Genomic DNA, 144179 nt, shown 5'->3' with positions numbered 1-144179 from the left:
GCCGACCATGGAAGTCCGCAAAAGCACCTAAGGTAGAATACTCAGCATCTCACCCCTCACTGCACCAGGCGTCTGACCACAAGGAAGTCAGGGGAAGCCGGCACGGAGGTAAGAGATAACGGATCCTAGGCTGAACCCTGACAGACTGCCACTGATGGGAAGGGCAGAGAGGCTGGCAAAGATAGAGGAAGTAGGACTGGCACAGAAAGGAGGTCAAAGAAACTGGCACAGACAGGAGGAGGGTATAGAGGATAGCACATACAGAGAAAAGAGAATGGAAGAAAGAAAGGGAAGAAAGAATGGCACAGACAGGGTAGAGGAAAAGGGGTTGGAACATGGGAGTGGAAGTGATGCATGCACAGATGGGGAAAGGAAGAGCGAAAGATACACATAGGGCATGGAAGAAAAACTGGTAGACAAAGTAAGTGAATAGATTGACACTGGCAGTAAAGAAGGGTGGAAAGACTGGCACCATAAGCAGTGATGGCAGGAAATAAAGGCAGGAGAGACACTCCATAGAAATTTGACAGTCAGAATGCTATATTCCGAAGAGGTGATAATGCGGATGGTTTGTTGCGTTATAAATTGGAGTTACCCCTGTATGGATCAACTTTCTGGCTTTTTCATTAAGTGGCAACTGTCAACTCAGACCATGCTTCGGCAGAGAAGCAAGGGTTCTCCAACCAAACACAGACAGTGTCAGGCAAGACTTATGCAAGACAGATTTTAACTTATATATTTATTAAGTAACCCTGAAATTGCTAGAATGGCTCACTGTGATCAAATATGATTGCTTCGAAGACTTTTCAAATAACATTCAATAAACATTAAATAATGCTAAATCACATTGACCCTCCCTATACACTGTAAATAAATTGCAAATAACTTAAATGACCCTTGCAAATATGAAATATAGGTCTATAACATGCCTACACACCCACCAAACTATTATGCAGTAACGTTTGAAATAATGCACACACCGCAGCCCTATCACACTGTGGGGATCATTCTGACTCGGAAGCAGCAGAGTCTGTGTCTCAATCTATTGTTTGCAACTTTATGCAAATGTTGCTACAAAGATCTTCCCTGGTGTACATCTGTGCGTTCTGCAGATACATGAAGTGGTGGCAGTGGAATACACAGACTGCTCAGTGGTGGTGGCACCGTGTTGAATAGTGGCACCGCCACGTCTCTATGGCACAGTCTCTCTTAGGAGACACTCTGGGGCACATAATTCCAATCCGGAGAAGAAGACGCGCAGTAGTGCATTGGGTCAGAGGTAGCACATGCCCAGTAGCACATTTCTGTTACTATGGGGACTGCAGCAGACAGTGCAAAACACCTCCTTAAAAGAATATTTGGGTGATCTAAAAGATAGTGATTCGGGTCGCTGTTTGTGGGCATAGTAGGAATCCGTAAACATGTGTTGTAGTGCTGTTATCTAACTTTAAATGTATAAATGTCTATTTCAAGATATAGATACTTGTGGAAAATAAATGGTTTTGTGAAGACACACAACCAGATGTAGATTCCCATGTAATGACTTGGCATGTGCGGTCTGTTTGTGCCGAGCGTCTTTTTTTTTGCCCGACTGTCTGAATCTTTGAACAAAGTGCTACAATGCAGCGGCCATAGATTCTTCATTTACAAACTCAGTCGCACACTGATATACCAGTGTTGCATGCTGCAGTCTCCTGGTGCATCTTAGTCGCATCACATTGCAACTTAGATGCATTTTTCAGGCAAAAAAAGATGCTCGGTGCAAGCAGAGTCGTACAGGACCTGGCGGCTCACTCGTGTGAGGCGTCTGACACCATATGGCCTACTGAGGCTAGGTGTATAAGGACACATCTGTATGGCACTGCAGAAATTTTGTGGCACCTTACATTCAAACACTAATACTACTACTACTACTACTACTAATAATAAAAAAAAAAAATAGAACAGTAAATACCTCTAGCTGGTGGCTCCTCTGGAGCTGGACCCTCCTCCTCCCTCTTATGACGCAAGTGCCGTTCTGTGTACAAAAAACACACTGTACTGGAAGTGGGCCTCAGCACAATACGAAACAAAAAATAATAAAAAAAACACCCTACTCTGTACCCCTAGTTGTTATTCTAAACCTCTATACCAATACAAAAACACTGTACAGCAATGTAACAGAGATATAACATAAGAAAATATAGTAAAATAATGTAAGACACACATAATGTAAGTGACCACAAGATGTAATCTACTGTATTTTAATTGTAACCTACAGTACAACAAGCCTACAGTAAAGACTGATACACTACAAAAAATACTTACAGGAATAAAATACAGTATATATACAGCGGGTAAAATAAGTATTGAACACATCAACAGTTTTCTCTGTAAATATATTTGTAATGGGGCTATTGTAATGAAATTTTCACCAAATGTCAGCAACAACTCATGCAATACACACATGCAAAGATATCAAACCATAGATGTCCATAAATTAAGTTATGTGTAATAATGTGAAATAACACAGGGAAAAAGTATTGAACACGCTTACTGCAATACTTCGTACAAAAGCCTTTGTTGGTAATGACAGCTGCAAGACGCCTCCTGTACGAAGAAACTAGTCGCATGCATTGCTCAGGTGGGGTTTTTGGCCCATTCTTCCACACAAACAGTCTTCAAATCTTGAAGGCTCCGTGGGCCTCTTTCCATATATTTTCAATTGGATTCAAGTCAGGTGATTGGCTGGGCCATTCTAGCAGCTTTATTTTCTTTCTCTGTAACCAATTGAGAGTGTCCTTGGCTGTGTGTTTGGGATCATTGTCTTGCTGAAATGTCCACCCTCGTTTCATCTTCAGCATCTTGGTAGATGGCAGCAGATTTTTATCAAGAATGTCTCAGTACATTTTTCCATTCATCCTTCCTTCAATCATATAAGGGTGGTCTCACCAAATATTGATTTGATTTCCATTTCTCTTCTGTTCATTCACTTTGCATTTTGTTAATTGATAAAAATAAACTATTAGCAGTTACATTTTTGAAAGCATTCTTACCTTGCAGCATTTTTCCACACCTGCCTAAAACTTTTGCACAGTATTGTTTCTGTATATATATATATATATATATATATATATATATATATATAGATATATATATACCCGACATCCCGACAGGGGTTAGGTAGGTGTCTTAACCCTCTCCGTTTAACCCTCTAACCCTAACCCTTCTTTTCTGCACCCTAACCCTCCCCATCACAGCCTAAACTTAACCCTCTCCCCCTTGGTGCCTGAACCTAACCTTCCCCCCTTAGTGCCTAACTCCCCCCCCCCCCAGTGGTGCCTAAACCTAACTCTCCTTGTCCGTAGCCTAACCCTCACCCACCCGTCGTGCCTAAACCTAACCCACTCCCCTCCGAGGCTAACACCTAACCAGCCCCGCTATACTTACGATCGGGATGTTGGTGGTCGGCATTCCAGCATCGGCATCTCCACTACTGTCAGGATTCCAGACGGAAATGGGTATCTCAACTACATAATATATAAGTATTATCCTTTATATGGTGCCACAAGTGTTCCGCAGAGCCTTAATAAGGGCCTGATTAAGAGCCGCTCACGCGATTTGTATGCAAATTGCGTAGGCAGTGCTAACGCACAGCAATGTATTGGCACACCCAGTATTTCTTAGAGAGCGATCACATTGTGTATGCAGACACCCACCAACCTGTTTTAAGACACCCACTTGTACACGTCATGTCCAGGAAGTGTATGCAACCATCGGTACATCGGTACATTGGATGCTATCACAGCGCTTGAGGTTGGCCATACCCTGCCGCAAGCACTGTGAGCACTTCAGTGTAAAAACAAGCCAGGTGACGTGTACTATGATGCTGTCTTTTAATTATGCACACCTCTAAAACGCCGTTGAGATGCTCAGGCACGCCTGCGTTTGGACCTACACTCCCCCGTTTTTAATGGCCAGCCAGTTACCACCGACAAACGGCTTCCCCTGTCACTCACTCTGCTGGGTTGTCTATGCACAGTGAGCAAATGCATTGTGACCTTTCGCTAAGATACGCGCATGCGCACAGCAATGCATATGCATGCACACAATACATACCATTGGCAGCAGCGAGAGTATGCATCTTAGCGAGCGGGTCTGAATGAGCTCCTAAGTACATAAGCAAATAAGTGAACAAGAAGCCAGTGACTTACAGTACAATACAATGCAGGACAAAGACATGGTTTATACAGATGGCTGAAGTAGCAATTATAAAACTCAAGATAAGCAGCAGGGAGTCAGCAACCAAGTGTTAGGTGCAGTGGCATAACTAGGTTATTTGAAGCCCAGGGCAAGGTGAAAAATGAAGGCCCCCCTCCCTTATGCATGCAGAAAAAAGTGGGTGTGGCCACAGTCCACAAGGGGCATGGTCACCGATAAATGGGGGTGTGTGTCATTATAACACACCATCGTTTCTCATCTGGGAACATTCCTTTCCATTCCATATGCACCTTAATGCCCCCAGTAGTAGTGCCCCTCTTGCCATGCCCACTGTAGTAGTGCCCCTTATACAGTCCCCCTAGTAGTGCACCCTTATACAGTGTCCACAGTAGTGGTCCCCCCTATGCAGTGCCCCTTATACAGTGCCTCAAGTAGTGCTTCCCCCTAATTCAGTGCCCCCAGTAGTGGTCCCCCTTATGCAATGTCCCCAGTAGCAGTGCCAATTATGCAGTGCCCCATGTAGTAGTGCCCCTTATACAGTGCCCCCAGTAGTGCACCCATATACAGTGCCCCAATAGTGTCACTTATAGTGTTCCTTATGCAATATCCCCAGTAGCAGTATCCCTTATGCAGTGCCCCATATACAGTGCCCCCAGTAGTGCCCCTTAGACAGTGCCCCAGTAGTGGTCCCCCTTATGCCGTGCCCCTTATGCAATGTCCCCAGTAGCAGTGCCCCATGTAGTAATGCCCTCAGTAATGCACCCTTATACAGTGCCCTCAGTAATGCACTCTTAAACAGTTCCCCCAATAGTGCCACTTATACAGTGCTCCCAGTAATGGTCTCCCCATGCAGTGCCCTTTATAGTGCCCCCAGTAGTGGTCCCCCTATGCAGTGTTCCTTATACAGTGCCGTAAGTAGTGCCACTTATACAGTGCCCCAAGTAGTGGTCCCCCTATGCAGTGTTCCTTATACAGTGCCCCAGTAGTGCCCCTTATAGTGCCCTCAGTAGTGCCACTTATACAGTGTCCCCAGTAGTGGTCCCCCCTATGCAGTGCCCATAGTAGTGTCCCTTATGCAGTGCCCCCAGCAGTGGTCCACCCTTATGCAGTGCCCTTTATACAATGCCCCAGTAGTGCCCCTTACATATAACACAAAGACACACACAAAACCAAAACACACTTACCTGAATCATCGATCTTGCGCCCACTACTGCCCGCTTCTCTAGCCTCCTGCTCGGCACTATGGGAGAGACATCATGACGTCTCTCCCTTCACCCACTGCGGGAGCCGGAAGCTCATGAGTGAGCTCCAGCCCGGCTCTGGCCGTGGGTGCAGCAGCCAATGAGAGTCTGTCTAACTCTCATTGGCTCCTAAAATAAACACTCCGCCGCCGGGTAGTACAAGCGTACTACCCGGCGGCGGTGTGTTTGTTTCACTGTGTAGAGCAGACCGCACTCAGGGCCTGATTCAGCAAGGATCTTAGTTGCTAAGCTGCATGCAGGCAGCTTTGCAATTGCGATTCTTGCAGACATGGTAAAGCACAGGAGGCATCACACCTCCTGCTGCATTACTTATCCGTAAGAAGGTCGACAGGGACAGAAGGTCAACAGGGTCATTCGGTGGACACACAAATGGTTGACACAGAAATTATCGACATGTTTTCTTTTCTAGTCCTAATCTTCACCTTAACCCTAACCCTCCCCTTGGTGCCTAACCCTAACCCTCCCTCTAACCCTAACTGTCGGGGTAGGTGTCTGACCCTAACCCTCCGGTAGGTGCCTAACCCTAACTGTTGGGGTAAGTGCCTAACCCTCCAGTAAGTGCCTAACCAACAAAAAAAAATGTGTTGACCTAATGGCCCTATCAACCTTCTGTCCCTGTTGACCTTCTTACTAGTCGACCTTTAGTGTGTCGACCTTCAGACCCTGATGACCTATTGTCTTTCTAACTTGTAATATCTACCTAAACATTGTCTACCTTTTTACTGTAGACCTAAAGATCGGATACCCCGAGCTGCATTGTCCAATGCAGCATCGGATACTCTGTGGGAATATCGGCTGGCTAAGGTGACCCAAGGGGTCAAACAAGCCGGCCGCCGCAGATGAGAGGAAGAGTCCAGGAAATCTCCATCAGCTGACGGAGATCCTGGTCTCTTCCCTCCCCCCCAATGGTGTTGACATGCCGCCCCCTTCCCGCCCACAAACGACAGCAGACTGTCAATCAATGACAGTCTGCGTGTGAGATCACAGACCTGTTCTGCACATGTGCAGAATGGGTCAGATGCCTGTGCAGATTTTCGATCAGGAAAGTGCATTCAGCAGTGCACTAGCATGCACTGCTGAATAAGACCCTCACTGCGGTCTGAACTACACTGACTGAAATGGACCTGGACCACGGCCAGTGGCGCCATCTGCACCACTGGCGCCCAGGGCATGATCCCCGGCCGACTCCCTCTAGTTATGCCTCTGGTTAGGTGCCCTAGTGGGGAGTAAGGAGTAGAAGAAAGAATAAGTAAGGAGAAGCACGAGGGAACAAGGCCATGTTTGTGAGAGCTTACATTCTAAAGGGGAGGGGCAGACAAACAGATGTGACACTAAAGGGGTAGTCAGGGAGGAAGGATCATTTAGTAGCTGGTTAGGATGAGAGCTGGAAATCCTTGATGAAGTAGTAGGTCTTGAGAGCCCGTTTGAAGATTTGTAGATAGGTGGAGAGTCTGATAGGGAGAGAGTTCCAGACGTAGGGAGCAGCACAGACAAAATCTTGGAGGCGGGAGTGGGAGGAACTAATCAGTTGGCAGGAGAGACGGCATGCATTTGTGATTGGAGTGGAGAGAGGTGGGAGTCAGGGAGGCCAGATAGGACATAACCAGTGAATGGATGAGTGTTTTAGTAGCATTCAGGGTGAGAAAGGGTCTGATCCTAGAAATATTTGTTAGATGGAAAGGGCAGGAACTGCAAGAGGTGCTGCATGTGTGGTTTGAAGCAGTAATAAGTAATACTATGGCCACAGTAGTTGTGCCTACATTAGTAGTACCCATTATACATTGCCCACAGTAATAGTGCCCCCTATACATTGCCCACAGTAGCAGTGCCCCACCTCCTATACATTGCCCACCATGGTAGTGCCCCTTGTAGTAGTGCCCCCTATACATTGCCTACAGTAGTGGTGCCCCTTGTAGTACTGCACCTTACACATAAAGACACACGCACAAACAGTACATACCTGAAGCCCCGCTTCTTGCGCTCGGCTCTGTGGGCGAGACGTCATGGCCTGATTCAGAGGTGGATGCATACCTCCCTCTGTCCCCCACAGTGATGTGAACAGGGGATACAGCGAGGCTCTCCCTTTTCTGGCGCACGCAACGTCCTGCATCCAGCCACAGCAAGTTTGGGGGTTATGTTGATGCAATGCCGATGTTTGCACAGTTGAGCAATTATTTGCTACTGTGCATGACTCAAAATCCTGGAAGCCCCTACAACGCATGCATACCAATGAGTGTACGCCAAGGCCGCTGCTACGTATGGGGCCGCATTCATTTGAGCTGGTGGCGGTAAATTCATGGGTATTCCTGGTCAGTTACTGGAAGGTGGCCTGAAGTGAATGCACAAAAAGGCTGTCTCATGGGCATGTCAGTGAACTCTGCTGCGTTCTCAAATGGGATGTAGTCAGCATCCCGACAGTCAGAATGCCGACAGTCACAATACTGACAGCAGCATCCCGACTGTCAGAATCCAGACAGATTGCAGAGGTTAGTGTTAGGGTCAGGGGCAGACTTAGGGCTAGGCACTAGTGGGAGGGTTAGGCTGCGAGATGGGAGGGCTAGGCTGTGGGAGGGGTGGGTTAGGGTTATAATACTTACAAAATCTGCCAGGATTCTCATGGTCAGGATGTCGGTAATCTGACCATCGCCATCCTGACCATCCCCAACTCAACCTTTCTCATATGAAGATCCACAACCATTGAGACCATGTTTAGGGGATTTTCAGAAGGAGACACTGTGCCAGCTATAGGCTGTCGTAAGTATCTAGGGTGCAATGATAGTGGAGTGTTTATTCCTGCCAGTGGCGTTGCACTGTCCACGAGCACTGAAAGTGGGCATCTCAAATCTTGCACGGTCAGTCGTACACTAGTACACACATAAAAGGCTGGAACTTGCATTTGCATATTGCCACTACTGCGACTCGGCAGAAATTTGCAGTCGCACATGCATTAGCGTCCACCTCCGATTTAGACGCTCAATTTTTAATTTATAAACTTAAAAAAAGAATAAAGCCAGTCCTTGGATGATATCAATATGAATTGCTGGTGTATTTGTACCACCTATAATTGTGTTTTGCATTGGTCAATAATTTGTAATGTGGATGTGTTAAAAAAAAAGAGAAAAAAATAAAACATACAGGCAATTCTGTAGTACTGTTTGCATATACATCCCATGTAGTACAGGCATAAGTGTACACATAATTTGGCTACTAGTAGTCACAGTGACCCTCTACAGATATTTCCCCCTAGTACAATCCAGGAATAAAGATTTTCTAAGTAGCTGTCAGTTCCATTGTTCTAAAACTAAAGACATGTGATGGATATCATTTCATTCAATGCAGGTTTATTGGCCTAATTCTCCAGAGGGTTTTATTTAGCAAATGTTATGTATTGAATTGGGAAAGATTAACACATTAATTTGAATTTCTGAATCTGACAAATTGATATACAGTAAATATGGAGTAATGAAAAATGTGGCTGTACAAAGCAGAGGTAATATCCTATTTGCCTTTACAAACCAGTAATTGATGTTTTGGTGCTCGTGCATTGGTTGTTTAGGATGTAGATATTTGTTTGTTACAGCTTTCCTTTCTCTGCTTAGCACCCATTGAGTCTTCATTTCTGGAGGGAAACAGAGGAATCACTTTACAGAACTCTACTAATAAAGTAAATGTGTTTGGGGGCAAGACCTGCCGTTTTGGAGATCCGCTGCCACAGTCATTTAGCCATCACAATTTGGCCATTGTCAAAGCCACTCAGATCCTTATGCTTTCCCATTTTTCCAGCTTCCATCACATCAACTTCAAGAACTGACTGTTCACTTGCTGCCTAATATATCCCACCCCGCGATAGGTACCATTGTAATGAGATAATGTGCTTCACTTCACCTGTCAGTGATGTTAAGGCTGATGGGATATATATATATATATATACTTATATATATACTTATAAATATATATATATATATGAGAGAGGATATAAGTTCATGCGCAAATGTCCATTGTTTCACATACTATTACAGTGATTAAAATACTAGTAGGTAATCACTGTAATAGTATGTGAAATATTGGTTGTATGTATAAATATTTGACTGAGGTCCTCTGTACTGATGCTTTAAATAGATTTGCTATTATGTGGCAGTATAAACCTGTATCATAGTCTCCATGTGAGATGAATTGTAATTAATGTTGCAAAATAGCCAATTAAGGTAGGAGCATAAAAGGGAAGCTGTTCTCACAGTAAACCACACCCCCTGACGAAGTCCCAATAGTGACGAAACGCATTGATTGTGGCTTGCCTTACGGAAGACGTGGTGACACTGGTCCCGGTGTTGATTCTTCTGCTGGAAATCCGTGTCGCAGTGTGGAACTGTTAGACTCATGGTGGACGCTCTATGTCATGGAGACGTCAGCGCTATCGTGGAGGCTGAGTGTTTATGCTGATTATTCCAATCTTTAATGTATGTGAACTTGATTCTTATAGTAAAGTGCTTTTTACAGATTACTTATATGTGCGCTCTCCTTTCCTTTTGCAAGAACTGAATCTGTTGCCCGGGGTTACTGGTATGTTGGATGAAGCTGCATATTACCTATTACTACGCTAAATTGGGAATGGATCACAGTATTGAAAAACAATGGACATTTCAGCATGAACTCATATCCTTTTTTAATTCCTTGACCATTTGATTGCTGCATATTGTTTTATTGTTGTATTGTTTTATTATTTTATTATTATTTAATACGTTTTTTTCTGTAAGGAGCTGCTTGTGTAATTTCCTCTGGGAACTATGACTTCAATGAGAGATGAAAAAAGAATTAGGCGTTTTGAGGAATGCTATAAAAGATTTAATGATTGTATGGATGTTAGAAAAATTAGTACAGCTAATCCCTTGTGTTTGGATTGCGATCTGGATGTGCTATGAGCTCAATCTGAGAAATTCCTGATAAGGGAAATGAAGATTAGCTGGGAAATAACTACCTTGCAAAATTATATAGATAACAATAGAATACCACATGGTTTAAGATTAATGAAACCCCCCACTTTTGGGAATGAAAAAAGATTTTGTAGATAAATGGTATCAGACTTTGGATAACTGTTACCTTGAGCTTATGCGCTTGATTATTAGGGAGCACAAAAGAGAAGTAAATGAACTTGATGTTGAACTGGCAGAATTAGAAATAAAACTAGAACCAATTAAAGATATAAAAGAATTTAAGGAGTTAAGACAGGAAAGTGACAATAAAATCATTAAACTGGAGAATGAGATTATTGACACTAAAGTTAGAAAATTTAAAAGAGATCTGACTGATTATAAAAATGGGAACGTTAGGAACTTGCCTCAAATAAACAGAAATAAGTCACAATTTGATTACTCTAGACCTAGAGAAGAAAAATAGCAAACTGTACCTTGTAGAAGATCTAATAAATCTCAGTCTTATACAAGATTTGAATTACCGGTTTCTAATAGATTTAAGATCTTTAACTCTCGTGGTCAAAATGAGAGGTTACATTTTTTAGGAGGGAGGATGAATAAATAGAGACTACCTCGAACAGCCCTATGAGAAATCAGAAAAGAAAACAAGAAGATTTAGGCGAGGTAAGAGAAGTGGAAAGAGGAAACAAAATGAGGAGAAATATCCACCAATAGTTAACGGTATATTCAACCTCTCTAATTATGAATTAGACTCTAGTGAAAAGAGACTATTATCAAAAGGTCTATCCTTTGAACCTAATAATGAACCTAATGGGTTTGAATTATTTGTAGATACTAATAAATTCACTAGATCTTTAACTCTTAAAAGGCACTTTTGGAAAAATTAAATAGATACTGATGAACAAGCAGTAATTCATATGCAAAAACACACTGGTTTAAAGGCTAAATCAATTTTTTATCCATTAGAGTCTAGGGGCAGTTTTATAGAAACTTATTGTAACCTTATTAAAAAGGATTTTGATAAATTGTGCAACAATATAGGAAAAAGTAAAGATAATATCAAAAAAGATGAGAGATTGACCATAAAAAACCTGGGAAAAAATAAAGATAATATTATTAAAAAGGCTGATAAGGGGGGGGGGATTGTTATTTAAAATAAAGGAGATTATTTGGAAGAGGCTTTTAGGTTATTAAGTGACCGGACAACATATCAGAAAGAGGAAAATGATCCCACTAGTAGAATTGTAGAAGAAGTTAAAATGTTATTACATGATGGGATTTGTAAAAAAATTATAAATAAGGATGAATTGAATTATATCTTGAATATTCATCCTAGAGTGGCAAATTTTTTTTTATTTACCTAAAATACATAAGCGGTTAGAAAAGCCACCTAGCAGTCCTATAATTGCCGGTATAGATTCAGCGACGTCCCGGTTATCTGAATATATATATATATATATATATATATATATATATATAAGGAAGCATGTTGTGGAATTAGATTCATATGTCAAAGACTCTACACAAATCCTGGAATGTTTCAAAGAGTTTGTATGGCAAGATGATTTTTGCTGGTGTACAGTGGATGTTGAAGCCCTGTACACTAGTATACCACACGATAAAGGTGTGGAGGCAGTAAAAGTCTTTCTTGATAGCAATATTAATATGTAGCCAGATATGAGACAGTATATTCTAGATTGTATCATGTATGTATTGAAAAACAATTACTTTAAATTTCAAGGAGATTTTTATGTGCAGCAATGCGGGATGGCGATGGGTACGCCTTATGCGCCAAGTTTCACAAATCTAAACCTTGGAAAATGGGAGATGAACAAGATATATAATAACAGCCCCTTTTTGAAGCATATTAAGATTTATAAGTGTTATATAGATGATGTGCTTATTGTTTGGCAAGGTAGTGAGGTAGAATGGGATAATTTTATGGTCTCTTTAAATAATAATGATTATAATCTTAGATTTACTTCTAAATTCAATAAAACTAAGATTGAATTTTTAGATGTGGTTCTGGATTCAAATGAAGCAAATAGGGCTAATAAAGTAGCGACATATACTCATATAAAAATGTGGACAGTAACAGCTACTGTATGTCCATTATGAGAGCTGTCATTTGAGGAAATGGGTGACGAATATCCCATATTCACAATTTATAAGACTTAGGAGGAACTGTCATGATGACGTTAATTATGACGAGCAGGCAGAAATATTTGGGAAAAGGTTCCTAGAGAAAAAGTATCCTGCCTCTTTAATTGATAGATGTAAATTGAGGGCAAAAAAAGTGAAGAGGGATTCCTTATTATCATACAAGTAAAGATCTAAATCTAAAAATTATACGTTTATCCCCTTTGTGACAAAATAAAATACTGAAAGTACCAGAATCAGAAAAATTTTCAAAAAACATTGGGATATTTTATTCCTAGATCCTAAAAGATATGCTACCATCCAGACCACAAGTGGTCTTTAAGAGAGCTTGAACATTGAAGAATAGTCTAGCTCCTAGCAATTTGCGTAATAGTAATGATAATGAGAATTGGTTGGGTTTGAGTTAAGGTTTATTACCCTGCAATAAGTGCAAGATACTGTATGCAAATATGCAAGTAAGGAAAGGAATACATTTTGGAATTCTGAAAATAATAAATCATGGGAAATAAAGAGTCGTATAAATTGTCTAACTACTCATGTTATATATATGCTGGAATGCAAATGTGGGAAGCGTTATATTGGGAAAACAAAACGCCAACTAAAAATCAGATTTTAGAACATACTAGAAATATTATTAATAATGTTCAAAATCATAGTGTACCCAAACATTTTTCTACATGTTGCAACTCAAAGCTAGACAAATTTTCCTTTAAAGCTATTGTGCATATTGTTCTGGATGAAAGGGGTGGGGATATCTTGAAATTATTATCTAAGAGAGAGACCTTTTGGATATATCCCTTGAATACATTGGTTCCATTAGGATTAAACAAGACCTATGATATAACACCATTTCTGCATTGAGTCTGTTGTAAAAACTCTACTCCTTATGACACATTGCTGTTAAGCTTCGTGCTCCAATGTTGTCATTATATGGGGGGTTTGTAGCTTTTCAGCAGTGAATTGATTATATTTTATATGTACTTGATAACCTATATTTATATTAAAGATTATTGTATTGTATGAAATGTAAACTAGAGGTGGTTACTGTCTTTATGTGTATTAATGAATTATTTATAAGGTTTTATATTTAATTTATTAAATTGATATGATTAATTATATACACTTCTATGTATATGTATATATACTGTATATTGTTATTTGTGGGTTTAATTTAAATTTTTATTGGATAATATTATATGTAAATGGTGGGTTTCTATATTAATTAGGACAGTTAATACCTATTAGTATTTTAATCACTGTAATAGTATGTGAAATATTGCTTGTATGTATAAATATTTGACTGAGGTCCGCTGTACTGATGCTTTAAATAGATTTGCTATTATGTAGCAGTATAAACCTGTATCATAGTCTCCATGTGAGACGAATTGTAAGTAATGTTGCAAAATAGCCAATTAAGGTAGGAGCATAAAAGGGAAGCTGTTCTCACAGTAAAACACACCCCCTGACAAAGTCCCAATAGTGACGAAACACGTTGGGCATGGCTTGCCTTAAGGAAGACGTGGTGACGTCAGACGCTGGTCCCAGTGTTGATTCTGCTGCTGGAAATCCGTGTTGCAGTGTGGAACTGTTAGCCTCATGGTGGATGCTCTATGTCATGGAGACGTCAGCGCTATCATGGAGGCTGAGTGTTTATGCTGATTATTCCAATCTTTAATGCATGTGAACTTGATTCTTATAGTAAAGTTCTTTTTACAAATTACTTATATGTGCGCTCTCCTTTCCTTTTGCATATATATAGTTCCAGAAAAACCGGCACTCCCCGTATATCAATCACAAACCTTGCCTTGGTGCCCCCCGGGGGGATTTGTAAATCCACCAGGATAGAGATCAAATGAACAATGGTGGCACTCTCCGGACTTTCAGTGAAATTAAAAGATAGAGCCTAAGCCAATGGGTTAGCCGACGTTTCAATCTCTAATAAAAGAGATGAGAAACGTCGGCTAACAGGTATGGGAGGGAAATGTGTTACTACATAGGTGAGGCAGGGGAAGGGAATGTGTTAAAACAGGGGAGGGGATGGTTAGTGCACATCTACAAATGTGACTCCTCTGCGCCGGCACATGACCCCACACAGTCTAGCAGCAAATTGACAGTCTGCTACTGTTTCTAGGCAGGGAGGGGGCAGCAACGGCCTCCGTTTCACAAAAACAGTTGGGGGGGGGAAAGAGGCCAGGCTCTCCGTTGGCCGGCCGAGGATCACACAGATGATCATCCGAAGCTCGCAGCCTGGATCAGTAATGCATGCAGGTGTGGTCTCCTGTTGCATTACCAAAATAGTGCCATCGCAGCTGCTACCATGTCAGCAGCTGCGGTAGCAATAGCATCTGAGCCTGAATCAACCCCCATTGCTGGCTCTAATTGGCTTTCACTGTCTCAGAGATCCAATCAGAGAACAGCCCTCGCCCCTGCAGTAGCAATCAGTCACGCACACAGCACAGGTTTTTTCTGTGACTTGCTACAATAATCGTCACTGCTCGGTTCCCTTTTGTCACAGATGAATGGTTAATACACCAAAACCTTCCTCGACCAATGCTGTATAGAATAGTGAAAACCCCATAAAAATCCATCTAGTGGTTCAAGAGAGTAGCCCAAACAAAGACAGGCCCCTAAACCGGGGACATTATTTGTGTGTCTGTGTGCATGTATATGTATATATATATATATATATATATATATATGTGAGAGAGATATCAGTCACAACATTAAGTATCCACTCACAGGTGTAGTGAATAACATAGACTAAACATTGTGCAGACCAAGTACACCCGTTCATCACAAAGGTATTCCCTGATGGCAGTGGCCTCTTAGGATAATGTACCATGCCACACTGCAAAACTTGCTCAGGAATGGTTCCAGGAACATCAGAAGAGTTGAAGGTCTTGACTTGGCCTCCAAATTCCACAATCCAAACAAACATCTGTGGGATGTGCTGGGAAAATCAAGTTAGAGCCATTAACGCCCTACCTCAGGTACAATAATGAGTGTCTGCAGGGAACAGTGAAGCATGGTGGAGGTTCCTTGCAAGTTTGGGGCTGCATTTCAACAAATGGGTATTTGGTCAGGATTAATGGTGTCCTCAATTCTGAGAAATACAGGCAAGTACTGATCCATCATGCAATACCATCAGGAAGGTGACTGATTGACTCCAAATTTATTCTGCAGTAGGACAATGACCCCAAACATACAACCAATGTCATTAAGAACTATGTTCAGCGTAAAGAAGAACAAGAAGTCATGGAAGTGATGATATGGCCCCCACAGAGCCCTGATCTCAACATCATCAAGTCTGTCTGGGATTACATGAAGATACTAACAATATTGGATCAGAACCTCTATGTACCCCTGCCTGTACCTTCTAAAATCCTTCCTATAAACCTCTAAGGATGACGCTAATTTGCGTACGCAGTCACACCATAAATAAAGACTTAGACATTGAACCTGTGGTACCAAAGCACAAGTGATATTCAGGTAAAAGTTCAGACAGTTACACGCAATTGATCAAGACACAATTGAGGCGCAAAAGTAAATCATACAGACCACAAGTACAGTATACGTACGCAGGCGCTTCTGGACACAGAGATAGGCTTCAGCAAGAGACCCCTCATCATTCAGCATTCAGCACAAAGACTCCCAAATAGTGTCCGTGCACCCATACTTATACCCCCCCAGTATAAACAAGACAAAAGGTATGTCTGTTGCTGATGTCATTGGTTCTCAGAGGGGAAGCATCTGTTACAGTGCATCTAACAGGCTGGTTTAAACAGACTTTCCCTGCCTCTAACAGCTAGGGGTCTTCCTCCTCACGCCTTCTTCAGCATCCTAACAGATGAATCTAAAATATACATTTTGGTTGCTTGTAGGTTCTGCGGTCCATAACTCGAGAATGCATAATGCGATCTCCTCACCGATAGCACCGGGAAACTGTGGAAAGAGTATGCATCAGAACAACTCCAAGAATGACGTGTTTATCTTGTATAATTCCTTAGTTAACAAAAATTTCTTAGCATTTAAACTAACTGAACCTTCTTGAACCATACACTTTAAAGCTTATTGAACCTTATGTATGAATATGAAATGTGTGGGTATTCAGGGTTTGGTATAAAGACATATTTAATGTGTGTATGAAAATGCATTTGTCTCTAACTGAGTGAACATTTTAGCAGTGTGGCATGCTGGGTTAGACAGTTCTACATGTCCTGTCAGCAGGCCCTCCCACCTTTCCTGTGTCATTGCAGGAAGCTTGCTTATTTATTCTAGCCAGACCATCCGTAGTGAACAAACACTATGCAGGAAACTTATCTACCCAAGCCAGTTGTCACCTGGCCACTTGCTTCATATGATAATGGTCACAGATGCCTTCGCATGATGCTAATGGTATTATTGCCACATGAACTAAAATGTGAGTTTATCTAAAATGGCGCTTAGGCGGCCATTTGCAAAATGGCGTCTTGCGATCTCATTTCTAAAATGGAGTCTTGCGGCTAGTCGCAAGATGGCGTCGCTGTGATTGAATTTTAAACTGAACTTGTCTTACTCAATTATTCAGCTTCAACAGTCCACCCTTTGATAGCAAACAACATGCTATCACAATCTGTTATATAAATTTATTTTAGGCTTACATTTACATATTATTTAGTGTTATTCTGGGATGGCACAAGGTGTTCCTTAATCCATCAATAATGTGTCTCTGGGTGGGGACATAAAACTACTATTATACGCACACCGCGGATCTTGGGAGATCATGTGACAGGTGTGGGAATGCACCAGTCTTATAACAGCAGTCTTGAAGGGGAATTTGAGACTTTACATTATCTGAGGTGTTCTATAAATAACATTTCAATAATATCTTCTATGCATGTCTAAATATTATACATTTAAATGATGGTACTTCCTAGCTCAGGGTTGTAATGCAGTTCTGTATCTACCTTGGTATACATATTATCATTTCTGACCACCATCATAATTTCATTCTTTCGTTTTACTCTATTTTTACATTTTCCACACTTCAACACAATAGGAACACACCGGACGCATATGCCAATTATTATGATGACAATCAGTATAAGGATCAAGAATTTGCCTATGCTGGCGATCACTTCCTGGACCCATTCCCCTAGACCCGAGAACCATTTAACTGGGTTCAGCCATGACACCCATCCTTCTATCTTTTCCCCTGCTTCAGCCACTGATGCGTTATGGTTCTTACGAAATTCCCACTTTAGCTGCAGAATCTCATCCATCTTCTGGTCTATCACCTCCTTAGGGTCACTGGTATCATTGGTGACATAAGTGCAACATTTTAGTCCAAATTGGGTGGCTAACATTATGCAATACCCTCCAGTAACAGCGGTTAAATAATTCAACATTAGCCTGTGTTGCACTAGTTCTTTCTTGTACGCTTGCAATTCTCTCCCCGTGTACCTGAATGTGTCATCGTACATCTCGGTGATATTATCTATTAATTTAGCAAGTTCCTGGATATATCTAAAATTTAATGTACCCCTAGCAATTCTGGTGGGATCCAGGGTGACTAAAACTTGGAAGCCAGTTGTCTCACTGATTAACTGAGCGGCTTTATGCATATCACCAGGTATCATATTTCTCTTGCCTCTGTGTTCATATTGCGTGTGAAGATATGGTGACGGTGTGTTTTTATGTATTCCCAACATTTCAACATGTGTGAGGGTCATAACTTCTGGGACTACTCTTCCCAGATAACACAAACCTTCGGAACTCGGGGAGAGCCATTTATATGCTTTTCTTCCACATATAAAATATACATTATCAGGGAGAACATAAGGAATAGTATGCATCATTACCATTAAACACATTTCTCTTGCAAACAATCCTATCTCAGGCTCTTCCATTTGGTATATGCAAGTTTCGGGTTGTATTATTTTAGCACAATAACCATCTGGTACTTTACCAATCATTTCTTTGGTGGAACTCAATGTATACCGGTACCTAAAATGTTTCCCACTTGATTTAATTGAGTGTAACAGATCATAGTTTATGGACTTATTATCAGCTCTTTGTGAGAAGGTCATCGTCTGGTTATTCCCCGTCACTTCCCAACCTCCGGGTTTATTGGGGTTGGTTATGTTTAAACACAAAAGTGATCTATCTACTTGGAAATGATAGAGTTTGAAATGAGGTGGTTTGGATGAGAGGAATTTTCCATCCAATGTTTTCCCTTTTTGTAAATCTAAAATTTCCGTGGTATTCAGCGTGAAATGGCACCAACCCTACATTATGCTGTCCCTGTGGCACATGTGAACACACCCAGCAATCAGTTTGATTTAACACTTTGCCTACCATGCTGTGATAATCCTCTAAAGGATACCCTCCCCAGTACGGGTTATATTTAGGTTGGCACCGTTGGATACAGTTCTCATCAACTAGGGACCCACAAAACTCACAAATACAGGAATCTTCAGACGATAAACCTCCACACCTTCCCCGAGTATCTGGAATGACAGCTCTCTTAACAATAACAGTACTAAGATTGGTCAGACACTCCCCTGATTGGCATTGCACTCCTCCTTTCTCCACTCCATCAGCACTGCCATCAGCTCCTGTTTCCTCAATCGGTCCCCCATCACAGTCACTGGATATTCCCGAACTGACCAGGATGGTGAACACTCTAAAAGAGAATATGAGAATGAACACAGCAGGCCTGTCCATTTTAACAACAAGTCCTGCAAAATTTCTTCAGGTATCTCACTACGACCTTTTTCAATCCTTCCGGAACAAGTTCGTGAGCGACAGGTCCACACTATCAGCCTTGTTTCTCCACCGGTTGATTGACCTTTTTGCAGTGAGTGGAATGGACCCAGGTATCTCTCTCAGCCACCTTCAAAGATGTAGTACTCATCAGCAGCACCTGGTATGGACCTTCCCACCGATCAGTCAAACAACCTGAACGCAAGAAGTTTCTGATCATAACATATTCTCCAGGTTCAACATCATGACAGTTAGTTTCAGGCATATCATTAGACAACAATTTCAATTTCTGCTGCTGTTGCTTTAACTGCCTACTCATTGATATAAGATACTTTACAGTTTCCTCGTTGTTACCCTTCAAGTCTTCCTGGGGACTTATAATCAAATGAGGTTGTCTGCCGAATAGTATTTCAAATGGGGACAGATTCAGAGGAAACCTAGGGGTGGTCCTTATGCTATGTAGGACCAAAGGTAACGCTTCTGGCCATCCTAGTCCAGTCTCTGCCATGATTTTACTTATCTTATTTTTAATAGTCCCATTCATCCTCTCTACCTTGGCACTGGCTTGCGGTCGGTAGGGGGTGTGAAGTCGGCTATTAATACCCATCAGCTTACACATATTTTGAAAAACATCACCTGTGAAATGAGTACTCCTATCACTCTCAATGATTCTAGGGATACCGTACCTGCATACAAATTCCTGAACTATTTTCTTGGCAGTAAACGCAGCAGTATTAGTGGCCGCTGGGTACGCCTCAACCCAATTAGAAAATACGTCTGTGCACACTAGTACATACTTAAGGTTCCTGCAGGGTGGTAATTGGATTAAATCAATTTGTATCACCTGGAAAGGTCCATCAGTCGGTGGAATGTGGGACGGTTCGGTAGGGATCGCTTTCCCTATGTTCTTTCTCAAGCAAGTCAGACAGGACATTGCTATCTTCTCTGCTTGTGAAGAAAAACCTGGTGCGCACCAGTATATGCCCTCACCAACTTGCACATACCCTGTTTGCCCAGGTGAGTCAGACCGTGTGCTGCCTCAGCCAGGCTGGGGTAATATGCCTTGGGGGCTACTGGCTTACCATGTCCGTCCCTCCAGAGCCCAGAGGACTCTTGCCCACACCCCTTGGACTTCCATATGGATTTTTCCTGAATTGAACACAAATTTTGCATCTCAATTAATTTCAGCATATCAATGGTTTGGAATGACATAATTGTTTCAATCGGGGAAGACATTTTTAACCCTGCTGCCCATTTTGCAGCTTCATCAGCTCTGTTGTTGCCCAGTGACACCGGGTCATCCTCACATGTGTGGGCTTTGCATTTAATTACTGCCACTGCCTTGGGCAGTTGGATTGCTTCTAAGAGATGTTTTATGTGTCGGGAGTGTGCAACTGGTGTGCCTGCTGCTGTCATAACATTTCTCAGACGCCATAGAGCCCCAAAATCGTGCACCACCCCGAACGCGTACCTCGAGTCAGTGTAAATGTTAGCAGATTTGCCTGCTGCCAGTTCACATGCTCTAGTCAGTGCTACTAACTCTGCCACCTGGGCTGAGTGAGGAGGACCGAGAGGTTTAGCTTCCATGATGTCTGTGTCATTTACAACAGCATAACCTGTACATAATTCACCTGTGTCTGTTTGTCTATGACAACTCCCATCCGTATAGAAAGTCACATCAACATTCTCTAAAGGTGTGTCATGTATGTCAGGTCTAGCAGTAAAGGTCTGATTCAGATATGTCATACAATCGTGAGTGTCATCATGTCTGCTGAACTCACCTCCCGCCAGCAACTCCTCTCCTTCCACCCTTTGTACATCATGTTGTACATATGGTAGGTATGTTGCTGGATTCAGCGTACTGCAACGTTTAACAGTAATATTTGCAGGAGCGATTAGGGCTAGTTCCCATTTGGTGAACCTAGCCGAGGAGACGTGTCTGGTTTGAGCTGAGTTCAACAGAGCAGATACAGCATGGGGAGTGTAGACAATCATATTATGGCCCAATACTACGTCCTCACTTTTACTCACCAATAAAGCGGTAGCTGCTACACTTCTCAAACAGGTGGGGAGTGATCTTGCTACCGTGTCCAATTGTGCACTGTAGTATGCTACGGGCCTACTGGCATCACCATGTTTTTGTGTAAGGACACCTGCAGCACAACCATCGGCTTCCGTACAATATAAATCAAAAGGTTTTTCATAATCGGGTATTCCCAATGCAGGAACTTTTGTCAGGCTAGCCTTAAGATTAAGAAAAGCCTGTTCTGATTCCTCAGTGTGTGTGACGCGATCGGGCTTTGAGGAAGAGACTAGTTCCTGTAAAGGCAAGGCCAAAATAGAAAAACCTGGGATCCACATTCGGCAATATCCACACATTCCCAAGAAGGTACGAATTTGCTGTTGATTCTGCGGCAGTGTCATGTTTTGGATGGCCTGGATTCTATCATTTGTGAGATGTCGTAACCCCTGGGTTAGGCAGTGTCCCAAATATTTTACTCTGGGCTGGCACGGCTGTAACTTGTCCTTAGCCACTTTGTGTCCTGGATGCGAGAGATGAAGTAACAAAAGTTTAGTATCATTCACACATGACATAAAAGAGTCAGAACATAGCAATAAATCGTCCACATATTGAATTAGAACTGATCCATTGGCAGATTGAAAAGCTTGTAAACAGTCATGCAATGCCTTGGAGAAAATACTGGGGCTGTCTATGAAACCTTGGGGCAATCGTGTCCATGTATATTGCACACCTCTGTATGTAAATGCGAATAGGTACTGACAGTCAGGGTGGAGAGGCACAGAGAAGAAAGCAGAACAGAGGTCAAGGACAGTGAAATGGGTTGCATTTGGTGGGATCTGTATCAGGATGACAGCTGGATTCGGCACTACAGGGAATTGGCTCTCTACTACCTTATTAACACCTCTAAGGTCTTGCACCAGCCTATAACCCCTCCCACCACTCTTCTTTACTGGAAAGATGGGACTGTTGGCTACACTAGCTGTACGAACTAAAATTCCCTGTTGCAATAATCGCTCGATTATTGAAAACACCCCTAGTTCTACTTCCTGTTTTAGTGGGTTCTGGGGAATTTTTGGAGCTTGCCTACCACTTTTTAAGTTTACCATTACCGGGCTTACGTTTGCCATAAATCCAGTGTCCTGTCCATCTTTTGTCCAAAGGGAATCTGGAATTTGGGACAACATTTCATCTACTTGTGATGGATTTTCTTTTAAAACGGCAGAGTGATACATAATCCTTTCAGGAGTGTCTAACATATCCCGCACCTCGTATACCATTCTCTCTGGGATATCTAAATATACACCATCAGGGGTGCAATATATGACACATCCCATTTTACATAACAAGTCTCTGCCCAGCAGGTTAGTAGGAGCCGCAGCAGCCAGGAGAAAAGAATGTCTGGTATGCAACGGCCCAATACTAACATCTGCGGACTTTGTTAAAGGATAACGTTCCACTCTACCTGTCACACCCATTGTTGGTATTGTCTCGTTGGTCACCTGTAAATTAACGGGAGATTTCATCACTGACTTGGTTGCCCCTGTGTCTACAAGAAAAGGATATTCAGTACCAGCTACATCAACCATCAAGACCGGTTCTTCCCTAGTACTTCCCGTTAACCTGACTATCTGTAGACTACAGGTATGACCTGACCCCTATCGTTGGCTACCATTCTCCAATAAAGCATTTACGGCTACAATTGGAGCTGGTGCTTGCTGAATATTTGCTGATCTCTGTGCATATCCCTTATGGGGATATCCAGGTTTCCCTTGGTGTGGGGTCCATACTCTTTTTACTGTGCAGTTTCTACTTAAGTGTCCTGTTTGTTTGCAATTAAAACATGTCCGTGATTCAGGTGAAAGCATGTGTTGTTGTGGAGTTTGAGCAGAGGGTAAAGGTGGTGAATATGGGTAAGGATAGGGAGGGTAAGGGTATTGTGGGGGTTAAGAAGTAGGTAGATATCCTGGGACCTGTGGTTGCATTGGGTTAGTGGGATAGAGTTGTGTTTGTTGTTGAGTGGGGTTAGTGAGAGCAACTTATTCTGACATGAGTGTGTGTGCAAGTGCAAGCGTGTCTGTTGGCTGTGGTGTTACCGTCATTCCCTCCAGAGCTTGTATACTGACAGCCATTAATTTTTCGCTCTGGGTCTCCCTTTTTTTTTTAGATGTTTTTGTCATGTTCTATGGCAGACTCTATGAGGTTATCTATTGTAAGTCCCCTCCAGCCAGGCTGTGAGGTCTGAACCCGTTTTTAAATTCTCTTTTAAATCGTCCATTAATATCGTGACTATCATGCCCCTGTGGTGAATGCTATCTTTAATATCTTCTATCCCAGTGTACTGGGTGATAGCCTGCAGAGCCCGATCGCAATAGTCTTCTGCAGTTTCACTCTCCTTTTGTTTGATTGTGAAGATTTTGTTCCAGTTAACTACTACCTGAAAATATATACCCAATTGAGTCACAATGCGGGAAATGTTACCTTGGTTTACTTGGTCTGTTAAGGGAACATCGCCATCCAATACACAATCCGTGATAAATTTTGTCACGTCGGTATTGCGTGGTAGACAGGCCCTTAACACTACACGCCAATCTTTATTAGTGGGCTCATGAGAACTACCCAAATTTCTCAAAAATCTTTGAGATTTGGCTAATTCCTTTTTTGGATCAGGGAAATCTTTTATGATGGAATTTAGTTCTGCCCTTGTCCATGGACAATGCATTACTACTTCCCTAGTGGGCACTACACCGTTTGCATCCGCATTTCCATTCGGAACAGTTATTGTCCAAATGGGATGCAGACCGGCAGCATTGCTACCTCTGACCTGATTACCTGGCTGGGGGTTTAATCTGCTGCTGCTACGTATGGTATTAACAACTTCCTCAATGGGTGCAGAGTGTTGTAACACTTCCCTTGCTGTTACCGATGGAGATGGCGGCACCACCCGTGATTGTGGTGATGCAGCATCTATCATTTGCACAGCATGGGAAATGGCAGACATTACAATAGGCTCATCATCTACGTCATAAACATTTTCTTTATGGTTAGTTAAGAGGGGGTACAAATTACTTGTTACATTTTTGTTGGTATTTTTGGTAACTGTACTTGCACCTCCATCCACATAAGGTGGGGGAGGTGAGCGTGAACTGCTGGCAATACTCTCCACAACGCTACCTTGCCGCACGTGCGCGCCAATTTGCGGCTCGCCCGTATTGCAATTCAGCATCGTGGATGTATTTTCTGGCAATGCGTTCGCAACGCTAGTTTGCGATTTTTGCACATTTTTAAGCCAAGCATCCCCTTCATGCTGCCATAGTTTTAAACATTCAAAATACTTAATCTTTTTCTCTCGGGATCGCACCATACTGATGTGATCCTGGACATTATCTAACACATTTTTGTCAAAACTACCAATTCTGGGAAACGGTCTAACACTCTTCCTCGTCATATTAAACCATATATCACAATACCTTATTGTACTGTACTTGGTATGCATGATACGACGGGCCGATCCGATCGGCGCCTCCATTAGCAGCACATCATTGCTTAACATCTCTACTGTTTGCGTGGCTCCCATTCTGAGACAACTCCTACACTTTTCAATAAAAATTTAAACCGGTGAAAGACAATCAAGACACTTTCACTTACCTGTGGACGATTTAAGTCGGCGGCGCCCACACACCTGGATAAGATTCAGTACGGCAACTTCCACACCTGGATAAGATTTGAAGCAGGCCACTTCCACACCCGGATAAGCTTTAGTAAGGTAACTTCCAGACCTATGAGAGTTTATATGTCGGCCACTCTCACGCACCTCTATACAACAAAGACAACATGTACACCTGCTACTGTGTTTAGAACAGTAAGCTGCTTACCGAGCGACTAGGCTAACCCTTGCACCTAGCCCTTAAGGATCATACGATACCCTTAACTTTAGGGAATAAATTACCCCTACCAACAATACACTCACTGTTACACACTTTTTCCTGCGCAGAAAAATACACTTTTAACCCAGATATTGGTAATAGAAAAAAAAATGTAAACCTCAATGGCTTTGTTCAAACACGTGGCAGCAGAACCGGAAGTGCGTTTACGCTATTGTGCGAACGGCCGCATACACAATTATGCGACTACCACACAAACGTATAATGACTTTTTTAACTGCATACGCAAAAATGCGTTTTAGCCGCGTACGCAATACTGCGGCACCCCTCTAAACACAAGGTTCTATCAACAGAGGAAAACAAACTTTTTCCTCTCTTGTCCCTGGATTCTAGTCAGCTTCCTTAATTCACACGGAGACAGATAGCGATCTTTCAGCACAAAGCGGTTGCAGGCAAACCCTGCATGTGGCCACTCCACCCTTTGCTGAAATATCGATGACCGTATGTACCGTGTGAGCAGGTAAGTGACTTCTTCACGAGCCCCCATCTAACAATATTGGATCAGAACCTCTATGTACCCCTGCCTGTACCTTCTAAAATCCTTCCTATAAACCTCTAAGGATGACGCTAATTTGCGTACGCAGTCACACCATAAATAAAGACTTAGACATTGAACCTGTGGTACCAAAGCACAAGTGATATTCAGGTAAAAGTTCAGACAGTTACACGCAATTGATCAAGACACAATTTAGGCGCAAAAGTAAATCATACAGACCACAAGTACAGTATACATACGCAGGTGCTTCTGGACCCAGAGATAGGCTTCAGCAAGAGACCCCTCGTCATTCAGCATTCAGCACAAAGACTCCCAAATAGTGTCCGTGCACCCATACTTACCCCAGTATAAACAAGACAAAAGGTATGTCTGTTGCTGATGTCATTGGTTCTCAGAGGTGAAGCATCTGTTACAGTGCATCTAACAGGCTGTTTTAAACAGACTTTCCCTGCCTCTAACAGCTAGGGGTCTTCCTCCTCACGCCTTCTTCAGCATCCTAACAGTTGAATCTAAAATATACATTTTGGTTGCTTGTAGGTTCTGCGGTCCATAACTCGAGAATGCATAATGCGATCTCCTCACCGATAGCACCGGGAAACTGTGGAAAGAGTATGCATCAGAACAACTCCAAGAATGACGTGTTTATCTTGTATAATTCCTTAGTTAACAAATATTTCTTAGCATTTAAACTAACTGAACCTTCTTGAATCATACACTTTAAAGCTTATTGAACCTTATGTATGAATATGAAATGTGTGGGTATTCAGGGTTTGGTATAAAGACATATTTAATGTGTGTTTGAAAATGCATTTGTCTCTAACTGAATGAACATTTTAGAAGTGTGGCATGCTGGGTTAGATAGTTCTACATGTCCTGTCAGCAGGCCCTCCCACCTGTCCTGTGTCATTGCAGGAAGCTTGCTTATTTATTCTAGCCAGACCACCCGTAGTGAACAAACACTATGCAGGAAACTTATCTACCCAAGCCAGTTGTCACCTGGCCACTTGCTTCATATGATAATGGTCACAGATGCCTTTGCATGATGCTAATGGTATTATCGCCACATGTACTAAAATGTGAGTTTATCTAAAATGGCGCTTAGGCGGCCATTCGCAAAATGGCGTCTTGCGATCGCATTTCTAAAATGGAGTCTTGCGGCCAGTCGCAAGATGACGTCGCTGTGATTGCATTTTAAACTGAACTTGTCTTACTCAATTATTCAGCTTCGACAATACAGAAAGATTTGAGCAAGCTCACATCCACAGAAGATCTGTGGTTAGTTCTCCAAGATGTTTGGAACAACCTCCCTTCCAAGTTTCTTGAAAAACTGTGTGAAAGTGTACCTAGAAGAATTGATGCTGTTTTGAAGGTAAAGGGTGTTTTGATTTGATTTAGATTTCTCCTCTGTTCATTAACTTTGCATTTTGTTAATTGATAAAAATAAACTATTAAACACTTCTATTTTTGAAAGCATTCTTAATTTGAAGTATTTTTTCCACACCTGCCTAAAACTTTTGCACAGTCTTGTATGCAAGGAATCGATATGAAATACCGACGGCTGTATAGCTGCCGGTTCTCATACTGACGCCGGAAGCCCGAAGGGAGGACATCCCGACAGCAGCTCGTAAGTATGCTAACACTCCTCTGTCCCCCCACTAACCCTCCCTGGGTGGTGCCTAACCCTATCCCTCCCTGGGTGGTGCCTAACCCCAAGACCCTCCAGGAGTGCCTATCCCTAAGACCCCCCCGGGGGTGCCTAACCCTAACCCTCCCTTCCCTTAACCTAAGTCCCCCCAGGGGTGTCTAACCCTCCCCCCGCGGCTACAACCTAACTACCCCAGGATTCCGTCCGACGGGATTTCAGCGTGGGGCTAAAGATAGGTGTCAGCATTTCGAAGCCTATCATAAGTCTGAGGTCGGCCTTCCTCCATCAGGATTCCGATGCCAGCATTCCGGGCGGCGGTAAATTAACCGCATCCCTTATGCAACTATGCTTATATTGGTAATAGTAATTAATAATATTCTTTGAGCAAGCCAAAGTATATAAAATGTATTACATTTTACGCAAAAAATACATAAAAACTGCATACGCAGAATAATTATAAAGGAACATAGACTGAAACATTTGGAAGTCATCAGCAGAAATGTATATATTGCTTACATTCACTCAAAATAATTGCATAGTTCCTCTATAGTTTACCCGATTCCAGACTTACTGGAGAACTTCACTGCATGTTCAGGAATTGCATGTTGTGGTTGTTTACTGGGAGCAACTTGATATGACAGTAGGTGAAAAAGCTCATTTTACTTTTTACTACCATGAAAAGGCTTTTTCAAAATGGAGATTAGTACAGTAAGCTTCTTATGATGCTTTTAAAGTGCAATTATATCTTAATGCTTTTATATTTTGCTGTTAAACTTGGTTGATAATGCTGTGCCAATCAACATTTTCTGTTTCCATTGTGATCACTGGCAAGGGTGGCTGACTTGGTCAAGATTCAGACATTCGATGATCTGGCAAAGTAGCAAATTCACTTCTGGACCATATTGGGGGCTAGTGAGTGTTGTTAGAAGACAACATCCTCTGATAGGATTTACAAAAATATCAGATGATCTGATACATTTGGATTAGATTACTTTCTGTCATTGCACTTTGTTTGAGTCCAAACATGTGGCGATATCAGGCCATATAATGTCTTGGGGCTAGGTTAAAGCTGGTCACTAATCTACCAGCATGGTGGCTGGTAGAATGGCACTTTAGAATGGCAGACAGTTCCTCAATGAAAATCTCTATGGCAAATCTTTACAATTGGAAAGACAATCCCAAAAAGCTATGGGTCATGAAACACAATCAGTCACATTGTTAAATAAAGCAAATTTAGAAGTGCAATTGTCGGGAATACTTTATAGTGAGCTGATGAAAAGACTGGCATCAGCTGGTCACTAATTGGACACTGGTTAATATGATGAAAAGGGGGGGGGACACCATAGCCATACCATGGCGATACTGTCCCATTTCTCCAAGGATGCGGACCACCCTGCCAAAGTCTCCACTTTGTGCTCCGGAACATGCACCTTTAAGCCCTAAACAAAATTGGACACTCATTAAGTGGTTAATCTATAGGTCTACCTTTTGAATTTGCTTTCATTTCAGTGTTCATACATATAATGTTGAGACATATGAATCTTTTTTTAAACTATAGAAATAAAAACTCCCTCAGGCTTTTCGAGTTAGTCATCAAAGCCTTAATGTTCATCATTGTTTTTCAAGAATGTAGCTGTAAAGAGCATATGAGCGCATTTCCTACCAACAGTTCTTAACAAAACTCAGACACCATCAGAAAAGATATGTTCGTTCTTATCATTGCTTTCCAAGAGATAAGTTGGAGAGTTTAAATATTTCATTATGCTACTTCTCAATCTCATCACAGAGTTGCAGAAGACGGAATGCATAATCATTTCTGTTGCATATAATCGGCGGCTGAAGTATTGGGAAGCAGCATGCCCAGCTTCAAAACTAATCTTAATAGATGGTATTAAACAGTGATTGGCAGATGTCTATAATCTTAGCATAGTAATATTGGTACCTGAAACATCCAATGTTAGTAAATGATGCATAACACAGCCATCTGTAGCTCTGATCCTGTACACATCACTTTGAACTTACAGTACAGTTTTTAAAATATTTGTTTAAATGAAAAACAGGCATATAAAAAGTGATATATTGGGCTTACTGCAACCATTTACCCAGGTGCAATAAAGGTGGAACCGCATATAACAAAATTAGAATAAATGAATCCTCTACATTCAACATTAGCTATATATCAAAGACCACTAGCACATATTTCACATTATATAGACATGGTAAAATGTACTCTATTCAAAAGAGGGAATCTTGGTTGTATATATTGCAAAACGTGTAACAACACCTTTCAGGACAAGCCTGAGACCATGATCCTTGGGCGAACAAATAAATCAGTGGGGGGGCTTGGTCAAGTAGTGACAAGTAGGGTCAGTAGATGACAGACAGCTGAATGGGTTAACCTTCCTCTGTGAATTTATCAATCTGCAACTGTTCTGTAAGAAATGCTCAGGAGAAAATAGATGTACCAGGTTATGTAAATCATAATTGCTTTCTCTCCCGGAATGGCAGAGAGGCTCTCGACATTAGGATAGTGTAGGACAAGCGGCCAATGATGTGAGTCACGTTGAATTATGGCCTTGCCCCCTGCTTCACAATCCAGGTAATCGCGGCATTATCCAGCAGAAGGCGGGGCCACAATGATGCAATTGCACCACTACCTCTGCCATAATTAGACCCACCCCAAAGTGCCAACTTGGCTGCCGATTGTTTAACAACTTTGTACTTGCCTATGGGAAAGGTTAGGTAGATGAGGCATGCCTTGTCAATTATGAGCTAGGTACTCAAAAGTGGGATTCCTTTGACATCACGGATGATGACAACAAGATGGCTGCAGTTCACTGCGCATCTGCAAAGCAGCGATTATCGCCAATCTAACTGTAAAATGATTTCTTTATACAGTGCACTGGCTGACATTGCATAATTGCTTATGTCAGATATTTTGATTGGAGTGTTGTCTAGCAATCCTAATGTGTTTCTCTCCATCGCCCTCTAGCTTGCGTTCCACAGGTGGAATGCAGCGAAGAGAGGGATAGTCACACACACTTAGATACGCAACGTCATCATCAGGCACCAGCGGTGCCGTGATTTTGGAACACACGCGGGTAACAGGTGTGCTGATCATTTAGGTAAGTGAGGTTATTTTGCCCAACGAAGTGGATTTTGGACATTGATAACATTTGCTTGGAGGTGGGTTATTTCTCCAGGTTTTGCAGCTTATTTTGCCAATGTAAGAGATCATATGTTGTGGGTGGGTATATATACTGGGGCCCGGTGGGGTGTACATACTGTTGCGGTTATTACTCTATTGCAGATGCTATGAATATTTGCATGTGTTTGGATCGCAATTCTTGAAAAAGGACCAAGTAGAGGTCCAAAACGTCGACACATTGTATCTGCGACCACTTATGACAAGACGTGATATTAAAGATATATAAAGCTATAATGTGTCAAGTCTGGTGAGTGCCCTCTTATGATATCATCTTAGATGTATCTATTTTAGATATATATATATATACACACACACATATACATAGACACATGAACTGTTAAGCAGTAATTGGAAGATTTGAAATTCCCCAATGTGTGCATGCTCTAATTAGTGCGTTATGTTTTATAAACAGATGGAATAACTATATCAGCTGCTAAATGCACATTGAGTCATCTCTCTGTAAGAAATCACCTTAATTGAAATGTTTTCACTAGTTATCCAGATACTGGACAGTAACCAAGTATACATTTTCTGTTTCTTATACTTTCTGAATAAAAAAAATGTTACAGCCTAAAAGAAAAGTCTTTACCTGTCATACTCCCAACATGCTACATGACCCCCAACAAGTGGACACGGCTGAGCCAAACTGAGGGCATCTCCATGTCACACTGGGTGTAGGGGGCATGTTGAGTGTTTCTGAAGTTCTTTTCTGTCCCCAATTGCCTTTTCCTTTACTTAAAACACCCTTGAATTCTTGTGCTTACTTGGTTGCCTCCTTGTTTTTCTCATAAAAAAGAGATCTACAAATTCTATATTGGTGTTTAAATAAATGTAAACCTATGAACCTGCTCTAATAAAGGGAAATAAGGCATTGTAGAAGTTGATGAATTAATTACGTTTTCTAAAACTTTCTTTTAAAAATGTTTGTTGTTATAAATTGCAATATGACATTGGTTGCGTTTTCTCTGCAGCTCTGCCTACTTAAGTGCAGTACAAACAAGCTCTACTCATGGGCAACTAAATACCATTGTAAATGGTGCTTTACAGTAGACTTTATGGGGCTTTTTAGGTAAGTTAATAGCCTCAAGTGAAAATTTGGAAGGCGGTGGCCAATCATCACCTAAATGGACCATTGCTAATGAAGATAGAGTGGATTTCTAACAATTAAATTGAAATGTAATACCACAATGATTTTTTGACTAAAGAAAGTGCACTGCTCTCAACTACCAGCATGCAGGTCCATTTTAATGAATGTTCATTTTCCATGGGTCAATCAAGACAGGTGAGAGTCCTAAATGAGCCTCTGTCTCAGCACCATACTGAACGACAGTTGGTTCAAAGGTAGAGTTCCAATGCGTGAACAAGGGAATTATAAACCCTGCCAATCTGTAGATTATTTAAGGGTAGCTGATCCTGTCTGTAAAGAGCAGTGGGAGAAGAGTCACATGCCAACCTCCTTCAGATCTCGTCACAGCAACAGAAACAGAATATTACTAGGAGAGGACAGGGGGAACGCTAAGTATAGTGGGGAGGGGATGGAGTGGGGGTGGGATGAGGTAACCCAGCATATGCTGGGGTCATATTTAGCCACATACTTCCTGGCCATGTTAAGGTAAACAGACGGTCCTTTTCTTTTATTCTCAGTGTTTCACTGCAGGGTTTTTTTAATGTTTTTATCTTACATTACTTCCGTACTGTTTAGTTACATAGGCATACTCATTTCAATATAGTCACCCCTTATCCCAATATTATTAAAACTGTTTCACTACATATTTTTACACTGTATTTTGTACATTTCTTAACACTTTAGATATCACATATATAGAATTGTTTGTTATCCTCATTAATCCTTTATTTCATTATATAACATTTATTTATACTTGCTTTTGTCTTTCTTTTCTAGTTTCATTCGCTTTAGTCTGGGTTTTTCTAGACTGAGCCTAATCCTCTCTCACTGGTATAATTCACTCTTACTGCCTGACGAAGCGGCCAGGTGCTGTGAAACACGTGGCTGCTTAGAACTCTGAGATTTTGATATTTTTTTTAAGTTTATGCCAAATATTTGTATTTAATCTTATTTTTATATAATGTTTTTTGATCTGATGGCACAATTTTTAACAAAGTATTGGTTTTATACTAATTATCTGAGTGTAATAGTGATGACATTTTTATGTACATTTTAAACTTGTTTATCCCTGACAGTGTATTATATTTATGACATTTCTTTGGTTATTTCCCATTTTTTACATAGAACCCACTTACATTGAGTAAACTTAAGGTGCTTAATTTCCACAAACCGTGACAAATTATTGGACTCTCCAAAAATTTTTATTAGCTCTCATGATAATGGAACAGTAAGAGTTAATTCTGTCATTGTATCCATGTCAAAGACGTGGTTTAGAATATTTTTACCCTTACCAGCACCGGAAAAAACAGCTTTTTCCAGGTATAGTATTAGAACAAGTAACGTTTTTAATATTTTAGATTGGTTGCACATTAATATTCAGAGTTCAGTAATCTGTATAAACATAACCAGGGACCTGCAGTGGATAGCATTGACTTCTCTTATCAGCACATTTTACTAATGACCACTATACAACCAGAACTGGATTAAGGCTTTGGGGAACCACAGAGCACTTTAGACGTGGGGGCCCTAGAAGGCAACATTAGCAACCAACGAATAGAGTGCTTGTGTGCAAGTCTTGGGCATGTACACAAACAGGGGGAATGGCCACACATCACGTCTGCATTTCATGCTGGGACGTGCACCCAAAACACAGGACTGTCCCACCAATATTATGATGGTTGAAGGGGTATGATACATTCACTGTCACACACATATACACTAACATACATACTGTTGTACACATAGCCACACATATACACATACATATATAGTTACACATATACAGTCACACACATATCCATAATACACATACATATTGTCACACACCTATAGTCACACACACACATACAGTCACTTATTCACATATATACATACAAACAATATAGTATCCCCCCTCCAACTTACCTTACACTCTTGTACACGGACTGTCTGCAGTTACTCCTTCCTACCTCTCTCCCATCCATGCTGCTGGTCCTGACTTCAGTGCAGTGTAACCCCAGCCCACTCCTCGGTCTCCACAATCCCTTTCCTTTTCAATTTTATATTTTTGCAGATCGCAGTGCTCTACTGTATTGCAGTTGCAATCAAAGGCCCGGGGGGGGCCTCATGAGAGAGGAGGGGCCTATAAGAGAAAGGGACCTGGGGCACTAACCCAGTTCCCCTCTTAATAGAGCTCTGTGTACAAAGATGCTTATCATATAATTCTTAGCAAACAATAGCATGTTATTTCTCAGTTAGTAATAAGTATTTTAAGCAATAACCAGGAGATTCTACAGCACAAGGCAGAGAAGAGTCAGTGACTAGGCATTAAAAATCCTGAAGACCGGAAGTTAGTAATGAATGTTTACATCGGTAAATAGATGTTCTGTTTATGAAGCAGCGAAGCACCATATGTAATATTTAGATATAGCATGTAACACAGCTCTGTTCAAAATTGGTGCAGAAGTGATGAAGATCCAGTCCAGGGAGGAGAGGAAAGAGCAGTGCTAAATGCTGCATGGTAATTATTAATACTATCAGTCACTTAAAGTGTCCATACAAAAGCAAAAATGAAAGAATGTAATTGCACTGCTCTTTTATCCATATTTTACTCTACAGGTAGACCCCTTTTATTTACTACTGAGAAGGATATTCTTCATATGGTATCCCGTACATACTCAATAACAACAGCATCAAGCCTAACTCCAGAAACAGGAAGAAATCGGTGACATCATTGCAGAAATGAATAAAGTAAGCATCAAAGTGTGGAACAGACTATAAATCTTGTATCAACTTGTAACTTTAGTACCTGTATGTTTTTCATAGAAACCAAGCACTGACTGCGCCATTACAGTAGACTCCGTTTTTGTAGTAATTATTTATTCACACAAAACATTTAAGTTTACATACACAGGCAAATGTGAGTAATTTCAATTTGCATATAAACTGTTATGTTCACCTTTACCTATATATGCTTATATTTTGTAGGCACCCGTATTGTAACTAAAAAGAAACACCATTAAAAAAAAATAAAGACAAATATACTTTACAGGGATCAAGATAGACATAAATTGTACTATAAAAGACAATGAATCAGTTTAAAAAGTATTGAGTCTATGTATCAAAACAATATGGAGGGGAAATATATCACATTTGTCCAGCCTATAAGGTTACAGGGTGACTGGTTGAAAATACACTTGAATTGTGCAAAGGTTGTAGTGAGGTATCAAATTGTGCTAAAGAGCAGGTCAGTTGCTCATTGTTTGTTAGGGGCCAACTGGTGTGCACTATTGAACAATGATGTGCAGTAACCCATTGTAACCAATCAGATGCGTGCTTGTAGCAGTCAAGTGATTATCTGATTATAATCAAAGTGATTATCTGATTGGTCACTATGAGCAAACACACATGCTGTACTTGCCCCATTTTATTAAATAAGCCTTTATGTATGAAATCCTTGTTTTTAATGGCATGTGTAAGTTCCACACCCACTTTGTATGAGAAATAAGATGGATAAATCTGCATTTTTCTTGAAATACTTTCACTTGTGATTAACCAAATAATTTCTCACCTCACCAACTCTTGCACTTGACTTAAGAAAAATAAGCGTAAAAAATATTTGTTGTTTAAAGTGCTGTCACTCATTCATTTTACAATATAACAACTTCTGGTTTCCAGGAAGCAAAAGAAAAATTCAAACAACATAACTATAGCCTACTAATAAAGTAAAAACAAAATAAGTTGCATGTATAAAGATCAAACTAACATTAACTGCTAATGTTCTTGATATCTCTATGTGCAATAACAATGCAAGAAAAAACAACTACCTCTGTGGTACATCAAATCTGTGTGACGGAAGCAGTGCTTTAAACATATTATTAACTGTAGAACAAAGTCACAAAAAAGAGGAATCATCCATTGTAAATTGATTTGGAGTAAGTAATAACTGAAAGAAAAGTGAAGGTACTGTGCTTATCTACCATAATAAAAACCTTCAGGAAACATAGAATGCAGAAAAAGATTGTGTAGCAAAACAGGTAACCACATCCGGGATGTAGTTTCAATACCGGAATCCTGATACCAGTCAGAATCCCGATCCAGCATCATGACGGTAAGTAGTGGGGTTAGGCATTAAGGGGTGGGTGGTTAGGCACTAGGGGGAGAGGGTTAGGTTTAGGCTGCAGGGGGCATTAGGTTTAGGCACTAGGGTGAGTGGGTTAGGTTTAGGCTACAGGGAGGGAGGGTTAGGATACTTACCGAACAGGTGTCGGTATCCTAACCCTGTCAGGATTTTGGAAATGGTGACATAGGGGCTCATTCAAAGCAAAAATGGAACGAATCTACACTTGGACAAACCATACTGCAATGGATGGCGTGCAATTATATATATTCTTTCTGCATGTAGGGTAAACACTGACTGATTTTACATGTAGCCCACAAATATTTGACAGCTTGATTATGATACTACAATTTAAGAGTTCAGTTAGGTCGGGGGTAGGAACCATGTGGCACTCTGGGGGAGATGTATTATAGCAGCACTTAATGTGCCCCTATAACACTTCCTGCTTCGCCTCTTTACCGAGGGGAAGCAGGAAGCACTAACGATGATATGTATTACAATCTCATCGACCGGAGAAGTGGCAGGCTACACTGAGCATGCGCCGGATCTCGCAAGTATCGCGAGATCCTGCATGCAGCCCTGGAGCCGGCAGCCCCTGCAGCAGTAACAGCACTGTCCCTGCTGTGGGGATAGAGCATCGCCAGGCTGTAGCTGTCGATAGCGACAGCTGCAGCGGGCGGAACGGTCAGGCGAACTGGCTGTTCATACATAGGCCAGGCTATTGGCGCTGCTATCTTTTAGTGCATAGCGCCCCTGTCATTTACCGCCAAACTCCCCCCCCCCCCCGATCATACATCGCTGATGCCGCTTCAACGCTTCATACATCTCCCCCTCTATCTGCTGGGGAACTACACAACCCCACATACATTGCCACAGTTTTAGTATGAGCTAACAGCAACTCTGTGACAGGACATACTGAAATATGTAGTTCCACAGCAGATGCCACATGATGCCTAACCCTCAGCTAGGACATGCCGTCTCAACTGTACATTTTAAATCTGCTCCACCTGTAGTGCAACACGGCTTTGCAAGGTGCCTTTGTTCCTTTTCTGTTGCTTTGCTCCCAACTCTGAATGAGCCCCTTAGTGTATATGCTCCCACCATACTCTTTGTCTGGAGTTCCTCGGGATGGGTATGAAATGTTGACATCCTTTGGACTTTCTTAGGGAGATATTCCATCTCAATTTTAGGCTCTCTACTTTATTTAAAGTATGTGCATTTCAGATAAGAATGCTTTATTAACTCATTGGAATATGCAGTTGCCTTCACCCTTAATTCAGTTATTGCTTATTCCAACCCACTACACTTACGATGGCGATTTGACACCTGCCAAGCAAACAGGTATATTCCAAGGAATGCGCCATATGAATATATTTATTTTAAGGTTTGATTTTCTTTGTTTACATATGTTTAGCAATCACTTTATTATTCACCCAAGCGCCTTAGCCTTTTTTCTTTGTATCAATACATTATTAGCTGTGTTGATATATAGACCCCAAAACATCAAAGTAACAAAGAAGAAAAAGTCTATGTCCATAATTAAATAACACTGAGTAAAATGAGTGTTAAAGGCAATGACTCATGCTGCTTAAAAGAAACCAATATGCAGTAGATTGGAGATGGTGTGTATATGAGAGGGGAATACATATTTCTGTTCTAACAAGTAATACAATTACAAAATAAACCAATTTAAATAATTGTTCATTTTGGCTCTGACAAATGTACAGCCAAATACATTTGGCAACTTAACTATGACAGGACAACACTAACCCATTGGAGAAAACCTTCTGACCTATCATTATTTGTTGCTTTCCTTTACCGTGCATCAATCATCCAGTGAAGGCATCTATTTTGCAGCTTCAATCAATATTCATGAACATGCAATTATTGAGCAGCTAATGATACCATTGAGATACGAGACATAAATTGCTTCCTGCTCCACTGAGAATACTACTCCCTACTTAATCTCCACATCTAAGGGCAAGGGTCACTCACTCATCCTCAGCTGTGCATGGAGTTCAGGAGTCCAATGGAATATAAGTCAATCAGTGGCAGAGTGGTATTTTGTCTAGGAAGTGAGTGACATTGATACGTGCAATTATAAAACAGAGAATCTAGCCCTCTCCACACTATACCACAGAGTACTGGAAGGAGAAAGACTCTAAAGCTCCATATTGGTTCAATTTGCTATCAGACTTGCCTACTCTGTAAGTAGGTAAGAACGGTCGGGAGGCTCCTGAATCTCAGGTGGCGATCCCGGTTGACCGAAAAAGTATTCAAATCTCCCTTAACTGCCCTTGTGTACCTGGCACCGCCCGCTTCTCAAATTAAGTGGGTGGCTGATGACAAGATTTACACTGAATCCATCATCATGGCCCCATTTCCGCATTACAATGCCGGTAATCTTGGCATTGTATAGCGGGGGTGAGGTCACGATGACGTGATCATGTCATCATGACCCCCACATTATCCACCTATGTCGGGTCATGCCCCCCCACTGTGCCCTCCCAGATGAGGCAACTAGAAGGTCAGCAAGTATGTTTTGTCAGGTCATTTGAAAAAATTCTAAGTAAACTATTAAAAAAAGTAACAACTTATGTGCTTGCTGCACACAAAAATGACGAATGTTAATGTGACTAGCCTAAAAGTGCCTAAATAGGCTCAGCAAAGGAGTGAATAAAAGACTGAGTGGTGAAAAAGATAATAGCTGCACTTTCATAAATACTACTTCAGCTCACATAATTGATACCTCCACTGTGTGTACATGACAGGTCAACTTTACAATCCCTCCTGTAGGAACACACTGTACTTATATCACACATGATATAAGCTCTGGGTTAATCAACACTTGATTTTGCCCTCTGACAAAAGCTTTTCATTGAGCTGGCAAAGCTGCTTCAGAAAACCATCATTGGGGCCAATCTCCCTCTTTTGTCTCACTGTAGAAACTGCGGTTTTGACATCCATCTTGTGACGAAGCATGAGGTAAGCTATGACCAACGTGGGTGAGCGGCTGTAACCCTCTCGACAGTGGACAAACACTCGACCTGAAAAGAGAAGAAGAGGAGAAAGCACTGTATTATGATTAACAGTATGGATTCAATAGAGAAGAGCCACACTTCCCTAAACTGAAAATAGGTCAAATAAATTTTTAAGTGATACATTGGTATTTTATACTAACACCTCTCAATGGTTTATAATTAGCAGGTAAAGTGTCAACTCTGCTATTGTTTGAGACATATTTAGAATTAAAAACAGTCCTGTGGGCAACTTCAAAGTATTATCTGTGATAACAAATCTGATATTTTTCTACTGTAAATACAAGATAATACAGCGCAGTGCATCTCTCTTAAACCAGGGCAGCAAGTTTAGTTTAATTTTAAATAGGGCAGTCTGAAAACTATTAAAGCCTTTACCTGTAAAAACAATTAGAAGAGTGATCCCCACCTAACTGCGACGGAAGACATAGGTTATTTTGGCATTCATTATGTCAATAAGCAGGAGATTGGTGTGACTATGTCATTGTCAGCGGCACTATGCTGACAAGGTTAAAAGTGAGAATATTTTAATGGTGTCGGCTGCATAACTGTGAACATGCTGGTAAAGCAGCATGTTTACAGTTGTACTACCAACACCATAGTGCCACCGACGTAATCCCGCCAATCTCCTGCTTGTCGACATAATGACCGCAGACATCACAAACGCATCCTACTGCTACATGACAGAGCATGGTATAAAAAATTGGTTTCCCAAAAGTGGCCCAAAATTGACCATTGTATTCATACATCCAAGTATTTGGCTTGCTGTCAACATCAGAAATGATCTGTACGGGCTGGTGCTCGAGATCGCTGATGTCTGAGCTATTCTGATCAAAACTTTTAGCTGCAGCAGAGAATCATCATGTAAGCCTGAAATTAACTTTTTTACCTTCAAAAGTTTAATCTTATTAGATTTTGCATATTGAATTTTATTGTTCTTAAACGCATCCAATATAAATAAAAAAGTTGTATAATCAATTTTAAGTTTTGAGCTTAATTTTTTTCTACATAAACTAATGAAGGACCATAACTGAAGGAACAATCTCATGAAAGATGACAGAAATAAAGTAAACATTGTATGTGTCTGTAAACAAATATTGATGAAAACCAATATATTTTATAACAAAATTTTCTCCTTCATTAAAGCTGCAAAAATTTTACGGACATGCCCAATTTCCCAGCCAAAGACATGGGGGCTGTCCCATGCTGCAGTTTTCTCTCTGTTCCATTTAAGCCCCATCAGAAAACCACAAGGGGGTGTGACCAATCACAAGCCACAATGAAGAGATTACATATAGTGATTGATCCTCTACTTCACACATCCACTTTGCCACCAACTAGTTAGCAAGCCTAATTAATTGTAATATTGAACTGGCAGTCTTGGGTATATGATTAGGTGATAGAGCAGCTTAAACCCCTTAACTGGCTAATTAAAAGTATATATATATATATATATATATATATATATAGCCCCCCACCCCATCTCCCTTGCATTTTACCCCTCAGATCCTATGCCATTGCCCCAGAGGTCAGCGAAGCACAGGTGAGAGGGGACTGCTGATCAGTCCCCTCTGTTGCAGATGATTTGTGCTCACACTTTTGGTTTTCGGTGAATGCTCCCGCACGGCATTCTGGGATGTGATTTCGAGAGCGATGTGGACAGAGTGGATTTTCTCCATAACAGGCTGGCTGCCAAGTAAGTGATTAAGGTACCAAAATCATTCATAATGCACAAAACATTGTTATTCAAGTGAGAGAAGATAGATATTTCAAGTATTTTATTAGTTATTGTTTTATTTGTACAGCAACTTTCTATGAGACACTGTATAGTTTTCCATTCCCAAACTGAACTTCATATATTTTTTAAACAAAAAGGGAATTTTTCAAGATTGCAACAAGACAACACTGAGCTCTCTACTACTATAGAGAAGGTCCCTTAATCACTGTACTTCTCTCTAGATGACACATTTTGCATTATGAATTAAATATTCCTTAAAGAATATCCTAATTCACTGTCTTCGAGATACTTAATGATGGTAAAAAATAAATAACACACACATACTGAAAAACTTATTTTTATCATCGTTCTGCACAGTATAAAAGAAGTTAATTGTACAGTATCAAAATAACAGGTACACTGACATTTACAAAGGAATTAGTACATTTGGCAAGAACATAAATACATATTCTAAATAAGTAAACTACACTGTAATAATGAAGAGATTAATAGAAAAATGCTAGGAAGATATTATTGAAATCAAGGCGCAACCTACAGCTACAGTGGTAGAGGCCATACTTTTGTGCAGAACTAATACTCGTGAAATACAGTCTTTCTATTTGCTTATTGCCAGTAACATCATTGAGCTATATAGTGACAAAATGATGTCACTGGATAGGCTACATTATCATGAGTTCTTGCTCAGCCACATAATAGATGAATCAATTTGCGTGTATACAGCAGGTGAACTCCAGTTCAGAGCGCGTTTTTAGTAACATATCCACAGTTTTCATTTGAATTGCTGATTATGCCAATGCTAGTTTCTCAAGCTAGATATTTGTTCCTATGGTGCACATATTGATTTATTTAGTGATGCCGTCATTAATAAACAAAATAATTGCTTCACTGATCAAGCATACACATCCCAATAAAAAAAAAATTCATACAGTGTTTCTCACATGCCAACACCTGCATTTCAATAACCCAAACTGGCAATACAAGTTATAATTTATATCATAAAATGAATCCACACTGCAGAGCCAAATCACAAAGAGAGTAGTGAGGGGGAAATAGCTGTTACGTGCCCGCCAATTGCAACAGCAGCAATAAACAGACAGTAAATTGACCTGTCAAACTTGGAATTTAATTATTGCTGATGTTTACACTTTGCAGGGAAGAAAATACAAGTAGAGAAAAAACCCATCTGAGACTACAGTATTTCGGCAATAAAGATGACTGCTTGTGGTCTTTTGTATATCTGAATTGTTTCCTATAATGTCATTTTGTTAATGTTTATTTAATGTGACAATTACTTTTCAGTTCAAGAGACCCCCTAACAACTTACAAAATTACATTTGTGCAAGCACATAAAACAATGATACAACTACTTGCCGCAATAAAGAAAACACTGGTGATGGAGAAAAAAATTAATGATGCTACCGGGGAACTCGCTTGCTCGGATAATTTGGCGGATATTGTCAACTAAATTATTCTTAATTTGTTGCAAAGAATTCTGGTAAAATTAAAACACAGGCTGCAAGCAGCAGTAAAATCCATACTTGCACCCCTTGTAATGGCCCAGGCCACCTTCAACAGATCTTGCCAACATCAATTCAACCGAATAATATTTGTGGAAGTCATTTTCTGGGCCCATCCAATATGTATCAGAATGCAGCCTATCAACTCACACTAAACTGATGACATTAGTGAAACAGTATTATTGATAGGTGAAATATTGGTTAAACCTACAGAATGACTGCCTCCATTGTGTGCTTTATTTATTTTTACACCCTTTTTCTGTTTGACCTCCTCTCACCATTGAACAATGTACAATAGCCCCAACAACTGTCATGCTCCATCTGTATAAAATGTATTTTACCAATACAGTACGATTATAATTTTTTTATACTGGCAGATGTGTGTTCTACACATATGATTCCTAATACACAAGTAAGGGAGCATTTAGGAAATCGTGACCATGACTTGACATTTTTAGAAATTTGTTTTAATAACCATTATATAAGGGACACATAAATGTATTGACTAAAGGTTATTTTTTTTTTATTAAGATTTGCCAGGTTTTGAAGGCAATAGATTGTATTCAAAGGAAAAATAAGTTGCACATAGCTCTATGCATGTAATAAAACAAAAACGGAGGTGCAGCTTCTATCAAATAAGAAGTTAGGTGCAGAGTCCTTCGAAATGAGAAATAGACAAAAATGTGGGGGATGTGCAACCTCAAATATCAAACAAGATTCATAAAAAAAGGTCAATATGTATTATTATACTGTATATTATTAGATTTATTATTCTAAACTATTACATACATCTATAGATAACATTTATCAGCAATACAATAAGATGGATAGAACAGTGTACAGTATGTATATCTCTAAAAATATAAACACAATATTGTGTATGATAGCTCCTCTGTTAAGGTGTCAAGAACCAGATATTTTGATTAGTAAAAATAATTTGGGCATCCCAGCAACAATATACTGTAAAGGTGCCCATCCAGTAGAGGATTAAATTGAGCAATTGAACGATAACAATATCGTTATCGTTCGCAAATAGTTTGCTAATCGTTTGCAAAAATGTCTAAATCAACCAGCGATGTGCGCTCCCGCTGGTCATTTATACATGTATCATCAGGCAAACATGATGGACAACCTGACGATAACATCAGGTTCAGCATGTTTGCAGACGATTGATGTGCCTACACTGAACGACTGCTCGATCAGTGTAGGCACAGCACAGACTGACAAACGACTGCACGATTACAATGTCGTAATCGTGCAGTCGTTTTGAGGTCTGCTAGTGGATGGGCACCTTAAGTATCTAAAAGGGCATCACTGTAGTTCCAATTATGGATAATGCCTCGTTATAAATAACGGACAATAACTAAAGGCTTTAGGGGGTCATTCAGACCCACTCGCGAGCGGCAGTATGCTCGCAAGTGGGTCGATGTTCCCCACTGCGCATGCGCACGACGGAGGGAGCTCCATCGTGCGCATGCGCGAGACCCGGCGAGCGACGGGCTTTCCATCGCTCGGGGTCTCGCACCAAAGGGGGCGTGCTGTCGATGTTGATTGACAGCACGCCCCCCTTGGTGGGCGTGCCTGCCAGACGGAGGCGTTCCCATGGGAACGCCTACCGTCTGAAGCCGGCTCCACTGACATCACTAGTGATGTCAGTGGGAGTGATTTTGGCTCTGATAGAGCCAAAATCACTCCAGGGCTTGTGGCTGGGAAACCCGACCGCAGGGTTTCCCTCGCAAATCCGATGGTCGCGATGGTCAAGACCATCGCGACCATCTTTTTGGACGCTCGTATATGCTGTGTGTGGTGGACGCTCCATTTTAATGGCGGAGGGCCCTGATTCAGAGCGAGCGCTCTGGTCAGAGCGTCCGGCTCTGAATCAGGCCCTTAGTTTTTTACATACATCTCACACTCCACATAGATAATTGCTAAAGACTCTGGATGATGAGTAGAGCCGATGTTTAATACACCACAGAGTGACGGTCCACGTAGTGATGAGGTGCTCTGGAGAAATAAAGAGCAAGGCAGGTTAGCGGTTAGTAAGAGCCAGCAATATATAGGCACTACACAGTTGAGGAAGGCTGAACCTCAGCGTGAGCAATGTGGAGTAGAGGTGCGATCCAATGATGACCGCAGCCCATCTGTAAGAGGATCAGTCACATGGTCAAGAGTTATCCATAATGTCGACCTGCAATGTCGCCATGGTTCAATATGTCGACAGACACCATGACTACAACGTCGCCAAGTGAAATGTCGCCATTCTCAGAATGCAGACCGTTAGGGTTAGGTGCCGCCAGGAGGGTTAGGATTAGGCTACTAGGGGTTGGGGAGGATAATCAGAGTTAAGCACTAGGGGAAGGATCCAGAGACCCGCTTGTCAGACATCTGTGCCAGACCTGCTGTACATATGACCACCATGGCCTGGACGAAGAGGATGGAGCCGCCGGGACAAAGCATCCATGTACATATGATGAATGTTGACATGGTCATTGTAGTCTACATGATAAATATCAACCTAACATAACACATCCTCAGTAAGTGCCGGCAATGGATGTACAATTTGCAAATCAGCCTGGCACGTCTCCAGAAAAAAAAACTGTTTGAACTTTGAGGAGGAATCCAGTAGGGACCGCAGCTTAGTGGTCTCTGGAATGCCCAATACCAATACCTGGGTATTGGCTATGGAGGTTTAACATGTTTTAATGCTGGACAGCATGCCATGCAATGCCCTCTCCTCTATGATTAGACGGTCGATAGTTCATGCTACAGCAAGATGTTGAAACAAAACAAACCTCCAAACTGGGGGCCTGATTCAGTAAGGTTCGCAATAGCGATTACACACGCAGTCTCATTGCGAAGATATGCTACTGTTTGCAATCGCAATGCCATACGCAGCCTAACATAAGGATGCCCCCTTTTACGTTATACACATTCATAATACTTAGCAAGACTGCAAAACCATCGGTAACATAGAGCAACAGAGTACCATCGGAGCCTCACGCACACTTGCACAAGGTCTGACCTTACTCAGAAATTGCTAACCACATCGCACGCAGGGAAACCCCAAGCTGTGCATGGCATCACAGTGGCTAAAACACACTGGCACGCCTGCGTTTCGCCAACCACTCCCCCAAAAGATACTTCCTGTCAATCACTCTGTGATGGGTCTGCGTAGTCACTGCGATCGCAATCCTGATCACAGTGGAGTCTTCGCGCACACGCACTGCGATGCATATGCATGCACAGAACGCAACAGTTGGTCGATTGCGTGCGCAATCGCTGTTGCGATCAGTAATGAATCAGTCCCTATATCAGAACAGGCTTCAAATCATGGTAGAGTCAGCATAGTCTCAAGACTTAAATCACATTGAGCTGGTTTGGGATGAACTGGACAGAAGGGTGAAAGCAAAGCAACCTAACAAGTGCAACACATTTGTGGAAACTTCTGCAACAGTGCTGGGAAGAATACGCCGGACAATATTTGCATTGTAGAAAGAATGTGCTCGGCATATACAAAAGGTGGCTACTTTTAGGAGTCAATTTGCTTGTTCTAAGCTTTCATTTCAGAGTACATTGAGACATTAAATTGCATAAATTTCAATAAGACTGGAAAAATGGGAGTGTACTAAAAATTTTGAGCGTAGTGTATTGTAAAGATACACTAGTGACTATGTAGATAAAAAGTGATTGGACACTTACAGCAAATAGATCAAAAAGATTTTATTGACGTCAGTACTTTGTGGGTCCACCATGTGCAGTGATTACTGCAGACACCTTTCTTGGCAAACTGTCCACAAGTTCCTGGACAACAGCAGGCAGTATGTATTGCCATTCTACCTTAAGTACAGTGACCAACTGTAACAATGAAAAAGGTTGAGTCGGCCTAAAACACACGCTCAGTGGGGTTAAGGACTCTGAGCTGGCCAGTCCATCCGGGTTACCGAATTTTCTGTATACCAGTCCAGTGTCGTCCTGGAAACATGACAGGTGGCATCGTCGTCCATATAAAAACATTAGTTGTTTCCATAGAACTGCCAATGCTTGGGCCTCCCTAGGAAGTGTTCCTGTCAATACCTATTTGGAACTTGTGTGCAATAGTATGCATGGTATACATTTCGCTTGCGTGGGGTGTCCAATCAATTTTGTCTACATAGTGTAAGTTGTAAGTTGAAAGCTGACTTATTAAATATGAAGAAAACAATATTTTCTCATATTATTGGTTTCATTCAAGAGGCAATATATTAACAAATTTAAAGATGATAAAACACCTCTTCTTAAATGATATCCACCAATGTATGCTGAGGGAGCAATTTTCAGTCATATAGTAAATAACATTTTATACTGTTTGATTCTTTGTGCGCCAACCTTATCTTTGTTTACCATTTATGAACCTGAACTGTCCGTCCCTAATCTTTGGTATGTTCCCTTCACAGCGCTGTGTATATAAATGAATGATAATGAAGACGATAAAAATAAATATTAGACCTACTCTGAACTGCATCGCCAGTTCTGATTTTGGGATGTGAGGAATTCCATCACTCCCTTGGTGGTCCCTAGTGAAACCTGGAGGTTCCTACTACACACTGCCCTCCAGGTTACTCATTACAGTCATTACAGTACTCATTACAGTCAGCTTCCTGAATATTATAGACAAGCAATATGTACACTGGGCTTGATTCAGATCCGCTCGCAAGCGGGTCGATGGCCGGGCAGTGAGCCCCGGAGCGAGCGAGAAATCACTCGCTCCGGCGCTCGCATCCAAAAGGGGCGGCTGTCGATGTTGATCGACAGCATGCCCCGTTTGGTAGGTGGGCCGGGGGGGGTGGCTGGCCAAACGGAGGCGTTCCCGAAGGAACGCCTGCCGTTTGGGGGCGTCCCCACTGACATCACGAGTGATGTCAGTGGTGAGCTTTCGGCTCTATTAGAGCCGGAAGCTCACTGGGGCTTGCGACGGACGAGACCCTACCACAAGCGTCTCGTCGCAAGCCCGATGGTCACGACCATCACCTGGCCGCTCACTAAAGCTGTGGGTGGTCACCCACAGCTTAGTGAGCGGCCAGGAGGCCAAACAAAAGAAAAACATGCGGCCGCCCTGATTCAGAATGAGCGCTCGCTTTTTGCGAGCGCCTCTGAATCAGGCCCACTGTGTATACATAGAAAAATGCTTACAAACAGGGTAGAGGTTACACACATGAAAGGCCTATTTTACAGATTACTCCCTCAAATAAAAACCCTCAATTTTTTTATGTAGTTAGCATTTAAGGCATTGTGCAGTAAATGTATTATAGCGGCAAGCCACTATAACTTTTCCTGCTTCGCCTCTTTACCGAGGTGAAGCAGGAAGCACTACCGATGAGATGTATCAACCACTCATCTCCTGGAGTGGGGGAGTGACAACCCCCCCTCGCCGATCCCTATCTGAGCACACAGCGTATCAGCTTAGTGCTGATGCGACGTGTCGCCCTTCCCGGCCGGCTCCAATGGCCATGCATGAGATCTCACATGCAGCCCGGAGCTTGCAGCCGCCGCAGCAGGGACAGTGCTGTCCCTGCTGTGGTGATAGGGCAACAGCAGCTGCAGTGGTCGATATTGACAGCTGCAGCTGTAGGAACGTCAGTGGCACTGACCGTTCATACATTGCCCAGCATATCGGTGCTGCTATCCTGGGATACACAAGATGGGGGAAAATGCACTAGAAGCAAAAATAATTTTACCACTGTGTGAATCACTGATTAGACTACATACTATATAAGTTGGTACAGTTTTGCGCAGATCTGTACAATAAACAGGTGAATTCATGGTGATACAGAGATGGCCTACCTTATTACTTAAAGCAATGCAGGGGTTAAACTATAATGAAATTTGACAGTGCATATTCTTTACAAAATAAAAAGGTGACAATTACAAATAAATTTAAGACCATTATAGACTATGGGCCGTATTCAATTAGAAGCGAAAAGTCCGAGCCTGGACTTTTCACCGTCATCAGAGTTACCGCGCGCGTCCCCAAAGTGGGGGTACAAATTAAAAAACTAGCGAAATAGCTTTTGGCGGGTAAGGGGGAGGTGTGTACGAGTAAGGGGGAGGTGTGTTTTTGAATGCAGGTGCTTGCTAAAGGTGCGTTTTTGGCGCTTTTTAATGCTTGACCTTAGACATTTTAAAATATGCTTGCACCCATTTTCAAGTACCCCAAATTTGATGGGAATACTTATTTTAGCAAAAAAAAAAATAGCAAAATGCTATTCTTCACCACTTGCTCAAAGACGCTAAATAGCACCTATTGAGACCATTAAAAACCCCAAATACCTTTAGCAGGGCTATTCGGGGGTACCCATAGTGAACCTCCATGTCAGAGCATCTTTAGGGGGGTGTTAGCCTGATTTCCCCAAAACTGACTGAACTTTTCGCCGATTTCAGTTTTGCAGGGTCCCATGTTCGCACATTTGCAATTGAATACGGGAATACGCACGCGATAACTTTTCGCCGTGAAAACCTCAGATGACAGCGAAAAGTCCGGCCTCAGACTTTTCGCTTCTAATTGAACACGGCCCTTAGTGGGCGTTTTTGCTTTGTCTTTCTCTGCCTACAGAGGTTTAACTTGATGAACCCATATGATTTTTTTAAACTTAAAATACTAATTATTGTTATTGCTGAATGTTACAGCTGTACATCTTTCTAAAACTGATAGTACTTAAAAGTTATAATACTGTATTTACAGTCAGGGCCGTAACTAGGATAGTGCGACCAGTGCCATGGCACTGCAGGGCAGGGGGCGCCGTTTGGGCCTGTCAATTTTCCGATTTATTATCATTCTCACTTGTAGCTTCCTTTTCTTTTATCCCCAGCATCTCCTGATTACAGTAAAACGTTTGTGAGAGTATCATTTATTTTACATGCAGACAAATTTTCTGCTGTGAAAGTATTTAAAATATACTGCTCACAATGAAATGGAGTTTGACGACTTGAGATATCTGCATCAAAGTAAAGACTCTACCTTATATTGTAAGTCATAAGAAGCAAGAGAGAATATGTATGACATGCAAATGCTCAATTGCCTAAACACTACTGAAGTATTCTTGTTCTGCAAAGGATCCAGGACCCTATTGTAATCCCCTCAATGCCAAGACAATATAATGAGGCAATTTCCTTTTTTTCTTATTTCCGTTTATATATTTTTACCTTGGGAAGGCTATTTTTGTAATGCTCAGAATTCTGGTAGTTCAATTCCATTTTTATCATTATTACAGTATATTAACATTACAGCGCTTCTTCTATGTGCTCCAGCACTACTATAATTACAGTCATGATCCCTGTTGCAGCCCCGTCTCATGTAAAAACAGGAGAACTGGAGGAATATTCCCCAGATCACAGAAAGTGTACACAGTAGACCACCAAAGATCCCTGGTATGCTTACAGGAAGAGATGGGGCACTACTGCAAGTAGTCCGGGAAAGAAACAGTATCGAAAAATATATCATTTTGTTTTAGTGGTCCTTTAACTACTGCCAAAACGTACCCACCTTAGACAATATATTTTTAATATAGCTCTATTATATATACTTGCACATTAAAAGCAAACAGCATTCCCGGCAAATGATATAGCTTACACACCTTACAGCAACTGACGGTGTGATGGCTCTTAGAGATCTCTTCATTACTACAATGGCATATGCTGTGCTAGTTTATCATTATAATCATGTCCAGATGGCCAGGCAGATGGAGGAGACATGAGCCGTCATCCAGGCAAATAGTAGCCAAAGGAAGGGAGAGTTGATAGCTATCAGCACGTGGAGCTACCAAGCATTTTTAATGTTGAGGTAGAGATAACTTAAAATCATATGGATAAAATAATGAATTATTATTCTTAACCCAATCATGGCTAGATAATGGTCAGATAGGCAGCTTTTTTTTTTTTTTTTTTTAGAAAAATCCAACATAATGATGAGAAAATCAAAACCAGGAAATTGTTATTAGCTCTGATTTTTTTCATGTGCGAAACAGCTGAAGCAAAGCAAACAAATAACTTATTACCTATTTGTGCGAGCAATCAGAATTGGGGCATACTCGTACTTTTTCAGAGCGACACCCAGTAAGTGGGGTATCCGGTCAGAAGGTCGACATTGTTCAAACTGCTGACATGTTCACAAAGTCAACAGCAGCACTATCACCATATGAAGTGTCGACATGCTAACAGTTAGGGGCTGCAGGGAGGATTAGGGTTAGGCTGCGGGGGGGGGGGGGGGGGTAGGCTGGGGAGAAATAAATAATCACCGGGATGCTCAACAATCGGAGGTCTCCACTGGAAGCAACTGTCACATGGCCACCGGTACCCAGAAGGCGGTACTGGAGCCGCCACGACGAGGTAAATGGCCACTGGTTTGTCGATAGTTCATCATGTCGACATATCACCCGTGTTGGTATGGTCAATGTCAACCATTCCTCCATATTGATATTCGCATTTCGGCTGGATGATTGTCCATTAATCATACCACACCTGTAAGTGGAGTGCGGCACCACAACAAATTGAAAACTACTATTTGGTTTTATATATATATATATATATATATATATATATATATATAATATGAGATATGGTAAGAACTTACCCTTGTTATCTCTATTTCTACGAAGTCCATAGGGTTCCACAGGATACCTTGGGGTATAGGTGTGACGTCAGTCATCGGGCACCAAAGAGTTAAGCTTTTCAGCCTCCCAGGATGCACTAGGTCCCCCTCCTATACCCTGCCCCCGAGCCAAGGCACCTCAGTTAGTTACCAAGCCATAGGCCGGAGGAGGAGAAGGAAGAGAGAGAAAAAAAGATCTGGACACACACAAGAATCACATTCTCACCAGAGGGAGACGGAAAAACCGGTGACCAGAGCAAAGCCCATCTGCAGCACAGGTGCGACAGGGCAGGAGTCCTGTGGAACCCTATGGACTTCGTAGAAATAGAGATAACAAGGGTAAGTTCTTACCATATCTCATATTTTCTACTTCAGGGTCCATAGGGTATCCACAGGATACCTTGGGGATGTCCCAAAGCAGTATCCTTTAAGGGTGGGGACGCTCCTGTGCTGAAAGGAGAATCCGCCGCCCGAAGGAAGCATCCTGAGAGGCGAAGGTGTCAAACCTGTAATACCTCACGAAGGTATGGACAGAGGACCACGTAGCAGCCTTGCAGATCTGAACTGCAGAGGCACCACGTCGAGCTGCCCACGAAGGACCCACAGACCTAGTGGAATGTGCCTTCAGAGAAGGAGGGACCGGTAGGCCTTCATGAAGATAAGCTTCAGAAATAGCCATACGGATCCAGGCTGCCAAAGTTTGCTTTGAGGCAGGCCAACCCTTTTTACGGAAGCCATAGAGGACAAACAAAGCGTCCGACTTCCTAAATGAAGAAGTGTGGTCAACATAAGTCCTTAAGACCCGCACAACATCCAAAGAGGCCTCACCCACGGAAAGACCCGGTGAGTTAAAGGCCGGAACAACGATTTCCTCGTTAACATGAAACTGGGAAACAACCTTGGGAAGAAACTCGGGCCGAGTGCGGAGCACTGCCCTGTTCCCATGAAAAACCAAGAAAGGGGGTCTACAAGAAAGAGCCCCTAAATCAGAAACACGTCTGGCCGAAGCAATAGCCAGAAGGAAAACAGTCTTAGCTGTTAGCCATTTAAGATCCACTGAGCCCAGTGGTTCAAACGGCGGTCCTTGGAGAGCCCTCAGGACCACAGCCAAATCCCAAGGCGCCACAGGTGGAACAAAGGGTGGCTGAATGCGGAGAACACCTTGCATAAAGGTGCGCATGTCCGGGATTGTAGCAATCCTACGGTGAAACCAGACAGACAGGGCCGAAACCTGCACCTTCAAAGAAGCAAGGCGAAGCCCATGATCTAGTCCCGCTTGCAGGAAGGCGAGAATCCGAGACAGACGAAACTCCCGCGGTGCATAACCTCTCGGTCGACACCACTGGAAGAACGTATGCCACACGCGATGGGATATCCTCGCGGAAGCCGGTTTCCGAGCTCGCAACATGGCACGCACCACAGAGCTGGAAAACCCCCGGGACCTCAGCATGGCCGTCTCAACATCCACGCCGTCAAAGACAGCCGAGTCAGGTCCGGGTGAAGACAAGGACCCTGTGACAGAAGGTCCGGCCGTAGCGGTAACCGCAGAGGACTGTCCACGGACAGACCCTGAAGGTCTGAGAACCAGTGCCGTCTGGGCCACGAGGGAGCTATCAACAGGAGCGTCCCTCCTTCCTGTTTGAATTTCCGGATTACCCGTGGAAGAAGGGAGACCGGAGGGAACAGGTATGCGAACCGGAACGTCCACCGGACGGACAGAGCATCCACCAGAGACGCCCCTTCGTCTCTTGTGCGAGACCCGTACACCGGCAACTTGTTGTTGTGCCGGGACGCCATGAGGTCGATCTCTGGAAGACCCCATCTGTCCACCAGCAGTTGAAAAACGTCCAGGTGCAGAGACCATTCCCCCGGATGAACGTCCTGGCGACTTAGAAAGTCCGCCTCCCAATTTAGCACTCCCGGGATGAAGACCGCTGATATGGCCGGAACATTGCGCTCCGCCCATACCAGGATCCGAGAGACCTCCACGAGAGCCGCCCGACTTCGGGTTCCTCCTTGCCTGTTTATGTAGGCCACGGTGGTAGCGTTGTCCGACTGGACCTGTACCGGACGACCCTGGAGAACCCGATGTGCCTGCTGGAGAGCATTGAAGACCGCACGGAGTTCCAAGATATTGATTGGAAGCTCCGCTTCTGTCGGCGTCCACCTGCCCTGGAACAAGTGTGGACCCGAAACTGCTCCCCAGCCCCGAAGACTGGCGTCCGTTGTCAACAGGACCCAATTTGGAACCCAGAACGGACGTCCCCCGCTGAGATGGGTCGTCTGTAACCACCAGGCAAGGGACAGGCGGACCTCCGGGGTGAGCACAATCGTCTGGGACTTCAGAGACTGAGGCAGCCCGTTCCACTTGGACAGAATCAGGTGCTGCAGAGGTCTGGAGTGAAACTGGGCATATTCCACCATGTCGAACACTGACACCATGGAGCCCAGTAACCTCATCGCCGAGTGTAGAGACACCCGGCGGCTGAGCAGACAACTGCGCACCCTCGACTGTAAAGCAGAGATCTTTTCCTCCGTCACGAAGATCCTCTGCTGTTCCGAGTCCAAAAAGGCTCCGAGGTGCAGAATCCTCCGAGACGGGATTAGACTGGACTTCTGCCAGTTGATTATCCAGCCGTGCCGTTGCAGTAGCGCAATGGTCAGGTCCAAGTGGCGTAGAAGGAGCTCTGCAGATCCTGCCACCAATAAAAGGTCGTCCAAGTACGGCAACATGCGGACTCCCTGCAGCCGCAGAGAAGCCGCCATGACCGCCATCACCTTGGTGAAAACACGTGGTGCTGTCGCCAGGCCAAAAGGTAATGCCCGAAACTGGAAGTGGTCGCTGCGGATTGCAAACCTGAGGAACTGTTGATGGCGCAAAAGAATAGGGACATGCAGGTAAGCGTCCTGTATGTCGAATGACACCATGTAGTCCCCAGGTTCCAGTGCCAGAATGATAGACCGTAGGGTCTCCATCCGAAACTTCGGAACCCGCAAAGACCTGTTGAGAGCTTTGAGGTTGAGAATCGGACGATATGACCCATTGGGTTTCTGTACCAAAAAAAGATTTGAATAGAAACCCTGGCCCCTCTGGGAGAATGGAACAGGCACTATAACTCCAGCCTGGAGCATAGTGTGCAATACCTTCCGCAGCTCCGTAGCCTTGTTCCGGTCTGATGGTAGACCCGTGGTGAAGAATCGAGCCGGGGGTCTGTGCCGGAAGGAGAGGGTGTACCCGTGGGAGACCACCTCGAGAACCCAAGTGTGTGTCGTAGTGGCCGACCAACACTGGGCGAACTGCAGCAGGCGGCCTCCCACCTTGGGATCCCCAGGCCGCAGGCTTGTCATCTGGCTTGGGGGCCGGACGTCTGGTACTCCATGCCTGCTTCCGGGGCTTGGCCGATTTCTTAGGGCCAGCCTGTTGAGGAAACGACTGTGGTTTGGGCCTGCCCTGGGCCCTAGATGACCGAAAGGACGATGGTCCAGAACCAGAAGGAGCAGCGGCCGACGGGAGACAAGACGATTTGGCTGCCGCCAGCGTGGCCACAATCTTATCCAGATCCTGACCGAAGAGAAATTCTCCGGTAAATGGCAACGCCTCCAGACCCTTTTTGGAATCTGCGTCCGCCTTCCAGGATCGCAGCCACAAGGTGCGACGAGCAGCCACCGCTGCTGAAGAAATTCTAGACACCAGAGTACTAATGTCTAAGGCCGCCTCGTTGATATAAGTGGCCGAATCACGGAGATTACCAATCAACTCCGCCTGTTCGGCCGGACAGTCGAAATCAAAAGATGCCTCTAATGAATCCGCTCTGGCAACCCAGCAAATGGCCATAGCCGGCCGTGCTGCCCCCCCCGCAAGGGAATAAGCGGACTTCAGGCAGATCTCCACCTTGCGGTCCGTAGCATCCTTAAGGGAGGACATGGATGGCATCGGCAATGTGGCACTACAGACAAGACGGGTCACGTGAAAATCCACCTGTGGAGGGGATTCCCACTTTGCAAAATAATTATCCGCGAACGGATAAGCCACCGCCAGGCGCGTCTGCGGCTGGTATCTTTTGCCAGGCTGTTTCCACGCCTCCTCTAAATGGTCCACTAACTGACCCGAAAGAGGAAAGACTGTGGCATCGCCCTTCACATCCTTGAAAAAGGCATACTTAGATTTAGCCGCTGGGGGAACTTCGTCCTCAATCACCAAGGCTGTGCGGACCGACCGAATAAGTCCAGGAATATATACTTTGGACTTAGCATCAGCGTCCTTAGTATGGAGGGGTTCCTGATCGTAAGGATCCAGAATCTCCCCATCATCAGACGTCCCCTCGTCATCCTCATAAGGAGCCGACAGAGACGCCACCGGCCGTTTATGTGGCTGCATCACAGACTCCCCTTGCAACACATCCGACAAGTGCTGTACAGAACTCGTCAGGGAGTTAACCCACGCTGACTCCTGAGAAACCGGGAGCGGGGAAATAGGGAGACTGTGGGGTACCACCAATTGTCGTGGGAAACCCTGCATGAGTGACGACACCACTGACTGCTGGGACAAACCCATCGGTGTAAACGCGGGCTGCGGAGCTAACTGGCCCACTAAGGCTGTAAGCGCCTGAGCGAAACAAGCCCAGGGCGGCTCCTGTTCCGGTGCTGTAACCGTAATAGGCCGCGCAATGGACAAACACTGCCGGCAGAGGCCCTCCGCGCTACCCTCCCCCTCCGCTAACGGTATTTTACACGTAGTACACTGTAGCCGGAGGGGAAAATCACTTTCAGACATGATGGCACCACGTATGTGACCCCTCTCACCAATTATATAGGCGAGAGACCACCCTGCAGCACCGCAAGGGCTTAGCAGAAAGGACAGGGACAGTAATAAAGCTGACAGTTAGAAGAAAAGTTACAGGCAGCAGCGCTAGCACAGTCACATACAATGCAAAGAAAAATCAATTCCTGCACTAACAGCGCTGATCACTCAACTACGCAGACACAGGGCCTGGTAGGACACAGCGCAGCATACACAGACCTGACCCAAATCGGAGGAGAGGTATGCGGGGGGACCCAGACCACGATGCTTCCGTCCAGCGCTTCCAGCAGCGTTCACCATGCGTTGAAAAGATGGCCGCCGAGGAGCAGAGGGGAGGCTGGCCTGGGGGAGGAGCGCTGCCACAGGACCAGTCGGCAGCGTGCAGAGAGAGCTGTGTGCAGCGGGGAGGCGCCGGCTGTGAGACAGGGAAGGCGCGCTCCCCTGGCATGCATTTAACCCCTGGGACGCCGCAGCGCTACCGCTCTGCTGCAGTCCGCTGTCCCAGGGAGTAGTGGAAGCGCAGGTTGGTCGCCTGGCTCCACACTGCAGCCAGTCCCCAGGGAGCCCCCTGCCTGGGGACTTAGGACCATGTGACCAGCGGGGACCCACCGCGGGACCCCGCTGCTTACCTTTGTCCCCCTTGAATCCGGCCATGGTCCGGAACATCTGGGGTCACCGCTAGCTGTGACCCCAGATGCTCACCAGCATCCCCGGATCGGTACCGGCGTTCTGGTACCGGCGGGGGTGTAGGGAAGACAGCATGGACGTCAGGACTGACTGTCCATGCTGTACATCCAGATGTGCAGCCACAGCTGCATAGAAGAAAGCTTCAGGGGCTCTTCTAGCCCCCACTCCGACAGGTGCACCCGACTCCGGCCGGGCACCAAACTAAACTGAGGTGCCTTGGCTCGGGGGCGGGGTATAGGAGGGGGACCTAGTGCATCCTGGGAGGCTGAAAAGCTTAACTCTTTGGTGCCCGATGACTGACGTCACACCTATACCCCAAGGTATCCTGTGGATACCCTATGGACCCTGAAGTAGAAATATATATATGCAAAGGGGAAGCACCAGACTATGGGCCTGATTCAGAGTTGGGAATAGAGAGAGAGATAGCACTTAACTGTGTACCCGGACAAACCATGTTGCAATGCAAGGGGTGCAAATACATAATTTTATTTTTTGCATGTAGGTAAATACTGTCTGCTTTTACATGTAGCCCACAAATACTGCACGGCTTTATTATTACTCTACAATTTAGATGTCAGTTTAAACACCTCCCTCCCAAATCTAAATCTCTCTGCACATTTGAAATCTGCCCCACCTGCAGTGCAACATGGTTTCACCAAGACGATCAGTTGAGAGAGATATCTCTCTCTATTCCCAACTCTGAATCAGGCCCTATTTCTTGGAGCAAAAGGTGACTGCAGTTATTTAGCAGAGCCTGGAAAAGAAATAGTCCCTGAATATATGCATTCTTTTTAATCATAATTTACTGTTTGTGTTCTTAAAAATAAAAAAATATTTTCTAATTTTAAATGTGTGCTATAAGATGATTACCTGCTCATGATTCTGCTGGCATCTGCAGCAATGTACTTATATAACCTCTGCTGTTTAAATGTGAGCAGATGGAAGCTACTAAAAACAGTAATGTTGTTCATCTATCCAAATGTTTTTCCATATGTGTGTTGCATTTTAAGGTGAATTTGGCTAGGATCTGAGCACCTTATTATATGCATTTTTCATCCCCTGCTTGTCTGTGATGCCCCAGTTTATCAGCCAATCAGATCCTCAGAATGAAGGGAGGGCACAGACATGTCCACTGGTGTGATTAAGTAGAGCAGAGCTGTATGTCACAGAGGCATTATATGAAAAAAAGGAAGCAAATACAGGGCTCCCATAATTCTGAAGGTTAAAAACAGGACATACATGTGACCTAAAGCCTTAAAATCTATCCCACCCGTTGTCCTCATCAGTAGTTCAAAATATGAAAAAATATGTATAAAAAGTTAAACGATTTTGAGAGGAAAAACAGGGACTACCCAGAGGCACAGGGGAGCACCAGGAAAGCAGTAAACATCAGATACATAGTGAAAGAAGCACAAATCAGTAATGTGATCTCCGAACAATATTGGAGGAGAGTTGTGGTAACAAACGCACCTCTATATGAGGGTCATGCAACCAAACTGGGTGCCTGGAATGGAGAGTGAATAGGAATTGCTCTACTCCAAAAAACATTCCCTGTAGTTTTATTTATAATACAGTATGGAACATATTTATTAATATTTTTTTGCGGGATATATCCTGAACACACCAGTTTTCGGGAGGGGCATGAACAAATATTAAGGATCCCAGGGTTTAAGAAGGAGGGACCGCAGTGCATCCATTTCTGACTAAAAAGCAGTTGGATTTACCAAGCTAGCTCAACCCCGGCCACTAACGCCATCTGAAGATGGCGTTACCCTATAGAAGCCTATGGGTTACTCTAAGGCAGGTCCTCTCGGAGAGGATCATATGCCCCAACTGACGAAAGCACCGTCCAGTGACTGCGGAGAACCTGAACCAGGAAGCAGAGTATTAGCATAAAGGGATGAAAGATAGACCGGTGGGACCATGCGAGGCAGGAACCTGGTTACTATATATGTGGCATAGGACAGTCAGAAGTCCTGTTTCTGCTACTAATAAAAGTAGGAAAATATGAGATATGGTAAGAACTTACCCTTGTTATCTCTATTTCTACGAAGTCCATAGGGTTCCACAGGATACCTTGGGGGGGTATAGGTGTGACGTCAGTCGCAGGGCACCAAAGAGTTAAGCTTTCAGCCTCCCAGGATGCACTAGGTCCCCCTCCTATACCCCGCCCCCGGGCCAAGGCACCTCAGCTAGTTACCAAGCCATAGGCCGGAGGAGGAGAAGGAAGAGAGAGAACAAAGATCTGGACACATACAAGAATCACATTCTCACCAGAGGGAGACGGAAAACCGGTGACCAGAGCAAAGCCCATCTGCAGCACAGGTGCGACAGGGCGGGAGTCCTGTGGAACCCTATGGACTTCGTAGAAATAGAGATAACAAGGGTAAGTTCTTACCATATCTCATATTTTCTACTTCAGGGTCCATAGGGTATCCACAGGATACCTTGGGGATGTCCCAAAGCAGTATCCTTTAAGGGTGGGGACGCTCCTGTGCAGAAAGGAGAATCCGCCGCCCGAAGGAAGCATCCTGAGAGGCGAAGGTGTCAAACCTGTAATACCTCACGAAGGTATGGACAGAAGACCACGTAGCAGCCTTGCAGATCTGAACTGCCGAGGCACCACGTCGAGCTGCCCACGAAGGACCCACAGACCTAGTGGAATGAGCCTTCAGAGAAGGAGGGACCGGTAGGCCTTCATGAAGATAAGCTTCAGAAATAGCCATACGGATCCAGGCTGCCAAAGTTTGCTTTGAAGCAGGCCAACCCTTTTTACGGAAGCCATAGAGGACAAACAAAGCGTCCGACTTCCTAAACGAAGAAGTGCGGTCAACATAAGTCCTTAAGGCCCGCACAACATCCAAAGAGGCCTCACCCACGGAAAGACCCGGTGAGTTAAAGGCCGGAACAACTATTTCCTCGTTAACATGAAACCGGGAAACAACTTTGGGAAGAAACTCGGGCCGAGTGCGGAGTACTGCCCTGTTCCCATAAAAAACCAAGAAAGGGGGTCTACAAGAAAGAGCCCCTAACTCAGAAACACGTCTGGCCGAAGCAATGGCCAGAAGGAAAACAGTCTTAGCTGTTAGCCATTTAAGATCCACTGAGCCCAGTGGTTCAAACGGCGGTCCTTGGAGAGCCCTCAGGACTACAGCCAAATCCCAAGGCGCCACAGGTGGAACAAAGGGCGGCTGAATGCGGAGAACACCCTGCATAAAGGTGCGCACATCCGGGATTGTAGCAATCCTACGGTGAAACCAGACAGATAGGGCCGAAACCTGTACCTTCAAAGAAGCAAGGCGAAGCCCATGATCTAGTCCCGCTTGCAGGAAGGCGAGAATCCGAGACAGACAAAACTCCCGCGGTGCATAACCTCTCGGTCGACACCACTGGAAGAACGTATGCCACACGCGATGGTATATCCTCGCGGAAGACGGTTTCCGAGCTCGTAACATGGTACGCACCACAGAGCTGGAAAACCCCCGGGACCTCAGCATGGCCGTCTCAACAGCCACGCCGTCAAAGACAGCCGAGTCAGGTCCGGGTGAAGGCAAGGACCCTGAGACAGAAGGTCCGGTCGTAGCGGCAACCGCAGAGGACTGTCCACGGACAGACCCTGAAGGTCTGAGAACCAGTGCCGTCTGGGCCACGCGGGAGCTATCAACAGGAGCGTCCCTCCTTCCTGTTTGAATTTCCGGATTACCCGTGGAAGAAGGGAGACCGGAGGGAACAGGTATGCGAACCGGAACGTCCACCGGACGGACAGAGCATCCACCAGAGACGCCCCTTCGTCTCTTGTGCGAGACCCGTACACCGGCAACTTGTTGTTGTGCCGGGACGCCATGAGGTCGATTTCTGGAAGACCCCACCTGTCCACCAGTAGTTGAAAAACGTCCGGGTGCAGGGACCATTCCCCCGGATGAACGTCCTGGCGACTTAGAAAGTCCGCCTCCCAATTTAGCACTCCCGGGATGAAGACCGCTGATATGGCCGGAAGATTGCGCTCCGCCCAAACCAGGATCCGAGAGACCTCTACGAGAGCCGCCCGACTGCGAGTTCCTCCTTGCCTGTTTATGTAGGCCACGGTGGTAGCGTTGTCCGACTGGACCTGCACCGGGCGACCCTGGAGAAACCGCTGTGCCTGCTGGAGAGCATTGAAGACCGCACGGAGTTCCAAGATATTTATTGGAAGCTCCGCTTCTGTCGGCGTCCACCTGCCCTGGAACAAGTGTGGACCCGAAACTGCTCCCCAGCCCCGAAGACTGGCGTCCGTTGTCAACAGGACCCAATTTGGAACCCAGAACGGACGTCCCTTGTTGAGGTGGGTCGTCTGTAACCACCACGCAAGGGACAGGCGAACCTCCTGGGTGAGCACAATCGTCTGGGACTTCAAAGACTGAGTCAGCCCGTTCCACTTGGACAGGATCAGGTGCTGCAGAGGTCTGGAGTGAAACTGGGCGTATTCCACCATGTCGAACACCGACACCATGGAGCCCAGTAACCTCATCGCCGAGTGTAAGGACACCCGGCGGCTGTGCAGGCAACTGCGCACCCTTGACTGTAAAGCAGAGATCTTGTCCTCCGTCACGAAGATCCTTTGCTGTCCCGAGTCCAATAAGGCTCCAAGATGCAGAATCCTCCGAGACGGGATTAGAGTGGACTTCTGCCAGTTGATTAGCCAGCCGTGCCGTTGCAGCAGTGCAATGGTCAGGTCCAAGTGGCGTAACAGGAGCTCTGGAGATCCTGCCACCAATAACAGGTCGTCCAAATACGGCAACATGCGGACTCCCTGCAGCCGCAGAGAAGCCGCCATGACCGCCATCACCTTGGTGAAAACACGTGGTGCTGTTGCCAGGCCAAAAGGTAACGCCCGAAACTGGAAGTGGTCGCTGCGGATTGCAAACCTGAGGAACTGTTGATGGCGCCAAAGAATAGGGACATGCAGGTAAGCGTCCTGTATGTCCAATGACACCAAGTAGTCCCCAGGTTCCAGCGCCAGAATGATGGACCGTAGGGTCTCCATCCGAAACTTCGGGACCCGCAAAGACTTGTTGAGTGCTTTGAGGTTGAGAATCGGACGATATGACCCATTGGGTTTCTGTACCAAAAATAGATTTGAATAGAAACCCTGGCCCCTCTGGGAGAATGGAACAGCCACTATAACTCCAGCCTGGAGCATAGTGTGCAATACCTTCCGCAGCTCCGTAGCCTTGTTCCGGTCTGATGGGAGACCCGTGGTGAAGAAGCGAGCCGGGGGTCTGTGCCGGAAGGAGAGGGCGTATCCGTGGGAAACCACCTCCAGAACCCAAGTGTCTGTCGTAGTGGTCGACCAACACTGGGCGAACTGTAGCAGGCGGCCTCCCACCCTGGGATCCCCCAAAGGGAGGCCCGGACCGTCAGGCCGCAGGCTTGTCATCTGGCTTGGGGGCCGGACGTCTGGTACTCCATGCCTGCTTCCGGGGCTTGACCGATTTCTTAGGGCCAGCCTGTCGAGGAAACGACTGTGGTTTGGGCCTGCCCTGGGCCCTAGATGACCGAAAGGACGATGGTCCCGAACCAGAAGGAGCAGCGGCCGACGGGAGACAAGCAGATTTGGCTGCCGCCAGCGTGGCCACAATCTTATCCAGATCCGGACCGAAGAGAACTTCTCCGGTAAACGGCAACGCTTCCAGACCTTTCTTGGAATCTGCGTCCGCCTTCCAGGATCGCAGCCACAAGGTGCGACGAGCAGCTACCGCTGCTGAAGAAATTCTAGACACCAGAGTACTAATGTCTAGAGCCGCCTCGTTGATATAAGTGGCCGAATCACGGAGATTGCCAATCAACTCCGCCTGTTCGGCCGGACAGTCGGATTCAAAAGAAGCCTCTAATGAATCCGCCCAGCGCTCCATCGCTCTGGCAACCCAGCAAATGGCCATAGCCGGCCGTGCTGCCCCCCCTGCAAGGGAATAAGCGGACTTCAGGCAGATTTCTACCTTGCGGTCCGTAGCATCCTTAAGGGAGGACATGGATGGCATCGGCAATGTGGCACTACGGACAAGACGGGTCACGTGAGAATCCACCTGTGGAGGGGATTCCCACTTAGCAAAATAATTATCCGTGAACGGATAAGCCACCGCCAGGCGTCTCTGCGGCTGGTATCTTTTGCCAGGTTGTTTCCACGCCTCCTCTAAATGGTCCACCAACTGACCCGAAAGAGGAAAGACTGTGGCATCGCCCTTCACATCTTTGAAAAAGGCATACTTAGATTTAGCCGCTGGGGGAACTTCGTCCTCAATCACCAAGGCTGTGCGGACCGCCCGAATAAGTCCAGGAATATATACTTTGGACTTAGCATCAGCGTCCTTAGTATGGAGAGGTTCCTGATCGTAAGGATCCAGAATCTCCCCATCATCAGACGTCCCTTCGTCATCCTCATAAGGAGCGGACAGAGACGCCACCGGCCTTTTATGAGGCCGCATCACAGACTCCCCTTGCAACACATCCGACAAGTGCTGTACAGAACTCGTCAGGGAGTTAACCCACGCTGGCTCCTGAGAACCCGGAAGCGGGGAAATAGGGAGACTGTGGGGTACCACCAATTGTCGTGGGAACCCCTGCATGGGTGACGACACCACAGACTGCTGGGACAAACCCCTCGGAGTAAACGCGGACTGCGGAGCTAACTGGCCCACTAAAGCTGTTAACGCCTGAGCGAAACAAGCCCAGGGCGGCTCCTGTACCGGTGCTGTAACCGTAATAGGCCGCGCCATGGACAAACACTGCCGGCAAAGGCCCTCCGCGCTACCCTCCCCCTCCGCTAACGGTACTTTGCACGTGGTACACTGTAGCCGGAGGGGAAAATCACTTTCAGACATGATGGCACCACGTATGTGACCTCTCTAACCAATTAAGTATTAAATAGGCGAGAGACCACCCTGCAGCACCGCACCGCAAGGGCTTTAGCAGAAGAACAGGGACAGTAATAAAGCTGACAGTTTAGAGAAGAAAAGTTACAGGCAGCAGCGCTAGCACAGTCACATACAATGCAGAGAAATAACAATTCCTGCACTAACAGCGCTGATTACTCAACTACACAGACACAGGGCCTGGTAGAACACAGCGCTGCATACACAGACCTGAGCCACAGCGGAGGAGAGGTATGCGGGGGGACCCAGACCACGATGCTTCCGTCCAGCGCTTCCAGCAGCGTTCACCATGCGTTCTGGAGAAGATGGCCGCCGAGGAGCAGAGAGGAGGCTGGCCTGGGGGAGGAGCGCTGCCACAGGACCAGTCGGCAGCATGCAGAGAGGGCTGTGTGCAGCGGGGGAGGCGCCGGCTGTGAGACAGGGAAGGCGCGCTCCCCTGGCATGCATTTAACCCCTGGGACGCCGCAGCGCTACCGCTCTGCTGCGGTCCGCTGTCCCAGGGGGTAGTGGAAGCGCAGGTTGGTCGCCTGGCTCCACGCTGCAGCCAGTCCCCAGGGAGCCCCCTGCCTGGGGACTTAGGACCATGTGATCAGCGGGGACCCACCGCGGGACCCCGCTGCTTACCTCTGTCCCCCTTGAATCCGGCCATGGTCCGGAGCATCTGGGGTCACCGCTAGCTGTGACCCCAGACGCCCACCAGCATCCCCGGATCAGTACCGGCGTTCTGGTACCGGCGGGGTGTAGGGAAGACAGCATGGACGTCAGGACTGACTGTCCATGCTGTTCATCCAGATGTGCAGCCACAGCTGCATGAAGAAAAAGCTTCAGGGGCTCTTCTAGCCCCCACTCCAACAGGTGCACCCGACTCCGGCCGGGCACCAAACTAAACTGAGGTGCCTTGGCCCGGGGGCGGGGTATAGGAGGGGGACCTAGTGCATCCTGGGAGGCTGAAAGCTTAACTCTTTGGTGCCCTGCGACTGACGTCACACCTATACCCCCCCAAGGTATCCTGTGGATACCCTATGGACCCTGAAGTAGAAAAATGTTCAGAAACTCTTTTTGCATACTATCACAATCTGACTAGTTTTGCAGTAAAGTGTTAAAACACTGTATAAATTGCTATTAGTGGCAGTACAAAATAATTATTTATTTTGTTCTTTAATTCACTAACTCATAAAGTAAAGCTACTTAGGTACAATGCAGACTTTTTCCACAACACTCCTAGGCCAAAAGTTTATTATTATCCTTTAAATATCTATATGGCGCCACAAGGGTTCCACAGCGCCTAACAAAGTACATAAACAGTTGAACAGAACAAGAATACAGTGACTACAGTACAAGACATTGCAGGATAAGTACATAGAATATAAACATTGCTGCAACAGTAGCAGAATGGCAAAAGTCAAGGGTTATTGAGAAATGATGCTTATAGGTCATCCTTAGGTTCCGTTATGTGGCGGTGTACAGGGTTATACTTATGCCTGTCCACATATTTTATGAATGGCAGTCGCCAGCACTGGTTATGTCTATCATATTGACCATAAATAACTTAATTTAGTCCTGATCCACCAACTTGTGGCACCTCTGCATGTGTCCCACAGCACCCAACCATTGTTTAAGGCACTGTATTTCATCAAAACCATACAAAACATTTATAGAAAAATGTCATTTACATTTTTTCAGACCTCCTCAATGAAAACATGTTTATGTTTAATTTATTTTCAGTACACAGCAGTATAAATTAGCTCTATAGGAAGAAAGGACCTGTGTGGGTCTTTCATGTGCAGTTTTGTGAATCTCCATTTTTCATGCAGTTTAAATATGTGTTTTGCAAGCTATGCAATTTATGACAAGGGGGCAAATAATCTAGGGTGCGGGATTGTGGAACTGATGAGATTGTTTGCGAGTTAGCAGTCAAATTGAAAGCGGTAATATGTAGCAAAATCACCTGCAGCTTTAAATTTGCTATCTTGCTGAAATCTCTGCAGTTCTAGATAACTTTTTTAATGTCTTTCACCTATTTTCCACACAGTTGTTAAATAAAATGAAAATATTCCAGCAAAAAAAAAAAAAGCTGCCTTATATATACACTAATTTATGACCAAATAAAGTTAATTTCTGTAGCTCGGCTTCAAAAAGGTACATGCCATGGTTCAGAGGTGAAAGAGATAAAATGGTGTTCATTTTACGGATATCTCCATCACAGACACAACACAACACAGTGTGAGTACTGAGATTCAGGAAATGAAAATATAATAAAATCTAGCAATTCAACGATGATGCAAATATATAATTTAATGGAAGAATCTGTTGATAGATATACAAATAAAGCTGGATTCTGTGCGTACTGAGGGCTCATTCACATGTATCTGTAATTAGAATAGTAAGATCTGTGCAATATGTCTTTTCTGTTCTCTCTGGTGAATTTTCTTTGTCCCGGTCATATCTTACTGTACGTTGAACTTTTTCGCTATGTTATGCATTTTTTTAACAGAATAATAATTCAAGATTTAGATTTTTTGAGTAGTGTGAGTTTCCAAATCTACTTGGAAAGTGAGTCTGGCTGTTTTACAATATATTCTGCTACACAGAAAATACACAATAAAAGGTGCCCATACTCATGAATCCTGATAACCCATTAGATGGATTTAGACTGTGTTGACCCATGGTTCAGTGGGGGGCCTAAACTGAATTCTGGTCCTAAAAAATATCTCATCAAGATCTTTAGCAGAAGTCATTCAATCCTGGCAGTAAATGCAGTGAGATGATGACTGTAGCTTTGATAAATGTAGTGCAAGTAAGTACAAATCAAAGTATTAGCTGATTCTATGCTATTGGCTACTACACATTTACACTTTTGTTAGAAAAACATCCCCAGTATTTATCGTAATGTAGTTATACTTTGGCAACATATGAAACCTTGTACTGTCAGAAAGTTCTCAAGAAAGATAGAACTACCGGTATTAATGTTTGATGCACTATGCTTAAAATATAACTGTGAACCCCTTTAAATTACATTATAATGATTAATAGCAAAAGTGACTTGATTGTTGGTGAGTGAGAATGTATAATTAAAATAATAAATCAGTATCATGCTTGTGTGCATGCTTTAATGGAGTGTTTGGGTATTTTATAATTTTTTCCTTTGAATGCAATATGTTTCTGTACTTAAGTTTACGGTCAGCTTGGGCTTTGATACAACGTTTCTGTATTTTAGTTTATTTTGTCTATTTTAGTACAGTGTCTCTTTGGATTAGTGCACTGTGGATCCCGTTGCTACGACTAGGTCGTTAAACGAATTGGTCACTAAACGAGGAACCATATATACTTAATACAGGTAATCATTTTTATTTATTCTGAAAAAATAAAAGGTCTAAAGGAAACTTAAACTTGATACTGTAACTGTTTTACTTTGCATAACTCGTACATACTGTACAGTACAATTTAAAGTTATAAAAAAAAAAGACATTCAGAATAACATTTTAGTCATTGTATTGTGGGTTCCAGCTGGTCATAGTGCTAGTCGTAAGTCCGAACGGTTGTTAAACTAGTAGGTTGTTAAGTGAGGAATGTCTGTATTATGAATGATGTGTCTGAGGGAAAACAAGTGCATTAATATCTCTCCTATCAGTTACCACCTCCCCAAAAATCAACCTCTTCCTCCACAAAGTAAATTTCCTCATTTTCCCAAATACACTGCCTTGGTTTAATGGTGCATACACACGGTGCAATAACGATATCACTGACTGATCGTCCTGCACCTTCCTGATGTGCTGGATGATCGTTATCGTTTAGCCAGCATACCACCAGCCCACCAATGACTGACCTGTTGATCGTGTAACCTGGTCGATATTGACCACGTTGGCCTGCATGCACAGGCAATGGTCGATATCGTTATCGTCCATACATGCGCGTGCATCGCTGGTCGTTGGGCACCAAAAACCGAACGTTCACGATATGGTCGATATTGTTATCGTTCATATCGTGCATTTTTATCGTACCGTGTGTACGCACCATTACCCATGACTCTGTTTTCTGCTTTACTCCACACATCCAGTTTCACTCACAGTCCTACTCTTGAAATATTGCTAGAATATGATTTTTATTACCTAAAGTGCAGCCAGAACTTGTAACATTGCCATCCTTGATTACTTGATCTCAGTGGTTCTCAAACTCGGTCCTCAGGACCCCACACAGGTCACATTTTGCGGGTCGCCCAGCAGGTGCACAGGTGTAGTCATTACTCACTGACACATTTAAAAGATCCACAGGTGGAGATAATTATTTCACATGTGATTCTGTGAGGAGACCTGGAAAACATGCACTGTTTGGGGTCCTGAGGACTGAGTTTGAGAACCTGTGCTCTATCTGCTTCCTACTTGGCATTGATTCAAGCCGTCCTACATACAGTACATAGCAAGACTAACGTTCCTCTCTTGTTGCTCCCTGTCCCATGCACCATTGTGAAAAACACTCCAAAACACTCACACTTGCTGACAAAGCTCTGAACACTATGACACCTTCATACACCTCGAATCTTCAAAATACCTGATCTGTGACACTGGGGCTAATTCAGCAGTGCCCGCAGAACGCAGCTTTGCAATTGCATTTCTTGCTGAATCAGGGCTACTAACCTCTCACTCCCACACACAAGATTTTTTCACCTAATGGTTTTCCTACCATAACTGAGCTGCCTTCCCAAGCTTTTAACACTTAAATCTCTCTAAAAACAACCTTCTTACTAGTATATACAATATCCCCACTGATACACCCTCACTATCGTCCTAATCTCTGCTCTCAGGTACACTTGTTCCTCTTGTCATTAGATTGTAGGATATCTTACATTCAGTGTCCTCCCTACCCTTTGTTTCACATATGCCTTTATTATTTATTACCAGTTAATTATATAGCACACATATTCTGCAGCGCTTTACAGCGAATATTTAGCCATCAGTCCCTGCTTGCGCTTTATATTCCCTACCACAGGTACACAAATACACACTAGGGTTAATTTTTGTTGGGAGCCAATTAACCTACCGGTATATTTTTTAAGTGTGGGAGGAAACCGCAGTACCCGGAAGAAACCCACACAAGCACGGAGAGAATATACAAACTCCACACAACTCCCATTTATCTACCTTGTCTGTCTTTTTTATGCTCCTTTTCCCAACATAGCATTGAATGCAGGTTTCTTTTTCCGAACTACCAAAATTTGCATAAAGGTCTATAATATACCATTTATACTTGATGCCTGCATGTTATGGTAATGTCACTTCTTATCATGCTGAGAAACAATATTTATCACTAATATGAAATAACTACTGCAATGACTTATTAACAGACATCACTTTAATACAGACAGAAACTTCCCAATATAACACCTTACCGAGGAGCTTTTATGAAAATACCTACACAAATACTGCACAGAAACAAAGGGTCAAGTGAAACATTAATGCAGTAATACACACATCAGGTTGTATTAATTTTCACATGTAAGCACATTTTCAACTCCCTCCTCGCCTCCCCTCCCCGCTCTCTGCCCTTGACTTTGCGGCCTACTTTACATCTAAAATTGACTCCATACGTCAGGACGTTATATCCCACCAGCCCCACTGCTATCCACCTCCTCCTTTCCCGGATCACCCGTCTCCATCCATTTTACTGACTCTTAACTTTCTTCTCCCCTGTATCTGGAGAAGAAGTCATGTCCATCATCCGGTCCTCCCCTCCTTCCACCTTCCCCCCCCTTGACCCTATCCCTTCACGTCTCCTCCGCTACCTCTCTCCTTCTGCCTGCTCCCATCTTGTCCACATCCTTAATTTCTCCCTATCATCAGGCACTGTCCCGTCTGCATTCAAACATGCCCTTGTCTCCCCCATTCTTAAAAAACCTACCCTTGACCCTAACACTCTCTCCAACTACCGTCCCATCTTTCTCCTCCCTTTTGCCTCCAAGCTGCTTGAGCGTGTTGTTTACAACTGCCTTACCACCTTTCTTTCCTCCCGCTCCCTCCTTGACCCTTTTCGGTCTGGCTTCCATTCTATCCATTCCACTGAAACTGCCCTCACAAAAGTCAGCAATGACCACCTTGCTGCTAAATCCAAGGGCCACTACTCTCTGCACATTCTCCTTGACCTCCCTGCTGCTTTCGACACTGTGGACCACTCTCTCCTTCTGCAAATCCTTCACTCCCTTGGTCTACATGACATTGTCCTCTCCTGGCTATCCTCCTACCTCTCTGACTGATCCTTCTCTGTTTCCTCTCATGACTCCTGTTCTCCCCCACAGCTTCTTACAGTAGGTGTTCGCCAAGGTTCTGTTCTTGGACCTCTCCTTTTCTCACTCTATACGTCCTCACTAGGTGAACTCATCAGCTCTTTTGACCTCTAATATCTCTATGCTGATGATACTCAGATCTACCTTTCCACCCCTGACCTCTCTCCCTCTGTCCTCACTCGTGTATCCAACTGTCTCTTTGCCATCTCTTCCTGGATGTCCCAGCGATTTCTTAAACTTAATATGTCTAAGACTGAGCTAATTATTTTCCCACCCCCCAACATAACCACATTTCCCACCATTTCTTTATCAATTGATGGCACAACTATCTCCTCTAGCCCCAAAGTGCGCTGTCTTGGAGTTATCCTGGACTCCGCCCTCTCCTTCAAACCACATACCCAGAATCTCTCGCAGTCCTGTCGTTTTCATCTTAAAAATATTTCCAAGATTAGACCCTTTTTCACCCAGGATGCCACTAAAACCCTCATACACTCAGTGGTCATCTCCAGATTGGACTACTGTAACCTCCTCTTATCTGGCCTCCCCAACTCCCTTCTCTCCCCTCTCCAGTGTGTTCTCAATGCTGCTGCTCGGCTCATCTTCTTCCCAAAACGCTCTGCATCTGCCTCCCCTCTCCTACAAGCTCTCCACTGGCTCCCCTTCCCTTTCAGAACCCAATTTAAGGTTCTCACACTCACTTACAAAGCCCTCAGCCATTCCTCTTCCATTTACATCTCGGATCTCATCTCCCTTCACTCTCCTGTCCGCCCTCTTCGTTCAACAAATGCACGCCACCTCTCATGCCAATTGATTACTTCCTCCCACTCCCGCCTCCAAGATTTTGCCCATGCTGCTTCCCACCTTTGGAACTCTCTCTCGCTTCCCATCAGACTCTCCACCTCTCTTCAATCCTTCAAACGGGCTCTCAAGACCCACTATTTCATCAAAGCCTTTCAGCTCTCATCTTAACTTGATGCTACATACTCCTTCCTCCCTGCCTACTCCCATCTGTGTCACACCTGTTTGTCTGCCCCTCCCCTTTAGAATGTAAGCTCTTATCAGCAGGGTCCTCTACCCTCTTGTGCTTCTCCTTACTCTACTTTCATCTACTTCTTACTCTCTACTAGGGCACCTAACACTTGGTTGCTTTGCATTGTTGCTTATCTGGGTGTTATGGTCACAAATGTAGCAACGTATATTATCCATGTCCTGTGTTGTATTGTACTGTACTGTAAGTCACTGTAAATCAACCTGTTTATGTACTTTGTAAGGTGCTGCGGAACACTTGTGGCGCCAAATAAATAAATGATAATTATTTTCTTTCCAAATCCTAAAACAGAATATACTTTTAGGTAACTGTGACTAGGTTTGAACATCCAGAGCTTTCTCTATCAAAACTGGTGACACATGGATGAGAACGTAGGTAGGGTTAGGATAAATCTATTACCTTTGATTGTTAACAGTGCACACATCAGTATCAGGTTAGTGTCCTTTTAGAAAATGGACACTTACTGGTCAATCGATGCAGTTGTTGAAGAAGAAACTCAGTTAAACATATTCTGATTGTTTATAACAGCTTTCACCTCTTGAAGTACTTACCATCTTTTTGTGATAATGCTTTATCGATAAAGTCAGAGGCTTCCTCAAAGTAAGAGCTGAGGTCAAAATTTGGTCTGTCGTTGGCTTTAATACCATGATAGGTAATGCCTGTGCCATTGTAAAAGGCAGCGTTTGTGTTCACGTGCATGAATGAATTCCCTTCTGCAGCATTGAGTATATGAGTAATTCCAAGGCGCTGCAACCTCATGATGTTCTGTGCAATGAACCTAAAAGAAAAAATGTGGTTACATCTTAATAAAACTACAAATATTTCATTATAATGCAGATTTGCACACCAAATGTTAAATGAACAGTATCATTAGTTTCCTTTTACTCACATTAATATTAATAATATACAGATGTGTTCTTATACATCTTTGCTGCTGTTGCGCTTAAAAGCCCCGCTCTGCACGCCAGTTCTCGTGAGACTCTGCTAGCGTTGGGCATCTTTTTTTGCGTCTTTTTTTCCAAAGATGTGTCTGTCATAATGCAATGTGACTAGCACACACCAACAGACAGTGCAGATTAATATGATATGTGACACTTGTATATCTTTGTACGACTGAGTCTATGCATCTGTATACGATGTGCTACAGTGTAGCGGACGCATCTTTTTTCACTCCAAGTTCCGTTGTGCTACATATACAGACTCAGGTGCACACAGTTATACTAGTGTCGCATATCAAATTTATCAGCTTAGTCTCCTGGTGCATCCTTGTCACATTACATCGCGACTAAGACTTAACTGAAGCCATAGTGAATAAGGACACATCTGTAGCAGAGTATGAGCTTCTTGGCAGGGTGGACATACAGCTGGGGTGTAGTAGGTATGAAATCCCGACAGCGGCAACCCGGCAAGGGTGAAAATCCCGATCGTCCCTAAGGTAAGTATTGCTAACCTAAGTCCCCCCCTAACCCTAACCCTCCCTTAGGGGTGCCTAACCCTAACCTCCCCTCGGGGGTGCCTAACCCTAACCCCCCCTTACCCTAGCCTAACCCTAACCTCCTGGGGGGTGCCTAACCCTAAGTCCCCCCCGGGAGCCCTAAACCCAGTTCTACCCCCCCGTGGCTGTTCTCACCAGTCGCCTGGCATCGCTTCGATCGGGATGCCGGGCGTCGGTCTTCCGGGGTCTGGTTAATGACAGGCGTCTAGATTTAGACGCCTGTCATTAGTACCACGCCGGGATTAGAACGTCTGGAAGCCGGCGGTCGGGATTTAGACCGTCGGCTTCCAAACTACATCCCTACAGCTGAGGACAATAAGTGACCATGTTGTGGCTCATGAAGTATAACTAATGTGTATACTCTCTCAGAATGTTTGGGAGACTCCTAAATTTCAGGGAGATCTCTGGGACTCCTGGGAGAGCAGTTCACCCTACAGGATCCCAGCAATCTCCTACTGAAGTGGGTGGGCAGAGTATTTATGAAAAGATTCATGCAAATCTCATAATTATATGTGTATAAACATTAATGTCCACAGAGTGTGCATGTCTTAGTGTACATTTTAAAGACACTGTTTGGGACATATGTGCTTTAATGCAGATGACTATTCTTTTGATTGAGATTATTTATTTTACATTTCTAAGCTTGTCAGTTGTGTTCATAATTAGTACTTTACAGTCAGCTCCATATGGGTAATGTATGTCAGGGAATAGGATTTTTTTCACCCTAAAACCTATTGAGACAAGCAGGGAAGTAGGGAGGGCGGTTTCAGTGGAACGCAAGCTCCAGGTGCCGCAGGTGTCCAGAGGTGCCGCATGCTGTGCCTGCTGGCTTGCCAGAGTGTCTAACCGGCATCTGTCTAAGCTGACAGCCTGCCGGGTGCCAGCATCAGAGGCACTTCCGTCTTGTGCCTTGTGCGTAGGGGGCCCCGGGGGATGACGTCATGACGTCACCCGCGCACTGTGGAGCCTGAAGGCTGCACCTGCTGGATCTAGTTAGATCCAGTCAGCGCGGCAGCATGAACGACAGCCCGGACGACGGCCGCGATGGATCAGGTAAGTACTGGGGGGGGGGGGAGGCACTACTTTAAGGGGCAGAACTGCAGGGGGCACTGCATATGGGCACCTATACAGGGGGCACTGCATTTGGGCACCACTACAGGGGGCACTGCACATGGGCACAGCTACAGGGGGCACTGCATATGGGCACAGCTACAGGGGGAAAGCATGTGGGCACTACTACAGAGAGCCCTGCATAAGGGGTACTACTACAGGAGTGATACGGAAGGAGGGTGGAAAGCTGGAGCAGGAGGATGGAGAAACAGGGGGAAGAAGGCGGAATATATTTAGCCCTCCATTCCCCACTTTGATGCTGCCCCATATCTTTATTTTTACTTCTCTTTACTTTAATCCCATATAGACCCGCTTTCTCCGTGGAACACTTGAGGGGGTGGGTGCCATAGCACGCACATGCTCCGGGCGCCCTGGCTACACGCTACACCTGTGGACACAAGTCATTCTGAAATGAGGACCATTTTTCTCTATACAGTAATTTTGTTTCTGCATTAAGTGTAAGCTGCCATTGTTACATAACATACATACACTTCTGTTAATTTCTCCCCTTAGAGGCCAAATTAACATATAGCAATATCATACAATATTTAGCAATGAATCTTCTTACACAGAATAAACAATAAGAAATTTCCAAATCTTTATAGATAAACTAAATGAAAACATATCACATTAATTTTAACTTTGTTGTTCTTTTTAAATGGATGCTATTCATACATTTAAAAGCACTTAATGTGCACTTACAGCAATTGCACAGTCTCTGCTTTCACCAACAGGGAGCTGCGCCTCCCTCAGACCCTGCAGAGCCGTGACTTGAGAGGAATACAATTTTGTTATAATGGAAATGCTTAACTTTACTTATTGATTTCATAACAACAGAAAGTAAATAGCAAGTTTCCATGCATTATTGCTAAGAGTTTATTACTGAAATCAGTGAGCTAATATGCAAGAAATAAAGTCCTTAAAATGTGTTAGTGTATAATGTGCAACAAATGATTTTTCTACATAGGAAAAGCTGTTTAATGAAACAAATAAGGCAATGCACACATTAATGTGCAGGTAATACGACCTAGCCTTAGGAGGACTCCAAGAAACCTCTATTACTTTGCCTCAAAGCTGAGACATAGCAGAGTACAGTGTTTTAAAGGACCTAAATGAGCATTCACATAAAACCCCATTATTTCTTACTGGTAATAAATGCTTGTGAGTGCTACAAAGTCAAAATGGACACAATACCTGATTCAGAGACTAATGTATGCGCTGCTGCGATTTATTTTGGATTTGCTGCTGCAAAAATATGCAAATGATAGTCTCAGCTTTCCCCTTGTGTACTTGCAAGCCTAGAGGCACCCACTTTCAATGTCCATGGGCAGTGCAAATCCGCCGGTGGACGGCTGTTGCTGTCAACATTTACAATACCCTACACAGTGTCTCTTTCTGAACTTTCTCTATCACGGTCTCTGTAGCTGCAGCTTTGCATTTGAGAACATAGTGTTTGAGAAGGACACACCCTCGATACAGGTTCCCGACTATAGATATACAGTAATTAGTTAGACAATGTCTAGATAGACACCAGATGTTAGACAGTCAATAGTTAGACAAAAATAAAAGTTTGACACGGAAAAAAGTCAGACACACTAAAGTTAGACATGTAAAAAGTTCGACAGGTACAATAGGTCGACGGGATCAAAAGTTCGACATGAAAACGAACGACACATTCTTTTTTTAGGATTAGGCACTTACTGGAGCCCCACGGTAAGGGTTAGGCACCAGGAGGGAGGGTTAAGGTAAGGCACTTAGCCCCACGGTTAGGCACTTACCTAGACGGTTAGGGTTAGGCACCAGGAGGGAGGGTTAGGGTGAAGATTAGGGCTAAAAAAAAAAAAAAAATTTGTGTCGATCATTTCAACTTTTGACCCTGTCGAATTTTTTACATGTCTAACTTTAGTGTGTCTGACTTTTGTCTGTGTCAAACTTTTTTCACTGTCTAACTATTGACTGTCTAACATCTGGTGTCTATCTAGACATTGTCTAACTAATTACTGTCTATCTCTTATACCACACCCCTTGATACTCCCATAACAAGCCCATGAAATGGCCTATTTTGTATTCACTTCAAGTCATCTCCAAGGAATGCCCATAGCTGTCTGCCACCAGCTTTATGCCTGAATGTACAAGCACTAAGCACAGTTTACCTACTCTAAAACATAAAGAATATATATATATATATATATATATACACATACATACATACATATATATATACATACATACATACACACACAGCTATTTTTGAGCCTGGACCAGTTAGTATTAGAAACCTTGGGGGCAATTTAATTCAGCGCTATGTTGAATAGCCCTGGGAACTCCCTCCCGGAGCTATTCAATTGACCATGCTGTTAAGTCTGACTACAGGATTTCTGCTTGCACGCTCCTGAGATGCGAAAAGAAATCTGACTTAAGTGCCGGCTGCGAAGCTGTTTTGTGGCTTAGCGCGCTGCTAACAGCCTCGAGGCCTGTATTTTTGTCGGAGAATACCGGATACCGCGACTAAACATCCAGCTTAAGGGGCGGTAACCCGCATTCTCTGATTTAAGTGGTTCTGGTCTGACTTAACAGTGCGTCAATTAAATAGCTCAGGAAAATCCTTCCTGGCGCTATTCAGCATCGCGCTGAATTGAATCTCCCCCTTTGTCCTTCGTTCCTTGTGGAGATATCCTTAGTTTGTTAGTAATACAGTGGCACACATTAGGAAGCACATGGGTAGCCCTTTAATCTACAAAAAGACCACATATTTCTCAAAATCTCAGTAGTACACAATACATTTACCCCAAATAATTGTCAACAGGTGGCCTACTGATAAAGTATTACAATTAATTAATAGGCAGAATAACAAATAAGCAGCCTCAATAGTGTATAGGTGAGAAGTCAAGTTGAAATCACATTGCTTAAAATAGTCAGATTTGCAAATCAATTCAGTGAGCTCAATGCAGTGCTTTTAGACTTATATTCAAGTCTTCAGAACCAATCTTCTTTTCCTATTCAAATCGCTCTACCTGATCTTGCTGTTCTGTCAGGATAGAACAAGTGAAAATACATTTCAGAGACCTGGTGCTGGAATAGTTTTTCTAAACAATGTGTCAAGTTTTTTCTTTTTTTGACCCTGGTACACACCAACCAGGGATATCAGGAAGGGGCCATTGGTACTTACCTCCCTAAGTGCAGGTCTTGAACATACGTAGCTGGAGTGGAAGGGGAGGGGATTTGCAAAATGTAGACGAGGAATTGCAACTTTTTCTTTTTGTTAAAAAAATTATAAAATAGAGTCGCATAATAACAAATTAACAGTGTCCCCATTATGGAAACTATAAATGTCCAAAAATGAATACTTATCTGTTCTTTTGTTTCTGGATTGATATGAGGTAATCAAATGGGGAGTTGAAAAAAAAACAAAAACAAACATATAGGGTGGATGCAATAATGGTTTAAAGTCAGGTAGCTCTACATTTTAATTTATTAATAGGTTATGCTGGCACTAGTTATTTTTTTGCTATTATATTGAGGCACTATTTTATCATTACTTTTTCAAGGAGCAATGCTTTGCTATAAATAGGGGGCAATAAATTGTTAATTATATTATAAAATGGCACACTTTTCTTATGATTACCCAGATATCCACAGTCCACATGTACCAGAAAGGCTTTGATCTAAGCTGCTTGTGTTTCAAAATCAGAGTTTTCTGGTGATTGCGCCTTTATTACATGTGGCCGTTTGTACCTTGTCAGAAGACTCGCCAAAAACCTGCAATTTTCACAAATTACAGGCAATTACATGTCCCCTTTGTCTTAAAGTGAGTAGTGCTTACCAGAAATCAGTTCTACTCATGACCTATAAAACCCCCAAAGGTGTTTGCTTTCAGGAAAAAAGGCTGCAAGAAAACTAAAAAAAATCCAAGTGCTTTATTAAAGAGTAAAATATAAAAAGAATAACAGCAGCAATATAAAGGTAGAAGCAAAATAAAAAATACATAAAAATTATGTTCAATCACAGTAGCTTTCGCTAGGGTTTCAACTCCCAATAGGAAAAAATGAAAAATATTGCAAATGATGGAATGTAATATGTTCAAAATATACCAATTTTATACTAAACAGACACTAGAGCAAAATTTACACATATACATTTAATATACTAAACATGTTAAAAATTAAAAATGGTATTTAAAAGTAACAGAGAATTGCACCTATGAGGAGAAGCATATTTTTGGTAAAAAAACCCCTCTAATACATAAAAAAGGAGAGTTATGGTAAAACTTACCCTTGTTAACTCTCTTTCCTCAAAGTCCATAGGGAGACAATGGGGTGACAGTGGTACTTGGAGGACCGGACACCAACAGCAAAGCTTTTTCTGTCCCAGGATGCTCCAGTCCTGCCCCCTATACCCCGCCCGCAGCAACTCAGTTTTGTCAACAAGCCGAAGGCAGGAGCAGGATAGGAGAGAAGGAAGACTGGTACACTGAAGAATCACACTCTCACACAGAGAAGGAAACAAGTGACCAAAAGAAGAAACACATAGAAGCCAGGTTTGTCAGGGCGGGTGCCCTGTGGACCCGATGGACTTCAAAGAAAGAGTTAACTAAAGTAAGTTTTACCATAACTCTCCTTTTCTTCTTCACGGTCTATAGGGCTCCACAGGGAAACAATGGGGATGTCCCAAAGCAGTTGTTCAAGGGTAGGGGTCCTGAGCTGAGAGGAGAACTCGGCATCCAAAGGAAGCATCCTGAGAGGCAAATGTATCAAAGGCATAGAACCTAAAAAAGGTGTGGACAGAAGACCACGTGGCTGCCTTGCATAGCTGTTGAGCAGACGCGCCACGGCGGGCTGCCCACGACGGACCCACAGAGCGAGTAGAATGAGCAGGTACTGTAGCCGGCACAGGAAGACCAGCCTGCATGTAAGCCTGTGAGATAGTCATGTGAAGCCGTCTGGTCAGAGTCTGTTTGTTAGCTGGCCATCCCTTTTTGTGGAATCCATATAGGACAAAGAGGAAATCCGTTTTCCTGATGGAACCAGTGCGGTCTACATAGATCTGCAAAACACGGACCACATCCAAGGAAGCCTCACCTGCCGAGAGGTCCGGTGATTGGAAGTCCGGAACTACAATTTCTTTATTAAGGTGGAAACAAGAGACCACCTTGGGAAGGAAGACAGGGCATGTTCGAAGAACAGCCCTGTCCTGATGAAAGATCAGTAATGGGGAGCGACAGGAGAGCGCCCCTAAATCCGATACCCTACAGGCAGATGCTATAGCCAGAAGAGTCTCTTCGCAGTGAGCCATTTGACGTCTACTGAGTCCAGGGGTTCAAATGGAGGTTCCTGAAGTGCGTGGAGAATCACTGACAAATCCCACGGAGCCACAGGGTGGACAAAGGGAGCGTGTATATGGAGAACACACTGCAGGAAGGTGTGAACATCCAGCAGTGGAGCAATTCTGCGCTGGAACCATATGGACAGAGCAGAGACGTGCACTTTCAGAGAGGCCAGGCGGAGTCCGAGGACCGTGGAGCTGTAAAAAGCCCAATAGTCAGTGCTTAAAATTGGTAATGTTGCTGTAGGATAGCAAACCGGAGAAATCGCTGATGAGAGGGCGCCATAGGTACATGAAGGTAAGTATCCTGAATGTCCAGAGACAGCATAAAGTCCCCAGGCTCCATAGCCAGGAAAACAGAGCGTAGGGCTTCCATTCAAAACCTGGGCACCTTGATAAACTTGTTCAGAGACTTGAGATTGAGGATAGGCCGATGAGACTCATTGGGCTTCTGAACCAAGAAAAGGGTAGAGTAATAACCCATCCCTCGCTGTGACGACGGGACTGGAATTACTACCCCTGAGTGCAGCAAGGACTGAATGGCCGACAGGAGGAGTCAGGCCTTGCTTGGGTCTGAGGAAGGGCCTCAGCAAAAGAACTGCGGGTGGGGCAGTCGTCTCTGGAATGAGAAGGCATACCCGAGAGAGACCACTTCTTGCACCCAGGCGTCTGTGATGGTTTGACACCAACACTGGGCGAACTGAATAAGTTAGCCTCCCACCCTGGGAGCTCCCAGGGGGAGGCCCGCCCCGTCAGGCGGAAAGCTTGTCCTCAGATTTGGTTGCTGGACGTCTAGTAGCCCAGGCCTGCTTGGGTTTAGGCTTGGAGGTCCTTGCGGATGTCGACTGTCGTGGATAGGACTGACCCTTTGCTTTTCCCTGAGGATGAAAGGACGACATCAGAGACCTTGTAGAAGATGCAGAAGGCAAGAAAGCCGTTTTAGAAGCTGCCAAGGTAGTCACAATCTTGTCCAATTCTGGGCCAAACAGGATTTGTTCAGAGTAAGGCAGAGACTCCAAGGCCTTTTTAGAGTCCGAGTCAGCCTTCCATTAACGAAGCCAAATGATATGGCGGGCCACCACCGAAGCAGCCGATGCCCTGGAAGCTAGGAGACTAGTATAAAAAGCTGCTTCTCCTATATAGGAGGCTGCATCCCTAATGTGCAAGATGTAGGACAGCTTTTCCCGAGAAGTAACAGAAGGAAATGTGTCCTCTAGAGCATTTGCCCAGCTCTCAATGGCTTTTGCCACCCGGGCCATAGCCATGACAAGACGAGTAATAGCTCCTGTAAGATAATAAACAGATTTGAGGCAAGCTTCAATCCTGCTAGCTATTGCCTCCTTTTGGGAGGTTGCAGTATGGATAGGTAAGATAGAGTTCTTAACCAAGTGTATAACGTGGGAATCTAACGCTGAGGGAACTTCCCATCTAGCGCAATCAGATGCTGGATTAAATAAAAAGAAACCAAGCGTTTAGGCAGCTGAAACATTTTATTAGGCTTCACTCATTAGGTCGCAAAGCTGATCAGAGTGAGAGAACTCTAATAATACTAACTTTTGTTGTTTAAAAAAAATGGTTCTTTTACCTTAGGAGTGGGTTCTGAATCTTCTATTTGAAGAATTGATTTAACAGCTCTCACTAGTGCAGGTATATTCAATTTAGATGGCAGCTCTTCCTCCCCCGAGGGGGAGTCAGAGAGGGAGAGGTCCGCATCTTCTACCCCCCCAGATGATAACTCAGAATCTGAGAGCGGGGTAGACTGGGTGGATAGCACAGTACGCTTAGTAGCTTTACTGGGTAAGGTCCTCTCCTTTTGCAACATGTGTTGAAAAAGCTGAAGAGGTAGCCGCCAAACTCTGCACTGAGGTAGAAAGTAAGTCTACCCAGGGAGGGGGCAAAGGAGGTACATTGCATTGCAGGGAGTACTTGATGTGGCAATCCCATAGGGCGAGCAACCACAGGGATCGCTAGGTGGTCCGCAATCTTTGCCAACACCTGTGAAAAGGAAGCCCAAGGGGGCTCCTGAGGGGGTGCTGCAGGGGCCGATGGACCAGGTGCAGTATAACAAATGCACATATTTCAGGGTTATTGTGAAATAAAAAAGGGAAAAGTATAAGCTGACAGTAGAAAGCCAGACAACAGAGCTAGCATAAGTCACATACTGTACAATGCAGAAAATACATCTCACTGCTATGAGCATAAATGCACTCAACTGCCATGGGCACTAAAACAAACAGACCTCACTGGTTGGTATGAAATAGCGATATATAACATTATACATGGGTAAGCCTTCCCGGTGAGCGGTATATAACCTGACACCTGGACACAGCGTTCCCGGAGACCTGTGGCTGGCTTGTTATCAATAGAAAATGGTCGCCGGTCTCTGAGGAGACGGGGAGTGCAGTAGGAGCAGCTCATAGGCAGTAAGACCACAGTGGAATGGCGCGGGCCGCAGGGAGAGAGCTGACCTCCCCTGTGCTAACACTAACCACGAGTTCCCTGACCTCTATGCGCCAGTAACGTATGCCCTGGTGGTCTAGTGGAGTCCCGGGCGGACCGGTGTCCACATCAGCGCCTCCGTTCTGTCTCCAGAGACCTGAGATAAGACTGCCAATATTCAGCTTCCCGCTGTCCCCTTGCATCCCGCCTGCAGTCGGGGGACCGAGGAGCCATGCTAGCCAGGTTCCAAAGATGCTTCGCAGAGAGGCTGAAGTCGCGGTGCCGTAGAGGGGTGATGGAGCAGCAGCGCAGACGTCCAGAAGACTGACTAGCACTGCTTGCTCAGTTACAGTCAAGTAAAATGAAAGAAAATCATAAAAATAAAGCTTGGGCTGCTTAAAAGCAGCCCCATTGATCTAACGGTGATCCAGCTATTTCTGCTGGACACCAACGAAACTGAGTTGCCTTCAGGCTGTGAGCGGGTATGGAAGGACCGGAGCATCCTGGGACAGAAAAAGCTTTGCTGTTGGTGTCCGGTCCTCCAAGTACCACCGTCATCACATTGTCTCCCTGAGGTGTCCTATGGACCCTGAAGAAGAAATAATGTTTTAATAGCACATTATAGACAAACAGTATGTATTAATGAAGCATGATAATAATGAGTGTTTGCAGGCAACAGTGAAGCATGGTGGAGGTTCATTGCAAGTTTGGGGCTGCATGTCAGCAAATGGAGTTGGGGATTTGGTTAAGATTAATGGTGTCCTCAATGCTGAGAAATACAGGCAGGTACTTATCCATCAGGGAGTCTGATTGGCTCCAAATTTATTCTGCAGCAGGGCAACGACCCCAAACATATAGCTATTGTCTTTATGAACTATCTTCAGTGCAAAGAAGAACAAGGAGTCCTGGAAGTGATGGTATGGCCCCCACAGATCCCTGCTCTCCACATCAAGTGTCTGGGATTACATGAAGAAACAGGATTTGAACCAGCCGGGTTGGGTACGAAGGGTGTGGATCATTAGGTCTACATTGTCTAGATAGACAATGTTTGGGTAGACAATGGAAGATAGCCAGGCAATAGATAGACAGGGACTGAAGGTCGGCAGGGTCTGAAGGTCGACACACTAAAGGTCGACTGGTAACAAGGTCAACAGGTACTGAAGGTCGACAGACTTCAGTCCCTGTCGACCTACTGCCTGTCGACCTTGTTACCAGTCAACCTTTAGTGTGTCGACCTTCTGACCCTGTCGACCTTCAGTCCCTGTCTATCTATTGCCTGGCTATCTTCCATTGTCTACCCAAACATTGTCTATCTAGACAATGTAGACCTAATACCGGGCAGAAGATGAAATACCGGCAGTCGGATGCCTGCTGTCAAAATGCCAACAGCAGTCTCCTGACGCTAGGTATCCCGACAGGAGTCGGGTAAGTATATTAACCCTCCCTTTCCTATCCTATCTGCCGAGTTCCTTCAAAAACTGTGTACCTAGAAGAATTTAAAGAATTGATGCTGTTTTGAAGGCAAAGGGTGGTCACACCAAATATTGATTGATTCAGATACACAATCTGTTCATTCACTCTGTATTTTGCGAATTATATACATATACATACACACACACACAGCCTCTTGGTGTTTGTCGCATATGTATTCTATTTTTTAGAATCTGATCTTCTGTACCTTAATATTAACAGGATTGACAAACAAATTAACTGTCCAGTTAATGTTGTGATTTTCTCTGTTGGAATTCTATTTTATTTAAAAAGGAATTTTAATGAAACTGTTTCTATAGAGATAAAACATAAATTACATTTATGTAATTAAATATATGGCAAATTAAATGACATTATATACGATAGATTGCAGCTATAGGATCACAAAGTGCTCACATACTGTAGGGCCTTATTCAGAGTTAAGGAGAGATGTATCAAACCTTGGAGATAGATAAAGTACCACCGAATAAACTCCTAACTGTCCTTTTTCAGACGCAACCTGTAAACTGACATAAGCTGACTGGAACTTTATCTCTCTCTAAGGCTTAGTACATTGCCCCCTGTGTACGAAACTTAACTCTGCAACCTATTCACAGTCAGTCGCATCCATCCGCAAGTCTCAAACTGCAACCCCCCCCCCCCATCTTTGGATGTGACTACCTTGGTTTGTCTACCTGGCTGAGGAGAGACTGGATTGAATTTGAGGTATGGCTTCACTGTTTAAACAGAATAAGTTGAAAAATGCAGTGCACAAAGGAAACCCATTACCATTGCTGTTTGGATAGAGAAGAAAGTGAAGATGGGATGTACTGTAGTTATCAGACCGGCGAACGGCATTATTATTATTATCGTTTATTTATATGGCGCCACAAGTGTTCCGCAGCGCCTTACAAAGTACATAACCAAAAAAGTTACTTACAGTACAATACAATACAAGACAATACAATGCAGGACAAGGATAATATACATTGATACGTTGGTGGCCATAACACCCAAATAAGCAACAGAGCATAAGCAACCAAATGTTAGGTGTCCTAGTGGTGGGTAAGGAGCAGGGCCGGATCAAGATCTGTGGGGGCCCCTGGGCAACAAACATGTGGGGGCCCCTATTAAATGTGACGAACTGGGGGTATGCACAATGGGGACCCCAGTAGTGGTAGTGCCCCGTATGCAGAGCTCACAGTAGTGGTGCCCTTTATGCAGTGCACCCAGTAGTAGTGCCCCCAGGAGTGTTGCCTCTTATGCAGTGCCCCCTATGCAATACCCCCAGTAGTAGTGTCCCCAATAGTAATGCCCCCTGTATAAATGCCCTCAGTAGTAATACCCCTGTAGTTGTGCCCCCAGTAGTCATGCCCCCTGTGGTAGTGGCACCAATAGTAATGCCCCCTGAAGTAGTACCCTCTGTATAAATGCCACTGTATTAGTGCCCCTAATAGTAATGCTCCCTCTGTACTAGTGCCCCAGTAGTAATGCCCTACCTTCAAGTAGTCCCGAATAGTAATGCCCCCAGAAATGGTGCCCCCAATAGTAATGCCCCTAGTAGTAATGCCCCTTCCCAAGTAATGCCCCCTGTAGTAATGCAGAGTAATGCCCCCCCGAACAATGCCATCAGTGGAAAAGCTGTTTGCGCTGAAAAGAAAAAAAAGTCATACTTATCTTAAGCCCCGCTGCCTTATGGTCCGCCCGGCTGCTCCTCTGCACTATGGGAGAGACGTCACTACACTGCCTGAGCTGGAAGCCGGAGCTCACGGGTGAGATCTTGCCTGCGGCTCTGGCTGCCGCTGCGGGGAGGGAGCCTGGCCGACGATGCCTCCCTGCGTGCCGGGGTTAGGTGTCCGGAGGAGGCGGAACTGGTTCCGTCTCCTCCGGTTCACTTTAACCCCGATGGCTGGGTGTGGGGGCCCAGGGACTATCGCCCCTGTCGCCCCCCCTTTAATCCGGCCCTGGTAAGGAGTAGATGAAAATAAAGTAAGGAGAAAACACAAGGGGGTAGAGGGCCCTGCTCGCAAGAGCTTACATTCTCAAGAGGAGAAAGGGGATTATTAGGTTTAGGCAGCATAGCGGGGTTAGGGTTACGTTTTGGGGGTGAGGTTAGGGTTAGGCACCACTGGGGGGAGGGTTTGGTTTTGGCACAAAGGGGGGGGACTTAGGTTTAGGCACTAATGGGAAGGTTTAGGGAGCGGGGTGGGGAGGGTTAGGCTACAAGAAGGAACGGTTAGGCTTAGGAGGAGAAGGGGGAGGGTAAGTATACTTACCCGACCCCTGTCGGGATACCAACCATCGGGATGCTGCTGTCCGTTATATTGACAGGAGGCATCCCGACAGCCGGCATTACATACTGATTCCAGTGAAGATAATATACACCCAAATGTCTTGGAGCATGTTAAATACTAAGCAATGGAAATGCAAACAGTATATTTATTTTCTATGAAACCTTTTTTAAACATATTTGCTGACCAGACTTTCCCTCCTCCATTGTGTATGAAGCTCTCTATTTGTGAATAACTAGTGCTCAATGCAGTCTTTAATCACTTTGAAAACAAGATTGCAGCATTTTTAGGGATTTTGCAGAAGTGGGTGTGTTTTCACCATCTATGACCACTTGCAGTAAACCATCGTTAAGAATTTTACACTTACACCAGGGTGAGAGCACAAGTCAGACTCCTGAAGGAGGCTGCATTTGATACTTTTCGGTGGCCATGTTTGTCTTAACGTCAGACTACACACCCAGAACATTCCCTTACTGTATTTTCGTGACAAGAGCACGCTCACTGCAGTCGTATTCTTGTCCACTATGCCACACCCTGCCTCAGTCTCAGGCCCTAGTCACAGAGAGTCTCAAGCATACTTACCGACTTTGTAGAAGTGCTTTCCGGGAGCAGCCCGGAGAGTTGCTGCAGCAGGCCGGTTTGGGGGGCAGGGAGGACGGGACAGGGCTAAATGATGCAAATTGCCCCCTCCTCACAGACCTGCGAATTCCCCATTAACCACTTAACTGACGTGGTTGTACAGGATGCAAACTCAGCCAGCTGTGCTTCAGTTGAGAAGGTGCAACCACGCTACACTGCAGTGTTTTTGAAGAGAAAATTTGTTGTACACGTGTGGAGAACAGATCTTTTCTGACTCCCCGGATTCTCCTGCCGACCCGGCAATTTCTGATCGGTTTTGCTAGAAAATCGTCAGTTAAGTGGTTAAATCTTTCCATCCTACCTCCTCCTAGTGAAGTGGGAGATCTGTCTACACTTCCGGGGTGCGGGGGGCTGTCAAGTGAGACTTGACAGAAAAAAAAACACATGTGAAAAGATGCGAATTTGCAGTAAAATAATAGTCTCAACTCAAAACAAAAAAAATGCAATTAGTTTTTTAAAATGGACTCTGATTGAGGCCTATAATCCCTAAATCATCCCAATCACAGAAATACCCACTCATCATAGACCTCTCTACTAGAATCTGCCATCTGAAAGCTAAAAACAGGACAATTTTAAAACACAGTAGAATTTAGAAATACAATTTCAGCACCAAGGGTCTCTGAGTTATATTTTGACTTGCTCAGTCCTGACAGAACATTAAGAGAGATATGATTAGGAAATTACAATTGGATCTAAAGTCTTTCATCTCTAGACAATGCATACAAGCTTTGCATTTAGATGTAAAAGCACCGCACTTGCCGAATACTGATTTAGCACATAAAATTGATAGATAAATGTGACCGTGTAAGCAATGTATTTATATATCACATTACTGTTGTGCAGCTGGTATTATGAAAATATATTATAGGTAAACCGAGACATGGCATATTTCTTTTACAGATTAGGAGAACAATATCTAGGGTACATTAAAAGAGGGGTAGTGGTGTTTGGTGGGCAGTCTTGAAAAAAAAAAAAAGGGTAATTTCATGTACGAAAACTTTCAGAAACAACCTTCAGAACCTGGTGGTGGAAAATGATGCAAGGGGAAATTTGCCGCCTAATGCAATCTCTACAGAGAACACGTCTAATAAAACAGCCATCCTGCAATATACAGAAGTAATTTGCCAGACACGTCTCCCTTGGCAAACTACAACTCAGCAAGATTATGTTTCTAAATCAATATTTGCAACAGCTGTCCTATATTTGACCTCAAATCTTCCATATGAAAAATTATTTTACATATTATTTCATAGAGAGAGTTTATGTTACAAGTAACTGATATTATAAAATACAGTAATATATCACTAGTTCATAAGTAAATCTAAAGGGTTTACGTTTCAAAAGAATCTCAGTCTCCAACAGAAAAATTAAAAACACAATATCAAGACAACAAAAAAAAAAAATAGTTAACCTCTGGGGCTCCACATACTAACACACACAGTGCCAGCTTATAAAATCAATATAATTATGTTGGAGGTGTTCAGCCATTATCATTAAGACATGGAAAAGCCTAGAGCAGTGGTTCCCAAACTGTGCGCCGTGGCACCCTGGGGTGCCTCAGGACACTTGCAGGGGTGCCTTAGGTTGGTGGTCCAGCACCAAATCAAATTATTTATGGTCAATGTAATGTAAATATGTGGACAAACAGAAGCGCAAACCTGTCCACCACCACATAACTGAACCTAAGTGTGACAGATCAGCACAATTTACTTCACTTTACTTAATTTTTTCAGAATTACTCAATAACAAACATTTGGCTTAGGGGTGCCGTGAAAACAATGCTGTTACTATAGGGCGCCATGATTCAAAAAAGTTTGGGAACCTCTGGCATAGGGGAACACTCAATCATCTTCAAATAAAGGCAAACGCTACTATTTTACAGCAAACTAATGTGACAATGGAAAAATAAAAGTTTTTGGCATGAGATAGTGTTAATAAATAAAATGATGTAGCTATTTTCTGCTATTACTATCCGTTTCTATTGCCGCTGTTGACATATTTTTACGCTTCTATACAATTTACATTGTTTGTATATCTTTTATAGCAGTGGTTCCCAATCTTTTTGAATCATGGTTCCATAGAGTATCAGAATTTCTTACATGGCACCCCTCTGCCAAAAGTTTGTTATTGAGAGTCAGAAAAAAAAATTGTAAACTGTGCTTACCTGTCATTATTAGGTTCAGTTACTTGGTGGTGGACAGGTTTGCACTTCTTCTTGTCCATATATTTACATTACATTGACCATAAATAATTTGATTTGGTGCTGGACCACCAACCCCTGCAAGTGTACCAAAGCACCCCAGGGTGCCACGGCGCACAGTTTGGAAACCACTGATATATATATATACACACACACATACACAAGATGAAGTACCCGGTGTTGCCCGGGTTTAAATCTGCAAGTTATTAAGTTTTATTATGTGATGTTGTCCAAATCTATCCAGTGGCTCCCTGGGTCAAAGTTCCCCCCAGTGCACTCCGTTGTGAGGTCTGACTGGGACCCCAACCACTCCATTAGGCATCCCAGACCAATTGCCACCCCTCTGTGAAGTTTTCATTCAAATCCATCCAGTGGAGGCTCAGAACAGGGTTCCCGGGTCAAAGTTCTGATCATCATGCACTGAAGGGGAGGTCCGACCGGGATCCTAACCCCCCTAAAACCTGGCCAGGTTCCAACTGGACACCTCGCGATGGTTTCATCTCAATCGGAGCAGGGGTGTCCAAATGCATAACCGAACAAACAAACAGACCAATTATTTTTTATATATAAGATTAGCAGCTCTGTTGCTTTGTAGTCTAATAGTTATTTAGCATCAGAAAAGTAAGCTATGTAAGACTCGTTAGCTTTGCCATTATATAATATATATATATATATTAGTTTATTGTTATCAATTAACAAAATGTGAAGTGAATGAACAGAAATCTAAATCGAATCAATATTTAGGGATCTATTTACTAAGCAGTGTTAGGTGAAGTGAAAATTGAAGAGTGATAAGGTGCCAGCCAATCAGCTCCCAACTGTCATTTTTCAAACACAGTCTGTGAGATGGCAGTTAGGAGCTGATTGGCTGGCACCTTAATCACTTTTCACTTCTCCTAACACTGCTTAGTAAATAGACCACTTAGTGTGTCCACCCTTTGCCTTCAAAACAGCATCAATTCTTCTATACTTGCACACAGTTTTTGAAGGAACTTGGCAGAGATTTTGTTCCAAACAAACATTTTGGAGAACTAACCACAGATCTTCTGTGGATATAGGCTTGCTCAAATCCTTCTGTCTCTTCAAGTAATCCCAGACAGACTCGATGATGTTGAGATCAGGGCTCTGTGGGGGCCATATCATCACTTCCAGGACTCCTTGTTCTTCTTTACACTGAAGAAGGTCCTTAAAGACATTGGCTGTATGTTTGGAGTCGTTGTCGTGCTGCAGAATAAATTTGGAGCCAATCAGACGCCTCCTTGATGGTGTTGCATGATGGATAAGTACCTGCCTGTATTTCTCAGCAATGAGGTCACCATTAATCCTGACCAAATCCCCAACTCCATTTGCTGAAATGCAGCCCCAAACTTGCAAGGAACCTCTACCATGCTTCACTGTTGCCTGCAGACACTTATTATTGTACTGCTCTACAGCCCATCGGCGAACAAACTACCTCCTGTTACAGCCAAATATTTAAAATTTTGACTCATCAGTCCAGAGCACCTGCTGTCATTTATCTACACCCCAGGTTCTCTGTTTTCGTTTATAGTTGAGTCGCTTGGCCTTGTTTCCATGTCAAAGGTATGGCTTTTTAGCCGCATTTCTTCTATGAAGACCACTTCTCGCCAGACTTTTCCAAACAAAAGATGGGTGCATCTGGGTCCCACTGATTTCTGCCAGTTCTAAGCTGATGGCACTCCTGGACATTTTCAGATTTCAAAGGGAAGCAAGTATGATGTGTCTTTCATCTGATGCACTAAGTTCCTTGGCCGACAACTGCGTCTGCGGTCCTCAACGTTGCTCATTGCTTTGTGCCTCTTCAAAAGAGCTTGAACAGCACATCTTGAAACCCTAGACCTTTGAAATCTTTGCTTGGGAGAGAATTTGCTGGTGCAGTATAACTACCCTGTGTCTTGTTGCTGTGTTCAGTCTTGCCGTGATGTATATGACCTGTGACATGAGAAAGTCTTCCACAACCTCACCTTTGTAGCAGAGTTTGACTGTTCCGCACTAGATTTAAGCCTCCTACACAGCTGCTTCTGTTTCAGTTAATGACTGTGTTCCAACCTACATATGAAAATTATAATCATTATGTTCTGTTTGGTATGATTGGTTAATCACACACACATTGACCGGCAGAAGAGTCAGCATATTTATATCACAGCTAATGATAGATACAATATGTAACAGTGTATCTACAGGTGTGCCCTTATTACACCTTTTCTGCAGTCAGTCTAAAAAGCCCGTCTCGTGCCTCAGGTCCCGTGAGACTTTGCTGGCGCCAAGCTCAGACGCACCAGCAGACTGTGCTGATTAATTTGATATGCAACATATCTGAGTCTCTGAATCTGTATATGAAGTGCTACAATATAGCGGCCGCAGTTTATTCATTCCAAGTTCCGTTGTGCTTTTTATACAATGCCTGACGCAAACATGCTCAGGTGCACACAGATATACAAGTGTTGCATATCAAATTAATCAGCATGATCTGCTGATGCGTCCTAGTCACACCGCATTGCTGTATAGCCACATTTTCGTCGAAAAGAAAAGCCAGACACTAGCAGAGTAGCACAGGACATGACGGCTTACTCAGGCCAGGCAAGTCGCGCTGCATAGCATATTGAGGCTAGATGTATGAGGACACATCTGTACCAAACTAAAAGATATAAATAGAAACAAGTTAGCAACAATGTTTTATTAATACTGTATTATAAATATATTAATGCACTGCAAGCCCCTACTGTTGCATAAAAAAAAAAAACCTATAAACGTTCCCTATTTTTATCTGAAAAATACATTAGCTGAGCCAATCATGGATAGAAACGGGTCCTCATTAGCTGCCTGGCTACTAACTAGGTGGGCTCTCCTGAGTAACTCAATTTGTGTCAAGTGCTTCTTTGTTTTTGTCTTTACACTCCCATATGATTCATCTTGAATTCGGATAATGTCAGACCGGGAAAAGAAGATGATTTTAGTTAAGTATCTAGCAGGGAAAGTAGTTATTTACAAAATATTCAGGCAATATTAATTTTTTATTTAGACAGACATTAAATAAGGATTTACCGTATATACTCAAGTATAAGTCAACCAGAATATAAACCGAGGTACCTACTTTTACCACAAAAAACTGGGAAAAATTATTGACTCGAGTATAAGCCTAGGGTGGGAAATGCAGAAGCTGGTAGTGCCCCCAGTAGTAAATCTCCCTGGTTGTGCCCCCAGTAGTAATCCCCCTGGTAGTGCCCCCAGTGGTAATCCCCCCTTTCAGTGCCCCTAGTAGTAATCCCCCCTTTCAGTGCCCCCAGTAGTAATCCCCCCCCTGGTAGTGCCCCCAGTGGTAATCCCCCCTTTTAGTGCCCCAGTAGTAATCCCTTCCTGGTAGTACACCCAGTGGCAATCCCCTTTTAGTGCCCCCTGTAGTAATCCCCCCCTGGTAGTGCCCCCAGTGGTAATCCCCCCCCTTTTAGCGCCCCCAGTAGTAATCCCCCCCTGGTAGTTCCCCCAGTGGTAATCCCCCCTTTTAGTGCCCCAGTAGTAATCCCCTCCTGGTAGTACACCCAGTGGTAATCCCCCCTTTTAATGTCCCCTGTAGTAATCCCCCCCTGGTAGTGCCCCGTGTAGTAATCCCCCCCTGGTAGTGCCCCCAGTGGTAATCCCTCCCCTTTTAGTGCCCACAGTAGTAATCCCCCCTGGTAGTTCCCCCAGTGGTAATCCCCACGTTTAGTGCCCCATTAGTAATCCCCTCCTGGTAGTACACCCAGTGGTAATCCCCCCTTTTAGTGCCCCCTGTAGTAATCCCCCCCTGATAGTGCCCCCTGTAGTATTCCCCCCCCCCCAGTAGAGACATAATAAAAAAATTAAAAAATCACTTACCTGGAACCCCCGCTCCTGGTCCCGTCGCTAACAGCTCCTCCGGCCGCTTTGCATGGGAGAGACGTCATTACTCATGACGTCTCTCCCACTACCCACCTGTGGGAGCCGGAAGATGGCTCCCGCAGTGGGAGCAGCAGCAGCCGATGAGAGTCTGACAGACTCTCATCGGCTGCTGATTACAACAAACACATAGCTGCCGGCTCCGGCGGCTGTGTGTTTGTGCTGTGTAGCGCTGACCGAACTCCGTCCGGTCAGCACTACACACTTCACTCGAGTATAAGCCGAGGGGGTGCTTTTTCAGCACAAAAAATTTGCTGAAAATCTCGGCTTATACTCGAGTATATACGGTAATTTTGGGATCACGAATAACTATGTTAGCCTACTGGCGAGGGAAACATTATTTCTAATTTTATTTTTATGGGGGCACTACTCATTATTTAATTACTAATGGAGACACAAGTACTTTAGACCTGCTGCTTCTGGGGCTGCTTGAGACCAGCCGCTTGTGGGACGGCTTCAGACCAGCCGCTTGTGGGACGGCTTCAGACCCGACGCTTGTGGGACGGCTTCAGACCCGACGCTTGTGGGACGGCTTCAGACCCGACGCTTGTGGGACGGCTTCAGACCCGACGCTTGTGGGACGGCTTCAGACCCGACGCTTGTGGGACGGCTTGAGACCCGACGCTTGTGGGACGGCTTGAGACCCGACGCTTGTGGGACGGCTTGAGACCCGACGCTTGTGGGACGGCTTGAGACCCGACGCTTGTGGGACGGCTTGAGACCCGACGCTTGTGGGACGGCTTGAGACCCGACGCTTGTGGGACGGCTTGAGACCCGACGCTTGTGGAACGGCTTGAGACCCGACGCCTGTGGGACGGCTTGAGACCCGACGCTTGTAGGACGGCTTGAGACCTGCTTGTTTGGTGCAGCTAGAGAACTGTCTCTTCCGGTCCAGCTTTATGCCTGTCTCTAATGAGGAAGATAAAAGCTGGATAAAGCTGGGTACACACTAAACGATGTGTGTACTCAGCGATGTCGATCTCAGCGCCAACGGGCCAACATATCGGGCGGTCCGTACACACTGGGCAATCTGGTGCCCGATCACCCAATATGCTGGCCCTCCCGCATAGCGCTGCATACGATCGTCAGCCGCATCGCCTGAACTTACATGCAGTACATAAGATCAGGCAATGAGGCTGGCGACCCCTCAGAAGCGCACACTACACGATGTAGTGCATAAGTGCATACACACTACATATTTTTGACAATTTGTCGTTACAATGTGTCAGAATCGGCCAAAGCAATAAAGATATTGTGTAGTGGCCTTAAGTCTGTTCTGATGCAGCTGAGGGCCTGTCTGTCTCTTCCGGGGCAGGCACATTGTTGTATGTCTGTTGTGTGCAGTTATAGGCCTGTTTGTTTTTACCAGAGCAGCTATAGAACTTTCTCTCATCCAGAACATCTTTTTACCTGTCTTTTCCAATGCATTCATTCTGTGCAGCTTTTGAATGTGTTCGTCCAGTGTAGTTTTCATATTCATTTGTCTTCTGCATCTTCATATTGCTCTTGTTCTGTGCACTTTTGGAATGTATTCATCATGTTCAGTTTTTGAGTTAATTTTCCACTGCAGTTTTTGATTACATATTTCTAAAGCCGGCCATACACGGTGCGATTTGCACATTGCGACGCGACGGGGGATTCGATGGCCAACATATCGGGCGATCCCCACATGCAGTGCGATCGGGTGGCCGACCACCAGATATGTCAGCACCCCCTTCCCCCACTTGCATAGCACTGCATGGGATCGCACATCGCAATCCCAGATCAAGTGAACATGCAGTAAGATCTGGAGGTGCGATGGTTTCGATGTTACCGATTTTTCTGCCGTCTTGCGGACTACTCAGGCTTTGAGTAAAGGGAAGTGGGCGGCATTGTGTAGTGCTGGGCGTCTGCCTCTTATACTGCAGTTGCCGTGTGTATACAGTGATTAGCATATACACGCAGAGGCCGGGTGCGTGCGATCACTCACATGCGTCCCTTGCTGAATCAGGCCCAGGGTCCATTTTAAGATATCATCGATTGTCAGATTTAAATATCATCATTGGTCAGAATAAAACAAGTGTGTAGTATATGAACAGTTATTATGACGTGATGAAGGACAAGCAACGATTGATGAATGATAAGTAATTCAGAATGAGCAATAATGAATGGTGAGGGATGAATGATGAGTTGTAAGTCATGAATACGGAGTTTTACTGAACAAGGAGACAGTTGTGATTGATAAGTAGTAAGTGATGAAATGTTACTACATTTTTTAATTTTTCAATAAAAGTGCACAGGTCTGCAAATGGAAGTACTTGCTCTTAATAGTCTCACCATGTAAAATACACTGCACATAGTTAATTAATTACAGTATACATATTTTTTTTAAGAGTGGTTCAGAATAGTTGGAAGTACAGGTTGAGTCTCCCATATCCAAATATTCCGAAATACTGAATAATTTTGGCATGACTGAGATAATGAAACCTTTGATTTTTGATGGTTCAATGTACACAAATTTTGTCTAAGGCACAAATTATTAAAAATATTGTATACAATTACCTTCAGGCTGTGTGTATAAGGTGTATATGAAACATAAATGAATTTCATTTCTGTTCACAAACTTTGCTTGAGCCACAAAATTATTGAAAATATTGTACAAAATGACCTGCAGGCTGTGTGTATAAGGTGTATATAACACATAAATGCATTCTGTGTGTATATTTGGATCCCACTCCCAATATATTTCATTATGGTATGCAAATATTCCATAATACGGAATATTCCGTTGTCCAAAATACCCCTGGTCCCAAGCATTTTGGATATGGGAGACTCAACCTTTACAACATTAGGTACCACTCATTATTCTGACTGCTTAGGAGTGTGGGTGGTAACAGTGATCTGATCTGTCATTGGAGAGAAAAACTACTGAAATACATGGTTATACAGGCTTACACTATTTTTTTAAAACAAGCAGTGGGTGCAGGTTGCATAACAAGGCACAGTACAGGCGTCTACCACAACACACACAGCTCTATTATTAGTCACTTGAAAAAAATATATTTTTTTTAACTCCCTATCCACAAAGAATAAGAAATTTGTTTTGTGGCAACTAATTCCTGCTAGAAAATGTAAGTTTTTACAACTGTGCAGTGAGAGGAACAGCCTCAAAGATATTTAAATATCTGTCAGCTTACACGGTCCAATTAAACAGGAAAGAAAAATGTACAGTACTGTCCTCCCTATCCCAACATAATCCATGCATTAGTTGATGTACTGTAGTTAGTAAGAACAGAAAACTGAAATCTGGATTCCTCTAGTTCTATGACCTTAGCATAGTTTGAAAACCTTGTTCTTCGAATATCTTCATATTTTTGGGCTGGCTATAACAATGATAATAATAAGGGACAATTTTTTTTTTTTTTTAATTATAAAATCATGTTGGGTAAGTATTAAATAGATATCTTGACCTAATTCATAATAAAAAAATAAATAAATAAAAAAAAATAATCGATAATTTCGGAGCGGTTTTTGGAAAATAAATTTGCCAGTTAAGTGGTTAAGGACCTAACAAATAGTGTACATGACACAAAGGTGTCGACTTACTAATGTTACAAAAACTAAAATGATTCCCATAGTAATCAATAAGATTTTAGCTATCCTTTTTTTTTTAGAACGTACAAGATAAATTAATCATCCTTTATTTATAGGGTGCAACAAGGAGTCTGCAGCACTGTACAATGTGTGCACTAAAAAGACAAAACACACATAACAAGACAAAGTGCACGCAAAAGTATAGTTTAAGATTCACAGGACAATATATGCAAATACAGTCAGTATAACTGTAAAACCAGTGATGGATTAACCAAATCCCCAGTAAATAGACGCAGAGCCACTGATGGCAAAATTAATACTAAGGAGGAGACGATAATGGTGTAGGTAAGGAAAATAATAGCCACAGATGAGTGAGTTAGTGTTCAGGGACAAAAGAGGAGGGTTAGGAGGAGACCTGATACACTTTAATAGACAAATGAATTTTGAGACCCCATTTGCAGAGAGGAGGAAAGTCCAACAGGGAGATGGAGTGAGTTCCGGTTTTGTTGAAAACCACAGAAGCTGTTCTAGAGTGTCAGCAGAATGGCCGACTGGGAGTGTGGAGTAAGAGAAGGTTACAGATACAGGGAGAAGTGGATTGGGTGAGGGTATATAGGCGAGTTTGAGAGGTGGGAATTGAAATCTGTAGAGGAGGAGCTAATTTAGGGCCTGGTGGAAATGGAGGAAGACACTATACCGTTGGAGAGAAAAAGGAGTTGAAGAGTGGCCTTTAGGATGGATTGGAGTGGAAAGAGAAGGGAAGAAGTTGAAGATAACCACTATGAAGCAGACTTGTGGGTCAGAAATTATTATGATGTTCATAGATTTTGAAAAGGGGGAGGTGGGGGGACTCTGGAAGGTTGAAAGAGGTTAAGCTCAGTCTTGATCATGTTTAGCTTAAGGAAACACTATAACAACCAGGATGATATAGCAGAAAGAAGCAGATGTCATGAAAGAGGAGAAAGGGTAGAGAGGACAACATCAGGGGAGGAGAGCAACTCCAAAAGCAGAAGGAAACAAATGAGAGTAGAAGAGGGAGTTGAAGGCAGAGAAGAGAGGATGGGGACTGGGTGGAGATAAGAGTTCTGAATTAAGATTGCTTGAAGAGGGACAGGGCAATGCCATAGCAGCAGAGCATGAAATTGATATGTGAAGTAAGTCCGCAGTAGAATGCCATGTTCTCCAGTGTTGCACCGCGGGTTCAGGAACACTTTTGCAGGTATCTAGTTCATTTGGAATGCCAGGGTAGAGGCGTGAATCTGCAAAGGCTAGAAGTGCCACCTAGAGCAACAGAGTCCAGGGTAGAGTTGAGGTAAGTGGCATGGTAAGGTCAGAAGAAGTTGGAGAAGAAGAAAATTAGTCACCTCAAAGTTACATTTAGTGAAGGTAGCCTTGGTAGACAGAGGATGTGAAGGGATAAGAAAAACGCTAAAGGAAAGGAGATGATTATCTGTGAGAGGGAATGTGAATTTGTGAAAACAGAGATCTCACATTGGTGTGTAAAAGCGAGTGGCAGCTAGAGTGGAAGGCTGGGGGGATCAATTGAGAAAGCCCAAATTATTACATGAGGGGAGGTTTAGAAGTAGAGGGCTCAGCAGGGATGTCAACAGGAGTTTTGAAAATGTAACAGATGAGAGATGGAAGGTCGTAAGGAAGTGGGGAAGCCTGGCGGCAAAGTTATCTACAAATTTGGAGACAGGATTCAAGGAGGAAAAAGGTGAATGGTGTGAAACTCAAAGGAAGAGAATGACAGGGCTCTGAGAGTATGAACCGGAAGGCGCAGCAGCAGAAAAGAAACACCTGATGGACCCAGGGGACCAGAGGTATGAGAGAATGGAAGCCACCAGAGCAGTCGGCATCAGGATAAGGGATGTCAGAAGGGGAAATCTAAGAATCAGAATGATAACTAGAATCTGATGGGTTACTTTGAGCAACGTATCCACTTTTTCTTTTTGGATGCTCTTGTTTTTCTACCTCATGACCTCTATGAAATACAGATGTGTCCTCATACATCATTGCTACAGTCGCACAAAACAGCCCCTCTCGGCTAGCGCTGGATTTTTATTTGCTGGAAATTTGCCTTAGCCGCAATGCGATGTAACTAGGACGCACCAGAAGACTGCGCTGATTAATTTCATATGCCATACTTGTATGTCTGTGTGCGACCAAGCCTCTGAATCTATATGCTAAGTCCTACCATGCAGCAGCTGCGGCTTTTTTCCACGCCAAGTTCTGTTTGCGCTTTGTATACAGACTCAGTCGCACCAGATATACAAGTGTTCCATATCAAATTAATCAGCAGTCTCCTGGTGCGTTCTAGTACATTGCCACTAAGATGCATTTGCGGCAAAAAAATATGCAAAAAAGACGTCCGGCACCACTCTCGCCAGGCATCCCTCACCAAGCAGCATATTAAGGCTAGATGTATGAGGACACAACTGAAGAAGCAATATTTCTTCACTATTCCCTTCCCATTACAGGGTGTGTGTCTACAAATCTGATAATCAAGACTTGCAGCTTTATGTTCCAGAATAAATGGATCTTGTGGCACTATATGCCACCAACACTTCCTGATAGACCATCCTTTCACTGACAAAAGTTGAATTTGTTTTTCCACTATTGCTATCCATTCAGCCAATATAACCAGAAAGCAAGTTACTTGAGAAAAAGTCTCTTCTCTATGTTCAATTGCTTCACCCGATACAGTTATATCTAAATAAGAGGCCAAAGATTTAATTAGCTGTCTGGTTCCGTCAAGTGTGTCTGCCCACATATCGGCTAATTACGGGAGGTAAACTTCTATGAGATACTAGCAAAAACAAGCCAGCTTTTCCTGCCTAGATTACCCACTTAGTAACCTCAGACCCTAGGCTTATTGAATTTGCCTGTACAAGTTATGTACTAGAATGTATACAAAAAATGCATTTGATTTTAAAATGAAGACATACTACTTGTTTTAATGTATGTCACAGTATTCATTTATCATAGCTCGTCAGAACAAACACCAAAACACACACACAAGCACCTGATCAGAATATGGAGATATCAAACTTATTTCCCAATCTATGCTGCAGCTTTTTAGTAGAGGTAATTGCCACACCTCTTAGCAGTAACAGCCGAAAAAAAAAATAATAAAAAGCGCTGCTGATTGGAGACCCTTTAGCTTAATAATAATAAATACAATTTAATGTCACATACAAATGGATATATATAAGCACACAAAAATACAAGACAATTTACATAAACAACAGTATATAAAATTGTTTTCTAAAATATCAAGTCAATATCTGAGCATATAATTATAGAGCAGCCACAAGATATAGCAGGCCATCAACACCTCCACATATGTTGCTGTATTGTGGTAGTGAATAATATACATATAAATAATACACATAAAACAGCTCCACAGACCACTGGTCGTTCCTCTGGCTTATGTCCCAGAAAAAGAACACTTCAAGGTTCCAAGTGTATTTTAATCTATAACCTTTTAATTGGGACAAGGACCAATTGTATAGCAGTACTTTTTGTCTTTGATGGTTGAGAGAGATTTGATCATACATATGTGTAAATTCACGATCTCATATATTTTCTGTCCATTTAATAGTTGAAAACTTTCTCTTGGAGAGATAGAGATCTTCCCATCACCCATAATGGATAAAGTGTCCAGCCAGGTAGGCGTAATATCAGCTATCATTCACCCGCTTTGTATGCAGAAATAATTGGCAAAAGTCTTATTATTGCCCAGATAACGATATTTACAGAGTTGTTTTAAGTTGTTTTTAAGATTATTGACAGTAAAGCTGATCCAACAGAGCGCCCTGTATTGGTGGATGATAATGTGGAGCTGGAGTCTGTAATGCGTTTCCCCGCCTTGTGGTATACCTCAACAGCTTCCTCATAGCTCAAATGCAAAAACAACTTTAAGGCCTATAATCAAATGAAGACCTTATCACACTTGACATCCTTCAACAGCTCAACAGCAGTGTGAACCTGGAACCTATTTTTAAACGTTAGTAACTATGAAGCTGTACTTGTATTGTAAAGACAAAGGGCCTGATTCAGAGTTGGGAATAGAATAAGAAAGAGCAAATAACTGTGCATCTTGGTAAAACTATGCTGCACTGCAGGTGGGGCAGGTTTAAAATGTGCAGTGGAATTTAGATTTGGGAGGGGTGTATCCAAACTGACATCTAAATTGAAGTGTAAATATAAGGATGTCCAGCATGTGTGGGCTACATGCAAAAGCAGCCAGTATTTACCCTACATGCAAAATAATGTATGTATTTGCACCCCTTGCATTGCAACATGATTTGTCCAGGTTCACAGTTACTTGCTCTATCTTAAGGGACTTATCCATTAGCAGATAAATTTGAACGAGTAACGATTTATCGTTCAGTCGTTCAATTTATCTGCTAATGGATAGGCTCTGAACGATAAAAATGCGCCCTCCCGCGGCCGACAAATTGGGTCTTTTGTCTCTCCAACATGTTGGTCAATTATCGTTTATCGCTGACAGATAGTAGAAATAAGCGACAAATGATTTTTTTATGAAAATGAATAGAAACATTAAAAAAAAATCCACTCCCAGAATGATGTCACGCAATATTGTTCGTCGTTCGCAAAAATCTGTCATGTACAGGACAGAAATCTGTCACAGCAGCCCCAGGAATTTTCAATAGATAAATATTTTGTCCTTCAGAAAGATCTGTTAATGGGTAGGCCCCATTACTCTATTTCCAACTCTGAATCAGGCCCAAAATACCATGGCCAGAGATTTGAGACGAAAATTAATCCAAGGATCTGGAAGCTGGTAATAAGACACAGGTAATTATAATGCCTGTAGTGAATAAATCTGCAAATAGGGGTGGATGTGGTTTTCCCCTAAATAGAAAATATAAATTCCCTAATCTGGATGAAACACTTAAGAGAAGCAGCGGGCATCTGGATTTTGCATATTTCCATACGAACGGCTCATATTACAACTTCATGCCTCATTAGAATATTTTTAGCATCTTTATAAGCAAGTCAAAAAGTATCCAGCAAGTTATGCAACTACTGGAAAATCTATTTTTATTGAGATAAACTCTTATGTGAGCCTACAGTATGTGTGCAATTTAGATAATAAGATTTGCTGCTCATCGTACTGATTTAGCTATTTTTCTCATATCAAATAGTTTGAAGATAATTCAGTCCTATGCCTCATTGCTGGGCTTCTGGCTATCTTCTTCCCTTGTTAGTACAATTATGTCTTTGGATGTTTGATATTTTCTTTAAAAAAAAAATCTCACAAAACTCATATCATGGTTATTTAGCCATTATAGACAGTTAATATTTATCTTAACAAATGACCTGTATGAAAGAAATCAAAGTTACAGTAATTGCGGTTTAGTAGTGAGTTTTTTTGTTAGTAAATTATCCGAGACTCCTACATAATTTTGTTGTGAATTACAATCAACAATCTATACCACTCTGAGCGTGGGCCCGGTGGGGAAGGAGGAGGGGGGTAGGCGGTGTTTGCAGTATTTAGAAAATATATATACAAAAGGTTTATTCTTATTAAAGAAAACATTTTCTCAGTACAGTATACTGAATGGGTGCAGTTATTAAACAAAATATTAAAAGAACTGCATCATATATAATAGACTATCATGGGGAATAGTACAATGCTTGGCCAAGAATGTAGTTGAAGTAAAAGTAAGGTACAATTTTAAAATTGGCATCTTTAGATAAAATATGTATATTAAATATAGATAGGTCAAATATCTCGGAATTCTAGGAGCCATGGCCAAAAGTTAGGGTCCACTAATTGAATATGTTACAGGATAAAGTGTTGGATCTGGAGGTACTCTTTGAGTTTGGGACTTTGAAAGAATTTTAATGGACAGACGATAAAGAGGACAGAGTCTCCTTTTCCGTAAGTTCTGCGGAACATAGATTTCCATCTTCAAGGCGAGATCAGAAAACCTTACAGTTAAAACTTCGATGAATGCAGAAAATATATCAGGAGAGGGGGGAGATGGTAGATGAGAAGGCCAAAATTATTGGAGAGGGGTATGAGACTTGTACTGGGAGAGTCTGAAAGTAGTGTAGAAGTTTCAGAACTATATTGATTGTTATCTTTATGATCCTGCACAGTTACAAAGTTATTAGAGGCCTTTAGCAGGAAAAGTCAACCTTTAGCATTGATAGAAGTGGGGGGAATATTCTTGGTAAAAAGTTTCATAAGACGGTATGATGAAGATGGGATCAGTATGAAATACCAACAGTCGGGATCACGACAGGGTTAACATAAGGACACTTGTTGGTCAGTATACTAACCCTCCCTCTTTAGTGCAGAACCCTAACCTCCCCCCCTAGTGCCTGAACCTAATCTCCCCCTCTCCACACCCTAACCCTCCCCCTAGTACCTAACCCTAACCCCTAAACCTAACACTCCCCCCCCACCCACTACTTACCTTGGGCATCCCGGCAATCAGGATGCTGGTGCTGGGATTATGACCGGCATCGGTATTCCAGCGCCAGCAATGTAAACGTCAGCATCCCGACTGCCGGGATGCCGAACACATCACGATGAAGATCCCTAGATATGGATTTTTCTAGACTTTTATTTATACTTTTAGCTAGACGCAAGGGCTTTTTTCTATCATGAGATACATGCAGCAGAATGACTTGTACCATTACAGATGGAATACTTTAGTCATTATTTTGATCCATTTAATCCAAATGCCTTCACAGTCTGATAATGATCAGATGAGCCTGTCTGACTTGTGCACTTTGTGAGTAGAGGAAAATATGAGTGATTTGGAAAACAGAATCCTTGTCTAGAATTTACACAGGATAGAAAAAAGTTCCAACATGAATTAAATAAACTGTAGTCTTAAATCACAATTTTAAAATCCCACAATACAAAGCTGGAACGGAAGATTTCAGACTTTTATGCTCAGAGAGAGTGATGAGACAAAGTAATGGGCTTAACCCCTTTGCTATGGAGGACAAATTGGGCTCATCCTTCGGGTATAAAGTAAGACGGTGGAGGACGAGCCCCACAAGGGGTAATAAAAAAAAAAAAATGTATCATACCTGCCCCCCACCAGTCCTAATGTCTGATGGTATGTAATGAAATGAGCGGGGGGGATATAAGTCCTTTTAACTCGCTAAACCCACCACCTGGAAAGATGGATACCCTCATTTGAAAGAAGGTAGTCTCCTCTTTCAAACAGTGTGCCCATATAAATGTTATGGTCTGGTAATCACACTGAAAAAAGAAAAATGCAAGATGTGTCCTCATACATGTAACCTCAATATGCCATGCAGCGTGACCTGCCTGGCATGAATGATCCTCCAGGTCCCATGCTACTCTGCTAGCATCTGGCGTCTTTTTTCATCTGTACTGATTAATTTGATGTGTGACACTTGTATATCTGTGTGCACCCGAGTCTAATATGAAGCACAACGGAACTTGGAATGAACAAAGCTGTAGCCGCCACATTGTAGCACATCGTATACAGATTTAGAGACTCTGTTGCACACAGATATACAAGTGTTGCATATCAAATTAATCAGCATAGTCTGCTGGTGCATCCTAGTTGCATGGCGTTGCGACTTAGAAACATTTTTGGCAAAAAGGATGACCTAGGGTGCCGAGAGGGTCTTTTAGGGGAATGGGTATGATATACCGTCGGCCGCATGGCCGGCGGTTCGATTCACGTCAGCGGCAGCCCGACAGGAGCAGAGTTAGAAGCAGCGGAAGCCCGACAGCGCTGGAAATCCCGATCGTGGATAGGTAAGTATAGACTAACCTAACCCCCCTAACCCTCCTTAGGGGTGCCTAACCCTAACTTCCCCCCTCTAAGTGCCTAACCCTAATCCCCCCTCTAAGTGCCTAACCCTAACCACCCCCTTCCCCGCTGCCTAAGCCTAAATCCCCCGGGGGGGTGCCTAAGCCTAACCCTCCCTCCCCCTAGCCTAACACTAACCCTCCCGGGGGGGTGCCTAACCCTAAGTCCCCCCCCGGGAGCCCTAAACCTAACCCTCCCCCCTGCGGCTGTCCGCTCGCGGTGCCCGGCATCACTACGATCGTGATGCCGGGCGCCGGTCTCCCGGCGTCGGGGAAATGCGGGCATCTACATCTAGACGCCCGGCATTTCACCCTTGCCGGGATAAGACAGTCGGGAAGCCGGCTGCCGGTATTTAGGCAGTCGGCTTCCCGATTGCTTCCCCTTTTAAGCGCGACTGCAGCAAAGATGTGTAAGGGCCCATTGTATGGTTGTGCAAAACATAGCGCCAATATTGAGGCTAAAAAGTTTAATCTTGATCTCACCAGACCATAGGTGGGCAACAAGTGTCCCCCCAGCTGTTGTTTAACTACACATCCCATGCCTTGCAACAGTTTTAGCATGGCAAAATACCAAAACTGTGGCATGGCATGCTGGGATGTGTAGTTCTACAACAGCCCTACCATAGAGTCACCATCCACTTGGTATATGGGCATCAAGGCAAGATTTCATGAGTTTTCTTAAACAATGTTTTTCTTTTTGTAAACGTCCATAAAGACCAGAATTGTGAAGTTCCAAGCTATTGTTGTCCAATGTATTGGCTTCCCAATCTAGGTCATGGAACTTTGTAACTTTATCAAAGTTGCTGTACTGTAGAAATCCCGATGTCCTTGCATGGTTGCTTCGTTTTGAGGCCAGCCTAAGATAGACCAATTTACACTCTATACTGTATGCTCTCTATTTCTTTATGATGAATTAGATCAAATAACATTTTTGATTAGTATTTTTCAGTAAACTTTTTCCAGACCTGATTTGAGTGCTCTTTGATCTACACAATGAAGCACCTGCTTGTAGATACATTAAACAACTGTAAGACCTCTCACAGACTGGTGTATTTATGTTTCAATCGATTGAAACACTTTAATTGTAAAAGATGGACTCTAATCAATTCACATGGCCATCTGACCTGTGAATACAAGTGATTGCACCATATTGAATTGTTTCTTTGCAAAGGAGGTGAATAATTATGTGATCAATTATACTCGTAGTCCATTTATATTTGTAATTAAGAAAAAGATTATTTTTATTTGACAATACACAAGTCATCTGTGTTGATCAGTTATAACTCCTAAAATTCATGTTTTATGTAAGACCTGAAATTTCTGTTGATTCCATGATATTAGAAAATAAAATGTGAAATGTGCCTAATGTGTATTAATCACATTATATGTGACCCTCTCTATATCCCCAGTTTTGCATTTTAGGTTGGTGGCACAAATAGGAAGCACTGTACAAGTACATAGGGATGTAGGTATGATTTCGGCGGCCGCGATTCCGCCAGTCTCAATACCGACAAGCAAATCCCGACAAGGGACTTAAGATAGGCGTCGAAATACCGACACCTATCCTAATCCCGACACTGGAACGCCAAAGGACTTGTGCCCGAACGAGGTAAGTCCAGGGCACCCTTAGCCCTCCCCCACCTTAGCGTTAGCCACGGGGGGGGAGGTTAGGGTTAGGCACCCCTAGGGTCGAGAGTTAGGCACCACTGGCGGGGGTTAGGGTTAGGCAATAAGGGGGGAGCGTTAGGGTTAAGCCAGATAGACAATAAAATGCAGTTTTTCAGATATATACCGAACATAGGGCCTGATTCAGACAATGTCGCAAGCGCTGTGCGCTCGCAACCGGGTCGATGGTGGACCAGTGCGCATGTGCACTACGGAGCCGGGTCCGTCGTGCGCATGTGTGAGACCCGGATAGCGACGGGCAATCAGTCGCTCCCGGTCTCGCACCAAAGGGGGTGAGCTGTCGATGTTGAGTGACAGCTCGCCCCCTTTGGTGGTCGGGCCGGGGGGGTGTGGCTGCCCAAACGGAGGCGTTCACAAGTGATGTCAGTGGAGAGATTCCGGCTGTTAGAGCCGAAATCTCTCTGGGGCTTGCGGCCACGAGACCCTACCACAAGGGTCTCGTCGCAAGCCCGATCGTGATGGTCTTGACCATCGCGACCATCATCCTGGTCGCTCGCTATAGCTGTGGGTGGTCACCCACAGCTATGCGAGCGGCCAGGAGGCCGCACAAAGAAGAAAAAAAACACCCTGATTCAGAGCGAGCGCTCTTTCAGAGCGTCCGGCTCTGAATCAGGGCCATAATGTTCCCACTAGGCTGTTTTAGCGGGTCGCCGTGCCCTGCCCAATGTCAAAAGGGCAGAATGCGCCCTACCACTTTTGGCAACGCCCCGCTAAAACAGAATGCAGATGCTGTCCCCACCCACGGGCTGCAGTGTCCTGCAGGTTGGGAAAACTGCAGTGTAGTGGTCACCACCGGTAAATAGATGGTGGGCGTATGCGCCCGACCTTTATTCACAGAGAAGGGAGAGCTAGGGCGCAATTTGATTGTTTGCAGCCACCTACACGCCCGTCGGAGCTATTCAATTGTTGCTCCTGTCGGGGGTGATCTGCTGCCGACGCTGGCATTTCAGCTGGCACCCCCTGGGGGTGCCAGCTAAAATGTGGGAAAAGTGCCCTGAAATGCGTGAATAGTGCCCAAGCGGCACTTTTCGTGATCGCACCGAGCACTTTGGTCAGGTGTAGCCGTTTTATGCGGCTAAACTCAACCTCATTGGGCGCGATCTTCTAATCAATTGAATCTCGTCCAGCGATCTCCTGTCACTTTAGACGGGCGATCGGGTGCGAGAAAACAATTAAATTCCACCCATAAATGTTTACTTATGGATTTGAAACGTTGTTGACTGGGATGGTACAAAGTACAATTAAATGAGAAAATTAGCTAATGCTGCTCTTTTTTTGCAACATCATACAATCCAAAATTGGGTCATGTACAACAGGCTTATGAAGTGAATAAAGATCACACATCTCTCATTTTATAAAATTGGTCATGTTCGGTACAGTGGTAACAGCCTGTATTGATCCATCAAATTGTCTAGTTGAAATGCACTGTGCACATGATGTGAAGTGAAAGTGCTTTGTGTTGCACTTGGTCATCATAAGTAACTCTTATCTTGCATGCACCAGCTTCAATCATGTCAATGTTTAAATGAAAACATGTATTGCATTTAACAATTTAATATTGATTCACATAGTGCTGAATTAAAATAATTAAATTTTCTTATTCCGATATCCTAATAATAATAAATTTAGCATTAATTTTTGTGTGATGTACATTGCCTTCGGATGGGTTTGATATTTAGCTAAGTATATACATAATCATATACAAATATACAATTTGTCATTTTTCTTACCTTCTGGACGATCTGAAGTAACTGTACCAATTTAATTGACTTCTAAATAGCTCCCATTAAAGCTCATGTACTGTAGATCAGGGTTTCTTAACTTTTTCTATTCAAAAAACTCTCTTTTCTGTACATGTTTAAGAAGTATCCCCACTGAATCCTATAAAGATTTGTAAAGTAGCCCATCTGACTTTAATACATTTCTTTGCTAATACACTTAATTGTTGATTGAATAAGCATTCCTTAATTCTGAAATACTTCTGCAGTGAACTACAAGCTGGATAACAATCCTGTCTGAGAGAACTTGTTCTGAGCTTTGAAGTCTCCCATCCTATGTGATGATCAACTGCTTCCCAGGAACATCATGAAAGTTTTAGTTGATGTTTATATATGGCAGAGCAAAACAGAGATAAGTCAGGTAGAAACCTTCTACTGCAGGTGGAAGATGTTAGTAGTACACAGTGATTTTATCATTTCTCGGCACTCAACTGCATGATGATTTGTTAATAGATAATTTACACAGGCGCTCCATTTGTGTATATTTAAAATTTGTGTAGAATAAAATTATTTTTCACTTATGATATAGGCAAGAAATATATAAAAACATTGATAGCGTAATACAATAAACAAATAACACCCTTTAGTGCAGGGATCGACAAATCCCTGGGGCCAGGTTGCTATGGCGACTAAAATTTTACTCCTGGCGACCAAATTTAAAAATAAAGCTAATTGGCATTAGCAGTACTAATAATGAGTCTGAGTGATTCATTATAGTATGCTAGCCGGTCAGTCACTGCCGGCATTAAGAAGGAGGCGGCATCTCGGGGCCGCGATCAACAGCACTGTCAGGCATTACAGTCACAATGGAGCTTGCCTGGCAGAGAGGAAGGATCAGCTCCACCCCCTCATTGTGACGTGTGATGTCACTTGCTGAGTTGCTGCCACCGCGCACATGGTGTTCGATGCCTGCCAGACCAGTTGATCCTAGTACCCCTGCAGCTAATGGACCCTTCCGTCTGCCGGCAGGGGAGACCCAGCCGACCAGTAGAACAACAGAGGTCGCAGCACATAGACTTCGGCTAGGACTACAAGGAGCTGGAGGATGGAGCGGAGCCACGGGAGAGTGACTGGGAGCAGCCATAGCAGGAGGAAAATGGTGACCTATATATGAATTTCCCGGGCCTATCACTTACTGTCCCCCTGTGTATGTACAGTCCTCCCTTCCTGTTCCCCTGTGTATATGCAGACCTCCATCCCCCTGTGCATATATAGTACTCCCTCCCTACCCCTCTTGTGCATATAGAGTCCCTCCTACCTGTACTCCTGTGTATAGACAATCCCACCTCTCTGCCCCGTGCATATACAGTCCTCCCTCCCTGCCCCCCCTGTGCATATACAGTCCCTCCTACCTGTCCCCTTGTGCATTTACAGTCCTCCCTCCCTGCCCCCCTTGTGCATATACAGTCCCTCCTCCCTGTCCCCCTCCGCATATAAAGTCCCCCCTCCCTGCCCCCTGTGCATATGCAGTCCCCCCTCCCTGTCCCCCTGTGCATATGCAGTCCCACCTCCCTGTCCCCCTGTGCATATGCAGTCCCACCTCCCTGTCCCCCTGTGCATATGCAGTCCCTGCTCCCTGTTCCCCTGTGCATATGCAGTCCCTGCTCCCTGTTCCCCTGTGCATATACAGTCCCTGCTCCCTGTTCCCCTGTGCATATACGGTCCCCCCTCCCTGTCCCCCTGTGCATATACGGTCCCCCCTCCCTGTCCCCCTGTACATATACAGCCCCCCCTCCCTGTCCCCCTGTGCATATACAGTCCCCCCTCCCAGCCCCCCTGTGCACATACAGTCCCCCCTCCCTGTCCCCCTGTGCATATACAGTCCCCCCTCACTGTCCCCCTGTGCATATACAGTTCCCCCTCCCTGTCCCCCTGTGCATATACAGTCCCTGCTCCCTGTTCCCCTGTGCATATACGGTCCCCCCTCCCTGTCCCCCTGTGCATATACGGTCCCCCCTCCCTGTCCCCCTGTACATATACAGCCCCCCCTCCCTGTCCCCCTGTGCATATACAGTCCCCCCTCCCAGCCCCCCTGTGCACATACAGTCCCCCCTCCCTGTCCCCCTGTGCATATACAGTCCCCCCTCCCTGTCCCCCTGTGCATATACAGCCCCCTCCCTGTCCCCCTGTGCATATACAGTCCTCCCTCTCTGCACCGCCTGTGCATATACAGTACAGTCCTCCTCCCTGCCCCTTGTGCTATAACTTTTCAGATGTTTTGGTCATGGACGACGGTCTGGCTCCTAAACTTTTAAACTGGCTTCTAGTTTTTACAAAAAATTGTCGAGCCCTGCTTTAGTGCCCAATAATAGATCATGGATAATAGATTTTAGATTCGGACTTGGGTGTAAAGTAAAAACTGTGCATCTGGACAAACCATGTTGCAATGCAAAGGGTGAAAATACATTTATTTTTTTAGCATAGTGCCTAACCCTAACCTTCCCCCCCAAGTGCCTAAACCTAACCCCTCTTCCCCTAACCTAACCCTAAGTCCCCCCGGGAGTCCCTAAACCTAACCCCCCCCATCCCTGGCTAAGTATATACTCACCCTCGGCTGAGGACGATCGGTCCAGCGTCCTTTCAGCGTTGGGATTAACATAGGCGTCGGTATTTCTATTTTATGTTACATCCCTTGCCGGGATTCCTGTGTCGGGATTGAGACCGTCGGCATAACTACCTCACGTTTGAATACTCTGGACTCTGAGAGTCCCATGCATCACGCAGAGTTTTTAAAAATTCCAGAAGGAAGTTTACTGCAGTGACATTTTTCAAGTGTATATTTTCTACCAACGAAGTACAGTATTTAAGATTTGGACACCAGAAAAAACAAAAAAAATTGTGGTATAGAAACAGTTCACATACTTGAATGTATGTAAATGTCCAGAGTGTCACACAGAGAATCAGCCATTAGTCATTTCCCGAATACCACATCTTTACTCAATGCCAAGATTTACTCAAAATAAGCTTAACATACTTTCAGATAGTGAGCATTTGGGGGAGGTAACGGGGAGGTTGGTAAGGAAGCGCAGACTTGTCTGACAGTTTGCCTGCCATTTCAGGGACGTATATAAATTCGTCACTGCGATCTCCTTTGCAGCATGAGAGCTCTCAGCGTATCAGGAGAGACTTATAGGGGTATTCAATATGGGAGCGAAAACTCAGTTTTTGCGATGTTTTCGCACCTATGACGTCATTAAAGCAGGTTTTGTTTTTACACTGTATTCAATTTCAAAGACTTTTCGCAGGTTTGAAAAGTCTTTGAAAAAAAAACGGGGATAACTTTTCACCACTGAATAGGTGGCGAAAAAAAGTGCAGAATTGGAGTTTAGGGGTGCAGGCTTAAAAAAAAATAGCCTGCACCCTTCAGAATGACTCCTTGAAACGATCTGTGTAACAAAAAAAAAATCGGGACACCCCAAAAAAAGCACTTTGAATTTGGGGGCCAAAAAAAAATGTTGGGGAACAAAGTTAAAAAATAGCGAACTTGACTCTGGGGGGGTCTCCAAGTATGCCCCAGGTTTTTTTTTCATTGCAGCTCCTTGCGCAAGTGGGTTTTTCCCGATTTTTTTCAAGTCTCTTTAGCAACTTTAAAATATGCTGACCCCCATTTTCAAGTACCCCAAATTTGCTGGGCATAGTTTCCCCAAAAAAATTCTAAATGCTCCTCTGCACCACTTTCTTCAAAGTCTCATTTATGCACTTGAAAAAAGTCAGCCCACGTGGGAACTGTCAGTTGCCGGAGCCAATCAGCGGGCGCTCTACAGTGAGCACTGACGCTGATTGGCTGACGGGACTGCAATGCCCCGTGAAGTGCCGGTAGCTGCCATTCGGGAGCTATCTGTATGTGTGACAACACACATACAGATAGCTGTGTAGCGTGGATCGGCTAAATGCGTTTTTTTTTTTTTTTAAATCCAAAGGATTACTGCGGAGACCAGCGCTGGATGTAGGAGAGTATGAAATCTTCCTTACAGGGCCAAGTTTTAAGGATCTCTACTGGAGAAGGGGACAGAAACTTCTGGTATAGGTAAGTATGTGTGAATGGGTAGGTGTATGTAATAAACTTATACTTGGCACGGTGTGTGTGTTTTGTCTTTTTTTAACTATTTATTTTACAGTGAAATTACAGGTGCCGCATGTCTGCTGGCACTTGTAGTTCCACAAGTGCAAAATGGCAGGCATGCTGGCACTTGTAGTTCCACTGTAAAGTACAATAGTGTTACATTATTTGGCCCCCCTATTACCCCCATACCCAACCAAGCAAGGGGTATGGGGAAGAGCCCCAGGCTTCAGCGTAAGCCTGTGGTGCTCAGGAGAGGGAGGACCCTTTTTTGGGGGGTCCCCGACTCCCCCGAGATCACCGGCTTGCGCTGACCAACTTGGGGTGTAATGCTTTGGACCTGGAGCCCCGGTGATTGGGTCTCCAGGCTGTGGCATTACACCCCGGTCGATTGTGTCTGGTGCTGGTCTTAAATATAGGGGGTACCCCACGTCGTTTTTGCCCCCTATATTTAAAACCAGCACTAGTCCCTGCAGCCTGGTGTTGGTTTCTAAAATAAGGTGGAACCCTACACATTTTGTTCCCCGTATTTTTAGAAACCACCACTGGCTGCAAGCCTGGGGCTGGTTTGGCTTTTGGGGGGGGGGACCTTATGTAATTTTTTTTGTAATTTTTTACAGGTTAACTAAAACGGGAATTTTCGGGAATTCTATTCTAGGGACCCCCCTAAAGATGTCTAGACATGGGGGATCACTATGGGTACCCCCATTTTTAACTTCTGAAGGAAGTTGGGGTTTCTAATAGCCGTGGCAGGAAAAAACACCTTGCAAAGCTATTTAAAAACCCGACTTTCTTTTGCAGGCAAAAACGGGGTTACCCATAGTGATCCCCCATGTCTGGACATCTTTAGGGGGGTCCCAGGCATATTTCCCGAAAATTCCCGTTTTTTTCCTTAAATGGGGTCAAGGGTCATTTTTTAAAAAACAGGGATAATTTTTCTAAGCACTATAGCAAGTGAAAAAAAATGCAGAATAGGGGTTTGGGGGTGTAGGCTTATAAAAAATAGCTTGTAGTTTTGGGAATGTCCCCTTAAAAGGAAATGTCCTAAAAAAAAATCGGGACACCCTTAAAAAAAAAGAAAAAAAATTTGGGTTTAAAAAAAAAATGAGGTAAAAGAAAAAACCAAAGTAACGAAATTATTTCTGGTGGGGTCCCCAAGTTTGGGGGCGGGTGTTTTTTTTCATTGCGCAAAGAAGCGGCAGGTGCATTTTTGCATAATTTTTAAAAATTACCTTTAGGGACTTAAAAATATGCTAGTACCCATTTTCATGTACCCCAAATTTGATGAGACCACTTAAAAAAACGAAAAAAAAACCTAAGTGCTCTTCTGCATCACTTCTTCAATGTCGGGAAAAAAAAACACCTGCACGGCTATTTAAAAACCCCGACTTTCTTCTGCAGGCAGAAACGGGGGTACCCACAGTCTGGACATCTTTAGGGGGCTCCTACAATTAATTTCTGAAAGTTCAAGTTTTTTTTCGCCGATCCAAGTATCGCCGGGTCCCGTTTTCGACTATTTCAAATTGAATACGGGGATAAGCGGCAGCGCGCTCGATACTTTTTCGCTGGCAAAACCTCCTATGTGCGGCGAAAACCTCACTGGCAAGGTTAACGTTTCATATTGAATACCCCTCTGTTTGAGACCGGTCAGACTTGACTTAGATGGTGCGTGGCTGCCCGATCTGCACCGATGTTCCACGTCGTCAGATGGATATTAGAAGGCAGCTGTGGACATCCCTATGCTCAAGTGAGCTTTGGCAGACATTAGCATATTTTTGCTATTGAGGACCATGAGAGTTCGCAGGTGCAATTGCATTTGCGTAAATCTCTGAATCAGGCCCTAAATCCAAAGTCCTCTTCTGCCGTTGGTATGGGCTTAAAGTATGGTCGATGTTAAAAGCTACCCACCAGAGAGGCGACGCTTCTGGTTTCCAAGAAACTGAGTGACACTTTTTTCCAGAAAGCTTGGGACCAGGGGTATTTTGGATATTGGAATATTCTGTATTTTGGAATAACTGCATATCATAATGAAATATCTTGGGAATGGGACCCAAATACACATACAGAATGCATTTATGTGTTATATACACCTTACACACAGCCTGCAGGTAATTTTATAGAATATTTTTAATAATTTTGTGGCTCAAACAAAGTTTGTGTACATACATGAAATTCATTTATGTTTCATATACAGTGGGGCAAAAAAGTATTTGCACAGCCACCGATTGTGCAAGTTGTTGCACTTTAAAAGATAAGAGAGGTCTGTAATTTCCATCATAGGTACACTTTAACTGTGAGAAACAGAATCTGAACAAAACATTCTGGAAATCACATTGTATGATTTTTAAACAATTTATTTGTATATTCTTGTGGAAAATAAATATTTGGACACCTACCAACCAGCAAGAATTCTGGCTTTCACAGACCTGACATCTCCCTCGACCAGGGGCTCCATGCAAGATCTCACCTCGTGGGGCATCAATGATCTTGAGAATGGTGAGGGATCAGCCCAGAACTACATGGGGGGACCTGGCCAATGACCTCAAGAGAGGTGGGACCACAGTCACAAAGGTTACCATTAGTAACACACTACGTCGTCATGGATCAAAATCCTGCGGCACCCAAAAGGTCCCCCTGCTTAAGCCAGCACATGTCCAGGCCCGTCTAAAGTTTGCCCGTGACCATCTGGATGATCAGAGGAGGATTGGGAGAATGTCATGTGGTCAGATGAGACCAAAATAGAACTTTTGGTATAAACTCCACACGACGTGTTTGGAGGGAGAAGAATGATGAGTGGCATCCCAAAAACACCATACCCACTGTGAAGCATGGAGGTGGAAACATCTGCTTTGGGGATGCTTTTCTGCAAAAGGGACAGGACGACTGATCCGTATTATGGAGAGGATGAATGGGGACATGTATCGTGACATTTTGGGGAAAAACCGCCTTCCCTCAGTAAGAGCATTGAAGATGCAACGTGGCTGGGTCTTCCAGCATGACAATGACCCCAAACACACCGCCCGAGCAACTAAGGAGTGGCTCCGTAAGAAGCATTTCAAAGTCCTGGATTGGCCTAGCCAGTCTGCAGACCTCAACCCAATAGAAAATCTGTGGAGGAAGTTGAAAGTCCGTGTTGCCCAGCGACAGCCCCAAAACATGACACATCTAGAGAAGATCTGCATTGAAGAGTGGGCCAAAATACCTGCTGCAGTGTGTGCAAACCTGATCAAGAACTACAGGAAACGTTTGACCTCTGTAATTGTCAACCAAGGTTACTTTACAAAGTATTGAGTTAAACTTTTTGATTGTCCAAATATTTTTTTCCGAAAGAATATACAAATAAATTGTTTAAAAATCATACAATGTGATTTCCAAAATTTTTAGTTCAGATTCTGTCTCTCACAGTTAAAGTGTAGTGTACCTATGATGGAAATTACAGACCTCTCTCATCTTTTAAAGTGCAACAACTTGCACAATCGGTGGCTGTGCAAATACTTTTTTGCCCCACTTATACACACTGCCTGAAAGTTATTTTATACTATATTTTTAATAATTTGGAGACTCAACCTTTACCAATCTTTATCAAATGCGGATTCTTGGAAGGATTCCCGGCAGAGATTAAATGAGGAGCGGTAACCAGCAAACATTCTTGATTATAGTCACATGGCACTTCCCAGGTAAAAACTTCACTAGATATTCAATTACATGCATACCACCTTGACTGGCAAAATACACTAAAAGAATTGGGCCCTTTGTGTTATAACAAACATATATGGGTCAATCCTATTAGCTGCGATGATCTCGCCGGCACGAGTCATCGTGGCAATGGACGCACTTTGCTAACAAAATTCAGCGAATCCAGGCTGCTGTAAAGTTCAGCGAATTCGGGCTCGGAGCGGGCCGCGAAGCGTGCCGGCCCGTTGCTGGTGTTTTGACGCCTTTGCAACGGCAACTCGCACATAATAGGATTGACCCCATAGAAAACGGGATTTCTTCTCTATATCTAAATTTGGATTACTAGATCTGTCAATACATTTTCTTTCATTGGACACTAAAGGGTGTTATTTCTTTATTGTATACACTACTTTTGTTTTTATAGTTTTCTTACATATGTCATAAGTGAAATAGGATTGTACTGAAAACTGAGAAAATACACAAGAACAACATACATTATATTTTTTTCTTTGAATGTGGGTGTGTGTTAAGTGGCAATAGTTTTTTGGTAGCAATAATTTTACATCCATCATAGGCAAATGCAGACGAGTTCAAGTTGCCCGGAAACCCCCCTTCCCCGGCCCAGCCAGAAGGTTGAATCATGACACAATAGCAGTAGTATATAATGTGATGTTACTACAGTTGCAGCCACAACATGCAGTATATGAGATGGAATAGAGCTGGTGCACATGTTCAGTGGCAGCAGCTTCTTTTACGTTCCTGAGCACAGTATGTTCCAAAAAGGAACTTTTTTCATTGAGTCTTGTGGAAAGCCAGTAACGAATAGTACTCACCCTGCAATAGTTTACTTGTAAGAGAGCAAACTAAATTAAAAAACAATATTTAGGTTGATGGAACTACTCCATTTTCCATCTTGCTTGAAATAGGAAGTTAAGTATGTTTCAGAGCAGGACCTTAATTGGCTTTTGTTCTCTTAGTTACTGTAACTAAAATTCTGCATGCCAATTTGGATTCCACACAGTGGCATACCTCCCAAACGTGCCGATCTCAAAGGGACAATCCCGCTTTTTTGGGTAGTGTCACGCCCACGGCTATCAGTCTCCCGATGGTGGGGATGCAACTGTCACCACTGCTCTGTATGGCACAGCAACGGTGAATGGATGTGCACAGTGTCCATATAGTGCCAGGAAAGGCTGAGGGCAGTCCAGCAGCTGCCAGTGTGATGAGCAACGGGGCATGACGCACTGTGACAACCCCAAAACATCACAGAACAGGGGATGTGGCCTTATGTAGAAGAGGCCATGTGCGTGCAAGGAGTCCGCCACAGACTTTCGGAATGTTGGGAGGTATGCAGTGGGATATGGCCAATGAAGCCACAGCACACAAGACATTTTATGATTTCTCATTTGAGTGGTTTGTCCTATGCAAACACCTCTTTATCCATTGGATAAGGCAAAGGAGGCCAAACAGTCTATTGCAGCCAGTTGTATAGTCAATTGAACCTTAGTACGCAAAAGGTGTGCCAGCCACACCAAGATGTCAATCACTTAAATTACGGCAAAGAAGTCAGTGTCTACTCTGGAGAGTTGAAACTTCTATTTTTGAGTTACCTTGAACCAGTGAAAGGACAATATTTTTGCGATAGATGAGTGTTATGATGGTTACACTTTCTGGGATACTTCCTCTGAAAAGCAATTATTCTTCTGGACAAACATATTTTGCAGACATTGGTTAAAATATGCAAGCACAGAAGAATTGTAGCACATTTAGATGAGAGGGTGCATGATATATTTCAATGGATGAAAAAAATGGCTTGTAGACCTTTTTATAAAGAAAGAAGGATAGGCACAGACTCATCCAATTTCTATTATGGGCTCTGAGTCTTCAGAAACACGTATATGCTGTTGTTACGGTGTACTTTTAGAAAGCCTTCACTAATGAAAAATGATAAACACCATTGTCAAAATATTTAATGCTTTCTAACAATTTCTGCTATGAAAATGTCACACTCAGCAAAGAAATACTTAACATAGTCACAACATCATCTATAAAGTGCTATTGCTCATAGGAAAAGGTACAATGAAAGATCTAGATACAACCAAAACTGCACACAACCGGCATTTTCTCCTTAATGAGTATACTTTGCTAGAGCACAAAAGATTTTCTGTCTTTAGAGTAGATCACCGAGTCCAAAAGCCTGGCCACCCCTGACCTACGGGTTGTGATTTTAACAGTTCCAATGGGTGCTGTAAGAGCATACAGTACTCCAAAATGTACTTTTAAAGGAAACTGTAATGAAGTGTTAAGGTAAGACTAAAGGTGCGTAAGTGGTTCACAAACTTTTTTGAATCACTGCACCCTAGAGTAACAGCATTGTTTTCATGGCACCCCTAAGCCAAATGTTTGTTACTGAGAAATTCTGAAAATTTTAGTAAAGTTAAATAAATTGTACTTACCCGTCATCCTCAGATTCAGTTATGTGGTTGTGGACAGGTTTGAGCTTCTGTTCCTTCACATATTTACATTACATTGACCATAAATAATTTTATTTGGTGCTGGACCACCAACCTGAGGCACCCCTGCAAGTGTCCTGAGGCACCCCAGGGTGCCACGGCGCACACAGTTTGGGAACCACTGCACTAGACAATTGCCTCTCTGTACAAGATCATTCCCTTGAAATTTCACTGTAGATTTGATCGTTCAGCCTGTATGATTTGAAAACAATTTGCAAACGATAAACGATCAAATGATATCATAGCATTCAAATTCAGTTTCTTGAGGGGTGTGTACTGGGCTGGGCTTTCATCAGAGAATAAATAGGTGGCAGCCAATTTATTCAGTGCATTTATGCTCTGTGGCTAGTTTGGTTTGGTTTATACCTGCTAAAAGTTATTGCATTGCTAATTTGCTGAGGTTTATTTTTGGCTGGTCTTTAAACAAACTGGTTATTTTTGCTCATCATGGATCCTTCTTATCGCTATCGTGTGATGACAGCATATGCTGGCGTCGTGCTTTTGGATGATAGCGAGAGGTCCGAGAAGAGGAGAAGAGTTCACTTGTGCTGGACCAAGGAGTGGCTGCTGCAGGGGGACTCTCCCTCGCACATACCACTGCTTGCCGAAATCCGAGAGAGCAACCCGGATGACTTTCGGAATTTTTTACGGATGGATGATGTCACCTTTCGGGAGTCACTCCCTACATCCAGAGGCAGGATTCCAAGATGCGGAGGGCCATACCCCCTGAGGAGAGGCTCATCGTAACCCTGAGGTACCTTGCAACTGGAAGATCCGTAGCTGATCTAAAGTTCGGCAGCCTCATTTCTGCTGAAACTTTGGGACGGAACATTCCAGAGACATGCCTAGCCATAATTACTGTCCTGAAGCCTGAGCATTTTAAAGGTAATTACAAATTTTGCCAACATGGTCATTGATATACGCTGCTGCACCCCACCGTACGCTCCTTAAGAATATTTCCTTAGCTGTGCTTATGATAGACGCAGCTGCACCCCACTTTACGCCCCTTAAGAATATTTCTTTAGCTGTCCTTTTACATTCTTGCTTTTATCTAACAAAATTGCAATACTGGACTGTTGGGAATCTTCAAGGAACCAGTGGGTTGAAATGGATGAGACTCCAGGGGCTAAATCCTATTAGCCATAATCTTCTTGCCCCTACGAGTAAGTGTGGCTGTATGCCGCACTTACGGTACCACCATGGGGCTGCATACAAACATCCACGAATGTGGGACAGGTAAGGGCCGCAAGTGGACAAAGAGTACCGATGGAGTTGCCGGCGTTTACATGCCTTTGCAATGGCGACTTGCCCCCCTTCCGTGCAGGGTTGAGTTAATTGCATTGAGCCCCAGGTTAGAAGAATTATGCATCATTTAAACAACTTTAAAGTCACATTATTATAGAGTCTAGAGTCTCCAAATGTTACACAACTGCATTGTTATGTTGCATGGGATAAGGATTGCCATACACTCTGAAAGCACCTCCAAAATTGAAAAAAACAATTTCCACTCGTTAGGTGCGGGCTAGTCCAGGCTATTGTATTGGGCCTGCGGTGGTCCGAGCTCACAGTACTGATGCCGAGTGCGTATTGCACCACATCATTCACTATAACAGCATTGATCCTACAGGAGTCACATAGGACCATTGTTACAATAGTGTGTGACACAGCCACAAAGGCTGCAATCAATACTACCCGGCCGCCTGAATGCCAGCCCAAGTCAGTGCATGGGAGGTTTCTGTCAATAGCAGGCTCCCACAAGTAGGTAGAAGCCTGCTGTTAGGAGACAGATCATGTTCCACTGTTGGAAAATGTGGTGAATGGAAGCTAAACTTACTGTACATCTGTTCTGTGTTGCACCGATCCGGATAGGCTTAGGCGTAAAAGGGGTAATTAAAAAGCAAACATAATTTAATGCTGGGTATACACTAGATGATATGTTGTCCGATCCAGCGGATCAGAGCGACATTTCTGTCACATCTAGTGTGTACCCTCCATGTCGCTGACGATGCACACTCCCGCACCCAGTCAGCGTCATCCTCCGTCGGCCCTACATGCAGGGCCGACGGAGGATGCAGTTATAGAGGGCCAATCTGCCGAATGCACCATGGCCCCTGCCGTAACTGCCCGCATCAGCAAGTATGTATGCACTCGCCGATGCCACCTCCCCCGCCGTATCCTGTCACCAGCGATGTTGGGCTGGGTACACATCGCTAAGTGTGTACCCAGCTTAACAAACATAACATTCACAAATCCGTCTACCCTCCTGTGGTTTTTAAGTGACTCAATCTGAAGGAACCCTGGAATTGAAAGTTTGTATGTCTAGCGTCCATGTTTTGGGGTATTTTGTTTAGACAGCCCTAGCTCTGACAAATTACAGAAAACTTATTTTCTTAAACCCAGCAGGACAGCCCTAATCTATTGTTAAATAACAGTTAAAAAAAATACTGTTGGTGAAGAGCCAAGGGAGAGTGAATTAATTAGCCAAGATTAATGTCTGTCTGAATCAATATATGGGGAGCACTTCAGGGGCAAATCAATAATTTGAAAGTAACATATGAGCTAATCGATAGCTTGAGGAAATTCATCACTGGGTGATTGTACTCAGGAGGTCCATTTAGAGTCAAACTGCAACTTTACCTACCAACCAACACTTTCACTTGCCAAGCAAATGTTAATGACATTTAAATTACCATTCCACAGCATACATCTTTTTAGATAGCACAATTTACTAGGAATGTTGAAAATCAGTAATCCATGTCAGTGTAAGAGAAGAACAACTGCTTGGGGAACATTTTCAGCAATTATTTCCCCCAAATTATTTCCATTGACAGATTACATGATGTCCTATACAAAATTGAGGAAAATAAAGTCAACCAGTTGAATATACTAATGTTTCCTATAGAAGCACATTCAGCCTGTTTAGCCCATGTACAGCCATGGCCAAAAGTTTTGAGAATGACACAAGTATTGGTTTTCACAAAGTTTGCTGCTTCAGTGATTTTAGACCTTTTTGTCAGATGTTACTATGGTATACTGAAGTGAAATTACAAGCATTTCATAAGTGTCAAAGGTTTTTATTGACAATTACATTAAGTTTATGCAAAGAGTTAATATTTGCAGTGTTGACCCTTCTTTTTCAAGACATTTGCAATTCGCCCTGGCATGCTGTCAGGATCTGGCTGATCGGCTTTTATTCACCGCTGAACTGGTGTCTTTAGGCTCCGAGGCGTTTAGACGCCAGTGGTAGTGGTGGGTTATGGCTGAGGATTCTCCCCGGACTCCTGTGTTTGCAGGCATGGGCGCAGCCATGTTGGTTCATCTCACCTGACTAGTTTCCTCCAATGACAGCCTTGCTGTCTCCCAGCTGATCTTGTGATCCAATGAGCAGCTGCCTGAGGGTATTCCTGTGTTCCATACAAGTTACTAGTTCCTGGCTTCCTGTGTGTCTCCAATTGCACATCTATGTATTCAAGTCCCTGCGTCCTGTGCAAGTCTAATCTGTGTGCCTCTCGTCATTCCCCTCCGAACACATCTCCAGATCTTCTGTCAGTGCGTCCGGAGCCGCACTTTTGTGTACAAATATTCACCACTGAGTACAAACCTCCAGTTCATCTGCCAGTGTGTCCGGAGCCGCACCTAAGTGTACAAAACACATCCCTCTGTATTAACCTCCACATCTTCTGTCACTGTGTCCAGAGCCGCACCTTGCGACCGATATACCCATCCTTGTGTACTTCAGCCCTACATTCAATACTAGTCCTGTCTACTCTTCCAGTGCACCCTCAAGTGGCATCTCGTTTACCGTGTTTCAGTGCAATCCATTCCTCCGTGTTTCTTCCCAGAGTTCCCTGTGTTAGTTATAGTCTTCCATCTCTCCCAGGTACCTGTCCAGAGGGCCGCGACGTGCTCACAGTGCGGCGAAAACCATATCCACTTGGGGGAGTCACTGGAGAAAACCACCAAGTGGGTTAGACTCCGCACCTCTGGGCAGGTCTCACCAAACCTGGATTTGGCTGCAATTGGGAGACAGTCTGTCACCCCCACCATTCTCATACAGTATCCAAAACTCCTCGGTTCCTGACCTCATCAGAGGTAGTCCCAGGAGCCGGTCATGACACATGCTGTCAATCAACTTCTGGTCCACATACTCACTGATGGCCGCCCATTCTTGCCTAATGAATGCTTAGAGTTCGTCAGAATTTGTGGGTTTTTGTTTGTCTACCCACCTCTTGTAGATTGACAACTAGTTCTCAAGGGCATTAAGGTCTGGGGAGTTTCCTTGCCATGGACCCAAAATTTTGATTTTTTTTTTTTGTTCCCCGAACCACTTACTTATCACTTTTGCCTCATGGCAAGGTGCTCCATCATGCTGGAAAAGGCATTGTTCGTCACCAAACTGTTCTTGGATGGTTGGGAGAAGTTGCTCTTGGAGGATGTTTTGGTACCATTCTTTTATTCATGGCTGTGTTCTTAGGCAAAATTGTGAGTGAGCCCACTCCATTGGCCGAGAAGCAACCCCACACATGAATGGTCTCTGGATGCTTGACATGACACAGGACTGATGGTAGCGCTCACCTTTTCTTCTATGGACAAGCATTTTTCCAGATGCCCCAAACAATCTTAAAGGGGATTCATCAGCGAAAATAACTTTACCCCAGTCCTCAGCAGTCCAATCCTTATACCTTTTGAAGAAAATCAGTCTGTCCCGGATATTTTTCCTGGAGAGAAGTGGTTTCTTATCCTCCAAAAGTCTTCGTCCTGTGTCATTCCAGCAGTGAAGAATCCTGAGACCATTCATGTGCGGGGTTGCTTCTCAGCCAAGGGAGTGGGCTCACTCACAATTTTGCCTAAGAAGACAGCCATGAATAAACAAAATGTTTGTAATTTTACTTCAGTATACCATAGTAACATCTGACAAAAAGGTCTAAAAACACTGAAGCAGCAAACTTTGTGAAAACCAATACTTGTGTCATCCGCAAAACTTTTGGCCATGGCTGTACACTCTAGGGTTCATTTTTTCATCGGAAGCCAAATAACCTAAAAGTTGTCTTTTGGATTGTAGAGGAACCCAGAGGAAACCCATGCAAATAAAATGAGAGCATACAAACTCTAAACAGTGATTTGGTTAAGACTTGAACTCATGACTTCTGGGCTGCGAGACAGTAATTCTAACCACTACTCCAACGGCGCTGTCCATTTCTAACCTCGCTGAGATGCCATCACAAACAAACAGCTGTTAATATTACGTGACATCTTCAGCTGTAAGAATGATGCAGACAGTTTTCTCCACTGAAAGTGTTGAACTACTAGGGGCTTGTGTCAGTTTATGAGCCATCAGGGATGAGCCATACAATACCCTATCTAGTGCTAAATCCTATACACAGTGTTCAGCAGGGAGACAACTACCTAGGCCAAATGAATAGTTTAAAAGTAACATAATACCCAATCATTTTCCTACTTGTTACTGAAATGGTGACTTCCTCCCTAACACTAACCTACTGTATATATTAGTGTACTTTACACTATAAATATGGATACTTTAGACATTATTACATGGTAGAAATCACTAATATCAACTTCTTCAGCAAGACAATTACCATAAAAACTCCCTAGCCTCGACAGCTTTGCCTCATAAGAAGCAGACCTCTGCAAACAAGAGAAATATTAAAGCTCAGAGGGCAGATGCAATTAAACGTAAGATTATGTTGGAACCTTGTACTCCACTATAACTCGGGTTTATCGAGAAGGATGACCTCATTAATTTTGCTTATATACCATAGAGGTGAAGTAAAAACAAACCAAGTGTTCCCTCCTGTAATTGCTCACAGCATGCCAGTTGTATCTGCAGCCGCTTTTCCATCCGGCCACAGTAGCCTGCTGACTAATTTAAGCTAATGCAAGTATTCGCCTATCTATGCCGAATATCTGTGTCTTCATGCAGATGGTGGGTCCATCAACTTTTTCTGTCTGCATCTGTCATCATTAGTATCAGCACTTACACCCACTTCATCCTGGGTGTTATAGATCCCTCTGAAACAGGGGTCATCCCATGTCAAGTGGATCAATTTTGAAAATCGTCCCAGCTTGACCATCTCCGATTTTGATTACATTTTGCATGAAGGTTAGTATATATGTAGAACTTTGGTAAAGTTTCAGTTCACAGTATGCAACAGTAGTGGAGTTGTGGCCCTGGTAGTGGAAGTAAGTAAAACTGTCATCGACTCCGTGATCACAATCAGTAAGATGATAGTTAGGCATTAAATCCTATGGAATAGAAACCCAATTCAGAAGACTTGGGATCCTGTGGTAAAGAAACCCAGTTTTAGAATTTGGATCCTATGGAAAAGTAAAAGGGGCCTATCCATTAGCAGATAAATTTGAACGATGAAAGATTTATCGTTCAGTCAATTAATTTATCTGCTAATTGATAGGCTCTGAATGATAAAAATGCGCACTTCCGCGGCCAACAAATTTGGTCTTTTGTCTCTCCAACATGTTGGTCAATTATCGTTTATCGCTGACAGATATTAGAAATATCTGTCGCGGTAAATGACGAACGAATGTTTTAATGAAACTGAATAGAACCATAAAAAAAAAAAATCCACTCCCAGAATGATGTCATGCAATATCGCTCATCGTTTGCAAAAATCTGTCATGTACATGACAGATATCTGTCACAGCAGCCCCAGGAATTTTCAAAAGAGAACTCTTGTCTTTTAGAAAGATCTGCTAATGGATAGGCCCCTTAACCCAATTTCAGCAGGCTTGGGATCCAGTGGTAAAGAAACCCAATTTCAGGCTTGGAATCCTGGGAAAGAGACCCACTCGTGGCTGTTGTCTCATGGCTATCGGGCGTGGCCCCTAGGCGATGGGGTTACCATTGCTTTAGGAAGTGATAGTGGCAAAGCCACCATGGACCAAAGTAACACATTGAAGTTTTATTGCAAATGAACAATTTAAACTAAATCTTGTCAAAGTAGTCGTGACCGATTTTTTTTTATAACTTTCATCTTAATTTAACAAAGAAACATTAGTCTTTATAAATCCAAATAAATATTTTTAAAATGAGCACTAAAAGTTGTATAGCTGTGCCTAATTACAAGATTCAAACTCTCATTGCCTTATAGTGAGAGCCATTTAAACATACCTCGTTACCCATAATATTAAGTACTGCGTAAGCAGAAAGTGACCTGACTTTAAAGTCTGTTTTCTCCCTTCTGAGGCAAAACGCCTCTCCAGAAAAAATATATGTTGTAGTTTAAAGTCTGCTTTTTAATGAATGTTGTTTCAAGAAAATCGGTTATGCTTCTGTTTTGCTATTGGACTTTCAAAGAAATTTTAACGCGCAATTTGTGAAATAAATTTTAGAGGACGTTATCACAGGAACTTAGTAGTAGTCTTATTTTATGATAGTCATAGTGTCCACTTGGATAGTTAGCTATACTAATGTCATACTAAAATATTGTTTTCCTTTGGAGATATGGGCAGCTGAAATCCAGAAAAATATGTACACAATAGATTTTTTGGCCTGCTTTGGCCTCATACTGTCAATAAAGTACTTTTTTTTGTAAAACTTGAGCCAGCAATTTTTGAAATCAGCATCAAAAGTTGTATAAGCATGTGCACTTTCACAGCTTCTGCTCTCAGAGATCTGCCACAGCAATTACTTGAACATTGCTGATTGTGCACCACTGAGTCAGTGACAGTTTCACCTACCTCCACTACCAGGGCCACAACTCCACTACTATTGCATACTGTGAACTGGAACTTTACCAAAGTTAGTTCTACATAAATAATAACCTTCATGCAAAATTTCAAAACATTTGGAGATGGTCAAATGGGGTCCCTGATCCACTTGACATGGAATGACCCACAGGTGGTCTCTGCATGCATGGTGCAAAGTCCTACATGGCCACGACATTCCTGACACACCCATGAGACGGATCAGTTCTGTGAGTTCACATGGTTGCTGCCCAGTTACACCTATTGCATGTAAAGAGTGCTTCGCTGACAGCTGTAGTAACCCATCTGTGCAGTCATTCGGTGTCCGGGTGCGTATGCATGCTACGGGCATGTGCGGTCTGTGATTACTTTCTACGGTGCATCTGCAGATATCAGTGAGATCCGTCCGTATTTGGACTTGCAACTGACTCGATGTGTGAGGAACGAGGTTCTGACAAAACCTCACTGTAATTGCTTCTCTACCCTAGTCAGTTAAAAACCTTTATGTTTTAAAAGTGGTTTTACATTAAGGGAGGTGCATTAAAGGAACACGTTCACACCACAAGCTATAACAATGATATACTGAAAGTCAAGAAAAAAAGACATCAGAAAACGTAAGCTAGGGAACTAGCAGAGCTTGAAACATAGACATTTGCATAAAGGCACTAAGCTGCTTTTTAGGAAAGGAGTTGAAAAGTGTTTTTCAGTCAAATACTGTACACTGTACACTGCATCACCGTACTGTGACATCTTGGAAATGTCCAGACCTGCATCAGTTGTAATCTGACATCTCGTGAGTCAGTTTGAACACCGGCTAGGCTACTTATGACTTGGCAACATGAATTATTGGAGTTCGAACGGGGCTTGATAGTGGGTGCCCAACTGAAGGGACATTCCATTTCCGAAGGTGTGCAGATATTCAACAGTCCTCCATCTATGGTGTCAGGTGTGTACCGGGAATACTTCATGGAAGCCATTACCGCCCACAGTGGACAGCGCAGTGGCTGACCACGGGTACTTAATGATCGTGACCAGCGATATCTGGCCAGAACTGTACGTGGTAATAGACAAGTGACACTGGCTCAGATCACATCCACATTCAATGCAGAAGGTACCAGATGCATATCCAGCATGTAAGTGCACCGTTCTTTAGCTTCCATGGGACCTGAAATGAGTAGACCCACCAGAGTGCCCTTGTTACCACAACGACACAGGACACAGTGGCTCACCTGGGCTCGTGACATTGCTAATTTAACCCTGGAGGACTAGCAACACGTGGCATGGTCCGATGAGTCGCGGTTCCAGGTTGTTGGTAGGGTTCAGGTGTGGTGCATGAGGCCATGGAGCCCAGTTGGCAAGAAGGCAATGTGCAGGCTGGTGGTGGTTCCATAATGGCGATTTGGAAGTAGTGGAGCACCTATGGTGCTGAGCGTAAACATGCCAATGAACAAATATAAATGACACTATACTTATTTGACAATGAAATGTTCCACGGCATCTAAGATATATGAAACAAAACAAAAAGTTTCATATACCTTCGACGCTGTGGAACATTTGCTCATCAAACAAGTTTAGTATCATTTATATTTGTTCACTGGTATATTTACGCTCAGCGCCATAGGAGCTCCACTACTTCCAAATCACTACTACATTTTCCATTGCATTGCAGCACTTTAGGCTTCTTTCGAAGTGCATTTCCTATATCTAGCATAAATCTGTGGTTTCATAATGGTGTGGGGTGTGTTCACGTGGCATTGGTTGGGTCCGCTGGTTTGCCTGAACACGTCATTGACCGGTAACAACTACGTTACATGGCTTGTTGACCATTTGCAGCCCTCCATGGACTTAATGTACCCCCACAATGATAGAATATTCCAGCAGGATAATGCATTGTGTCAAATTGTCCAGAATTGGTTCGAGCAGCATTCTGGAGAGTTCAGACGAATGGTGTGGAGTGGTCCATTCACGCCCAAGATCCTGCACCTACAAATACCAGGGAGCTGTGGGAAGCTTTCCAGATGGCATGGCTCAACATCTCTCCAGAGGTCTTCCGTTCACTTGTGGAATCTATGCCACGTCGAGTTGCTGCAGTTCGCTGGGCAAAAGCGAGTCCTACACGATACTAGGCATCTATCACATGACTTTTGGCACTTCAGTTTAAATGTACAATTATAAATAGCTTGTAACAGACAAGATTCCGGAGATAAAAAATGCAAATATAACCTTGCTTAAATTAAAACACTGCTCTACTTATGTGCACACCATGGATGTACCACAGATGCCAAGTGTCCCTAACTTACAATATTTATCCATGGTTTTTACTTTCAAAGTAACATTTTCATGGTCTAAAAAGATGAATACAGGACAAAATAACTTTTCTAAACAAATATTATGATCATGTAAAATGGTCATGTTATGTTGGGTAAGTATAGTGATTTGTACAGTGTGTTAAAGAACTGTATTATAAATGTATCAAGTCACGTAAGTTTGACATAATGAGAAAAAAGGGTGACCACTACAAATGTATCAAGTTTACTTACTAGAATGTCCTTTCTCTCACCAACTAAACTAAGGGCCTCATTCAGCAAGGATCGCAACTGCGAATGCAATAGTCATTTCGCACACAGTCTCACTGCGAAGATGTGCTAATCCATTGTGATCGCTATGCCATCGCAGCACTATATAAGGATGCCCACCTTACCTTACACACATCTGTAATGTTTAGCAAGACTGTGAAACCATCAGTAACATCGAGTACCATCGCAGCCTCACGCACACTTGCACAAGCTCTGACCTTACTCAGAAGTAGCTAAGTCGTTGCACACTGTGAGGACTCAAGCTGCGTATAGCATCACAGTGGATAACGGCGTTCAAATGCGCTGGCACGCGTGTTTTGCCGACCAACCCCGTCACCTCCCACAAATGGCACTTCCTGTCAATCACTCTGCGATGGGTCTGTGTAGTCATTGCGATCGCAGTCCCAATCACAGTGGCTGGTTCACACACTGCGATACATGTGCAGAACGCAACAATCGGACAATTGCGTGCATAATCGCAGCTGTGATCCTTACTAAATAAGGCCCTCAGTCCTTAAAACCCAGAAAGTCAAACACATCCTTCACGCAAGGCTCTGTTCTCTGCTTTTCTCTATACTACTTCTGTCGCTAGTACAATCCCTTTACCTAAACTATGGAGATCATACCCAAATCTAACTCTCCTCCCCTGAATCTCTCCTTTTCTTTTATCCGGTGTATCCAACTGCCTCTTCTCTTCGATATCCCAATGCTAGTTAATGCTCTACATGTCCAAAAAGGAGTTCATCATAATCCCTACATCCAGTTTAGTCTCCCTCATAGTTCACAACATCTCCAGTTCCCTAAGCCTGCTGCCATAGTGTTATACTCAACTCTGCTTTACACCACACAAGTTGAGCCGTTTTGTTACGTCATCTTTCAAAACATTGCTAGAATACACGACTTTCACACTCCGGACATTAACAAAGTCCTCACTCCTTCTCTCATACTTTAACTACTGCAACTTCTTCATATCTGCCCTTCCTTTCATCCATCAGCCCATTCTATATCAGACTAATCTTCATTTGCCAATCTATATCCATTACAGCACTTTGCAAATTTGTATAACTCCCCCCATTATCTCCAAAATTAAATTGAAGCAATTTACTCTCAGTCCTAGTGTTTACGCCAGGGCCGGAGAGGGGCAGGGTGCCTAACATGAAAATGGGCACTATTGCGCACACTGAAGGCGTGGCCATTCGAAACAGGGGACATGTCATCTTTTCATCACTGCAGAGTGAAAAATGGCGCTCACGGCATCTATTCACATGATGGTGACTGTTTCACCGTAACTTCTCCCATCACCAGGACATGGAGGCCCACGGGTTTCTCCCCCTAAGCATCTTAGTTCTGCCTCTGGCCTGCACATTCTCTATAAAAATTATAAATAGTTCCTAGAAGACATCGCTGTGCTGCTCCTTACTTATGGAAATTCCTACCACACCTGAAACCATATTCTCCTTATATCCTATCCTAGCCTTTCTGTCCCATTTCCATTCCAAATCCCAGTAACTCCTACTGTCAGCATTGCCATCCTCTTCTAGACTGTAAGCTTTCACAGCAAGACCCTCTCTACCTCTGTCTCACATCTACACCTACAGTACTTGTATGTACCTGTCCTGTTTTGTTACTATGAGTTCTATGATTTCATGTATGATGTATCTTGTATGTTTCTCACTGTTCAGTGCTGCTGGGGTTTGTGCAGCCTTTTAAAATAAAGTATGATGATGAGAGTGTATTATGATTAAGTCATCCTATGTCTTTATAGAGTGTACTCTGGGCCTGATTCAGACCCAGTCGCAAGCGCTGAGCGCTCGCAACCGGGTCGATGTTTGCCCACTGGGCATGCACACGACGGAGCCAGCTCCGTTGTGCTCATGCGCGAGACCCGGCTAGCGACTGGTACCTACAACAAGGGTCTCGTCGCAAGCCCGATGGTCTTGACCATCGCGACCATCAACCTGGCCACTCGCTATAGCTGTGGGTGATCACCCACAGCTATGCGAGTGGCTAGGAGGCCGCTCCAAAAAAAAAACCGCCCTGATTCAGAGCGAACGCTGGTCTCTGAATCAGGCCCTCTGTACTCCAAGCGGGCTGGCATATGGCGGTATGCCAGATCTGTAGGGATCTAAGGCATATCTATTCCTCCTTGACAGAGACACTGGTGCAGACAACTCGCCAAAGAAAAGCCTTCCCCAGATATCTGCGGCTGATAATAGCCAGGCCCACTGCCTTGCACCCTACAGTATCACCAGGACGCAGTTTGGAATCTACCAGCTCTCTTAACCCAGGCCTCAACCTTGCTAGAATCTGATTCTGGCTCCAGCATGGTCACCCTAAACGCTGGTCTCAAATCAATACCAGGCCTTTCTCATCAGCATCATCCCTGGCCAAATGACATGGGAATTGTGATTAGCTGCCGATATCAGAGGTGGCAACCCTATGGTTATTTTAAACAACCTGCAAAGTGCACCTCCATCTGTGCTTTACTGCCTAGTGGCCTTGCATGGTAAATGAATGGCTCACCTTCCAGACAACACTTGAGCCACACAACGCATTACATCCCAGTACAACCTTGGCTGCTACATGCATTCAGGCAGCTCTCAAGTCCTTCATGCATCTACCCAGCATTCACCAAACTTTCCATACTCTCCAGTTCTTGCTGTGGCCTCCACACCCTAGGAGACTGTATGATGTACTGTAGCGACTTACCACAGACCCACCAGTCGCCTCCATCATCTACTCTGTCTCATCCTTATCTCACTACGATTCCACCTCACCTCTCCCCCTGTCTTCCAGCCTAACCCCTACCCTGCTGCTACTCTGCCTACTTAGTCTTATCCTAAGTTTTCCACATGGAACGCTAAGTCCTTTTTACAACCTCCTCTAATGTCTCTTATACCTCCTTATAGATTATGAGCTCTCACTGGCAGTGTCATATACCAACAAATGTTTCCTATCTGTCCTCTTTGTACTGTACGTCCTATAACATTTTATGCTGAATTCTTCTGTTTGACCGGGCATATGGCAGAAATTGTATACATTCATTTTATTCTGCATATCTGTAGCTCTCATGTATCTCAATATATGAATTTTTGTATGTATGAACACATAAGCAAGATATTAGCGCTATAATAAATTATTATACATAAATATATAAATGGATTAAAAATTACATATATACCTTTAATAAAAAAACAAAAAAAGTCATAAAATCTACACAATTTCATGTATGAGCAATATGCCCCACCCCTAGTGATTGTCCACAAAAGCAGTGCCTGTTCCCATATATGCTTCCTGATTCAATAAGGATAATTACAAATGGCAGAAAATATCAATCTCATTTTGAGAAATAGGACTGTCCACTAGGTATAGAATTACAAGATCTTTTCACCGGTAGAGGGATGATCCTATTAGCATGTAAATTCCATATGCAACACTTGGAGCGCTCAGATGTTTGCAGGTGTGCAAATACAGTTCAGTCCAATATGGAAGCGGATGGAAAAATCGAAAATCGAAGGACCTGTTCTGCACATGCGTAGAACTGGTCTTACGCACGCACAGAGTAGAAAGCATTGGAGATGTTACACTAACCATTGGGTTAGCTTACATCTCTGAATCAGGCCCTTAGTTTGTAATTACAGAAACCCGCCCTTACTGGACTCTGTCTCCGATTGTACGCCCCTTCTCTTCCCTGTTCTACCTCTCTAATCATAAGCAAGAAATAACATTACGCTTTTTTTGTGGGCACGTGCAGTACAATGCTGCAGGTTTTCCACTAAGCAAACAACTCAGCAAGAGCATTTATAAATGCATTAAGTATACCCCTCACAGCCGAGCTCATTGGTAGCCATAACCTATCCATGCATGGATTCCATTTACTTTGTTTAAGTTTTATAGCAGTGTTCAACAAATTCTTAAGGTGCGTACACACTGGCGATTAGGAAAGACGGTACGATTACAACATCGTAATCGTACAGTTGTTCCCTGTTCCCCTGTAGTGCCTACACTGAACGATCAGTCGTTCAGCGTAGGCACCCTCCAACATTCCTGAACATGGCCAATCTGTCATTATAGACAGATTGGTCTGCATGTTCAGGCGATGGACAATGTCGGGAACAAACAGCAGGAGCGCGGATCGATGGTCATTTCCGTCATTACAGTGCACCATTACTGAGCGATTGCACGATTACGATGTTGTAATCGTGCAATCGCTCAGTAAAACCGCCCAGTGTGTACACACCTTGTGTGCCATAAATGTGTGCAGTATGTTATTCTATAGGCAAGCACATAATGTACAAACAACCCTGTATACATTTCAAGAGTATGATCTGTACCTTTGTATTATAAGTGGTCAATCCAATTAAGTTAAAGTTCCTCGCAACCACAAGCAAGTGTATGTATACCGCAATTACGGTACCTCCGGACTGTTCACAGACCATGTGCAAATCCAGGGTGAGATCATACTGCAGAGGGGTGAATTGCCATGCCGTTGTTGGCGCTTCTATGCCGTTAAGACTGCAATATGCCCCCTTCCCAACAAATTGGATTGACCCTTAAATGTTGAGTGCATTTTACCCAAACTGCATACTGTTACTTAAAATGTACAAATATCCTAGCATAATAAAGCATGTCTATAAATATATCCCTTTACAACGCCTCAGCACGTGTCTCTATATTCATGGCAAGTATATTCAAATGCAATCACAGCAATTCACAGTCACATTGGTATTAATTAAAAGCATTGATGTAGAGCTGTACTCATGCCCACCACATGCTGCCATATACATATATATATCAGTGAGTAGTGGATAGATAGAGTTATATATATATAACTGACTTATCATATATATATGACTCTATGCATATATACACACTATGGCTGTACATATGAGCAGGTGTTTTCCAGTCTCCTCTAAGTGCATACACAGTCATGTACAGGTGCACGGCAGCTTTAACCACATCATCCCCGAGAAGTCCCTCGTTCAGTATTATATATATATATACCCTGCATGGTCCCCAGACACCCCCACTCGGGGCAGTAACTCACGCATTGCCCACGTAGATCCGGGGGAAGACCTCGTTGAAGTGCTGGGAGGGGAGGCAGTAGAAGCCGCCATCGTTGGCCAGCAGCTCATTGAGAACCTGCACAGAAATCTCATAGTCCGACATTACCGCGGCCTGTGACCCGCCCTAACCACGACACCCGAGTCGGGCGGCCTGCTGGCTGTGACCCGCCCTCCTCGCCGGGGTAGGCGGACTCCCACAGCCGAGCTCCGGGAGTAGAGGCAGCAGCTGCAACACAAAGTCAGCCAGCTAGCTACTACCAAAAGCGAAAGCTGCGTGTGCAGAGAGAAGCCTGGTGCTCTCATTGTGTTATCATTTTGTGTCTGGCTAGTGTCACTAATGGATTGTCTATTATGTCTGTTCCCTCTATTATATATATTTTGGCTCATACTTTATATTTTCTATTATTGTTTATCTGATTCTGAACATTTACCCCAACTGTAATGCTATGTGCTTTTTGCTTGAAAACACAGCAACTTCTCGGGCTCCTCTCCCTAAAGTATTTTTAAAATGCAGATGATGTCAAGTGACATTGCTATATAATGGGTTCCAGCCAACTCAGTGCTTTGTAAAGGCCTTAAGAACATGTAAGATAAATATTTAGGTTGTTTTACCACCCAAAAGAGCCAATTTCTGAAGCTCTCATAGGTTGGGATCATCAACACCAAAAATGCGGTCAAACTTCCAAAAAAGCAGTTTTTAGAGGTATGACCGCATTCCCCATAGGCACCAAGCTCCGAAAACTAAGCAAAAGTTCTCTGGAGCTTGGACCCGATAGGCAACGGTTGCCTAAAATAAACCTATGGGCTTCTTTCTGCATAGTTATTTGAAAGGAATCCAATTGATTACCTCCCAGTGTCTCCCAGAACCCGTAAGTCCTTATATCGCAAAGGACAACTCTCTTCGGGAGAGCTGTCCTTTTCGATATTAGCCGCAATTGTACACGTATATGGCGTACTAAAAGCCTCTATGCGTGCCATCAGTGGTGGGATGCAGTGCATGCAAAGTGTAATGCTCAATTCATCCTGACCACTACAACACACAGCAGCAGTAACAAGTGGCTAACACGGTTTCCCTGTCACTGACTAGCGGCACAAATCCCTGGTAAACGGTGTTTCCTGCTGAACCCTAGGTGTTCAGAGTGGGTATGGTTGATTGGTGTCCCATACTGAAAAACATCCCCACAGCATGATGCTGCCACCATCATGCTTCACTGTAGGGATGGTATTGGCCTGGTGATGAGCGGTGCCTGGTTTCCTCCAAACAACGCCTGGCATTGATGCCAAAGAGTTCAATCTTTTGTTTCTCATGGTCTGAGAGTCCTTCAGGTGCATTTTGGCAAACTCCAGGAAGGCTGCCATGTTGTTTTTACTAAGGAGTGACTTCCGTCTGGCCACTCTACCATACAGGCCTGATTGGTGGATTGCAGCAGAGATGGTTGTTCTTCTGGAAGGTTCTCCTCTCTCCACAGAGGAATGATGTAGCTCTGACAGAGTGACCATCGGGTTCTTGGTCACCTCCCTGACTAGGGCCCTTTTCCCACGATCGCTCAGTTTAGACGGCTGGCCAACTCTAGGAAGAGTCCTGGAGGTTTCCGAACTTCTTCCATTTACTGATGATGGAGTACCCTTCCCTAGATTTGTATCTTGAGACAATCCTGTGTCGGAGGTCTACAGACAATTCCTTGGACTTCATGTTTGGTTTGTGCTCTGACATGCACTGTCAAGTGTGGGACCTTATATAGACAGGTGTATGCCTTTCAAAATCATGTCCAAACAGCTGAATTTACCACAGGTAGACCCGAATTAAGCTGTAGGAACATCTCAAGGATGATCAGTGGAAACAGGATGCACCTGAGCTCAAGTTTGAGCTTCATGTCAAATGCTGTGAATACTTATGTACATGTGATTTCTTAGTTTGTTTTTTTTTATTACATTTTCAAAAATCTCAAAAAAACTTTTTACACGTTGTCATTATGGGGTATTGTGTGCAGAATTTTGAGGACAAAAATGAATTTATTCTAGGGGTGAGCGGGTTCGGATTTCTGAAATCCGAACCCCCCCGAGCCCCCCCGATCCGAGTCCGATCCGAGTCAGGCTCGACTTTTCCCGCCTGACTCGGATCTGACATCGAGGCAAAACGTCATCATCCCGCCTTCCGAGTCTCGCGGGTTTTGGATCCTATATAAGGTACCCGCGTCGGCGCCATTTTCTCACTCGGCTGTGGACAGTGAAGAGGGAGGGTGGGAGTTAGTGCTGTGTAGTGTAGTGTAGTGCTGCTGTTGTCCACTACTTCAAAGTCCATAGGGGCTGGCTGTGTTGTGCTGTGCTGCTGTTGTTAATAGGGGCTGTGTCCACTACTTCAAAGTCCATAGGGGCTGGCTGGACTGTGTTGTGCAGTCAGTTCCAAAGTCCTGTGCAGTGTCCCAGTCCTAAAGGGGTGCTGTAGTGTTGTCCAGGGGGTGCTCTGTCCATCAGGGGTGCTCCCCCCAAGTGCTAAAAAAATAATATATTTTCTGTGTTTGTGAATTGTGTGCGCAGTAGCCGCACGTGCATCAACAAAGTAGTGCCAAGCGTGCGCCTGTGTCATAAGTAAAGGGCCGGCTGGCTTGACCGTTAAGGGTGCTGTAACCCCCGAAAGTACACTCCAGTCCAAACCAAAAAAAAAATTATTTTCTGTGTTTGTGAATTGTGTGCGCAGTAGCCGCACGTGCATCAACAAAGTAGTGCCAAGCGTGCGCCTGTGTCATAAGTAAAGGGCCGGCTGGCTTGACCGTTAAGGGTGCTGTAACCCCCGAAAGTACACTCCAGTCCAAACCTAAAAAAAAATTATTTTCTGTGTTTGTGAATTGTGTGCGCAGTAGCCGCACGTGCATCAACAAAGTAGTGCCAAGCGTGCGCCTGTGTCATAAGTAAAGGGCCGGCTGGCTTGACCGTTAAAGGGTGCTGTAACCCCCGAAAGTACACTCCAGTCCAAACCAAAAAAAAATTATTTTCTGTGTTTGTGAATTGTGTGCGCAGTAGCCGCACGTGCATCAACAAAGTAGTGCCAAGCGTGCGCCTGTGTCATAAGTAAAGGGCCGGCTGGCTTGACCGTTAAGGGTGCTGTAACCCCCGAAAGTACACTCCAGTCCAAACCTAAAAAAAAATTATTTTCTGTGTTTGTGAATTGTGTGCGCAGTAGCCGCACGTGCATCAACAAAGTAGTGCCAAGAGTGCCCCTGTGTCATAAGTAAAGGGCCGGCTGGCTTGACCGTTAAAGGGTGCTGTAACCCCCGAAAGTACACTCCAGTCCAAACCAAAAAAAAATTATTTTCTGTGTTTGTGAATTGTGTGCGCAGTAGCCGCACGTGCATCAACAAAGTAGTGCCAAGCGTGCGCCTGTGTCATAAGTAAAGGGCCGGCTGGCTTGACCGTTAAGGGTGCTGTAACCCCCGAAAGTACACTCCAGTCCAAACCTAAAAAAAAATTATTTTCTGTGTTTGTGAATTGTGTGCGCAGTAGCCGCACGTGCATCAACAAAGTAGTGCCAAGCGTGCGCCTGTGTCATAAGTAAAGGGCCGGCTGGCTTGACCGTTAAAGGGTGCTGTAACCCCCGAAAGTACACTCCAGTCCAAACCAAAAAAAAATTATTTTCTGTGTTTGTGAATTGTGTGCGCAGTAGCCGCACGTGCATCAACAAAGTAGTGCCAAGCGTGCGCCTGTGTCATAAGTAAAGGGCCGGCTGGCTTGACCGTTAAAGGGTGCTGTAACCCCCAAAGTACACTCCAGTCCAAACCAAAAAAAAATTATTTTCTGTGTTTGTGAATTGTGTGCGCAGTAGCCGCACGTGCATCAACAAAGTAGTGCCAAGAGTGCGCCTGTGTCATAAGTAAAGGGCCGGCTGGCTTGACCGTTAAAGGGTGCTGTAACCCACAAAGTACACTCCAGTCCGAACCAAAAAAAAAATTATTTTCTGTGTTTAGCCGCACGTATATATCAAATCGATATAACATAAATGGAGGACCAAACTTTCTCCGATAAAAATAAAATAGAGAAAGATCAAGAACCACTTCCTCCTAGTGCTGAAGCTGCTGCCACTAGTCATGACATAGACGATAACATGCCATCAACGTCGTCTGCCAAGGCCGATGCCCAATGTCATAGTAGAGGGCACATACAATCCCAAATGGCAAAGTTCAGGAAAATGACCTTGAAAAAGACATTTAAATCAGCTGAAGAGAAACGTAAACTTGCCAATATGCCATTTACGACACGGAGTGGCAAGGAACGGCTAAGGTCGATCCCTAGTATGTTCATGACTAGTGGTTCAGCTTCACATGACGATGGAAGCACTCCTCCCACTAAAAAAATCAAAAGAGTTAAGCTGGCAAAAGCACAGCGAAGAACTGTGCTTTCTAAGAAGATATCACAAATCCCCAAAGAGAGTCCAAGTGTGGTGGTGGTTGCGATGCCTGACCTTCCCAGCACTGGACGGGAAGAGGTGGCTCTTTCCACCATTTGCACGCCCCCTGCAAGTGCTGAAAGGAGCACCCACAGTCCACTTGCTGATATGCAAATTGAAGATGTCACTGTTGAAGTACAACAGGATGAGGATACTGGTGTAGCTGGCGCTGAGGAGGAAGTTGGCGAGGAGGATTCTGATGGTGATGTGGTTTGTTTAAATCAGGCTCCGGGGGAGACAGTTGTTGTCCGTGGGATGAAAAAGCCCATCACGGTCATGCCTGGGCAGAAGACCAAACATTCCACCTCTTTGGTCTGGCAATATTTCTATCCAAATCCGGACAACAACTGTCTTGCCATATGTACCATATGTAAAGGTGAAATAAGTAGGGGTAGGGACGTCAACCACCTAGGAACATCCTCCCTTATACGGCACCTGCAGCGCGTTCATAAAAAGTTACTGTCAAGTTCAGAAACTTTGGCTCAGACCGTAAGCAGTCCAGGGACACCTAAATCCCGTTGTCCTGTTGTATCCAAGCGCCTGCAAACCACACCGTCAACTCCCTCCTCGTCAATTTCCTCCTTAGTCAGGATCGGAAGTAGTCCTGCAGGCCATATCACTGGCATGACTGACTCTCCTATCCGGGATTCCTCCGGAGGATCCTGCATTGCTACGCCTACTGCTGCCGCTGCTGCTGCTGTTGCTGCTGCTGCTGGGAGTCGTTCATCATCCCAGAGAGGAAGTAGGAACACCACTACTTTTACTAAACAATTGACCCTCCAACAGTCCTTAGCGAGGAGGATGAAGTACGACAGCAGTCATCCTGAAGCAAAACGTATAACTGAGGCCTTGACTGCTATGTTGGTGTTAGACGTGCGTCCGGTATCCGCCATTAGTGCAGTGGGATTTAGACAATTGATGGAGGTAGTGTGTCCCCGGTTCCAAATCCCGTCTAGATTCCACTTCACTAGGCAGGCGATACCGAGACTGTACAGAAACGTCAGAAAAAGTGTCCTCAGTGTCCTGAAAAATGCCGTTGTACACAATGTCCACTTAACCACGGACATGTGGACAAGTGGAACAGGGCAGACTAAGGACTATATGACTGTGACAGCCCACTGGGTAGATGTATCACCTTACGCAGCAACAGCAGCAGCGTCACCAGTAGCAGCATCTCAGAAACGCCAGCTCGTTACAAGGCAGGCTACGCTGTGTATCACCGGTTTCAGTAAGAGGCACACCGCCGACAACCTCTTAGAGAAACTGAGGGAAATCATCGCCCAGTGGCTTACCCCACTTAGACTCTCCTGGGGATTTGTGATATCTGACAACGCCACCAATATTGTGCGGGCATTACATCTGGGCAAATTCCAGCACGTCCCATGTTTTGCTCACACAATAAACTTGGTGGTGCAGAATTTTCTGAAAAGCGACAGGGGCGTGCAGGAGACGCTTTGGGTGGCCCGAAAAATTTCTGGCCACTTTCGCCATTCAGCGACTGCGTGCCGAAGACTGGAGCGCCAGCAAACACTCTTGAACCTGCCCCGCCATCACCTGAAGCAAGAGGTTGTGACGCGGTGGAACTCAACCCTCTATATGCTTCAGAGGATGGAGGAGCAGCAAAAGGCCATACAAGCCTATACATCCACCTATGACATAGGCAAAGGAGGGGGTATGCACCTGACTCAAGCGCAGTGGAGAATGATTTCCGTGTTGTGCAAGGTTCTTCAGCCCTTCGAACTTGCCACACGTGAAGTCAGTTCAGACACTGCCAGCTTGAGTCAGGTCATTCCCCTCATCAGGCTTTTGCAGAAGCAGCTGGAGAAAGTGAAGGAGGAGCTAAGACGGAGCGATTCCGCTCGGCATGTGGGACTTGTGGATGAAGCCCTTCATTCGCTTTGCCAGGATTCCAGGGTGGTCAATCTGTTGAAATCAGACCACTACATTTTGGCCACCGTGCTCGATCCTAGGTTTAAAGCCTATGTGGTGTCTCTCTTTCCGGCCGACACAAGCCTGCAGAGGTGCAAAGACCTGCTGGTGAACACACTGTCAGCTGAAGCGGAACGTGACACGTCAACGGCTCCTTCTTCATTTTCTCCCGCAACTGGGGCTGCCAGGAAAAAACTTAGGTATCCTAAGCAACCCGCTGGCGGTGATGCAGGGCAGGCAGGACCAAGTTTGGACATCTGGTCCGGACTGAAGGACCTGGCAACAATTTCTGACATGTCTACTGTCACTGCATATGATACTGTCACCATTGACAGAATGGTGGAGGATTACATCGGTGACAGCATCCAAGTAGGCATGTCAGACAGTCCATACCTGTACTGGCAGGAAAAAGAGGCAATTTGGAGGCCCCTGTACAAACTGGCTCTATTTTACCTGAGTTGCCCCCCCTCCAGTGTGTACTCCGAAAGAGTGTTTAGTGCAGCCGGGAACCTTGTCAGCGAAAGGCGTAGGAGGTTGCTTCCACAGAATGTGGAGAAGATGATGTTCATCAAAATGAATTATCAGCTCTTCCAGGGAGACCAGCCTCCAGAAGGTACAGAGGGACCTGTGGTGGTGGATTCAAGTGGGGACGAGTTAATACTTTGTGAGGATGAGGATGTACACACTGAAGAGGGTGAGGAATCGGTGGATGAGGAGGATGAGGATGACATCTTGCCTCCGTAGAGCCAGTTTGTGCAGGGACACATTAATTGCCAGCTTGTTTTGTGGGGGCCCAAACGAACCAATCATTTCAGCCACAGTTGTGTGGCAGACCCTGGCGCTGAAATGATTGATTTGTTAAAGTGTGCATGTCCTGTTTATACAACATAAGGGTGGGTGGGAGGGCCCAAGGACAATTCCATCTTGCACCTCTTTTTTTCTTTGCATTATGTACAGTTTGGGGCCTAGTTTTTCTAACTGCCATCCTGCCTGCCACTGCAGTGTCACTCCTAGATGGGTCACGTGTTTGTGCCGCCCACTCGTGTCGCTTAGCATAGTCATCCAGCTACCTCGGTGCAACCTTTTGGACATAAAAACACTATTGTGAGGTGTGAGGTGTTCAGAATAGACTGGAAATGAGTGGAAATTAAGGTTATTGAGGTTAATAATAGCATAGGAGCAGAAAAACCTACAAATTCTGTGATTTTAGCTGTTTTTATGCTTTTTTTCAAAAAAATACAGATCCAAAACACAAAACCCAGAACCCAAAACACGGAAGGGTGGTTTTGGCAAAACCAATCCAGATCCAAAACACGAAGAAAGATCCAGATCCAAAACCAAAACACAAAACACGAAAAGTGGCCGGTGCACACCCCTAATTTATTCCACTTTGGAATAAGGCAGTAACATAACAAAATGTGGAAAAAGTGAAGTGCTGTGAATACTTTCCGGATGCACTGTGTGTGTGTGTGTGTATATATGCGCCTTATAGTGTAATATGATCAGCAAGCTTGGCACACTTTACAATAAATAAATGCGTACCATATTGCCCCAGAATAATAGGCATGCAGTTATGTATCTTTATAGTGACACACCAGTATAACATCCACTGCAGTAGGTATACAGCCTTTTAGCTCCAGTAACCAAAATTAAAGTAAAAGAGGATGCTCTCATAGTGTAATATATCAAACATAGTTTATTTTTGCTTCACAAACAAACACGCATAAAGGTGGAAAATTACATTTAAATACAATCAAAACAGGCTTATCTGAAGGTGATATCAGGTTCACGAATAGCAGGGTCATCGCGTCCTCAACGTGTTTCGTCACTTAGGCGTAATTCGCTGGATTGGATAAAACCAAGGGGACTGTCCCAGACCTTTATACCCTTATCTCTTAGTTAATTGTGCCCATAAACAGCGTTCCGGTTAATGGATGGCGCCTTGTTGGAAGAAACTGCGCATGTGCGGGAATTAGTATGCCCGCAATGCTTCTATGACATTGACCTACAGTATGAGCATGTATTGCGCACGCGCGGGAGTGATCCCGCGAGAAAGGAGGATGTCTTCATGCTTGGCTACAAGTATGTATTGCGCACACGTGGAAATAATCCCGCGAGCATAAAGGAGGATGTCTCCGTGTTTAAGTCATCCCCGATATATGCCTACCCTCAAACATGACCCGTTCCACCCAGTACAAATTGCTCTGCTCCTGGACTTCCCACCTAATTTATGATTGCAGCCACCTGTGTGGTAATTGATGAGACAGGTGTTTCACCACAGGTGTCTGCCATCATAAATTAAGTGGGAAGTCCAGGAGCAGAGCAATTTGTACTGGGTGGAACGGGTCATGTTGGAGGGTCAAGCTGGCCACACATCTAAAGATTATCTGTCCAACCAGCTAACTAGTAGACTGGTTGGAATGAAAATCTGGTAAGGAATGGGAGTAAATGATGATCAGCAATTTGCTCCTAAATGCCAGAAAACAGATGAAAATGGTCGTTCTGACAAGTTTGAACAATTGTTTAAATTAAAGAAACAGTTTTTGTACATTTTCTGGTGTTTGGGAGCAAATTGCTGATTGTCATTTGCTTTCATACCTTACCAGATTTTCATTCCAACCAATCAACTAGTTGGCTGGTTGGACAGATAATCTTTAGATGTCCAGCTTCAGTATATATATATGTGGGTGACTATGTACAGTATGTGAGTGTCTATGTATGTGTATATGTGTGGGCGTCAGTTATTTATATGTTGATATATTTGTGTTTTTCAAGGCTTATAGTGTTTAAAATTTTCTGTTGAAATCCTCTCTTTACCTCATATTTTTTTAGATTAAACATTGATTTTGCTGAAAGCATAATAAATGTAAAGGTTTTATTTTATTGACCATTTACAGTTTTATTCCAGTGCATTGCTTTGCCCAGGGCATACAACGCTGTTAAGATGGCCCTGGGTATGCACGCAGCACCGTTGCAGGTAGACGGTGTGTGCATCTGATTTGTAGGGTGCCTGGAACAGCACTCTGCAGCGCCTCCAGGAGCATGCTTTTGACGCTTCAAACATTTACTCTGCAGCCTGTACAGCCTCCTTGAGCATCCTGAGGATGCTTCAGGCAGGGCTGTATTTCCTGGTGCTGTTGGCCCCGCCCCCTCGGCATGATGTCATTTGGTCAAGGGAGCGTGGTCATCAGTGATGCCCTGTTACAGCAGGGTGCCGAGGGGGTACAGTGTGTATGCATTGTGCGCATGCATATGCATCGTAGTGCGCATACCTTAGCGAAAGTTCACAATGCATTCGCTCGCTGCACATAGACAGCCCATCAGAGTGAGTGACAGGGTAAGCTGTCGGTGGTAACTGGCTGGCCATTGAAAACGGGGGAGTGGAGGTGCAAATGCAGGCGTGCCTGAGCATCTCAATGGTGTTTTAGAGGTGTGCGTAATTATAAGACAGCATCATAGTACATGTCACCTGGCTTGTTTTTACACTGAAGTGCTCGCAGTGCTTGCTGCAGGGTATGGTCAACCTCAAGCACTGTAATAGCATCCGATGTACCGATGGTTGCATACACTTCCTGGACATGACGTGCATCTTAAGACAGGCTGGTGGGTGTCTGCAAACACTATGTGATCGCTCTCCCAAAAAATGCTGGGCGTGCTAATGCATTGCTGTACGATAGCACTGCCTACGCAATTGGCATGCACATCGTGCAAAAGTATGCATCTTAGCGAGTGGGTCTGAATCAGGCCCTGAGTTCCAGGTTTCCTGCTGTAATGGCACTAATGTGTGACACTAACTTTTGCATTTTTTCTTTGGGTACAAATGTTCAACTTAGCTTTATCCCTGTTTGTCCAGGTCGTCTCGAGGGCCGTTGGAGTGGAGTAGAGGCACAAGGGCACCACCCCATATAGGGTGCAGTGAGGCCAGGTCCGATGACTGGTACTGACCACCAGCTGCCGCTGGTAGCACCTTTTAAACATATGGAGCAGGCAGCACTTGGCCCATCTACCAGCTCTAAGGTATCAGCCGTGCAGTACCTTCCTGTAGGGCTTATAACTCCTCCAACAGCTTTGGCGTCTGCTGGTGACGTCCTGGTTGCCACAGTGGACGGTAGCATCCGCTCCTCTGGGTCAGTGCTGGAGGATAATTGCACTTAAGAGTTACTGCTCCCTCCCTCGCCATCTGTATAACAGCTCTGCCTGCCGGCCATGATACACATGCACAGCGCTGGCTCTCTGACTGCCTTCACTTTCTGATCTAGTGGCAGTGCTAAGAAAGACCCAACCTACCCATGTACCTGCTTACTACTTACCTACTGCCTACTTAACATACATACATGCCTACTACCTGGGTGGCCTGGGTCTGTACAGTACCACCCAGTAGGAAGTGGATCCTGCCAGCAAGATGACATTACAGACACTTTTTTACATATTAAGCAGGACTGTGGTGTCCAGGGACGGGCTGGGCCATTGTTTAAATGCATCCCGGGTTGCTGCTCTATCCAATTTTACTTGTAAGCTGTGGGAGCCTGGCAGGGGCATACGCTGCCTATTGCAGGGAGCAGGCATTTACAGTCTCAGTTAAACAGAGCTTCTTGCTATGTGTGTTGCCACCTTCGCTTCCCCTTCCTCTATTGGCCGGGTATGTACAGTGCGCTACTGAGTCCAGATTAAAAGAAGGCCCATACCTCAATCTCCCCTCAAGGAGTTCCCCAGGCAGGAACTCACTGATGGTCAGTGATCATCTCAACGCTAATATCACTATACAGATCCCCAATCAAATGGGAGGAGCACAAAGATCAAAAGCTGCAGGACTTTCTTCTAAAGGTGTATCTACCTTCAAGGTGTATAATAAGTATATATTGTCTCCAATTTATCTCCGTACATGTGGATAACTGGATATAAATGAAATTTTACCTAACCATAAAGGGGCTGATTCTGAATCTTACACATGTGCAGCTGCTTTTCTATTCGGTCACAGCAGGCTACTTATTTTGTTATGCTAATGTGTGAATCCGCCTGTGTATACTGAAAATCCATGCGACTGCATGTGGAAGCCTATCCCGCCCACTATTTTGATGTCTGCAGCCACAGCCGTCATCTTAAGTATATGGATTTGCACCCACCACCTGCTGTCTGCAAAAGATCCATCTGAAACAGTGGTCCCATATCCATCCGCACACTATGATGGATACGATCTAACAAGGAAGTCGGCATACATGCCCATGATACTCTGCCCCACACAGCCCTAGTCTTCGAGATGCAGCTCATTCACAGCCGCCACCAGCAGCACAGGTTCCTCTTCTCACCGGTTACCTCAGGACATACCCCTGGAGGTCAGTGCTTGCTCTCTTCTATATCCTTGGCCTCATGCAGCTCTGCCCCGACCAACTGCCACTCCCTTCCAACTGTCACTTGCCTTACCAACTGACACTGCTCATGTGACCTGCTCCTGACATCCTGAGCAGCTGATAGGAATTGTGGTCTGCCTGTGTAATCACGTGCTGTAACGCGCTGCCCAGTGTGAGACGTAATACCTTGCATAGCAGGGAATTGCATAAGCACAGTGTAATATTGTCAGGTGATCACCAGACAATATCTACTAGTGGGCCACATCATTTGAAAGAGCAGACTCCCCTCTTTCAAATATAGGTGCCCACAAAGTTGTAGGTATTATCATAGTGCCTTCCCCATATATATATAAAAATGGTTTTGCAGCACAGGGTAACATTGTCTGTGAATCATGTGTGATTACCAGACAATAACTAGTAGGGGACCACCTCATTTGAAAGCGGGGGACCTTCAAGGGACTCTCCATCCTGACCAGTTGGTAAGTTAAGAATTTTATTTAACCCTCCTCACAAGTCCCACTCGTCATCCACAGTTTTAGTGTACATGCAGATCAGAGGCGGGCTGGTCCGGGGGGCAGGGTGCCATGTGCCCCCTGGGCCGCGG

General features: G+C 44.0%; 1 protein-coding gene across 2 annotated transcripts; it reads right to left on the bottom strand.

Moving 5' to 3' along the window:
* Window positions 1–34597: 34597 nt before the first annotated feature.
* On the bottom strand, window positions 34598–132144 carry DUSP3 (dual specificity phosphatase 3). 2 transcript variants are annotated; one of them, XM_088480720.1, is made up of 3 exons: window positions 131839–132144; window positions 71024–71250; window positions 34598–38882 (listed from the first exon to the last, which is right to left on the bottom strand). In XM_088480720.1, the coding sequence occupies exons 1-3, from the start codon at window positions 131958–131960 to the stop codon at window positions 38677–38679; spliced, it is 555 nt and encodes a 184-aa protein (XP_088336846.1). In that variant the 5' UTR covers window positions 131961–132144; the 3' UTR covers window positions 34598–38676. The 2 variants fall into 2 exon arrangements, with proteins under 2 accessions (XP_088336846.1, XP_088336847.1); XM_088480721.1 differs by having other exon boundaries at window positions 131796–131856.
* Window positions 132145–144179: the final 12035 nt, after the last annotated feature.

This window comes from Taudactylus pleione, unplaced genomic scaffold (assembly GCF_031769625.1).
Source record: "Taudactylus pleione unplaced genomic scaffold, aTauple2 ptg000256l, whole genome shotgun sequence".
Classification (NCBI taxonomy): Eukaryota; Metazoa; Chordata; class Amphibia; order Anura; family Myobatrachidae; genus Taudactylus; species Taudactylus pleione.
Note: the sequence above shows the minus strand (reverse complement) of the source record. Positions and strands in the feature narration are given on the sequence as shown.

What these genes read in the sequence shown, in the direction of transcription:
- DUSP3 (XM_088480720.1), bottom strand. Translation starts at nt 131,960, where the DNA reads ATGTCGGACTATGAGATTTCTGTGCAGGTTCTCAATGAGCTGCTGGCC. An exon ending in CGGATCTACGTGGGCAATGC is followed by an intron (nt 71,251 to 131,838) that starts GTGAGTTACTGC and finishes TTTTTCTTTTAG; the next exon opens with GTTCATTGCACAGAACATCA. An exon ending in AGCATTATCACAAAAAGATG is followed by an intron (nt 38,883 to 71,023) that starts GTAAGTACTTCA and finishes TTCTCTTTTCAG; the next exon opens with GTCGAGTGTTTGTCCACTGT.